Genomic DNA, 144179 nt, shown 5'->3' on the forward strand with positions numbered 1-144179 from the left:
TTCCCTTTGGTGGTGTGGCTCCCCCCACCCCCAACCCCTGCACATACACACACACACCATGGCTTCAACCGGAATCAGGCCTCTCACCACACCCTCACTCTGATGCCCCAACCAGGGGAAGTGGGGGCAGGGGCTGTCTCACCGTTGGAAATGAGAGGCGTGGACACACATCTCTGCCGAGGCTCCCGGGGCTGTGGAGGCCACGTCTTCTGGTTCCCTGTGCGTCTCGGCCCCACTGCGGGGGAACTTGGAGTGATCACATGGGGTCACTGATGCAGTCTCACTTCCCCTTTGCTTGAGCCTCACCATAAGACAGCATCCAGAAGCAAGGGGACCCTTCAATTTTGGAAGAGCCTGAGAGATGCTCTCTGTCCCCACCCCTTCTTCCTGATGCCGTGTCTCTGGCCCAGAGTGCTTCTTGGTTCAGGGTCTCCCGAACCTGGGGAAGGCAGGACCCAAGGGGTGTGGGCATAGCCCCTGGCCCTGGAGCTTCATGCCAATGCTGCGATCTCAATAGTACCATCACCTCCCCTTTTACTGCAGGAAACGAGATTCACAGGACCTGCCTAAGGTCCCTGAACTTGAACACAGCAGAAGTGGATGCCAGCTCAAGGGCAGTGCCCCTGCTTCTACACACAGCCTCCAGAGGATTCTTTTTTTTAAACTTATTTGGCTGTGCCAGGGCTTAGGTGCAGCAGATGGGATCCACATCCCTGACCAGGGATTGAACCCAGGCCCCCTGCATTGGGAGCACACAGCCTTAGCCACGGTACCACCAGGGAAATCCCCCAAATGGCTTTAGATAAAGTTCAGAGGCTCTTAGGGTGGGGGTCCTCACCTGAGGACTGGGGATAGTGGTGGGGGCGGGCAGGGTGCAGGATCCTAGTCTTAGTCTCCCTTAGACTGTGGTGGGGGGTGCATTTAGCAATAAAAGAAGACTCTTCTTGACGATCATTCCAGATACATTTTCTAGTCCAACATAGAATACTTCCTATTTAGTATGACTCACCTCCAGTGAAGAAGGTTTGTATTTTGGGGGGAACTATTTTCAATTGAAATAGCAGTTTCACTTTTAAAGAAAGAAATACAGAACGATCTCCCTATCCTCATTTTCTGCATTCACACTTTAAATCTTAAAAATCTTAAATAGTGAAATATTCAGCAGATACAAATAATACAATACTTATATAAAATTATATTTCTATTTTATGTTAGGGCTACAAGAGTGGAGGAGAAGGAGAGAAATGCAAGAGAGGAGAAAAAGGACAACACATAATGAGCAATGATACAGATCAGGGGTGAAGATTAACCCAGGTATTTCTACAGAGATGGAGGCGGGAAGGGAAGGTCAAAGTTCTGATTCATCAACTAACTGCTACCCCTGTGTTTGTTAAAAACATAGGCGCTAAACTTTAAAGGGCAAAGAGTACTTTCTAGAACTTACGTATTTTAGTTTCTACCTAAGATTTAATCGATTGACGTAAATTTCCTTCATATAAAAATTTTTTTGATTAAAAGTTACTATAGAAAATAGGAGATGAAAAGACAGGCGTGGTTCCTGAGTAAGCTGATTCTAGTGGAAATCAGACATTAAACTCCTAAGTGAAAACCAGTGAAGATAACCCTCAGGGTCTGGGAACCCTACCCAGGAGACAAAGTCAAGGTAAACTTTTCAAAGGAGGTGATGCTGAAACAAAATTTGAAGAGGAGCAGGAGTTCCCAAGCGAAGAATGCTCCAGGGGAGGGAACTGGACAGTGTGAGGGTTGCGACCAGCGAGCAAAGCCTGCCTGTGGAGCCAAAAAAACGTTCAGACTGGCAGACGGATGGTCAAGGTAGGGGTACGTGAAGAGGTGGGACAAGAGACCAAGGCGCTGGCCCACAGAGGTCCCCAAGGCGATCAGGGAGGGGGAGCAGGGGCAGGCAGGTGCGAAGGTTAAGGATTGGAAAGAAACAAGAGTAGCCTGAGCATCCCTGTCTGTAGGCACCTCGTGGAGCGAGTGTCTGAGTCTGAATGCCAGTGGCTGGGGACTGGGCGGCCCTCGGAAGGGTTCGCGGGCGCGTGGGGCGAGGGCCAGGCGCTACCAGTGCCCCCACCGCGCTCCTACATGGCTCGGCTGACCGCCAGTGTCCGCTCCGATCTAGAGCTCCCGGAGGGACAGGCTAGGAAGTTCCCGGGCCCAGCCGATCACCATGGCAGGGTGGGGTGGGGGGCTGAGGTTGTGGAACGACTCTTGTCGCCTCCAGATTTCTGAAGGAGCCCAGCAGTCCGTCCAGGCCACCGCACTGGCGCGCGTCTCCGCCAGGCCCTGAGCTGCAGGGGAACCAGCCTGGCCCGAGGCTCGGCCCCGTCCCTCGGTCGCTGCGTCTGCGCGGGGACCCCAGGGTGGCTCTGCGGGGCAGGGCGGGGCGCTGCCGGCGCACCGAGGCTGGGCGGCCGCGGCCCAGGGGCGGGGGCGGGTGATGCGGAAGTGGCGAGCGGGCGGGCGGACCCGCGCGGCTCCAGGACAGCGCGGCTCGGCCCCACCGCCTGGCCGAGGCTCCCGGGCGCAGCCACGCGGGCTCACAGCAGACAGGTAGGTCCCGGCGGCCGCGCGCTCCTCTCCGCGCCCGCGGGGCACCTGCTGGCGGCGGGCTGGGCACTGAAGCGGGCGGGCGGGAGGGGTCAGCGTCCGGCTCTTCCAGGTGCCCGAGCTCGGGGTGGGGGAAGCCCAAGGCAGGACGCGCCCCGCCGTGGTGGGGGGCCTCCAAGATGCCTCCTGTGTCTTGATCAGAGTGGGGTGCCCCGCACCAGCAGCCTTGGTCCAGAAGGCACCCGAGGAGCCCCGAGGCGCGGGCGGCGGAGTCCGCATCGCTGCCAGGGGCGCCAGCTCTCCAGCTTTTCTCCCTTCCTCTCGCCTTCGCGGAGGATGGGCAGCGCCCGGCTGCCATGGGATGGGCAGTGCCCGGCTTGGGCCATGGAGGGAAAGCCCCGATTCCCCCTAGAATTCTGTGCTCCCCGATCCCCCTTCACCGGGCAGCCCTCCCCTCATCCTTTCCAGAAAGAGAATGCGGTTTAAGAGGTTCATCTCTCCCTGGATCTTAAGGCCAATGGAAAGAATTCGGGCAGAGAGTGGGTAGGAAGATGGTGTCAGGCGAGGCGCCGGCTGTTCTTTTACTTGCAGCCAAGAAAAGAAGGTGCTGACCCTCCTAAGCGAGAAGTACGGACGTGATACTTCGTAGACTAGTTTCTCTACGGCCTTCCCCCGAACATCAGAAGGAAACAATCGAGAATCTAAAAGTGGAGGGAAAGTGAGACCAGTGTGACGGTGTTGCGGGATAGGAGACGGTGAACACCTGCGCGGCCCGGGCGCGCAGTTGTCTCTCTGGCCCCGGAGGCACCGGATCTGGCTGTGGGGAGCTGGGGCGGAGGGGACTTCCCTGGCTTCGCCGCCACCCTGTGCCCATCAGAGCGGGGATGAGGGCGGTGGCGCCACCACCCTGAGGAGCGGTCTGAGAGGCAGACCCTAAACCAGCGCTCCGGGCCGGGGAGCGGATCGGGGTAGTTCAGTGGGCTGGGCCAAGAGGCGCGGCCAAGCTGACCCGGGTGGCACCTGCGGGGACTGTCTTGTGAGCAGAGCCGAGCTGGGGCGCTCTGCGCGCCCAGAGAGGGGATGAGTGACCAGGACCAGTAAGGACGAGGGAAGGGGTCGATGGAGAAAGCTAGAGTCTCCCGGGAGAGAGCAGGGTTATAGGGCTGGGTACTGGGGCTCCAGCAAGTCAAGGGAAGCCTTAGGAAACCACCCTTTTTTTGACCCTGGGGTTTCCCCCACTGCGCCTTGGCCTTACCCCATCATGCCCCCAGAGGAAGCCGAGGGAAGCGTCTTTCTGCCCACATCTGCCGCCCTGGAGTCTCAGCTCGTCTCCCCTGGAGGGGGAGGGGCTTAAGGTCTCGCTGGGCGCAGGGCACCCATGCCTTCTCCAGGAGTTTGGTGTGGAGTTTGCAGGAAACGTCTGAATCAAATTCAGGAGGTGCAAGGGCTTACTGATCGCGCACTACTGGGGGCTGCAGAGCCTCCTCCCCTAGGGGGTCCCTGGTACCCACGGTTTAGGCTTTCCTTGTGGCTGGTTCCTGGGACTTCAGGAGATGTGGGGCCTGTGCGCCTCTGGAGATGCTCCTGGGCTGCCCCTTCCCCTATAATAGGGCCTTCCTCAGGTCCTCAGCAGGCAACTCCTCCTTTGATGTTTCCATGGAAGCTGATATATGCTCATCAGGCTTTCCCCCATCTTTCAGGGCTCTAATCCACAAGGCTAGTCTAGGGGCTGCAAACCTGCACAGCTGTTGAGGAGTCAGGGCAGACCCCCTGACCAGCCTGCATTCTGATGGGAAGTCAAGTCCTCCTCCCAGCAGCCACGAGGGGCATGTGTGTGTGTATATAGTTGCTCAGTTGTGTCTGACTCTTTGTGACCCCATGGACTGCAGCACACCAGGCTCCTCTGTCCAGGGGATTCTCCAGGCAAGAATACTGGAGTGGGTTGCCATGCCCTCCTCCAGGGGATCTTCCCCATCCAGAGATAGAACCTGGTATTCTAGAACAAAGTATTGCAGGCAGATTCTTTACCTCGTGAGCCACTTTCCTGGCGGGGGAGGGGTATAGGATGGACTTTCTCAGGGCTGCCCTTCTGGGACCCCCTGGGAATCTGAGTGACTGCTTCTGTCTGGAGCCTGCTTCTATCTGGAGCGAAGCAGGGATGGAGCGCTAAGGCACTGAAATTCAGAACTCCTGGCATTGGGACAGCTTGCCTCGGGTCTAAGCCCATCTCCAGGCAGGAAGAAGCCTCCTTGGGGAGCTGATGCTGAGCCTGGTCCTGATGCCCCTAGATGCAGGCAGACCTGTGGCTGAAGCTCCCTGTGTGGCATGCTGGGCAGACCCTCTCTTGGCCCTGGCCAGGCTTTTGGTGGGAGGCCCTCTCCCGAGCCCAGCCCTGTGCTGCTAGAAGGGGCTGCACCTTACTGCCAAGAGGTCAGAGTTTGTGTTGTAGAGCAGTGCGGCGGGACTTGCCCTGACGTCCTCCTTGCCCTGGGCAGAGAAATCGACCTTCCTGGCCTCTCAGTTCACCACCTCTGGCACAACTGTAGCCTGGACTATGTGTGAGGGTCATCAGGGAAGCTTGCCTTGCCCTCTGTCAACAGAACTTTCCTCAGTCCACCTTCTCGCACCCAGAATGGCCCGCTGCTATGACTGTCGCCCGTCTGTTCTAGGACCCAGGCCTTTGGGAGGCGTGGGGATGCTACATACACAAATTGGATGAAGCTCTCCAATGCTGTGAATCACACAATGGATGATGACTGCCAGCGGGCTTGAGGGTTGGGGGATGGGCTACAGGATGAGAGATGGAGCATTTGGTCGGGGGGACCCTAATGTGATTTTCTCCACATCCCTTCCCTCCCCCAGCTCATAGTGAGTCAGGTTTCCGAGTTGTCCTGTCTGGCCACTTTCGTTTCCCCTAGGGCTGGGTGGAGGCTAGTTCAGAAAGGGGAACCGAGCCACCCATCTTCTGAGACCTGGGGGCAGGGCCGGGTGCTCTCCCACCCTCTCTGTTGCAGCCCAGCACTGAGCACTGCTCTGGGGAGAGGCCCACAGACGAGAATCCTTAGCAGCGTGGAGGTGGCACTTAGCCGCCACAACCCAGAAAGGTGCTGGGCAGGGAATTTCAGGGGACATTCTGAAGCAGGCCTAGATGATGGGGTGTGTGTGTGTGTGTGTCCCAGTGCAGGCCAGGAAGCCCACCAAGACTTGTGTACTCCCAGAAGCCTTTGCTCCCAGCAACAGTCCAGCCTGTGGTTGGGTGCCTTTGCTGAAGAGCAAGGATGTAGTCTGTCTCAGGGGAGGCTGTCTTGGTGTTGACTTGAACCCTAGTCTTTCTGCCACACGGGGGTATTTCTCATCCCCACCCCACTGAGTGTTTACATCAGCCACCCAGATACCTCATTTCCTTCAGTCATCCCTTCCCTGACAGGCCTGCCCACCTCAGACCCTCACCTGCCTCACAGGCCTCACAGCTTTCCTCTTGGTTCTGGTCTCACCTTTGAGTCAGAGGAGGATCCTGGGGAGAGCAGGGTTGGTTGGGGTGGCAGTGGGGTGGGGAGAGCGAGGACAGACGCTTCCAACATCTGGCTGGCCTTCCTTAGGTCCTACTTTGGTCCAGTAAGTGCAGATGCCCAGGAGGGGCGAGTGGTGAGGAAGAAAGAACGGGAGGCACTCCTGCCTTTGAAGAGGTTGCCCACTGACCTGAAAAGTAAGCAAGATGTCCGGGTGGGGGAGGCAGTGCAGGGTGGAATAAGAGCCCCACTTGTCTCAATGGAGAAGAGTTCAGGGCGGCCCATGGTGCTCTGGAGAGGGAGGTGTGAGTGTTGGGGGACCCAGCCCGGAGGGCTAGTGTTGGCACCCTTGTTCCAGGAATCATGACTTCTTAGGAAGACCCCGGCCCACCCCATCCCTATGCCACCGTCATGGCCACCACTCCCTCTCCGCCACTTGTGGAGCATCTTCTACAGGGGACGGATGGACCAAAGAAGTGGGAGAGGAGTGTGGTGCATGCGCAGTGTGTGTCCTCTTACACACACAATTGCACGCCCACCTAACTCACATGTGCTCAGAAACCTAGGGCCCGGGGTGGGAGGCAGCCTCAGTTCTCATCGTGGCTCAGCCCTTTGCTCCTTCCTTGCCCACCGACAGAGTCTCCTCTGAGTCTCAGGACGGGGGGCTCTGATGGCTCCGTCCCTTCTGTCGCTGACCCTGGGCTCACAGGTGAGGGGCAGGTGCAGGGGAGAAACCACGCAGGAGTGGGGCAGAGTGAGAGCGGGCTCAGGACAGTGAAGAGGAGTTTCAGTCCAGGGTCCGGAGAGGGGCTGGCAGGTGGAGGGGAGGAGGCAGGGATTCCCGGTGGCCAGCTGGCCTCTGACTAGGGAGGCAAGACTGTGGCCCAGGGTGGGGGTGGCGCTGGCTCCCGCGGGGACCGGATCTCTGTGGATCCACAGCAAACATAAGGCGCTGCCGAACGAATGCATGGTTGGTGGAGGAACCAGAGTCTAGGAAATTGCTGCCTCGAAGAGCAGAAGTCCTAAGTTTGGTGGCCACTGTCCTTGCCAGTGATTCAGGCGGTAGATGGAGTTGGCTCATGGGATTTCTTTCAAGATATCTAAGTTGGGGGAGGATGGGAAGCTTCATCCCTGAGGGAAACCGAGGAAGGAAGGAAGCTCTGAGGACTGGGTGTGGAAACCCCTCCCTGACTCACAGGTTCTGCCTTGTCTTAGCGGGGTTTCTTGGAAGTTGGTTTGGTGAGGGAGAGGGAGGGGGACAGGGGAAGCAGGAAGAAAGCTAAGCAAGGATGTGGGCTCAGCCGGAGACTGGCTTCAGCGAGAACCTTTCGGGGACCCTGGAGCGCTCATATGCTCCACCTGAAGCAAGAGGACCGGCCCTTTGTCCCTGTGTGTGTCTCTGACTGTGGGCTGTCCCCCACAGACGGGAGGGGTGGGCCTGGCCCGAGTGGGGTGGCTGAAGGCAGTTCTCTCACAATGGGCAGCTCCGTGCTGTGCTTGGACTCACAGCAGCTGGGGAATTGCTGCCCCGCCGGGCACAGAACGTCTGGGTGGGACACCCCTACAGCTGTGTACCCCTCCTTCCTTTCCCTCAAACACAAAGCCCAGACGCAGGGATCTTGTGACAGAAAAGCTGATGGTTGGAGAGGAGAACTGACTTAAGCATCTGGACAGGCTGGAGAGACTCGGGCCTCCTGTGCTGGGAGGGAGGGGGAGCCCTATGGGCCACGGCTCGGCCCCCTGATGTGCCCTGACCGCCCCCTGCTCTCTCCGGCAGACGCCTGTGCCATGAACCAGCCGGCCCCCGCCGCCCTGCTTCCGCCCCGCCGCGTGCGGCTGAAGCCCTGGCTGGTGGCCCAGGTCAACAGCTGCCAGTACCCAGGGCTTCAGTGGGTCAACGGGGAAAAGAAATTGTTTTACATCCCCTGGCGCCACGCCACGCGGCATGGCCCCAGCCATGACGGAGATAACACCATCTTCAAGGTAAGCCCTGGGCCCCTGAAGGCCCTTCCCTAGAAGAGGACTCCCCTCTACAGCTCAGACTGGCCACTCTGCCAGCTGCCTTGTGGCCGGCGACCCCAGGCCAGGGCTAAGGGGCTGCAGGCATCACTGCTGGGCAACCTTTCTAACCTGATTCCCGGAGCAAGGTGAGGACTGAGGGGCCCCAGGAGACCTTCGGGTAACTCCTCCTCCTCCCCCTCTTTGTACTTTTTCGTCACACGTGAGCGCCTGCCCAGGATGTACATTTGGTGTACACATGCGCTTAAAGGACAACAGAATTCCCCCATAATCTTAATACTATGAATATTTTTTCACTTGTATTATCAGTTTTCTCCTTGTGTATATGAAGTGCAAAGATGGAATCGAGCTATAGATTCTATTTTGTAATCTGCATTTTCTACCCAACATCAGGACTGGCTTTTCCACTCCAACAAATGCCACATTCAAATGCCACTGAATGTTCCATCGGAGCAGGGAGCACACTAGTCACCCAGTCCCAGATTTTGGACACCTCAGGTTGCTTTCAGGGTCTCCATGTTGAAGACCACACTGCCATGGACACCCTCTAAACGCTTATCCTTGGCACATCTCAAATGGTTTTCTTTGGGGTTAGTTCCTAGAGTTAAACACTTCTGGGTCAAAGAGAATGCTTATTTTTAAAGTTTTGGCCATGTATTGCTTAGTGTTTGCGCTTAGTGTTTGTCTTTTCAAGGTTCCTTTCAAATCCATTTCTCATTTTTGAATAAGTAACATGGTCACATACTTCAACATTTAAAGTGTAAATTGCAAAAAGTCTTCCAGATGGGAGACAGTCCCCCAGACACCCAACCTCCTTCTTTGGGACAGTTTGTATTCTCGGTTTCTTGTTTATCCTTCCTGAGGGATTTTTATATATATGCAAGCAAATATGTGCCTATCCTTTCCCCTACTTTTGACAAAAATGGTAGATGTTTACATCTTCTTCTGCACCTCATATTTTGAAGATTACGACATGTCAGTACATAAAAAACTTCCTTCTTTTTTTTTTCTTGTTGCCCAATATTCCATTTTATGGGTTGGCCATAATTTAACCAGCCCCCATTGATAGACATTTAGATAATTGAGGGTCTTTTTCTTTTAGAAACAGAGCTGCAATGAATAAGCTTATATATGTAAGCTTTTGTGTGGATGCATCTTTATCTGTCGGATAAATTCCCAGAAGTCAAATTACTGAGTTAAAGGATGGAAACATGTGTAATCCAGAGATCAACCAAATTACTCTCCAAAATAACAGTACTGGGAGTTCCCTGGTGATCTAGTGGTTAGGACTTGAACACTTTCATTGCCATGGCCTGATTCAATCCCTGGTCAGAGAGCTGAGATCCCTTAAGCCACATGGTGAGGCCAAAAAAAAATCATTATCATAATAATACCAACAGCCAAAGTGTACAGAGTCCATCCCAAGGGGAGACACAGTTCAGAGAGTTTTATGGGCATTAGGCCTGAGTCTTCACCACCACACTGCGAGGCAGTGCTGTGATGGGGAGACCAGAACAGAGAGAGGCAAAGTGACACGACCCTGCACACAGGTGGCGGTGGCAGATTCCGATCCAAACCTAGTTCTTCTCCAGACCCCTCTTATCCACCATGTCATCCCATCCTCCTTAGAGATTATACCTGTTTGCCATCTCAAGACCAGTAAATATGATGCCTTTCAAAGCATCTAGATTTCCTTTAGCTTCTTGGAGCCTTAAGAGACTGGCCTCCTAACTCCCACTTTGCAGGTGGGCACTGGGCTTGGCCTGTGTGATGGTCTCATCCATAGCAGTGACTCCCCCTGGCCCGGAGGGGCTGGGCTTCGGTGAGGGGCGAGGTTCTCTGTGGTCGTCTGTCTTGTCTTCCTGCCCTAGGCCTGGGCCAAGGAGACGGGGAAGTACACCGAGGGTGTGGATGAGGCCGATCCGGCCAAGTGGAAGGCCAACCTGCGCTGTGCCCTGAACAAGAGCCGTGACTTCCGCCTCATCTATGACGGGCCCCGGGACATGCCGCCTCAGCCCTACAAGATCTACGAGGTCTGCTCCAATGGCCCGGCTCCCGCAGGTATCCAGCCTGGCTGTGTGTGGGCCACCTAGGGGACTATGCACAGAGGCCTGGGGTCCCTCCAGTGTGCAGTGGTTGGGGACGTGCTGCTCGGGCAGAAACCCAGGAGTGGATCACTGGTGAGGCTAGGAGCAGCCTGGCATGGACCAGGCCCCTCCCCACCGGGTTTGATTTCCTCACCCCATCCTGGTTCTTGGCTCCAGTGAATGTAGGTCAGGTGACCCAGGGAGGGGAGCGCCGTGGGGTCAGGGGTAGGGTCCCCAGTGATTGCAGGTGGCTGAGCAGCCCTTCCCTCTGTGTTTGGGCAGCTCTGGGCAGGAGAGAAGCCACCTGGAGCCCTGAAGACCTTCCTCCCTCTCCCCCACTGACTCCCTTCCGGTCTTTCATTTCTGTCTCCTGCTGCAGAGTCACAGCCCAGCGAGGATAACGCTGAAGAGGAAGAAGAGGAAGAAGTGAGTTTGGGGGCACACTTGGCAGCCTGCGCCAATACGTTGGGCCTCATTAGGCCTGGTTGCTTATCCCACTCCACTGCAGGACTGGGCAGTTCCATTCCTCTGGAGCCTGCTGCTGTTTCTGCAGCCCTTCTCTGGGTTTCATCTCTTGGGATTCTGGGGACAGGAACAAAGTCACCACCTTGAACCTCCCTGGGACTCTGTTGGTAGAAAACATGCTCACGTATGGTCTCAGCCTCAGTAGTTGAGGCTTAGTAGGTATTCCCACCTGCAGAAGCAGAAACTGGGGCACCAAGAGCCTACTGACATGCCTGGGATGGCAGAGCTGGGCCTGAGGGTCTGGCCTCGCCTAAGATGAAGAACAAGGAGTTGCCTTGTGGGTCTCGTTCTTCAGCATCGGATCAGTTTAATAACCTGTCCTCCCTTCTCTCTCTGGCCTCCTCGCTCCTCCTTTGCCTGTGTCTTCTCTTCAGCTCCAGAAGATGTTACCAGGCCTGAGCATCACAGGTGGGGCTGGGAGGTGGTGTGATTGGGGGTCTAGTATAAGGAGGAGCTGCGGGGACCACAGGTACCTGGGAGGGGGCTGAAGGGAGGCTGGGGGATGGCCCAGGGCTGAAAGTAGGTGAGCCTGGAGGCAGTTCCTAGAAGTGACATTAAAATTTTGTCCACTCCCACCTTCTATAGAAGCAGTGCAGCCCGGCCCTGCCATGGCACCCTATTCTTTACCCAAAGAGGATGTTAAGTGGCCACCCACTCTCCAGCCACCTGTGGTGTTGGCCCCCCCTGCTCCAGGCCCCAGTCTTCTGATCCCTGCTCCTGGCAACGCCGCTGACTTTGGGGAGGTGTTTTCTGAGGTCCTGCCGAGCTCGCACCCGCAGCCTGGGCCCCTGTCTACCAGCCTGCCCCCCACAGGCGAACAACTCCTGCCTGACCTGTTGATCAGCCCCCACATGCTGCCTCGTAAGAACCCATGGGAGGAAGGGGAGGGCAGGCAGGGAGGAGCAGTTGGGAGGGTGGAGGATGACGAAGAGAAGAACAAAAATGCCCATACCAGTCCCTGCTTGGCTGGGAGGGAAGTGGGGAGGACTGATGATGGCCTGGCCACAGGGCAGAGAGGGCAGAGAAGATCAGTGGGCGGCAGAATGGGGAGGCATGGGGCTCATGGGCGGGGCGGCCCTGCCTCTCTGTCCTGCAGTGACCGACCTGGAGATCAAGTTCCAATACCGGGGCCGGCCACCCCGGGCCCTCACCATCAGCAACCCTCAAGGCTGCCGGCTCTTCTACAGCCAACTGGAGGCCACCCAGGAGCAGGTGGAGCTCTTTGGCCCCGTGAGCCTGGAGCAAGTGCGCTTCCCCAGCCCCGAGGACATCCCCAGCGAGAAGCAGCGCTTTTATACCAACCAGCTGCTAGACGTCCTGGACCGTGGGCTCATCCTTCAGCTACAAGGCCAGGATCTGTATGCCATCCGCCTGTGCCAGTGCAAGGTGTTCTGGAGCGGGCCCTGTGCCTCAGCCCATGGCTCACACCCCAACCCCATCCAGCGGGAAGTCAAGACCAAACTCTTCAGCCTGGAGGACTTTCTCAATGGTGAGGGCCCCACCTTGTGTTCCTCTGGGTCTCTTTTTGTCCAGGGGCCTGGTGCCCGCCTCTGACTGGTTTTGATCTCAATGCAGAGCTCATCCTATTCCAGAAGGGCCAGACCAACACCCCACCCCCGTTTGAGATCTTCTTCTGCTTTGGGGAGGAGTGGCCTGACTGCAAACCCCGGGAGAAGAAGCTCATCACTGTACAGGTATACTCCGGTCACCAACCCCCCGAACTCAGCTTTGAATATTGGGGAATCCTGGGCCCTTGCCCCAGGGTGGAGGGGCAGGGCTGTCTGGGTAGTGTGAATTCAGCTGTCAGTTAATTGAGGACCGGCACTGCTCACACATACGCTGCCTTTTCATGAAGAAGTTGGGGCCCCTTCTGGTGGATGTAGACTACCACCTGCCCCCTGGTGGACCCCCTCATGCATAACTCGATCGGACAGCCCTGCCGATCCAGACGGTTCACCCTGTTCTGTCTCCTCTTCACCCGCTTAGGTGGTACCTGTAGCAGCCCGGCTATTGTTGGAGATGTTCTCGGGGGAGCTTTCTTGGTCAGCTGACAGCATCCGGCTACAGATCTCAAACCCAGACCTCAAAGACCGCATGGTGGAACAATTCAAGGAGCTCCATCACATCTGGCTGTCCCAGCAGCATCTGCAGCCTGTGGCCCAAACCCCTGCCATGCCCGGCCTCAGTGCTGCACAGGGACCCTGGCCCATGCACCCAGTTGACATGCAGTAAGGAGGCTGCAGGTAGTGACTGGCCCAGGTTTCCTGGGTGGCTGTGCAGAGATGTGGAGGGCGAAAGTTCCTGGGGGCACCTGATGAGCGGCAGGGTCCTATCTTGGGGTCTCCAGAAGTGAATCTGGGTCATGAAGAAGAGGGAAAAGAGGCCCGAGTTCCAGGGTCTCCTCAGAAGCTGAGGGAAGCTGGAAGCCAGTTTTTGCTTTGAGGACTCTGCCTTCATGCATATGTCTCTCCTGGACTGGCTCTGGGGGAACTCGGCCATCAGCACCAGCGTGGAGGGAAGGAATTCTGCCAACTCAGGGGGCCTAGATGTACAGAGGGATTTGCCCCAAAGCAGTTCCTTCTTGTGGCTGCCTCATTTCTTCTGGCAAGAAGAGTCAAGTGCTGGGGGTCAGACCTCCCTGGCAGGTTCTCTGCAGGGCATGGGCCTGATTTGGGGGTTCCCTAGCTTTAGCGTTGATCCCCTGGGGGAGGAAATGGCAGCCTACTCCAGTATTCTTGCCTGGAAAATCCCATGGACAGAGGAGCCTGCTGGGCTACAGTCCATGGGTTCACAGTTGGACATGACTGAGCGCGCGCGTGTGCGCGTGTGCACACACACACACACACACACACACAGCTTGAGCCTCATTTCCTCAAAACATCCAGAGACAGATTAAGTATTATACCAGATACTAAGTCTGGCAGCTACCTCCCTTGAGAGACTAAGAACCTGGGATAGAAAGGGGACATTTATGTATTTTTGGATTAATAAATATTAAAAACAGACTCAGTCATTGTTTTTCAGTACCAGTTGCTCCCATGCTGTTTACTGGACCATATTTCTCCTGCCAGCTAGCTCTCTTTACCCCAGCACCTGCCCTCCTGCTCTGGGGCTGTTGACACAGGGAGGGCCTGCCTTCCAGGCTGATGAGTCAGTGGGGCCTTCACAAGCACTCAGCTGGCTGGCTTTGCTTTCCAGGAGGAAGCCGGCTGAAGCAAGGGTGTGGACTTTTAAATGTGTGCAGAGTCTAAGATCCTGTCCAAATAAATTTTCCCATAAGAAATGGTGAAAAAGGGCTGGATCTCAACCAAGGACCATTACTATCTGTTATCCTCATGTATATTCATTCATATGCTACTAAATATATTAGGACAATGCATGCAAATTGGGAGGTCACTGTTTGAATCTGGCTTATAGATGTAATTTTCTGACCTGAACAATTTTGCTGTTATCTTTTTTTATGGAATATTTTTAACATCTGTGAAAGTAGGGAGAATGGTATAAAATTCCCACATAGTAGCTTCAATAATTATCAATTCATAGTCTTTCTCATCTAAATTATCAACACTACAGTGGATAAGCTTGTGCATATTTATGTCTTTTTATTACTTTTGCCAGTGTATCTTTAGGATGGATCCACAGAAATGGGATTTCTGGGCCAAAGGATAAAAATGTGTCTAATTTTAGATATAGGCAGAATCCAGATAAATCTCTGAGTGTAGCTGTTTCCCCACAATCTCAACAGATTATAATGTCAATTTTTTGGATTTTTGCCAATCTGATAGGTGAGAAATAGTATCTCTACCATCTCTCATTATGAACAAGGATGAGCATCTTCATATGGTTAAGTGGCCTGTGCAGATTTTAGTGATTTTAAAAAAAAATCTTAAAATAGTTTTAGATTTACAGGAAAGTAGCTAATAGAGTGCCTATATAACCCATACCCAGTTTCCCTGACTGTTAACATCTTACACTGTACCTCACATTGCTATGGAACATTTGTCACAACTAATGAAACAAAATGCACACATCATTATTATCTAAATTCCACTCTTTATTCAGATTTCATTAGTTTTTAATCTCATACTTTTTCTGTTCTAGCACCCTATCCAAAGGATCACATTACATTTAGTGATCGTGTCTCCCCAGCCATCACTGATTTAACGGTTTCTCAGACTTCCCTGGTTTTTGATGATTTGGATGGCTTGGAGGGTACATTTTAGAATGTCTCTCAGTTTGGTTTTATCTGATGTCTCTCATGGTTTTTTGCAAGGAAGACACAGAGATGAAGTGCCATTCTCACCAGAGGAGATGAAATAATGAAGTAGGCGATCATCCCTGGACTGACTTCTCCAATACTGCAGGCAGTGCAGTGGCTACTGAGGATCCTCCTTTGGCTTCTACTTGCATTTTGATTTCTTAAATAAAACAAAACTGAAAGCAAAAAACAAAAAACCCCAGCATACCTGGCCATCATTTCCTGTATGGTAACTGTGTTGTAGTAGCCAGTGGTGGATGGAACACTAGCCGCTCTACTCCCACCTCCTCCCCGCCCTGCTGGCCCCACAATAGCAGATATTGAATATCATTAAGTTCCAGAGTTTAAGCCAGGACAACGCCTTGCCATTCACTGCTCCCTAGCTACTAGGCTCCAGTTCCACTTGGTAGTGGCCTTTGCCCTGGTGGCCTCTGCTAGTGTGCAGGTTGGAATCCACAGAATACTGATGCTTATGATCCCGGGGGTGAATACACCTCTTTAGCATCCAGTAGTTTCCCTCACTTCTTCAAGGCTTCTCCTCCCCAAGTTCATCCTTGTATCCGACATAATACTCCCTTTTAATTCAAGACTCCTTCCTTTTATTCAGCTTTTCACTAGCCTGAAGAACTTCTCAGCCTTTGTCCACTTGGAGAGAATATTGATAGCTTTCCCCCATTTTTGTCAGCGGAGTGTTCTCACAAGGCAACCTTCTCACTTGCTAGTAATACATCTGACCAAAATTTAGCATACCTTGTTGCAAAATCTTGGATATTTAACTTCTCTGGATTTTGGCTTTCATCCTTGTAAAGCGACTTAGTACCAGGGCTACACAAGGTGGACACATACTTTGCATTCATGAGGTGTGGATGCCATCCAAAAGATACCAACTTATTTACAATACACTCTCAAGTTATTGATCTTTATAGAACAGATACATAAAAATTACAAGTTACATCTCCTTAGTAAAATCTTGCTGGGAATAGGCCCAATGGGTGATTTGTGTTTCACACAATTATGACTAAAATCTCTTGGCTCAGTCAGTCATGGAAATAAGGGAACAGCTCCATGGGAACTTTATGATTAATTGAGGTATAAGACTCATTCTACTTCCACTAGACAATGTCAAGCAGGAAGACAATATTATATTAGGATACCTGATCCCAAACAGTTCCCTTTTAAACTGAAATATAGTTGGGTATCCTTGCTATGACAAAAATTGTTAGCAAGACTATCTGTATGAAGTAGTCTAAAGCAATCTGACACTGAAGACTCAGCAGTGAGAACAATTAACAAGAGTTCTGGCTTTCAATACTGTAGCTGTGGAGATGTTCCTGATATATAATAGGATATATATTCCAAAGGCTATTTTTTGGTGGCTGGGGAGTTGTATTAAGCTTTCCATATTTTCCAGTCCCAGACACAACTTTCTGTGATAAAAGCCAAATTCCTTAAACAGACCAAAGTCAATGGGTCACTGTAAGGACCTAAGGCTGAATTAGGCTTCAAAATTTCCAGAAAATGAGCAGGATGGCTAAGGTAACGTGCTGATCCCCAGAATTTGATCATCTTATTTCAAATACCGTTCCATGCTCAAGTTTTTTTCTCCACTTATAACACTGACTCCTTAGAGAATAAAACTCAGAGCTGATATTATGCAGAGAGGTTTGTTTCAAGGACTCCAAATGCTAGATGCAACTTTGTGGTCAAGGTTATTAGCTTTAAGCCCAATTACTAAAACATACTGTATGATCTCATTTACATAAAGCTCAGGAAAATGCAAACTAATCCACAATGACAGGAAAGCAGTGGCTACTTGAGTGCAAGGGAGGATGGGAAGAGGCATGAAGAAACTTTTGGGAAAGAACTTATGTTCATTGTCTTTATGGTTTCATGTGTGTCAGTTCAGTTCAGTCGCTCAGTCGTGTCCGACTCTTTGCAACCCAATGAACTGCAGCACGCCAGGCCTCCCTGTCCATCATCAACTCCCAGAGTCCACCCAAATGCATGTCCATTTTGTCAGTGATGCCATCCAACCATCTCATCCTCTGTCATCCCCTTCTCCTCCTGCCCTCAATCGTTCCCAGCATCAGGGTCTTTTCAAATGAGTCAGCTCTTCACATCAGGTGGCCAAAGTATTGGAGTTTCAGCTTCAACATCAGTCCTTCCAATGAACACCCAGGACTGATCTCCTTTAGGATGGACTGGTTGGATCTCCTTGCAGTCCAAGGGACTCTCAAGAGTCTTCTCCAATACCACAGTTCAAAAGCATCAATTCTTCTGCGCTCAGCTTTCTTTATAACCCAACTCTCACATCCATACATGACTACTGGAAAAACCATAGCCTTGACTAGACGGACCTTTGTTGGCAAAGTAATGTCTATGCTTTTTAATATGCTGTCTAGGTTGGTCGTAACTTTCCTTCCAAGGAGCAAGCATCTTTTAACTTCATGGCTGCAATCACCATCCACAGTGATTCTGGAGAGCAGAAAAATAGTCAGCCACTGTTTCCCCATCTATTTGCCATGAAGTGATGGGACCAGATGCCATGATCTTAGTTTTCTGAATGTTGAGCTGTAAGCCAACTTTTTCACTCTCCTCTTTCACTTTCTTCAAGAGGCTCTTTAGTTCTTCTTCACTTTCTGCCATAAGGGTGGTGTCATTTGCGTATCTGAGGTTATTGATATTTCTCCCGGCAATCTTGATTCCAGCTTGTGCTTCATCCAGCCCAGCATTTCTCATGATGTACTCTGCATATAAGTTAAATAAGCAGGGTGACAATATACAGCCTTGACGTACTCCTTTTCCTATTTGGAACCAGTCTGTTGTTCCATGTCCAGTTCTGTTGCTTCCTGACCTGCATACAGGTTTCTCAAGAGGCAGGTCAGGTGATCTGGTGTTCCCATCTCCTTCAGAATTTTCCACAGTTTATTGTGATCCACACAAAGGCTTTGGCATAGTCAATGAAGCAGAAATAGATGTTTTTCTGGAACTCTCTTGCTTTTTCAATGATCCAGCAGATGTTGGCAATTTGATCTCTGGTTCCTCTGCCTTTTCTATATCCAGCTTGAACATCTGGAAGTTCATGGTTCACATATTGTTGAAGCCTGGCTTGGAAAATTTTGAGCATTACTTTACTAGCGTGAGATGAGTGCAATTGTGCGGTAGTTTGAGCATTCTTTGGCATTACCTTTCTTTGGGATTGGAATGAAAACTGACCTTTTCCAGTCCTGTGGCCACTGCTGAATTTTCCAAATTTGCTGACATATTGAGTGCAGCACTTTCACAGCATCATTTTTTAGAATTTGAAACAGCTCAACTGGAATTCCATCACCTCCACTAGCTTTGTTCGTAGTGATGCTTCCCAAGGCCCACCTGACTTCACATTCCAGGATGTCTGGCTCTAGGTGAGTGTGAGTGATCACACTTTCTTGATTATCTGGGTCCCCTATGTCAAAGCTTACCAACTGTATACCTTAAACACGTGCAGCTTATTTTATGTCAATGACACTTCATTACAGGGCTTTAAGATTGACTATTCAGTAGTTAGGAAACAGTCTACTTGGATGGCCACTGCAAGTGGCCATTTTGTTTAACATCACAAGTGACCCCTTCTCCTACCCACTGAGGCCACAAAGGAGGACAGAATGTAGCAGGAGTTTTAGGGTAAGCTGGAAGAATGAAAGACGCAGAGCAAGCCGCTCCCCTGAAATATGAAGGGTCTCGGCAGTGGGCGTGGCCTGGCTTTCAACCTCCCTCCGTACTCAGACATCTGTTAGAGAACAACTAAGACTATTCACTCAGACAGTCACCAGCTGTACCATCTCAGATTTATGAGGCAGTGAAAAGAAGAAAAAACAAACACTGATTAAATTTTAAAAATTTATTGTTGTTTTTTTCCTTTTGTTGCTGTTGATTTGTTCTTGAGGTGGCGACACCAGCAGACAAAACATGTCCTCGTGCCTAGCGCCTGTCAGGGCCACGATTCCTGTAAAGCATCAGGGCTTGCCTCAGCTTTCCTCTCCTGCCTCACCCCCATCAAGTCAACAATTTCCACATCTTTTAGTAATATGGTTAGCCCTGTAAACACGTTTGTCCATTCTCCCACCTTCTGTTCTCCTCTCTCAAGTCTATGGGTAAAAAATTAACTGAAAAGGAGAAAAAAACCTAAAAAAAAAAAGTATTTGTATACCGCTCACCCTGATTTTGGCTCTTCTCTCCAAAGATGACAACCCAAGGTAGATTGGAAGTGGACTTAAAGAGACTGAATAGGGTCAGAGTTGGGGTAAACATGAATTTTGGCCCTGGCAGGTCCTAATATCATTGATATGACCATGATAAAAAACAGAACAGGTTCCTTGCTTACTTCTCCTTATGTGAACAACTCTAAAGGTGAGAATAAACAGTTGGGACCAGACACGAGTTGGGACACGAAGAGACTCACTTTCATTAAAAGAAGAAAGGGAAAGGAAAAGAAGAGAGGGAGGAGAGAAGGAAAGGACTAAGGAAAACCTTAAGAGAAGATCCTGACCCTTTCCTTCTAATTGCAGTTGTTTAATTCATTTGAATTCCCATCTTCCCTAAGTAAATGTTTTTGTTTCACAGAAAGTTTTGTAATTTTATTTTTCTGTGTGCACACATGCGTGCTAGCATGTGTGGGTGTAGGTGCATGTATGTATGTGTGCATGTCATTTGCTACCAGGAGAATGCTTCAATTGTAGTTTCAGTTTAGTTTTCCTTTTTTTTTTCTTTTTTATTTCCTTAAAATTATTTTTCCTTTTAGAAACAAGTTCACTAGGAAACCAGCTCCCCTCCCACCACGCCGGACAGGCCACAGCCATCTCTCTAAACAGCGCTGATTCTCCCTCACATCCCCAAACAGGAACTCCTCAGGGTGGCCTTGGAAGGCTGGAGTCTCTCCCTGTCTGGCGGGATGCCCTGGTGGCGGTGAAGGCCCCTCTGCCACAATGGAGGTTTCTGATTGTGGGACACAGTCTGGTTTTTGTTTTCTTCCTGTCTTCTAATTAAAAAAGACATTCCTGACAAAAAAGAGAGAAGACAGTCAATTAACTGTGGTCCAGGAGATGGCAAGCACTTCATAAAGTCAACCACAAGGCAGAAGTTTCTATACATGCTCCAGTACCTCACTCTGGCCTCTGATGTAAGAACTTCAGTTTAAAAACAAAGGAAAAGAAGTAGTTGATTTTTTTACCTTGTGATTTTAAAGGAGCTACTGGTTTAATGAAATACTGTCTGTGGTTCTTTTCCAATTCTGAGTGTGCTCAGGGGTAATATGTAGGGGTAAAGAGTAAGCCAGCAGATCCAGGCTGCCAACTCCAAAACCAAACCTGGAAACTCCATTTAAGTCTGCTTAAATACTGGGGTTTCATGCAAGATTTTATTTTGAAAGAAGGCTCTGCCTACTAAAAAAAGGTTTAAAAACCACTGACTTTACGTAAAGGGTACTATGTAAAAGCACTACGTAGAGTGGGTAAACGTGACGATTCTGACACCAGAAAAGTGAACTGTGGCTCTATCAAGTACTGACTGTGACATCAAGCAAATTACTTAACGTCTTCGAACCTCATTTACAAATTTCCTCATGTGTAAAATGGAAATAATAATAGTAACTAATCCAGAGGACTGTGTGAGGACTATCTTACAGTTAGTACATAATATGCTTTGTATATGATACAAAGTACTTAGGATAGTACCAGACATGCAATCAGGGCTCCATAAATGTCATCTGTCACCACACATACTTACCATACTGGAAGTATCTGTAAGAAGAGGAAGGGAGGAATTTTTAAAAAAAGATATTCTGCAATAGTAACTTTCTTATGGGGGTGAATGGCATCCAAAATTCCAGCTATAGTACTAGTTCCATGGTGGGCATTAAAACCTGTGCCCTCCCTCAAATACTCCTGACAGCCAGGGAGAAGGCTGAGAACTATATACCACTCACCTGGGTGACAGGCACAGTACAGGAGTGTGAGCTATCGAAACAACCTGGTGAAGTCTCGCAAGGCCCAGCAAACTTGTTTACATTCCTCAGCACTAGAAAACAAAAGAAAGGTAGGTTGGTCCCTGCCTGATAAGAAAAGTATAATAGACTGAAAAGCAACCACAACTTTGAGGGACCCTGAGAACTGTCCCAGCTCTGCTCTCTCCATCATCTCTTGACCCTACTTTCGATCTTTCTGTAACTCAGGGGTAAATATTAACTAATGTATATGGGAATAATTATAAGTTATGTGGCCCTTAAAGAGTGGGCTTTGGAGAAAAAATTGCTTAGGTCTAAATTTTGGTTTCATTGTGTCTTTTAGCAAGTTACCAATCTGCCTCAGTTTCCTCATCCATTATCTACGCCAAGATGTTCTGAGGATTAAAACAGTTCCTGTATATAAAGTGCTGAGGCTAACAGAACGGCGAACAAAACAGCATTTGACAAATATAGGCTGCTACAACAATAAAACTTGGTTGTGGGACTTCCCTGGTGGTCCAGTGGAAGACTTTGCAATTCCACTATAGGGGGCAAAGTTTTGATCCCTGATCAGGGAACTAAGATCCCATATGCTGTGTGGCCAAATAACAGTAACAATACTTGGTTAAAGTCCTTGATAAATCTAAGCAAAGTCAGAACCCTCAAAGTAAGAAAGCAAGCATATTCACCTAAGGTGGATCATTTTAACTCTATTGAACTGAGCTAACTTAGGTACCCTGGTTTCCTCATTCTTTTCCAAAAGCAGATTTTGTTTTAAAGCCCAGTTCAGCAAGTAACTCTCAATCAGTCTAGTTGAACAGGCTGCTCAAGATTTCCTGCTGTGGGAGGAGAAGGGAGAGGAGAGAGGAAAGGGTTAAGGCATGAAGAAAGGGAGGAGGAGGAAGCTGCTCTTGGTCCTCAGGCAAGCACAGAGATGCCTAGGTGGTATGAATAGCCCAATATTCATTTGACCCTGTTTTTTCAAAAGGCTTCCTTTGTCTTAAGACTGTCACCAAAAAACCAGTTGATGCCAGCTGCATTCTTTTCTGCCAGTCTTCATAATAGTTTTTGGTAAATGAACATGAGGCTCAGCTAAAATAGTGGAAAACAAAGCACATTCAATTAATAATATGCTCACCCTTATGTGGCCCTCTCTTTGGTACTAAAAAAAATCAGGGACCACAGCCTATAGCCTAGGATTCAATGTCAGAAGAAAGCTCTCTCCTTCTTGTAATGGTTAAATGTCAGAGCAGGAATCACTAACCGTGATCCAGCATAAAAGAAGGTAATGAGAGCTATCACCTTAAGTGCCTACATCTGGATTCCCCAGCTATTTCTTCTAGGTGAGTGAACCCCTATCACGCATGCTTCTGAAAGTCATGAAGGAGCAAGATATGTAACTCTAGAAAAGTTACTGTGTGGTGTATTACTGATGTTATAAGGGACTAAGACAACAGGGAAGAGATAAACTTAGGATAATGTTAGAGACTCCAAATCTTTTGCGATCCTGAAGCCTTAGATGTTCTTCAATTCTACACTTCTTCAACCAGAGATCATGGTTAACTATGGAAAAGAAATGACAACTTCTTAGCCTCATTCATGACACAAGAAAAAGTACTGAAACCCAAGTACAAGTACAGGAGAACTGCAGTGAGACAGGGTGAAATGAGGTATGGTTACAGTCTCTCGAATCAGCTCAACTTCTGCCCCCAATCCTGTCAGCAACTGCTCTTCTGTCAAGAGTTTTAGTCAATGTTTAACTTAAGTGTCCTTGGTGATTAAGTCCAAAGAAATGGATTTAAAATAAATAAATAAAATAAAAACTTCTTTAAAAACTAGAACTATTTTCTGTTTTCTGCCTCAGTCCTCCTGGCATTTAATATTTTGGGATTGTTTTAATTTACACTTATTTATTTATATTTATGCATTCAAAATTGCCGTTATTTTTGTAGAATTTTCTGGCTTCTAGTCCCACCATTCTAATCCTTCTTATCCTTTATTTATTTATTTTTAAATAATCAAAGTAGAGTTGATTGAAAATGTGGTGTAATTTATCCCTCCCTCAACCCTTTCCCCTTCGGTAATCATAAGTTTGTTTTCTATATCTGTCTGTTGCTGTTTTGTAAATATGTTCATTTGTGTCATATTTTAGATTCCACATGTAAATAAGGTCATAAGGTTATTTGTCTTTCTCTTTCTGACTTTCTTTACCTAGTATGATAATCTCTAGCTCCTTCCATGTTGCTGCAAATGGCATTATTTCATTTCTTTTTATGGCTGAGTAAGAACTTCATTGTGTATATATACCACATCTTCATCCACTCATCTGTTGACAGACATTTAGAGGTTGCTTCCGTGACCTGGCTACTGTAAATAGAGTTACTATGAACACTGGGGTGCATGTATCTTTTCAATTATAGTTTTCTCCAGATACATGCCCAGGAGACTTTCACTGTACCTTGGAGTAATTTCATGGTCACTATTCCTCAAGCCCCATAATCCCAGCAGTGTGCTGAGAAATGTAGCCCTTTTCATCTGATCTGCATAATGGAAAGTAATCAAGCTCTAACTACTGACTTCAGCAAGAAGACACCCCCATACTGGCCTATTCTAGTGTCAGGGCTTCGTATTCCTGTCTTCTGACCTTGAGATCCTCATGCAAGTGACACTCACAGAGTAAGTACCAAGACAAGAGAAATGGGAAATGACGGCAAAATTTCTTCTGGACATGCTTAGTGGTATCTGGAAAGCAAAAATGATATTTTAGAATGAAAAACTCCAGTTTTCTTCAAGTTGGCCACTAAAAACGCCAGGGAATTAATTACCAGTACCATATGAGAAACAGGCTTGAACTTGCTGAAATGAAACTGAACCAGTTTACCCTCCCTGCTAGGATGGCAAACAAAGCAGCATGTTGAGGCAGGAGTAACAGGACCTTAAAACCAAAAGGGAGACTGAGTCATGTGTGGAACAGAAGGTTCAAGGGCATACACACATTAGAGAAAGAGAATTACTAAGAGGAGGTGAGCAATTTCAAATCCTTTCTCTAGAACCTCAGTATTTCCTCTTACTTCTGTTCATTTCCCACCATATGTCACAGCCTACTAAAGGAGGAGCTGTAAAACTTGCTTAGCAGTAAGAAATCAAGCAGGCCAGGTTGATAATGTATCTTATTTTCTTGTATTAAAGGACAAAGATCACAGATATTTTTGTTTAAAGCAATGCATTATTTGGGTTCATTTTCCTTGCCTCAAGATTTTCCTTACATTATGGAATGTCCATGACTTTTATTTCAGACTTATGCTGTATTTCTACCATCATGTATTAGCCTGGATGAGGAAATATGAACTTGGTAGAGACTTATTCCATGTGTGGGTGGCTGCCTTAGAGCTGAGGGAGACATGCTCTAGCTAGTTTTGCAAGTACATAATGACATTCTGGCAGGCTCTTTTCCAAGGAGAAAATTAACATTCACCGATCACCTACTACGTGCCAGATCATCTTTAAATTTCCACTTGGTATTTCACCATAATCCTAAGAGCGAGGTATCACTAACCCTATTTTACAGATAAAAAATCTGCTGCAAAGTAACAGTAAGTGGCAAGATTCAAACCAACAGCCTTGACTTTAAGCCCAGTCCTCCTCTGAGGGTTCTCGCCATGCTCTCATTTGCCCTAATCTACGGCCAATACGATCCTGTCCTTCTAAAGAACAACACTGGATAAAACAGAGAAAAACAGAAGCAGAGAGAAACAACTGTTATTCTTCTTTCCCCTGAGACACCTTGCAGGTAGCATACTACTTCTACTGGGAAGATTCACAGTTAAAAAAAAAAAAAGAGAGAGTTTTTTAAAGGTCATCCCAATTAATATATGACTACCTACTAGAAAGGAAATCTCCTCCTTTGGCAAAATATGTCATGAAGGCAGTCACATGCTATTTTTAAGTCATGCACGTCACTTGATCTGTGGCCCAAAGTCAGTTATTTCCGGGGCATGAAGTTAGGCCACTTTGTAAACTACAAAAAAGTAATACTCAAAGATTAGGGATTTTAACATTAATAAAATTATTGGAGACTCTGGGGAATGAAAAAGTAAACTACTTTCGAGAGTAGCAAGAAATCAATTCTCGGAAAAAAAGATTAACATTTAATTTTATCTCCTTCTAAAAAACTAGGTCTGGTTTTAATTGTAAAAGTATATATACCATGCTCATGGGAAAAAAAAAAAAAACAAATAGCACAGGTTAGGAAAGTCCTATGTACATCTTTCCATAAATTTACTACTTATTATTGGTAATAAAGTAGCCTGTGTGTGTGTGTATTAGAACAGCTTTTAAAAGTGCAAGTTGGTTCATTTACAACAGCATGAAAAAGAGTAAAATAAACTATAAAATGTGACTGAAAGAAATTAAAGACACCAATAAATGGAAAGACATCTTATGTTCACAGATTAGAAAACCTAACATTGTTAAGGTGTCAATGCTATAATAAAGTGATCAACAGATACGATGCAATCCCAGTCAAAAATCCCGACGACATTTTTTTGTGGAAAAAGAAAAACCTATCCTAAAATTCATATGAACACAGTTCCCCCTTACTGTGCTGGTATTCCTGGTGGCCAGGCAGGTTACCTCAGCAATGTGTATACTGCTTCTTTGGCCTTTATTGTCTACTTAGTACTATAAATTTTCTGTTTTGAGTTTTGTAACTTTGTAGTATTTTAGATAATGTCATGTTTGTACTACTTTGTTGTGTAGAGTAAAAGGATTATGTTGAATAAACCTAGGATTAGAGTGCAAAAAAAGAAATCATATGAAATCTCAAGGAACTTCAAATAGTCAAAAAACTCTTGAAAAAAAAAGTTGGAGGTCTCCCAATTTCAAAACTTATTACAAAGCTATAATAATCAAAACAGTATGGGACTGAGATAAAGACAACCACTGGGGTAGAATAAAGAGTCTAGAAATAAACCCCTTACATATAAATGATTTTCAATAAGGGTACCAAGACCATTCAATGAAAAATAGACAGTGCAGGGAAAACTGCAAAAGAATGAAGTCAGACCCTTAACATACATCACATACAAAAATTATCTCAAAATGAATCAAAGACCTAAGTGTAAATCCCAAAACTATAAAACTCTCAGAAGAAAATATTGGGGAAAAGCTTCATGACATTATATTTGGTAATGATTTCTTGCATGTAACACCAAAAGCACAAGCAACAAAAATAAAACAGATATGGAGAAATTAGAACCTGCGCACCATTGATGGGAATGCAAAATGGTATAGCTACTATGGAAAACAGTATGGCAGTTATGCAAAAAAAAAATTAAACACAGAACTGCCATATGATCCAGCAATTCCACTTCTGGGTATATGCCCAGAAGAACTGAAAGTGGGGTCTTGAAGTGATATTTATACACTCATGTTTATAGCAGAAATCATTCACAATAGCCAAGAGGCAGAATCAACCAAACATCCATCAAAGGATGAATGGATGAATAAGATACAATACATACATACAATGGAATGTTATTCAGCCTTTAAAAGGAAAGAAATTCTGATTCCTGCTACAATGCTGGATGAACCTTAAGGACATTATGCTAAGTCAATCACAAAAGGACAAGAACTATGATTTCATTGTATGAGTAGTTAAACTTAAGACAGTAGACCAATGATTATTAGGGCCTAGAGGAAGGGGGAAGGGGAGTTGTTTAATAAGTATACTTTCAGTTTTGCAAGATAAAACAAGTTTTGGGTTAATTTCACAACAGTGTGAATGCAATACTACTACTGAATAATACACTTAAAAATGGTTTAAAAAAATAGGACAGTAAATTTTGTATTTTATCAAAATTTTAAATAAAAAAAATCTTAAGTGCAACTTGGATTATATGATAAGTTTTTTTCCCCCTTTATATCTTATATATTTTTCTGTATCATCACATGTATTTTTTTCCTTCTTCTTTTCCACTATTACCAACCTCACTGCAATAACTCATTTTTGGACCTAAAATCATTACACAACTATATGAATATAAGCAACTGCCTAAAACAATTTAGTCAAAATCCAATCCAGTTACAAAATCCAATTTAAGTTGCTGTTGTTAATACTATCAAGAACCATAAAAATCACATAATTTTGAGTCAGTGATTGTTTCTTAAGGCAAATAGTCAGAAGAAGCTAAGGGCTAGACATCCAATATTACTCATAATACTAAAAAAAATAAAATTAATAGAGGCACTGTAAGGAAATCAATCAATATCTTACAGCTATAAAACTGTAATTAGGAAGACTATGTAGCTATATTTAAAATGTTTATTACATTTACAGTAAGGAAAAAAAAACAATCCAACAAACCCATACATGTATACTTAACATATTAACTAGGTTGTAAGCAAGTGGCTCATGGGACTAATGTATCCCAGAGAGAGGTTTTGTTTGGCCTGCATTAAATTAGAATTCGCTTATCTTCTAAATTAGGCATGGCAAAAATTTCCCAGTCAGTCTGCATCACACCATAATATTTACAACCACTGCTTCACCTAGTCAGACACCTGCATTCTTGACCCTTGAATATGGATAAGAACTGGGAAGGACTTTAAAAAGATACAGATTTCCTGAAGGATAGTGAGCTGTTCAAGGCACTGTTGTTCTGTTGGAAGACATAATGCTTCCACTTACCTATTAGGATATGTTTGATACATATGAACAATAAAACAGGCACACATGTACAGCATGGTGATATTTCCCCTCAGATTGGTTTCCAACACCAATTTGTGCAATTCAAGAGTTAAGAAGACACAAAATTTTAATTTATAAAGGTATACACACAAAAATATTCCTGGGTATATTTGTAACTAAGATGACGTAAGAAACAAAGATATTCTTTCTACACACGCCAGCTGCTGTTTATCACTCACCTAGTGACTTGTTTGTGGAAATCTGTAAGTTGTTTGTGTGTCACTGTGACGGCTCCCCCTGTTGTCTCCTTTGGCAAACCTTTCAAAGAATTCTCTAACCATCGACAAAAAGTCTGTACAGAGAAGAAGGATAAGCATTTTAAAAGGAGGCAGGGCTTACTCAACTGAGACCCTACAGGTAATAACAAAAACCCACAAGTTTTCCTTAGTAGCATTAGCGCTCCAGACTTGCAAGTAAATAAAGGAGTTAACAGAAGTACTATTTTTGGCCTTCCAACCTACTGAGGGTTGGAACAGCCTATAAAGGCATGCCCAGACTCCCTTCAAGGGGGTAGCAGACATCATTTCAGATGGAGCCCTTCTACCTTGGAAGTAAAGTCTCTTCTGTATGAAGTTATTATTCTGTTTCTATCATTAAACTTATGCAATATTTAAAAAATTAGACTGCTGCCAAAAATCTCTTGAGCTTAGAGATCAAGGGCAACCCAAATCAAAAGTTCACGTACTAAAAAGAGCAGGGTCAAAAAGTATAACAAGTAAACATTTAAAAAAGTGTATATATAAGTATGAATCCAGAATCTTAAGGATTTTAAGGTCATTTCTCTCAGTAGAAGTCACATCCAGTCAGTTCCTTTGTGATAACTGCCTAGTCTTTGGGTTAAGAAAATTCTTTCTTGTTGCTCTTTTTGTTTTCTTTTTTGGCTCTAATTTTTCTTCATGTCTTTAAGATGCATGCTTTGGTTACAGTTTTTAGCTGTAGAAGAACTTTTTTATACCTAAATTTTTTACATTATGTGTTTTTCCACTATGTTAATTTAGGATCACAATGGGGTTTCCTAGGTAGCACGGTGGACAAGAATCTGCCTGCCAATGCAGGAGACACAGAGATGTGGGTTCGAGTCCTTGCATCAGGAAGACCCCCTGGAGAAGGAAATAGCAACCCACTCCAGTATTCTTGCCTGGAAAATCCCATGGACACAGGCACCTGTGGATTACAGTCCACAGAGTTGCAAAGAGTCGGACACAGGCTGAGTGACTAAGCACATGATCACAACAGACTAGACCAAAAGTAATATTCCACTACAAATGCTTAAAAGTACCACAGAATTCTCCAAGTGTTGCCTCCAAGGAAGACAACACACCACTCAGACAGAAACAAGCAGAGGCAAACAGGAAGAACAAACTCTTAATTGACAACATTTTGGCATCCAAAATGACCCATAAGTTAACCACAGTATCCCCCGAAAAAAAAAAAAAATAGTAAGAAACTAAATTCTATACTGTCAACTAATATAGGACAAAGGAGATGAGAATATCCAATGTAGGAAAGACAGCCTTCTCAATAAACAATGCTGGAATAGTTGAATACTTGCATGTAAAACAAAGAAACTAGACTCTTACCTTTCACCACTCACAAAAAGTAACTCAAAACAGGATAAAGACTAAACAAAGACTTGAAATCATGAAACTCCTTGAAGAATACAAAGGCCTAAAGTACTGTGACATAGGTCTTGGTAATGATTTTTTGGCAATGACACCTAAAGCACAAGTAGCAAAATAAACACAGGAAACTACATCAAACTTAAAAGCTTCTGCAGAGAAACCATCAACAAAGTAAAAAGAAAACCTAAGGAGTGGGAGAAAATATATATTTGTAAGCCATATACCTGGTGAGAGGTTAGTATCTAAAATATACAAAAAAACCAACCCACAGCAGTCTAGTAAAAAACCAAATAACCCAGTTAAAAAATGGGCAAAGGACTTCAACAAATGTTTCTTGAAAGAAGATACACGAAAGGCCAACAGATACACAAAAAATGCTCAGTGTCACCAATCATAATGGGAATGCAAATTCAAACTATAAAGACATATCATATTAAGGCCTGTTAGAAAGGTCATGATCAGAAAGATAAGAGATAACAAAGGCTTACAAATCCAACATTTTTTGTAAAGTTAAATGTATACAGTAAGGTTTTTGTTACCTAGAAACCAAGTATATTTATTAAAAAGTAAGAGTACAGAAATTTTATTTCTCTTATCAATGATGTTTGGAATAAACTTGTCAGTCCACAAGGGCTCAAAGAGTACTTTTTAGAAAAACAAAAATACTACTGTATTAGATTCTTACAATGACACAAACATATTCTCTAGAATCTTTCTACTGGCTCCTTCATTTAACAATTAAACTTAGCAATGTACCTAAATTATGTTACAAGAGCATACAACAGGACTAGTTTCAAAGCTTAGAGTCAGCCTCTCAAGAAACTGTCCAGAACTGAAAGTGGGTTCCTTATGAAAACAATCTTACCGGTCTGTCAACCTGCATGATCTCCCAGAGCACTTCAGCCACATCGGGTAGGGTATACGGGGGGAGGCAGAAGCAGCACGTGTGAAGCAGCTGGCTCACAAGCTGCTGTCCAAGTTGGTTCATCACCTGTCCAATTAGTTCTTTCCGTAATTCAAAGTCTTCTTCATGCTGTAAGAAAACAAGAACAACAGGAAAGTGCTAATTTCAACTTTCTGAAGAGCAAGTACTCTTTCCTTTTAGTAATTTTCTTTCTCAGAAAGTATATATAATAGCTGGACTCACAAGGTGCACTGTCTGTCACTAACAAGAAAATATTAAGAATTTAGTTTCAAAAAAAAAAAAAAAAAGAATTTAGTTTCAAGGAAATGGGTAAGGGCTTCAGTTGAGACTAACCCTAACCCTTAGGTTTTTCATGAATAGAACACAGAAGAGAAACAATGGTTAGAGATTAAGGGTAGCAATCCTTTTAACCTTTTATTCTGGTAAAAAATAAAGTATTACTATCTCCTTTTCTAAAAAGCAACTGAATGGAGGAGGAAATGGCAACCCACTCCAGTATTCTTGCCTGGAAAATCCCATGGACAGAGGAGCCTGGTGGGCTACAATCTATGGGGTCGCAAGGGATTGGACATGACTGAGCATGCACATACATAGTAAGGAAACATTTTTGTTTATAAAAGTTTTTTATTCCTTCAATTGATGGTTCTTTAGATATAATGCTTATGGGCTAAAGATATTTCTAAAAAGCTAGTATACTTTTTTCTCATGCCTGGAATGGAAGCACTCATAATTCACAATGTAGTTTTGAAAGTTTCCATGTTGAAAAACTTAGGACAATGCAACTTTTCATTTAGTTTAATAAGCAAAAACAAAGGGAAAAAAATAAACTTTGATTTAAAAAAATAAATGAAAAAAAAATAAAAAGCAACTGAAAAAAGAAGACTTCTATCAAACATCTAATATTCTCTATCAAAGAAATCTTACTTAGGAACTTCCCTGGGGATCCATGGTTAAGATCCTGCACTTCCATTGCAAGGGGTTTGGGTTTGATCCTTGGCAAAGAACTAAGATCCCACATGCTGTGTGTGGCCACAAAAACAAGAAAAAAAATTTTTTTTAATCTTACTTATTTTCTTCCTTTTTAGTCTTTGAATATATATATTTCTATGTATATGTTGTATATGTATATGTTCTATGTATATGTATATGTTCTATGTATATGTTGAAAAAAACTTTTTAAAATGCCTTTCACTCTCCAAAGAAGACATACAGATGGCTAACAAACACATGAAAAGATGCTCAACATCATTCATTATCAGAGAAATGCAAATCAAAACCACAATGAGGTACCATTACACGCCAGTCAGGATGGCTGCTATCCAAAAGTCTACAAGCAATAAATGCTGGAGAGGGTGTGGAGAAAAGGGAACCCTCTTACACTGTTGGTGGGAATGCAAACTAGTACAGCCGCTATGGAGAACAGTGTGGAGATTTCTTTAAAAACTGGAAATAGAACTGCCATATGACCCAGCAATCCCACTTCTGGGCATACACACTGAGGAAACCAGATCTGAAAGAGACACATGCACCCCAATGTTCATCGCAGCACTGTTTATAATAGCCAGGACATGGAAGCAACCTAGATGCCCATCAGCAGACGAATGGATAAGGAAGCTGTGGTACATATACACCATGGAATATTACTCAGCCGTTAAAAAGAATTCATTTGAACCAGTTCTAATGAGATGGATGAAACTGGAGCCCATTATACAGAGTGAAGTAAGCCAGAAAGATAAAGACCATTACAGCATACTAACACATATATATGGAATTTAGAAAGATGGTAACGATAACCCTATATGCAAAACAGAAAAAGAGACACAGAAGTACAGAACAGACTTTTGAACTCTGTGGGAGAAGGTGAGGGTGGGATGTTTAGAAAGAACAGCACGTATATCATCTATGGTGAAACAGATCACCAGCCCAGGTGGGATGCATGAGATAAGTGCTCAGGCCTGGTGCACTGGGAAGACCCAGAGGAATTGGGTGCAGAGGGAGGTGGGAGGGGGGATCGGGATGGGGAATACATGTAAATCTATGGCTGATTCATATCAATGTATGACAAAACCCACTGGAAAAAAATAAATAAATAAAGGAAAAAAAAATTTTCAAAAAAAAAAAATAATAATAATAATAAAATGCCTTTCACTTCTAGCTATTGTCTTCTTTTCCCTCTCTTTTTACTGTCAAAACTCTTCAATTAGTCTATCACATACTATTTCTGCTCTCCCTTACTTTCAATGCTACTCCACATCTAGTCAAACCTACATTTGAAAATTTCATGAACCACTTTACCTCCAGCCAAAAAGGTCTCTGAAGTATCTACTAACAAATTTAGTCCTTTCTCTGATTATGATTTATATACCCATTTAGATTTTCTTCCAATCCATCCAAAAGGCTCCACTGTGGTCCCTCCTCGTCCAGAAAGTTATCCCAACCTACTTTTTCCAAAGAGTTTTCCCTCCTCTGATCTCACAGCAATCACAACTTTTATCACTTATCTGACAATCAAATATTGCCTTACTGCTATTGTTTAGTTCTTTACAACTCTATTTCTCTCTTCAATTAGACACCAAATGGCTTGGAAGTAGAGATAGTTTAGCCTAGTTGATACAGCTTACAACACGTACTAGGTTGTCTTAAATCTACTAGTTGATATTTTGGTTAGTGAATGATTCACTATGGAATATACCTACCAACACGGATCAAATGAGATGCTTCTTTTTCCCTAAGGAATGATATTATGAGGTGATAATGAGCTACAAGTAGAAAAACTATTTAACACATTGTTTATACTTACATCATTGGCTACCCCTGTATGGATGAGGTCTCGGAGGAACCTCATGACACTACAGTTGGCATCCCGGTGGTCCAGGGTAGTAGAGGCAATGGCCCACTGTAAGATAGGGATGACAACTTGGCTCCTCAGCAAGGTAACAGGGCTACGCTGAATAAACCTGGTATGGAAAGATAGGCAAGGTAAAAATTACAAAATTAGGCTATAAAAATGTATCCATGGTAAAAAGTAAAACTATGGAGATAGTAAAAAGATCAGTGATTGTTAGGGATTGAGGGAGTAGAGGGTAGGAACATGAATAGGTAAAACACAGGGGATACTGACGGTACTATTCTCTATGATACTGTAATGGTGGGTATATGTCACACATTTGTCCAAACCCATAGAAAGACCTTGGTTTCCCTGGTGGCTCAGTCGTAAAAAATTGGCCTGCAATGCAGAAGACAACAGATTTGATCCCTGGGTTGGAAAGATCCCCTGGAGAAGGGAATGGCAACCCACTCCAGTATTCTTGCTTGGAAAATCCCATAGTCAGAGGACACTGGTGGGCTATGGTCCATGGGGTTGCAAAGAGTCAGATAGGACTTAGCAACTAAACAATAGGAAGACCACCACACCAAGACAGAATCCTAATGTAAAGTAAATATTTTTAAAATGATGTGTCAATGGAAGTTCATTAATTTTAATAAATGGGCCACTCTGGTGGGGGATGCTGATGGCAAGGTAGGCTATGAGGGAAAGGAGGGGGGAAGCAAAGGATATATGGGAATTCTATACTTCCCAGTTTTCTCAGATCCTTTAATGTTCATAGAAAATCTCCAAGAAAAAGTAAAATAACATTCCAAATTTATTTTACCAAGGCAATCATTTGTGCAAAGAGAATCTCTTGAGATTAATTTTTCAAGAAACACACCAGGAAAACAGGTTGACAGCCCACCCAACAGTTTTCTCATACCAACTCAAAAAAATAAATTAATTAAATAAATAAATAAATGAAAAATAAATAAAAAGGATTTTCTAACTTGTCCAAAAACTAACCAAAAGAAGTGTTCATTACCAACTGATTTGTATCAAATTCCTGAGCTAGGGACTAAGAATGAAGACAAACATCAGTGATACTAGTAAAAGGAATTTAAGCAACAAATGGGGTGGCAGGCTAGGAGCAGAGATGGGAAGTACAGTACCAGATAATTTTTAAAGTACCTTAAAAGTCTAAAAAATTTTTATTCTGAGATATGATTATATCTTAAGGATGCTAAGCTTCTCAAGGAAAAAGTTGAAGCCAAGCATGACATCACAGTAGCACAAAACATTAAAACTACACAGGATTCTAGAGACTGTCTAGTCAAATGTTCTTACAAAACTCATTTTTGTTGTCTTGGGTGTGTTCCCTCCTTTATGAAAGGAGCTCAGTTATTTCCCCTTGTGCTTATCCAACTCTTCTTCATTTATGGGAATATTCTGCTTCACGACTTAACTTTCGATTGCGAAGAATTACTCTACCTACTTCTCTTACCTAATTTTACAGAGAAGGAAACAGGTAAATGTTAGGTGACAAAACCAAGCAATGATGAGGATGACCAGTAAGAGAAAAAGTTGCTTTTCAGAAGGACTGACCTCGTGGCTAGCCTGAATAGGTCATCCACTGTGTCAGGGTGATTCTGGAGTCCATTCTGCTGTTCTAAGAGCTGAAAGGTAGGGATGCACAGTGCCTAAAACAGAAGTGATTTTGAAATGAATGCTTGTAAATAAATGCCATGGGATTCAGACTTGCTAAATATCACAATATACACAGAGAACAAAGAGGTAAAGCACAGGTAAGAAAAAGACTGTGATGAGATTCAGATCAAAAAAGGGAAGACAAAAATCCTTCTCAGTTGACATAAAGTCTTCACATATGAGGTCTACATTTCAGAAAGGGTTTAGGGTACAGACTTCTGTTGATGAAATTGGATAGATGTCATCTCAAAGTTTTAGAAGTTTCTCAAAGTGACAACTCTGCATGTACTAGATATGATCTGGTCAACTAAGGGAGTAGCTGACATTTTAATAATAATAATTATGAAATGTCAATTTTAAAAGGAAAGACATCTTGGGAAAAGGAGCACCATGATTTAACTCCCTAATATATTTTCCCCTTTTTGACTAGGAGAGGGTAAAAGCAATATATAAGAAGCCTTTTACAATGCCTGCTATTTACTCTAAGGCGAGACCATCCCTGCTAAGTAAACTAGTTCACTGGCTGTTCAGGCAAGAAATTAAAAATACAATCATGCTTGAGCTAAGAGATCCTTTATTTCAAATCCACTTGCCCATCTTCCCACCTTCCCAAAAACTCCTGTCTCTGGAGAGCATAAATTAGACAGCAATAACTGTAATGACCAGCACATTTGTGTAGTCAATCTCTTTCATTCTCCCAAGCAGGCCTGTCCACAGAATATCTAGGAAGATCTACCTCCATATTAGGAAATCATTATGCCTGAGAAGGAAACCTGAAGAAGCAAAAGAATTAAAGACATGGTGAAGAACACACTGCTAGACCTTCAGACCCTCCAAGAGAACATACCTGGAGCATGTCTAGTAGTCCCTGCCGACAGCCCTCTTCCATGCCATATTCATCCACAAGGATACTACCAAGGTACAGGAAACAGGAATGCTGATGTACCTGGTAAACATTTACCATCTGCCAAGGGAAAAACCAATTAGTTCGATTATTCATCCCTCAAAGAGTATCAGCTTAAGTATCTGTCTGAGGGAAGAAATTCTGAGATAGATTGGTCTCTTCTCTTTAAGACAACATAATAAAGCTTGTTGGCAACATTTTCTAAAACATAGGGCTCAATAATTTTCAAGTACTCTATTTAGAGTTCTTTCAAGCCGTCGACCTTTCACCTTTTCAAAACAATGCTGTAGATGAGCTGTATAATACTACAGACTGGAACTATTCATAAGTTATTATCCAAGGCTTCTGTTAGATTTGCAATGCCCTAATAAAGTATACCTAAACTTTCTAACCAACAGGTTGCTCTTATATGCATTAAAGATGATTATTTAAAAAAAAAAAAAAAAAAAACAACCACAGCAGGAACAAAGTATCAAATGCCCCTCATTTTAGAGGAGACAGAAGACATTGTTTAAATTGGTTTCTAAACTCCTTTATTTCATCTTTTGGGTAAAAAACAGTGTTTCTAATCAAGATATCTAGATCTCTGGACAATAAAAATTTTAATACAATAAAAGTATTTAAATTATTTGTTTAGAATTTTTACCCTGCTATCCTCCAAAAATTAGGCCACTGTACATTCATCTGTTCAAAATGTCATCACATGGGAATTCCCTGGTCATCCAGTGGTTAGGAATCAGTGCGTTCACTGTGGGGGCCAGGAGTCCAATACCTGGTCGGGGAACTAAGATCTTAATTTCAAGCAGTGCAGCAAAAAAAAAAAAAAAAAAAGCCATCGTAACACACATGTTTTGATCTTATTACATAAATTCAATTCTTTGATCTTGGTGGGGTGGAAGGGTCCAGTAATTGGCTCTTATCAGCATATGGCATGAAAAGAACACAAGATGGAAGCTATGAATCTGTTTAGTGTTGTATACTCAAAATTGTATGCTGTACTTAATGAATAAGTTATAGGCTGGGCCAGATAGCAAAGGATTTTTGGCTCTACTGGCTTTACAATCTTCTGATCACTTAACTTTGCCACTGAAGCACAAAAATGGCCAATAAACAATACTTAAATGATTAAGCATGACTATCAGTAAAACTTTATTTACAAAAAACAAGTGGCAGGCCCACAGGCTGGAGTTTAGTGACCTCGAATTTGTACTTTTTTGGTCATGTGCACAGATTTTTTTTAACATACTTTCTATATAAGATGCTACCCTATGCTATTGGAACAAAAGAGTAATATAAAAATCATGAGTGAAAGTGTTAGTTGCTCAGTCCTGTTTGACTGTGACCCCAAAGACTGTAGCCTGCCAGGATCCTCAGTTCATGGGATTCTCCAGGCAAGAATACTTGGGTAGCCACTCCCTTCTCCAGGGGATCTTCCCAACCCAGGGATTGAACCCAGGTCTCCGGCACTGCAGGTAGATTCTTTACCATATGAACCACCAGGGAAGCCCAGAAGTCATGGGCGTATCCTCTAATAGCAAAGGAATATTAAACCACATTGTACTGGACCCATAACGTATTGCACTGAAGAAGACACTTGACCAGAACTGAACACAGTCTAAATGTAACACATACTGTTGTACTCAGGGTATAGTAAACGCAGAAAAATCACTAAAAAAATTCAGTTAACATATTTACCTTTACAAACTTCAATCAAATCTATAATTTAAGGAAGTGTGATCATGTAACTGCCAACTGACACAGCAACAGGATGACCCTGGTTCAGGATAAGAGCTTCTTTAAGAGTGAGGCAAAACTTAAGAACTTGAGGGGCACTCACTGTCAGGGTCGGTCCAATAGATGCCCTGCCCAGTTGGAGAAGGCCACTTCAGGTTGAGTGGGTGAGGTCTAGCCTGAAGCCCTGTAGGAGCTTTCCTCACAGATGAGTGCAAAATTTGAGAAGATACTTGCTCAGAGTCCTGCAAATGCAAGATTGGCACTTTGCCTCGCCTCCGTCAATTCTAGGTCATGGCACCTCACTTGCCTAAATCTAGTTCTGGCCCTGCTGTTAGGTTAACTCCAACATAAATTACTTAGTGAATTAAGTCACTAGTCATAGGTGTCTCAAAAGAATATTCTAGATGATATGATCTCAGAGAGTCATGTACAATGAGCCACATCACCATAATTACATACCAATCATGCTGACTGAATGAGTCAAATTTATTTCCTGACAAATAAGACACTTATATGAACAACTAACTATAGTGAAGAAAGAAGAAAATCTCTTCAGGCCAGAAACAGCAAAGCTTGACTTGACACATTTTTAGAAAGGAAATTAATATTTAATACATAAGAGCTGATTCATTAAAGTCATTCCCATTTATGAATTTTACACTGAGATGTGCTGCTATTTAGACTATCACTACACAGAACAGATTACAGGCTATCTGCCATAAAAATAACACACCTACCACACGGCACTACTTATCTTTCAAATATTTTTTAGTTTGTGTTTAAGAAATATTGAAGTGTTTCATTTCATTAGTAAGAGCTTTTGTTCTAAAGCCTCCTATTTCAAAACTCTGTATCCTTTACATTTTCCATCTTACAGGGAACTCACCTGTGTGACTAGTGGCTGCAGCAGGGCCGCGGATCCTTTGCCTACACAGCGAACAGCAAAACGGAGGCACCTGCAACAACGCTCTACAATCCGATTATCAGCACGGTGCTTATTTAGAGTCTCAGATAAAATTGGCCATATCTGAGTCAAAAGTGAAAAGAGCACAAGGAAGAAAATAATGAACAACTAAGTACTGAGAAAAACGCTCCCAAGTTGGTAACAACTGATTTGGCTTTTACATAATTTGGGGAAAACTTTCTTTACAGGAACACACATGGCCTGATTCTGGTCAGTGGGTGTCTGTATATGTGCTGGGGTTCAATACACTATCCACCAATAAAAATAACCACGCCTTAAGGGAAGCACAGTAATTCTTTACAACAGAATTAGCATGACTAATTTGACTAATTTTACTAAAAGGTAAAGAGATCTCTATTTTTCTAAACTCTGAACTTCTGATATAGGATGGGAAGAAGTAGAACAAGTTAAAGGAAGAGATCTGATACCAATGAACACTCAAGGATAAATGGTGTTTCTCCCCTTAAGTCTGAAAAGCACTTCTCAAAACATGCCCTCTGATCCTCATGTTACCCTGAGTTTTTACAAAGGAAGTACTGTCAAAGAGGAACCTATGATGGTTAACCAGCTTTGTCAAAAACATTCTGCCAGTACTGACCAGGCCTCTCAACAACTCTAGAATTCACACAGTTAATCTCTTCCTACTTAGGCCTTTCACTGTGTTTCCTTATAGCCTGTTTTCTTACCAAATCTAAAATCAAATATATTTAGTTGGATGGTTCTATTCATCTTTTCACTGATACTGAATGCGTATCAACAAACTGAATCTTCCTACAAACCTAGAAGACAGAACCTTCTCACCTTAGTTACCTATTTAGAGTCTTATAAGGAAAAAGGAAGAAAGCCTTATTCCACAGGCATCGATTAGTACTTACTTCCTGTATGACTTTTTGGCACGGATGAGTCTGTCCATTTTCCACAACGGGATTGGTGTGTCTGGGGAAAGACAATGATCCAAATTAGTGAAAGAAGAGCAATTTCATCAAGGACACAGAGCCCTAATCCCTGTTAGTTTATTTAGTATCATTCTCACTGATTAAAGAAAACCAGATAGTCAACTTGGGGTACATGGGCTGTAGGTATGGGGCACTACAACTATCCTTTTCATTTTTTTTCCTTTTGTAAACCTGAATATGTAGTTTTTTCCAAATTAATAAATATAGTTGTCTGAATCCACTATGAAAACTCAAGTACTGCTTCATTCCCAGTTAAAAGGTAAAAGCTTTTGAAACTCTGGTCTACCAAAAGATGTTTCCCACAGTTCTAGTCTAAACTCAATGATACACAATGTGGGCCCACCCACAATACACTGAATTCAACTATCTATCTAGTTCTAGAATCCACTAATTTGAAGGAAAGCAGGAAAAAACAAAAACTATGATTAACAATTCTTTAATTTTAAAAAGCTCAAGAGCAACTTAATAAAAATCTGCTGTCGTAGTTGTTGTTTAGTTGCTCAGTCATGTCCAACTCTCTTGCGACCTCATGGACTGCCTCCCTCTCGGCTTGTCTGTCCATGGGATTACTCAGGCAAGAATACTGGAGAGAGGAGCCATTCCCTTCTTGACCCAGGGACTGAATCCAAGTCTCCTGCAATGCAGGTAGATTCTTTACTGCTGAGCCACCAGGGAAGTCCAATATAAAAAAATATAATTTTTCTTTACATTAAGGCATTTCACCTTTTGCAAATTTTCTTTCATTTATTGTGAAATAAGACTGTTAATATGCTCTCAGAATGGTATGCAACAGGGGCTCCCCTAATTATACAAGAAAAGCATTATACCAACTCAGAAAAAGATACTTGTAGACAAGAACAAGCTAAAACAACACCTCAGTTTCAATTTCTTCCACATAGGTTTTTATACAAATATTAATTGATATTCCAGATATACCTATAGGACACATAAGTTATATTATGCAACTAAGAAAGGATCACTCTCTGAATACTGTCACTCTAATGCTTTTTTAATTGTTAGGCTCCTCTTAACATCAAAGAAGGTTTAATTTCACCTGGTCATGGAAGAGACTTCATTATTTGTTTGCACCCATACACTATTACATAGCAATGATTATGAAAGTATGGCCTTTGGAATACAATGCAATAGCACCTGGGAACTTATAAGAAATGCAAATTCTTGGGTCCTATCAAGATCCAATCCATCAGACACTCTGGGAATGGGACCCAGCAATCTGCTGCCTTGGGAACTGAAGCACCACAGGTAACTCTGATGCACGTTGAAGTTTGAGAGGGCCAGCCCTGGTGGCTCAGACGGTAAAGAATCTGCCTGCAGTGTGGGAGATCCGGGTTTCATCCCTGGGTAGGGAAGATCCCCTGGAGAAGGGAATGGCTCCTCACTCTAGTATTCTCACCTGGAGAATTTCATTGACAGAGGAGCCTGGTGGGCTACAGTCTGTGGGGTCGCAAAAGAGTCGGACCAACACTTTCACTTTTCAAAGTTTGAGCATCACTGATTCAGAGACCAAAAGAATTAATTACATTTTAAAGTCTTTTGACAAAAGTTTACCAAAAATAAATTCTTAGAATTTGCCTTTGCACCTTGTAATAGGAGTAAATTAGTCTTCTGACAGGTGCAGTTTATAGGAGGTACTCAGAAGCTGAGAAAAAAAACACTTTCTTACTTCTATATAGTAGTCTCACCAGAGATTTTAATCCAGGGCAGGAACCTGGCATTCCCCTTCTTACCTAAATATGACTGCAAGGCGATCTAAGAACACAGTGGGATCTGAGGATATGCCATTGCTGGGCTCCTGAGACAACAGCTGAAGAGACAGAAAGATATTAACACCCAGTCATTAAACATACAAACCTATAGCAAACATGGCAACATATGCCTCTGTACATCAACCTCTGTCCCAATCTCTATTTCCTTACATCAGATCCCTGAAAGTTACTCAAAATGGTAAAAACTTTTAAATTCATATTAGCAAACTATTTTCCTCCATCTTACTGCATCCTGGCCAAGACTGCATATTAACTTTTACTATATGATCATTGTACAGTGGAAAACAGTATCATTTAATTTTTTCCCATTTACTTTTATAATGATTAGGATATTATAGACATTCATATTATAGATTATATGTATTATACTATATAATATATATTTAGATAATAATTTTATAATATAAAGCTTCAAAATTATTATACCTTTATATTTTAAGAGGTAAGGCAAGTTGCTTCCTCTTCTTTCCTAAAATTTCTTAGAGACACTTCTACCGGCACATCATTATAGATAAACTTTAGAGTCATTTCATCAAGTTCTCCTAAAACTACCACTGGTATGTTCATTGCTATTGCACCATAAATGCAATTTGAGAAGAGCTGAAATTTTCGCAACAGTCTTCAAGGAAACATGGTAGGTTATGGTTTTGGAAGTTAACTTGAATGGTGTTTTCTCTACTGTATCTTTTAAATGGTATTTCTGATACAGTAAAAATCTATTGATTTGGGAATACTTATTTCATATATGTAGCTACTTTGATAAATTTATTAATTTTAATAATGTCTCAGTTCATTCTCTTGACTTATCTAGGTAGTTAAAAGACCACCTGCAAATAAAAGAATTTTCTCTTTTCCTTTCTATCATATAAACATACTATATTTGTTTCACCTCTTAATTAGACTCACCTTTTTCAATGCCAAAACTTGAACAGAACATAGTTCACTAAGACATTCAGTAATCTTATCCAAAGGTAATCTGGCTAGGACAAGTGCTGTCCCTGAAAGACAAAGGATGACACAAATGAAGAAAATAAAAGCCGAACTGAAGTAATTCATTGGTCTACATTATATGGCTTACAAAGGCTAACTGGTTCTATTTTTTTAAAAAAGATCAGCACTGTTTTTAAATTATAGTACTTTGTTATTTATGGTTGAGCTTTTTTTATTTGGCTTAGGAAGACCATACAGACTTTCACATTGACATTCACAACTGAAGTTAATATTAAATTATTTCTCCTCAGTAGCCTACTGGTTTAAAGATGTTAAAATATGTCTCTCCACTTCCAATCCTTCAAAGAATTTAAAAAGCTCCTTAACAAGGCCAATGCCAAAGCTAGTTTATATAGCATAGTACAATGGTTCTCAAACTTCCCAGAGATCAAGGACAGCCTTTATTTTTGATAAGTACTATAAGCAATTCTTATCATCAGAGAAGTCTGAGAAATAGGGACATTATTGTTATTACTACTGGAAGAATGAGTTGAAATTAGAGATTAACTCTAGTTCTACTATAACAGACCCTATGAGCTGGGTAAGACATTATCTCAGAGCATCAGTTTCTTTATCTGTAAAAATGAGTGCTTTGGACAGAACAGTAATAGTTAAGTTTGTCTTTATTTCACTTTTAAATAATTGCAAAAATCTCCCCTTTCTCCTTTTCCCCAAATAAAATCTTAACTTGGAACTCCAATAAAATAATTAAAAAAGAAATAGAGGTAGGTAGGTTAAAGTGGGGACAGAAGGCCCAGATCCTTCCTATCCAGCTTCCCTTGTGTCACAATCCCTACCAAATGCTGAAGTATCTCCCTAACATCCAAAGGATTACACATTATGCTATATCCTTTGACTATTATTTTTTCATCTCCTAAAATTTTATTCAACAGAACAGTAATCAATTCAAACCTTCAAATTTGAATAAAATATTGAATGATTTTTCTTAACAGTCTATAACCATGGATGAATTAAATTTTTTACTTAAAACTAGAGGGGGTAAAAATCTAACACAATTTTTCCTTTTAATCCATCCCTACAGAAAAGAATGTTACTAAAAAGGTTTCTCCATCTAAAAGAAACCACCAATACAACTGGGATACCACATTTTATTACAAGTTAGTTGTCATGCTATCATCAAGGTTAAATTTCACTAGAAAATTACAAGATGGCAGCAATACCCACAGTTAGTAGTGAAGAAAATATATGACCTGATTTAATGCCTCATTATCTATGCCTCTGAAGAAAAACAACAAAAATGAAAGTCTGCTTAAAAAAGAAAGTCTGTCTAAAAAATGCATATCTACATTGGCTGGTAGGGAACTTGATCACAGAAGTGAGAAAGAACAGTTAGCTGACACATTAACAGTCATCCAATCCGGACAAGGCTGTCTGACACTCACAGAAACTTAAAAGATGCTGCAAAGGTCCTATCACCCAATCTTTTATTTGATATACCAGCTGTAAGAACTTCACTACCCGACAGGACATATCAATCTGTTTGCAGAAAGCATGGTTAGAAAGAATTTTCTTTCTAAAAGCCAGTAAACTGTCAATAATCAATTACTCATAAAATAAAATCTGCTCCCTCTTTTATAAAATAATCCTTCAAATATTTAAAAACAGCCACTCCTGTAAGTCTCTTCCCCAAGTATTAATATCTCTAATTCTCCTATTATTTTGAGTTTCATCACTACCCTGGCTGTTTGCCTCTCGATCATTCAGTGTAAACTGATTAGTAATGGTTAAAGACCACTAAGTGACCAGAACCCTTGGCTTTGAGCTACAGGACTGATCTGGGCACACTACCTTTAAATTTCTACCTATCTCTTTGGTATAGCAATGTTTATTTGGTTTCCCTTTTTATTCTTTCAGTTCAGTTCAGTTCAGTCACTCAGTCAGGTCTGACTCTTTGCGACCCCATGAACCGCAGCATGCCAGGCATTCCTGTCCATCACCAACTCTCAAGAGTCCACCCAAACCCATGTCCATTGAGTCGGTGATGCCATCCAACCAGCTCATCCTCTGTTGTCCCCTTCTCCTCCTGCCCTTAATTTTTCCCAGCATCAGGGTCTTTTCAAATGAAGTCAGCTCTTCGCATCAGGTGGCCAAAGTACTGAAGTTTCAGCTTCAACATCAGTCCTTCCAATGAAGGAAGGACTGAACCCAGGACTGATCTCCTTTAGGATGCACTGGTTGGATCTCCTTGTAGTCCAAGGGACTCTCAAGGGTCTTCTCCAACGCCACAGTTCAAAAGCATCAATTCTTTGGCGCTCAGCTTTCTTTATAGTCCAACTCTCATATCCATACATGACTACTGGAAAAATCATAGCCTTGACTAGATGGACCTGTGCTGGCAAAGTAATGTCTCCACTTTTTAATATGCTGTCTAGGTTGGTCATAACTTTCCTTCCAAGGAGCGTCTTTTAATTTCACGTCTTTAATTTCACCATCTGCAGTGATTTTGGAGCCCAGAAAAATAAAGTCAGCCACTGTGTCCACTGTTTCCCCATCTATTTACCATGGAGTGATGGGACCGGATGCCATGCTCCAACTCAAAAAGGAACTATGATTTAGTTCCAGTATGTTAACTCCACTCAAAATCTAGGATCATGATATAAATTCTATAAGCACTTTGAATTAGTTCTATAGCCTTAAAACATTCTAAGAATGCATGCACACATAATCAACATCCTCTCCTCCCAAAGTGACCTTCCTCATCATTGAGTAAACTGCAACTGAAAAGGGGGATACAACTGACACAAGATAATCCCCAGAAGTGGCTTAGAGACTATTCTTTCTTAATATCTTAAGTAAATACCTTTTAGCAAGCCCACAGCAGCTTCTGGAGACAACATGAAGGAATCAAGGGAACGGGCAATCTCCAGGAGTCCATTGAAGTGCTGAGCCATGTGGTCTCGGCAAACAGAGCAAATGTTATGGATTGCTTTCGCTGCAGCAGAAGCCAGAGGCTTTTCACACAGACCTTTCATCAAATAGCCCAACACAGGGTCTAAGGGGAAAAGTCATACATAAAGATTACATATTTGAAACTGAAGGAAAACTTCTAGGTGTTAGAACAGAGGTTTATATTCTCCTTTAAAGCAAAAGAACCATTTTTTAAAAATGAAATATGTTTAAACCCCAAGGTATTTACATATAAAAATGGAGCTGATCTCAGTGACAAAGAGTGTCAGAGAGCCCCGAGGCCTATCTATTTATCTTGCATTTCTTACCTGTGGACATGAGCTGGGGCTTATTGCTAGGGCTTCACAAAGCATGGTTTGAAAACCACTGACTCAGTTTGAAACATTGGTGGATATAACCATCCAAGTAATAAGAATACAGTTAAAGTAAGAAAGAAGATAAAACTCAGAGAGTACCACAATACTCAGAGATTAATCACTGCTTGTAAAAAAAAAAAAAAAAATCACCTACATTAATCAGGACAATGACAAGTTACCTAAAGCTGACACTTTTATACTTACATCTTTATAATTATAAAAACCATAGAGACAGATCCTTAGTACTTTGAGAAGAATTAATTCATTATGTCTTACTTGTTACCAATGTAACAATTTATAGGCAAATTTCTATACAGCAAATCCTAGTTATCCTTTGCTTTGTAAAAGCTTTTCTATAAAAAAAACCCTAAGAAAAATCATACCTGTTTAAAGAACACTTTATGTGAACTATACAGTAACCTCATACGAAATCATAAAAGAAATAATCTCTGAAAGCCCATTTAAAAGTTATTTCCATTTTTAGCCTAATGAGAAAAATAAGGCAGCAACCCAGCAGGAACCCCTGCTTTCCTACAACACACAGCCTATTTAGCATGAGAATCAGAACTAGAATCTAAAACCTAATCCAAGTAACTCCAATACTATTCAGTTCAGTCGCTCAGTTGTGTCTGACTCTTGTGACCCATGGACATGCCAGGCTTCCCTGTCCAATACTACAGGCCTCAGTGATTCTCAAATTGAATATTTGTGATTTTGACTATTCTGCAGTAAGTATGAATATGTAGCACTGTGTCTTCTAACTGAGACACAAATTTAAACGAGATACAAGGTGGTACTGAATGATAAGTGTTAACAAACAGGTAAACTCACTTTGTTTCTCTGTGGAAAAAACATTCAGAAAAGAAAGCCAAATGTTGTGGCACATAAGTGAAGAAATTTAAGAATTAGACATTAGGTATTTTGAAAAAAAATTAATGGTATGTTGAACTTGAAAGCAGCTCAACTACAATGTAAGCCAACCTATCATATGCTCTGTATACAGATACAAGAGAACAGGAACACACATCTCTCTCTTTTATTTTTGGATATGATAGGTCTTTGTTGCTGAGCTTGGGCTTTCTCTAGTTTTGGAGATTGGGAGCTATTCTCTAGTTGTGGTGGGCAGGCTTCTCATTGCTATGGCTTCTCCTGTTGCAGAGTATAGGCTCTAGGCGCACGGGCTTCAGTAGTTGCAGCACGCAGGCTCAGTAGTTGTGGTACATGGGCTTAGCTGTTCCGTGGCATGTGGAATCTTCCTGGACTAGGGATTGAACCCATGTCCCCTGCATTGACAGGCGGATTCTTATCCACTGTACCACCAAGTACTCTTTTTAAGTAAGGGTTTCAGGCAATAAAAAAAAAAGATCATGTGTAAAATAAAATCAAGTCAAAAGGTAATGATAAAAATAAGCACAGGGCTTCCCTGGTGGCTCAGTGGTAAAGAATCTGCCTGCCAATGCAGGAGAGGGTTCAGTCTGGGAAGATCCCACAAGCTGCAAAGCATAAGCCCACACGCTGCAACTATGGAAGCCTGTGCTCCACAACACAAGAAGGCACTATAATGAGAAGCGCATGCACCGCGACTGAAGAACAGCCACTGGTCATCGCACCTAGGAAAAGCCTGAGCAGCAACAAAGACCCAGCACAGTCAAAAAAAAGAGAGATAAGCACAGCACATCAAACTTAATGATATTCACAAATTTAAGGATTCTTAAAACTCTCAGAATGAATCAGTCTTGAGTATCAGTGGGACTTTATATATATTAACCTAGATAAATTCTTTAGTCTCTCTGGACTCCACTTTCCTTACCTTGAAAATGAGGGAATTAGAAGAAATTATTTCTAAACTTACTTTCAATTCTAAAATTATTTTATATGATCTTTATTTTTTCAAGACAGAAAGAGGTTATACAACTCAACACTCTTCATCTTAGTTTGTCCTTACTTAGTTTCAATAATAATTCTTAGTTTTTAAATAGTGCATGTATTTAACACTGAAATGCCCTCCCCTTAGCTCTAGTCTATTGCCTGCTTCTAGGTTAGAACTACAGGAGAGTCTGATTAGCTCAAGCCTATGCCAAAGCCTGACAAAGACAGAAATATTTATGCTGAAGCAGAGTACTAGTAGCAAAGTGTCAACCTATCTAGAGATCTAATTTTCAAATTTCTCCAAAATCTGTGATCAGATTATAAAATGTACCAACTGAGCAGTAACTCATGTATCTATTCTCAGTGTCTAGAAACAGCCTATTTATAAATAAAAGACAAAGTAGGAAAACAATAGCAAAAGTAAGAGAGGAAGAAAGAAATCAGAAAACTCAGAAGCAGTAGCTGCAGAGGGGAGTGTTCACACATACCAAGGAACTGAGGATTTCGATCGACCACTTCGCTCATCTCTCCAACCAACTCAATGCTGGTGTAGCGCACAGCTGTATGCACAGTCTCCGGGAGACGGACAACTCCTTCTAGGACCTCCACGAGTGTCGGATTGTTCTCCCTGAGTTTAGAAGGCAAGCACTCAGAGTTAACAATTTCAGAGGTGAGGTTATGGCCATAAAACAGGCTGCAATGACACAAATCATTGCTAAGGGTTTCTTTCTAAATAAGTAACCATTTGGATAAAAGTGCTTAAATCTGGTATAAAAATTTTTGACCCTCATAAAGGGGTAAAAGACAGAAATGGAAGTTATCATTGTTTCAGTTGAGAAGCACACTGCTCCTTAATCTTCTGAATGTCAGTGAAGTGTCTAAAGACACATCTTGCTATCAAATAAAGCTCTTCAAACTGGACAGGTAGGCATTTACTGTGGACCAATGTCTTTTAGTGAATTCACTTTATGTATTCCTGTATCTGCAGCACCTAGAACAGCGCCTGGCACATAGTGGGCACTCAATAAATAAATATTGCTGAATAACTAAATGAATAAATAATTCTTTTAGACCACTTCCTATTAGTTGTTATTCTCCAAAAGATTTCTTATGGCTGGATAATGGAAACCTTAAGAACAGGTAAGCATGGGTGGGCCAGCTCACTGATTATAAAGAATCAAGAACAAAAGCTGCAGGAATAGATAAAGGTGCTCTGACTTAAAACATGAGGGAAAATTAAAGTTATCCAAATACTTTTCACAGCTCCATGAGTTTATTTTTTCCTTTTCCTTCTCTTTTTCTCACCCCTCTAGGATACTGGCTCAAGTTCTTTTAAGCAGAGGGGAGGATGCCCCCCAAATGACCAGAACGTAATCCAGAAATGAAAGATGTTTAAATAAATCCTGGATTAGCACAAGAACACTCCTTCCTGATAAACTAAGTCTATTAAGCCCTTTATACATTAAAAAACAATAACAAAAACAAACCCACACCTGTAATCATGCAGTTGGCGTGAAATGTGGATAAAGAAAAAACAAAATAAAATCTTCTCTCATTTATGCCTTAAGTTTCCTGAAGGCACTAAGCTAGTGTTGAGACTCTACACATCCTTTCTCATACACAATCACAAATCAGTTAGATCATTAGCATAATATCTTCAGACTGTTACTGAAGGTTCCAAAAGATACCAAAAAGGGTTTAAAAGCAAATAGTATGATAAGTGATTCAGGACCAACTTCTTAATAGAGAAAAACAAACCAACTCGATCTCCTTAAATATTTCCTTGATTAGAAAGTATATAAGATTTCATTGACTAGACCCTGAAAGCCAGCTAAGAAAGAAGCACTGTACATTTTATGAATACATGCCTTAACCATCTCTCCAACCAAAGCCCTGTACAGAGAGCTCAACTGCAGGAGTCTGATTACACAGAATACAGGAAAACTTGACAGATATCAGCATCAATTTATAAACTCACAGAATAAAGTAAATTCTGTTTTTAAGGATTCATGTTGAAATAATAAATAAAATTTCTTTGCTAAGCAATGAGAAATCAAATTCTAAAAATTTTAAAATTTCCAACAGCAATAACAAAATAATTGCCCTTTAGATTTTGCTATTCTTTTAAGAGATATGATAACTATGCCATGCCTCTCTGAAAGTTACAAATGATTCTCCAAGACAGGAAAAAAGGAGAACAATATAAATAAATATTTGCAAGGATAACTTACCCAAGATCACAAAAGCAGGTGAGAGCCAAATTAGTGCCTATTCAAATGCTTTTAAGCAAGTGCCAACAATTTAACAGTCTAATAAATTTTTCATTATACCAACTTTCACAAGGGAGCCTGGATTGGAAAAATAAATCAGCATTCTTTTCCTAGCATCAAGAACAAAAGAATTTTAACTCTAGAAAATGTGGTTTAAAACATGGATATCAGCAATGCATGCTACTCTGAACTAGACTCTTAGAAGTCAGAAGACTAGACAGCATTATAGAAGAAAGAAGTTCTACGAGTTTCCAAACATATCCCACATGAGGAAAAATGGCGCAATTTTCCTTCCTCTGATATTAAGAGTTCCCAGCAAAAGACTTATAGACACTCACGGATCAACACTCTTTGCTATAGCAGCCATGATAAAGAGAACCGCTTCTGTCACCTCCCAGGGTGGGTTGCCTTCTTTCAGAGTAGAATATAACTAGAGAAGAAGAGGTGGATTATGGATCCATTAAAAGAAAAACAGAATAGAGTTCCAAAACAAAACAAAAAACCTGTTAGTTAAAATAAACTCAGCCCCTTGTTTCTAAATTTAATTATCTCTCAGAGCCGGGGGAGAATAGTATTTTCATTTTTCAAATCTTCACTAACTCTAAATCAATACTAGTTTAATATTTGAAACAAATCCATTTCGATTCCCAAGAGTATATCAAGATTATCGTCTGCCCCTACAAAATAGTATTATGGAAAAAACAAAACATATTACATGAGTGTCTTTTCCTGGTTCTGGTAACTGATAAATACATTAACACACTTAAAAATGAATCATAATGTAAAACCTCCGCATATGCACTGGCTTTACATTTATTATTTTAACTACTTGTCTGCATCAACACTAGTAGTACAGATTAAATTCCTAAAAAGTAGCTGTTCTGAAGCACCCATCACAATACCATGTCCAAGCAAGGGTGGGTGGGGAGAGACCAAAGAGAATACTCAGAGATGTCCTAAAATTTCCCAGGGATATAGCCATCAGTGGAATGTGACTGGCTGTTAGTCTAAATAAGGTTTCTGTAATCAAATAACACACTGCTAGGTAAAATGAAATTAAACAATTCTCTTGTATGACTTCACAGAAACTTTAAATATACTATTTAGGTCATTTTCCAGTTTTAATTGACAGAACTATTTTTTTCCAGAAAAGAACATCTCATGAGACTGGTGTTCCACGGTACACATCTTGGACAAGACTCACAATTAATGTACATTTGTAGACTGAGGTCTGGAGAACAAGTAATTGGTTCAAAGTCACGGAGCCAGTGAGAGAAGAGTTGAAATCTGAGCAGAGCATCTGCCTGTGATTTAGTGGGGATCTCACTTAAATCTGCTTTCTAAGAATCCCTAACCCTTTGTAATTAGGTCAAGAAACACACTTCGCTTAATATAAAGAAAAATAGTTACAATTATATTAACACTTTCTAGATCAGATGATACCCCAAAATACACCAAATGCATGGGTTACCCATCTTCCAAATTAGGTCAGTTCAGGATGACTGATAAACCATCAAAATCAGTATTTCAGGATGGACAGCATGATCCAGCAATATGAAAACCAGCTGATATTATGCTAATGTTAGGTGACATGGAATGGTGATGACTGTAACCTTACGACCTAAAATGCCACTGCTTGTTAGGAAAACCTGAGGCCATGACTCTTCTACTCTACTACAGTCATCTCTGGGATGAAACTGCAAAGGAATCTAACCATAACTGTGAACAAAGGAAATGCCAAATAACTAGGATTGCCAGGAGTTGATACATAATTATTAAAAGCAGAAAAACTTGTCTATTTTTCCTGGCTAGGTCCAAATTCCCTTTAAGTATCTTGGCGGCTTTAAGGTTTATCTATGATCTTCCATTTCAATGGTACAAGTGGAACAGCTCTCACTAGCAAGAATATAGTGTAAAAAAATAACTGAACTATTCACTGCAATTGGCTTGTAAGATACTAAACAAACATAGCTACTATATGCCAGGCAGTGTGCTAGGCACCTGCATATCTACTGTCCCATTTAGCCATCAAGATTGAAGAAAAAGATGGAACACTTAGAGAAGACACAGAAGTGAACACAATTAAAATGACTGGTAAAGCTGATTAGAATCTTCAAATGGGCTTACCTGAGCAAAACACTCCATAGATCCAATCAAGAAAATCAAGTCCTTCACCAGGTCTGACACCCGCATCCGAAACTCCCCAAAGTCATCAGTCTCCTCAGGAACGCCCTCCTGAAATTTCAAATTAGATAACATTTGTTTTAAACGCACTAAGGCTTTCACTAACTTTTAAAAGAATAAAAAAACCATTAAGCAGTTCAGTCCCAATGAATAAAAAGATAAACTGCATAAATCACAAAGACATTTTACTACAGAAAGTATCTCAAACATTAAGGTATGTCAAATCAATACAACCTATCCTCTACCTTTACTATGAGAAACTTTTTTTGGCATGTCCAAACTACATCCTACCCTGTTGCTAGAAAAATCTGGAGTGGTGGAGGTGGAAAGTGTTCTAGAATATAAGTCTATCTATTATATTATATATATCTATTATATATATATATATCTATTAAAGTCTAGCTTTTTATTACTGAATAAGTCTCTGAAACTTTATGATTCAAGGCCTACCAAAATCAACCATTACTACAACTAGACACACAACAGAATATTAGACTTTAAAAAGAATTTTATATAAGTGCACAGACACATAACACAGGTGTAATAAAATATTAATGGTAGGAGTTAGGTAGTAGGTATACAGATGTTCATTATAAAATTATTTCACCATTGCTGTATATTTAAAATTTTTCATTAAAAAAGACAGAGATCATTCACATTTCATGCTTCTGAAGTTTTTCTTATTCTAACATCCTCCTGTGAGTACACTAAGGTTTACCAATTGTGAGATGGTTATGGGTATGTATAAGAATTTTGGACAATGAGTTTCTGGGAAAAAGCCCTTAGTATTATTGAGAATTGCTGATCTAATTCAACATTCTTGCTTTAAGATGAAAAAAGTTAAAGTTAAGGAATGAGGAGGAAATAACGGTTGACTCGGATGAGATAATGAATTATGAAGCACAGCACACCTACAAATGTATGGAATTACCTACAAGGGAAATGGTACCACAGAACTAGGAAAGAGAAGAAAGAGATCAAGCAAACACAGCCATTCAAACCAGAGTAGCCCTGCTTTTATTTACTTATCATGCTTCCAAACACTAGAGCTGAAGACAGAATTCCTCAGTTTAAAAAAAAAAAAAAGTAGTGAAAACCACTGAACTAAATCATCACTAAAGTTCTGTGGAAATACAAAATACCATAACTCAGATGACAACATTAATATTAAGATAAAGAGAACAGACAGTTTTCATGCCAGGTTTAATAGTAATTGGAAAAAAAAAATCCACTCCAATTTATAGGCTGAAGGACAGATATTAAACCACCCAACCAAAATGATGAAATAAACACTATAAAATTTGAAATAACTAAGCAAAGAATGTGTGAAGCATTTTCCAATTAACTATTTTATAATATTTCTTGTATATTTTCTTCTAAGCAAATAGATTATTTCTACATTTTAAATTATAAAATCAGCATAAGTAATATAAACAAAAACTTGCATTTATGTGTTCAGGGGAGAGTCATGTTATTTTCCATGTCCTCACACAAATTATTTCATTTTTGTGTTTAGTTTTAATCCAACCACGTATTTTATACTATTAAAAATACACAGCACCAAATTTTACATTCTCATTCTTCCATTTAGCATACCAACTATTGCTATCTCAACTTATTGTTTTTAAAATGCATTACTTTTTCTATAGTTTCTTTTGGTTTTATTTATTTTTATTTACTTTTTTGGCTGCATGGCACATGAGATCTTAGCTCTCCAACCAGCATCCCCTACATTGGAAGTGCAAAGTCTTAATCACTGGGCTGCCAGGGAAGTCCCTCAAGTAATTATTTTTAACTGCTGCATTATGATCCATCAAGTTGCTACATAATAATTTATGTTAACTCTTCTATGAAACTCTTCTGTGGGGAGGGCACATGGCACAGTTTGTAGGATCTTAGCTACCTGACCAGGGATTGAACTTGGGCCCCACAGCAGTGCAAGCACCAAGTCCTAATCACTGGCTCCCCAAGGAATTGCCTCTTCTATACTCTTGTACATGGATTTACCATATTTTATGTTTATAGATAATGCCTTGTACATAACAATTTTTTTCTTAAGAATTATTTAAGGTGAATTCCCAGAAGAATTACTGACTCAGCAGGACTGATTTCTTTCTACACAGGCATAGCACTCTTCATTAAACTGGTACTGACTTCCTCAGTGTAAGCTAGAGTGACAGAAAACCTGCAGATTCCATTAGCTTTATTCTCTATCTTTTCAGTTCCTTTTCAAGTTAGCACTGAAAAGAGGAAATCAAGACATGATTAAATAGAGAAAAAAACTTACATGATCTGGTTCCAACTGGCAGTGGCGAGCCAAGGCATGAAGCAGCCTTTGAATGTAAGCTTTGAAGATGCCATGAATAACTTCATCATTCGTTTTGTACAAATGCTCCCCTAGTCGGTACCAAAAATTAAAGGAAATTTCTACTACCTATCAAAATAAAGAGAAAACATGGTTTATTTGGACTGGAAAAGAAGGCAGTTTTTTTATTACTAGGGCTAATAGGAAAGAAACATTTTAAACTAGTATGAGTGAAATCAGTTTAGCAGCCACCTTTTCTCTAGCAGATTATTATCTTCCCAAATTATTTTTCCATGTTAGACTCAAAACTCAACATTTAGAATGACTGGCTTTACATTCTCTGTCTAGGCCTGGGATAACTTCTCTAGCAGTACACTGGATTCTAAATTTAGAGGAACAGATAAAGAAATCTCGTTAAAATTTAGTCTTTTTCCCTAAATTCTGAAACGATTTCTTTATTTTTGAGATTAAACACTTCTCAGCAGATAACCTACAAATACCTGTACAAACCACAGCTTATCTTATATGTGGCACTATTTAAAGGAGAGAAATTCCTCAGGGTCCTTGAGAGGGGCCCTACCATCCTTTTTCCATCAAAGATCCAAAATGAAGCTATTTAAATAGAACTAACCGAGCTTGGGAGTTCTCACTTCTTATACTATTAAGAGGAGATAAAGCCTTTTGAATAAACAGAGGTTTTTTTTTTCTCCTCTTAATCTAGTAAACTTAAAAGTGGCAGCATGTCTTAGAGATTTGGAGATGAAGAAGACTCTTTAAGTCCTTTGAATCTCATTCTCATTTCCATCCATAATTTGGAGAAAATTTTTGGCTTTTAAAACTTGGAGGTACAGTTAATATTTGGTATATTTCTTAAGCTATAAAGCTCTAAATAATAACTAAAGCTTAGAGAGGGGGCCTCAGTGGAAAAGTAATAAGCTTTCTTTCTAACAGGTTCCTTCATGCTATGTACCAGTCAGCCCAGCTAAAACCAAGTAGGAAAATAGAAAAGAATCAAAGCAGAAGCTGAAATATATATATATTTTTTAAAAAATTCACAGCAGAGTAAACTCTATGACATTAATTAAAAATAAAACTACAATTTCCCACAAATAAAAAGCTGGATAGGAGGTAACAGAATGTAGACAATATGCAACATACAATTTGAAAAATAATGGCATCAGCATAGTGTAAACACTACCTCATATTGAGGGTGCCCTGCACAGATAAGAAGCAGTTCCAGAGTTCGTAGGTCCCCAAGGCCTTGGCCTGGCGTACAAACAATTTTTTCAAGAAAAGTTTCACAAAGTTCAGTGAAAATACGGCAGTAATTCAGAACTCTGTAAAGGAAAGAGGAATAAGAACACCAAGTCAGATATCTGTATATTACGTGTACATGCTCACAGACACAGTTAATCAAATAAAGAAACAATCCTTGGCCTAAGAGACATGTAGTGATTATTTGCTATGGTGCATCACAATCTCCTTAACAAACATCTTTCCTTAAATCATATACTTTTAAACATATAAGCAAATGTAAGTTAAGTCAGTTCAAATTCTCAATTATTAAAACATCTGAAGAAAATTCCCATTAAATTACACTTGATACTCCAAAGGTCATCCCTAATTCTTACAGCCTTATCCTCTGTAAGTGCTAAAACTTACTATTCTGCATGATCAAATCTCCTTCTGCATTTGATTTGCCACTTCTGGTTCAGAGGTGAATAGCAGAGCATCTTGAGGATGCAATGTATATATTTACACAGGGTCATGAAGAATGGAGGTTTTTTTTTTTTTTAATCTAGCAAACTTAAGTGACAGCATGTCTTAGAGATTTGGAGATGAAGACTCTAAGTTTCTTCAATCTCATTTCCTTCCATAATTTGGAGAAAATTTTTGGATGTTAAAACTTGAAGGTACAGTTAAAATTTGATATGTTTTTTAGCTGTAAACTCTAAAGAATAACTGAAGCTAGAAACAGGGCTTCAGTGGCAAAATATGGATGAACAGAAGGTGACTTAAAAGAATCCCAGGCTGTATGGTCTACTGCCCTTAATAATTACTCACTTATCTAAATCTTCACGTGCCACAGCCATATGATAGGCTGTCTCCAATGTCAGGACTCCTTGAAAAAGTTGCATGGCTAATGCCAAGTTGGTTTCCACATTCTCAATGGCATAGAGAGCTGAGCACACACAGTCTGAAGCAGCTTCGTGTAGGTTTGATGAGGTCTTATCCTGTTGCTGGGAGGTAGCAGGAATAGAGAAGTAAGATAATTAAGCTGTAATCCAATAGGAGAGCAATTAAAGCCTGTTTCTGAACATGTACTTTATATATGCATAACAGCCTAATATTCATAGCCTTCAACAAGACAACATCCATCAATCTTCCTATTTCTGACTATTATTTCCCTATTTGACAAGCAAATCTGCCTTTTGGTACTTCAATCATGGTCACATGACTTCTAAAATTCATGTTTTCTCCCATTTACTAGTCCCTCCTGGAATGCCTTGTGTTCCCTGCCCTATTTTCCATGGAAATCGTCTCCATCTTTTTTCTGATATTCAAGCACTATTTAAAGTGAAAAGAAAGGTTCAACAAGTATCAAGGACTGAAACCTAACACATTACTGTGATATTTCAGAATACCAAGGTTAAACAGAGGTTCTAAAAGTTTCTGGGGAAAAGAGAAGGTAACTCAGAAAGAAGCAAAAATCAAGTTATTTACCTCATTAGCAATGATGCCAGTATATAGGAAAACAAGAACTTGGAAATTTTGAAGAAAACAAATATTGAATTTGGAACTTTATATCTAAGCTAAATCATTAAGAATGAAATAAAAATATTTCTCAAGAATGCATGCAAAAACTCAGTATTTATTTCCCACATATCCTACTGAGGAAAGTATCTGAGATGGGTCAAAAAAAAAAGGTTAATCCAATCCATAAGCTGAGTAAAGAAAAGCCCCAGGATGACAACTGGGAGCAACGTTGATACAAACTAGAGCATATTAGAAGGTTCAAGGAGGGAGGCCTCTAGGGGTTCTATTAAACATCCCAGAGATTGGATAAATTTAGTGAAGGCATACCGGTCTTTTGTGAATAATAAAAAACAATGACATTTAAAATCTCCAAGGGGGTAAAAAGCTATAAAAGCAGGGTTGGAAAAGCACAAAGACACAAATTATTCATTAGGTTATTCTTTGAGTGGTGGTGAACTCAAAATATTCATTGTACTACAATGTTTCAAAAGTTAAATAAAGGTTCAAATTTACTCTTTGTATATACCAAGTATTATTTTTAAAATATACTTTTTTTAAAGAACTATAAGAAAAAAAGCTATATAATAAGGTCCTGGCCTAAGCATTTCTTTAGTTGCTAGGTTGTGTCCAACCCTTTTGGCGACCCCATGGACTGTAGCCTGCTAGGGTCCTCTGTCCATGGGATTTCTCAGGTAAGAATACTGCACTGAGTTGCCATTTCCTTCTCCAGGGAACCTTCCCGACCCAGGGATCAAACAGGGATCAGTCTCCTACATTGCAAGCAGATTCTTTACAATTGAACCACCAGGGAAGCCCTAGCATAAAGCAAACTAAACTATTTAGTTTTATGTGGCATGACTGCAAACCACTGAAAGAATATAAGAATGAGAATATATTGACCCTGACTCTAGAAACACTCTTAAGTAACAGAGGACTGGTCATGACACTGGATCAATAGAGAAAATAATAGCAATATATCTGGCACATTACTTAGTTTGTTCTTTACCCCAATCTCAGTTTCCAAGAGTCATCACTGAAGTTTGAAGTGTATTTTAGACTGTCCTCCATTCATATGTTATCATATTTATATACTTTTTTTTAAAACGTGGGACCTGAATTTTTTAATACTGACTACTCTTTCACACAAACTGGTGAGATGAAAATCAGAATTACTATCACTAAGGTATGGCATCAACAGACATGGACACAAAGACGATGATTAGCAAATTACTAGCATCTTAATTTTCCTGAATTTTAGCTTCTGACGCAAGAATGACAGCAAAAATACACTAAAAACATTATATATAATATCTAAAACGTCTCCTTGAAGAATCCATTTTCCTTTTCTTTCTTAAATCCACAGTGATATCAATTAATATCACGCTGTCATCTTCTAAATAGTGTACCAGCATACACCCAGTATGGAAATACAGAGTTCATGGAAGGGAAACCATCAGGGAGAAAGAGACAAAGTCACACCCACCTCCAAAGGTCGGTTTAACATTTGTGCTCAAGATACTGCTGCTTCTTGTTCTAAAAACTAGTCTTATTTTAAGCACTCCCATCAACCGAGAGAGCAATGTACTACTAGGCATTATTACTTTTAAAGTTTAAGAAAGAAATGTACCTTTCAGTATATAATGTACCAGTCAATATATAAAAAGACACTACTTTTAATCTCAAAAACCCAAAATTCATCTTATACATACCCTAATGTTTAACTATCTCAACTACAAAGATAATATTCTGATCCGTAATTGTCTCAACCACCCAATGGTCATTATTAGAAACACACAACTTAATACTTCAAAAATAACGAAAAAGATGCCAATGGTATTTTTGTTACTTGAATTTTAATATGTAAATGACTGATTTACATATAAGACTACTTTTCTCTTAAATCTAACTACATTCTATTCTGAGCATTAAAAATAGTATCTTAATTTGATATTTGGCAACAAGGAAGGCACAGTGCTGCTTTCTTACCATACACTTCCTACTCACACTGCAAAAATCTGAAAACACTCTTATATCCCATAAGGGCAGTTACTATAAGTGACTATGTGCCAGAAATAAACAAAAGCCAGTTCATAAATGAAGCCATTACTTACCAAAACCTCAAAAAGGAGTGCTAGTAACTTATTGTTAGCCATGAAGTTACTGTCCAAAACTCCTAAGTTAAACCAACTTCCCAAACAGCGAAAGACCTTCATAAGCATTTTCTCATCTGTTCCTGCTTTTTCTACACAAGTCATCTGAAAAGAAGAAAAAAATTATAAAAATAATACCAATTTTTACATTTAAAACATTGTTAAAAAATGAAATATTTTTTACAATCACTTTATAGGTATGACACTGAGAAAGGTAACAATAACAGCCAACAGTTACAAGTGCTTTTTACTTGCCGGACACTGTCTCATTGCTCTTAATTCAGTTAATCCCCACTAAAATTGTACAAGTATGTATATACTATTATTATCTTTATTATCTCCACTTTCTAACCTGAGAAGCTGAGCTACACAGAGGTAGAGACTGATTCAAAGATACATGTTTCAGAAACAACTAAATTTCTTAGATTCCACTTCTGTATTAATATAATCTTATAAAGAGAATTGTCTTTAGCACTCATCATCTCAGCCCCTTCATGTTTCACAGCCTTGTCATGGCAAAGCGGTTTGCATAACTCAATGAAATTATAAGCCATGCCGTACAGCACCACTCAAGATGGATGGACAACTACTAATAGCTCTAGGAAGACTGAACTGGCTGGGCCAAAGCAAACACTCAGTTGTAGATGTGTCTGGTGAGGAAAGTAAAGTTTGATGCTATAAAGAATAATATTGCACAGGAACCTGGAATGTTAGGTCCATGAATCAAGACTAACTGGACACAGTCAAGGAGGAGATGGCAAGATTGAACATCGACATCTTAGAAATCAGTGAACTAAAAAAGGACTCAAATGAGAGAATTTAATTCAGATGACCATCATACCTATTACTGTGGACAAGAATCCGTTAGAAGAAAGAGAGTAACCCTCACAGTCAACAAAGAGTCCAAAATGCAGTACCTGGGTGCAATCTTAAAAACAATAGAATGATCTGTTTGTTTCCAAGGCAAATCATTCAACATCACAGTAATCCAAGTCTATGCCCCAACCATTAATGCTGAAGAAGTTAACCAATTCATTGAAGACCTACAAATCTCCTAGCACACAAACACACACACACAAAGATGTCCTTTTCATCATAGGGGACTGCAATGCAAAAGGAAGAAGTCAAGAGATACCCAGAGTAATGGGCAAGTTTCGCTTTGGAGTACAAAATGAAATAGAACAAAGGCTAACAGAGTTGTATCAAGAGAATATGCTGGTTACAGAACACCCTTTTCCAACAACCCAAGAGATGACTCTACACACGGACATTACCAGATGGTCAATACTGAAATCAGATTGATTATGTTCTTTGCAGGCAAAGATGGAGACATTCTATACAGTCAGTAAAAACAATACTTAAAAAGCTGACTGTGGTTGAGATCATGAGCTCCTTATTGAAAAATTTAGGCTTAAACTGAAGTAAGTAGAGAAAACCACTAGGCCATTCAGGTATAACCTAAATCAAATCCCCTTATGATTATACAGAGGAAGTGATGAATAGATTCAAGGGGTTAGATCTGGTAGACAGAGTGCTTGAAGAACTATGGATGGAGGTTCATAACATTGTACAGGAGGCAGTAACCAAAACCACCCCACAGAAAAATAAATCCAAGAAGGCAAAGTGGTTGTCAGAGGATGCTCTACAAATAGCTGAGGAAGAAGAGAAGCCAAAGGCAAGGGAGAAAGGGAAAGATATACCCAATTGAATGCAGAGTTCCAGAGAATAGCAAGGGGAGACAAGAAGGCCTTCTTAAATGAACGATGCAAAGAAACAGAAGAAAACAACAGAATGGGAAAGACTAGAGATTTCTTCAAGAAAATTAGAGATATCAAGAGAACATTTCATGTGTATTCATGGCAAGAATACACAGAAGAACTATACAAAAAAGGACTTAATGACTCAGATAACCATGATAGTGTGGTCTCTCACCTAGAGCCAGATATCCTGGAATGTGAAGTCATGTGGGCCTTAGGAAGCATTACAACAAACAAACCTAGTGGAGGAGATGGAATTCTAGCTGCGCTATTAAAAATCCTAAAAGATGATCCTGTTAAAAAAGTGATGTACTCAGAATGTCAGCAAATTTGGAAAACTCAGCAGTGGACACAGAACTAGAGAAGGTCAGCTTTCATCCCAATCCCAAAGAAAGGCAATGCCAAAGAATGTTCAAACTATCGTACAATTGTGCTCATTTCACACGCTAGCAAGGTTATGTCAAAATCTTTCAAGACAGGCTTCAGCAGTACAGGAACCAAGAATTTCCAGATGGACAAGCTGGGTTTAGAAAAGGTAAATCAAACTGCCAACATCCACTGGATCATGGAAAAAGCAAGGGAGTTCCAGAAAAACATCTATTTCTGCTTTATGGACTATGCTAACGCCTCTGACTCTGTGGATCACAACGAACTGTGGAAAACTGAAAGAGATGGGAGTTCCACTATATTACCTGTCTCCTGAGAAACCTGTATGTGCGTCAAGAAGCAACAGCTAGAACTGGACACTGAACAACTGACTGGTTCAAAATTGGGAAAGAAGTATGACAAGGCTATATAATATCACGCTGCTTATTTAACTTACATGCAGAGTACATCATTTGAAATGCTGGGCTGGATGAGTCACAAGCTGGAATCAAGATTGCCAGGAGAAATATCAACAACCCCAGATATGCAGATGATGCCACTCTAATGGCAGAAAGTGAAGAGGAACTAAAGAGTCTCTTAATGAGGGTGAAACAGGAGAGTGAAAAAGCTGGCTTGAAACTCAACATTCAAAGCACTAAGATCATGGCTTCTGGTCCCATCACTTCATGGCAAACCTAAGGGGATAGAGTGGAAGCAGTAACAGATTTTATTTTCTTGGGCTCCAAAATCACTGCAGATGGTGACTACCACCAGGAAATTAAAAGGCGCTTGCTCCTTGGAAAGAAAGCTATGACAAACCTAGACAGTGTATTAAAAAAGCAGAGACATCACTTTGCCAACAAAGGTCCATGTACAGTCAAAGCTATGGTTTTTCCGGTAGTCATGTATGGATGTCAGAGTTGGATCATAAAGAAGGCTGAGTGTCAAAGAATTGATGCTTTCAAATTGTGCTGGAAAAGACTCTCAAGTGTCCTTTGGACTTCAAGAAGATCAAACTAGTCAATCCTAAAGGAAATCAACCCTGAATATTCACTGGAAGAACTAAAATTGAAGCTGAAGCTTCAACACTTTGGTCACCTAATGTGAAGAGCCGACTCACTGGAAAAGACCCTGATGCTGGGAAAGGTTTAGGCTAAAGGAGAAAGGGGCAGCACAGGATAAGATAGGTTAGACAGCATCACTGACTCAATGGACATGAATTTGAGCAAACTCCAGGAAACAGGGGAGGACAGAGGAGCCTGGTGTGCTCTAGTCCATGGGTTTACAAAGACTCAGACAGGACTTAGTGACTGAATAAGAACAAATAATAATTGATCTTGAATTAACAAAATGGAGAATAAACGAAGGGAGAAAAATATTAGAGTCCAGGCTCAGTTCAAGAGCAAGAAAAATAATATTTAAAAAAATTTTAAAGTTCAATACAATGTTTAGGAATAAGTCCATTTGAATGGACCACAAAGTGTAATACTGACAAGATAAAAAGATAGAATAAAAACATTAAAGAGAACATGGGGGAACTAAATGAAAAAAAATCTAAGTCTTTAGTATCTGCTATCACAGCCAAGTATATAATTTTCTTGGTGATTGTGGACTAATTTCATCCTCTAAGTTCTAAAACATGACAAAAGACATGGGAGACTTATAGACCTTATTAAGTCCCACAAGGACATATCAATATTTTTCAGATATCATGATGATATCACCTGTCGTCAATTATGATGAAGTGCTAAATCAAGTCCAAGTAGCTAAATGCACTTGATCATCATGGCGGTAATAATGATTATAAGGACTATAGCGGCTGCTGAATTTTTTTAGTCATTTGAGTGCTTACAAAATTACAAGCTTGGGTCTGTTAACCCAGCTCAAGTCACAGTCTGAGAACTAGCAAACTTCCATGACAGCTCTAAATGAAGCTCTTATAATATTGCTCAAACTCATATACAAAATTTAATTGTGTGGCTGGCTGAATTACAAACAACAGTTGAATTTACAGTCCTACCAAGTTTCTCATGTCAAAGTTCTGAAATTGACTGGTAAACAGTGGACTTCTTTTTTTAACAGTGGATTTCTGATGTTTGGAATGGGGACATCTGGTTGGACCCTAATGAAACTGGTAATCCAAGTCACTTTGAGTCTCCCTTACCAATAGAAGTAGCCTCTGCCTTCCAGTGTCTGAGACTAGCCTTCCTCAGCTTGAAAGCCCTGTAATAACCCCATCTGAGACAGAGGGCTTGAAAGAAGATGCCCAATCTCTTCAACACCTTCCACAAACATCCCCAATAACACTCATAAACTAAGGTCAAATCTCAGAATGTTCTAGGGGAACAGGAGAAAACAACATACACCAAGAGAACTGTGAAACTGCTTATATGTGTCTTAAGAAACCTAGGAAACATGCAGAAAGGTGTTAGACTGAGGAAGGCTGGACTATAACACTAGATTGAGCCAAACATTGACACAAGTATACTTCCTTGACAGTCTTCATTTAATGAGTGTATGGAGTCTCTGGGAAGTACCAATAGGAACATCATAGTGCAAATATCTAGAATTTTGGAACAAATCTATGCACTCTTCTGCAGGTAACTATTTGTCTTTTGAAAATCAGCTTCTGGCTTGCTATAAGACCTGAGCAGGCTATCCACAGGACATCAAGTGATCATGTGGCCTGAGCATCCCACCATGAACTAAGTATTGTCTGAACTACCGAGCCTTAAGATTGGGCATGCATAACAGAGACTTGTCAACAGATGAAAATGATACAAAGAGGTTGAGTATAGGAAGATTTGGATGTTACATGGGTATAGGTGGCTCAGATTCTCTGACACCACTTATTCTTGCATTGATTCATCCCTTTCAGTCCATGCCTGTGGCCTCCTGGGATGTTCCTTATAATCAAGCCTGGATTACAGATTGATCAGCATATGCTGATCTGGGGCAAAGCAGTAACTAGATGAATACTAGTTATTTTTTCTGTGAGGCGATAAAGATGTGCTCCAGTGGCCAAAGTCATAACATTTAAAGCATCAAAAGAATAACTTAAGCAAAGACCCTGAGTCAATGAAACCCATGAGCCCATAATACACTATAAAGAGAAAGTCAAGGGGGAAAAGTAACATTTAAGTCATCTTTAAAACAAAATCCTTATACAGAAAACAGGATAATTAAAAATTAAAGATTCATCCTGCCTGTCTAGTGGGAACTCAGAAGAATGCTAATATGTAGAAAGAAAGAATTAGCAAAACTTTATTTTTCAAACCACGATGAAATTATTAAGACAAGGATTATAAACTTAGAATTTAACATTCATACAAACTGCATTATATTGTAAAGGGAGAAACAAACTTTATAAATGGAAGAATCAAACTGTCATCATTCTAATCTAGTCAATCCTAGCATCACTAACAGAAGGTCAACCAAAAAGTATATCTTCTGATAAACTGCAGCATGAAATATATAAGTTGTTTTCTAGCTAAAAATATTTAACCGTTTAAAACTAACCCATCAAAGTCTTTCAGTCTTTCTTACCAGGCTCCTGGGGAAGAATTAAGTCCTGCAGAAAATGATTTGAGCATCTATTTTCTCAATCATCCTATGAATGGTATATAGGAGAAACTATAGATGCCTTAGGGCATTTAAGGCTTAATTCTCTTGAGGAATTCCTACTGAGTAGGGCTGCTTTAGATATCACTTCCAATTAGAAGAATTAAAGAGAACAAAAAAAACAAACTAAATCACACAAAGACAAAGACAATCCAGGAAGTAAGAAGATGCTTTATAAAACAACTAGTCAGTCCAGTCTCAACAAATCAGTGTCATTTTGAAAAAAGGAAGAGGAGGGACTGCGATACAAGGCATGGTTCTAGCAAATGCTACAAATATGTTAGGACCAACTCAGGAAATGTGAATATGGTCTAGGTATTTATTAGATGATATAAAAATTAACCAAAATGGAAAGACTGGAGGACTGGAAAAGCAGGCACCAGAAGGGTGGGTAAAGCATATTCTCATTTGGATTTTCAAAATCTGTATACATGTTCACAGAGGATACATACTAAAGGATTAACAGCGTGATAGATGGTTTGAATGTAACTTGATTATCTATATTTTCTAATTTTCTATTACATGATTTCTTTAAAATAAATGCTTAGTTGAAAACACATTTAACTTTAAAAAGTAATTTTCCAATGAACTTCTAATGAATACAATTTTAAACAAAACTTTGTTTTTCAAATGAAAAGTTCTATGATGCTGAAGTACTGAAATACATTCCTGAAAAATAATCTACTATAACCACACTGTCGAGAAAATTGACCTGAACACAAGACCTAAAAATGGTATATGGGCTAAATAAGCAATTTAATACCATTTATTAGTTCAGGAATCAGCAAAATTTTTCCACAGAAGGGTCAGATAGTAAATATTTTAGGCTTTGCAGACCATATCGTCTCTGTGAAAACTATTCAGTTCTGCTGTTTTAGCCCAAATATGGCCACAGACAACATGTAACTGAACAGCCATGACTGAGTCCCAGTAAAACTTCATCTACAAATAGCCCATGGACCATAAATTTACCCACCCTGGTCAAGGACATTAAAATTTCCACCTAATCAAAAAGGATGCAAGCACATTTAACTCTTTTTTTTTTTTAAGAACAGTATACTCTATAATTATGATATTATTCAAAGGTCAAGTAAAGTCCTGTACCACCACCCTCCTGTATCACCACCCTATCAAAAACTCTCAATTTATCCCTTAGAGAGGATCCTTTCCTTAAGTAAATTTATACGCAGTTCCTAGAGCACAATCCTTACTCAAGAGCCTACAGCTGGTAGCAGGAAGGAGAACAAGGGATATGTAATCAGAAGACCTGAGTTCAAATTCTGTATTAGCAGTTGTGTAATTCTAAAACCTGTTTCTCGTTCATAAAATGGAGATAATACCACCCTGAGAGCATTACTTAGAGGCTCAAAAAGTATAGTTTCTGCAAGTACTTTTTAACTGTAAAGTGTTATATAAACACTATAGTGTTATCATTGCCAAATTTTGCTAAGAAAGCTATTTTACAATAGTGCTATTGAATTATAAAATAACCACCAAAGCTTTTTGCACACAGGCAACAACTCAGCATTTCAAACATACCAATAGAGATACTACTGTACTAGAATAGAAGGCCAAATCTTCTATAATTTCTGTACGCCGATTAGCTCCAATTCGTAAGGAACGACTATGTACTTCTTCAGGTAACACTGTAAGGATCTCCAGCAGAAAAGGCAGAGAAGTTACATCATTGCTATATCTAGGTAAGAAAAGAGGAGAGCTATAAGTTATTCAGAGCCCAAAAATACACAATCACATAAGATAAAAACAGCCATCAGAATAACCCATGACAACAAAGTAGAATTCTCACTATAGTTAAAGGGGAGAAAAATCTGATACACTCTTTTGGAAAGACATCTAGAAATCAAACATTCAACTTGCATAAAAATCTATGACCCAGCAATTCCACTTTCAGAAATTTATCTTTCAGAAAAATCTCACATACACACAGAGATGTATATGCACAAGTATTTTTTTTTAATAATAGCAAAAATACTGGGAAAATATAAAGGTCCTTCATATTAGGATAAAAAAGGTTACAGATATCATACAATGGAGAATATATAGACATTACAATGAGTATCTATGTCATAACATAAGATGTCCACAATTAAGTGAAAAAAGTATATGAAACATATTATTGCATATAACTGAAGAAAATACATGTTTACACATATTAATACATATATGCACCTCTTTATTTTAAAATGCTTAAAGGGAAGTCTAGAGGGCTATACAGTCAGTCACTAATAGTGGTTACTTATAAAATATAGGAATAGGAAGATACGAAAGTATTTGCTTTTTACTTTGAAAGCTTCCATACTGCTAGAATTTTTTCAAGGAACATGCATAATATTATCAATAAAAAGTTTCTTAAAACAAAAAATAAACTATCTACATAAAGGTTTTAATGACACACTATAGTTGGTAGTAAAAAGGACATCCATTTTGTTTAAAAATAATTTCCTAACCAAATGCCAAAATGCAAGCAAATATCAAGATTATCTTGCCAAGATCATGAGGAAATGCTTTATTCAAAGCAGCAAGCTCCATATATCTAAAAATAATACTGTCCTTTTTATAGACATGAAATGAATCCCAATTAGTAAGAAGAAACATTCTGACTATATTTTTATAAAAACCATTGATATGACAGTTAGTGGGAGTGATCCACAAGACAACGAAAGGTTTTGTACTTAATTCAAGAAGAGTGTGTGTGTGGGGGTGGGTGTGTGTGTGTGTGTGTGTGTGTGTAAACTATATGAGTCTTTAACGTCCCACACGACATGCTTCTGTAGTATTTAAGTTTTAACTGATTTTCTCATACTCTAACAAAGGTTAATAAATAAATGTATGCCAAAAGTTTGGGCATGCTCAGTCGCTTCAGTCATGTCTGACTTTTTGCGACCCCATAGACTATAGCCCACCAGTTCCTTTGTCCAGGAGATTATCCTGGCAAGAATACTGGAAAGTTGGGGGAAATAATCCAAATGTCCAGCTTTTGCTAACAAATTTCTCTGTGTAGGTTAATGGTAATTCCAAACGCCAGCATATAGTCAAAACAAGCTACTTACTTTTCCACCAATGTCTGTACACATCCCTTCCAGGAAGGCATCTGTAGGGCAAGGTCTGCTATTGCTAAAGCCAGCTGAGTAAAGAGAGAGATTAAATAAATGAATAGACAGATGAACAGAAATAGAGTTACCAACAATATTAACTGGGAAGCAAAGAAACTAAATTTCTTCCAAACAATATGACAACTTAGACGGCAATACCACTCTTCTTCTCAACCCCACAACTATGTATCATGTAAATTCTTCTGGGCTAACTACAAATTGCTGGGATTTAAAATTTAACCTTTAAAAATGAAAAACCAAATTAAAACATAACAAAAAGAAGTCAGAAAGAAGAGACTGTAGATTTCCCTCAGACCATATCAATACTTACTTTTATTTGGCAATACCATAGAACTTCATGGACTTATACTTTGTCAAAAACCCAAAGCTACTGACAGTCAGCCCTTTGACTCACTCAGTAATAGAGTGCCATATCCCTTCTCTTTTCATTTCTTATCTTGAAATCTTATGCAAAAGCCTCCTTCCTCTTCAAGAGCACTTCTATGCCAGGCAGAGAATACATGTGAGTATGTATTCACTGAAGTGTTGTCCACTTTTCCTTTGTAATGTATTTCCCTATCTAAGGTGGAAAGGCCAGATGCTCTAGTTTACCATTTCATTCATGAGACTTTTTAAAAGCTAATCAGTCCAGAAAGGATTTTTACAAAGACAACTATGTAGACCTCTGACCCAGGACAGTACTTTATCACCTACAAACTAACAAGAGTGTGTGTGTGTATGTGCGCACACACGCCCACATAACGTGACTGTGAAAACCTAAACACCTCCCTCAATTTTGTTATTTAAGCTAGTCTGATATCAAATGAATTCTAAGATAAATACAAAGATTTAAAGTTTTCACGTTCTATTCACTTCAAGAATACAGCAATGAGTCTTTAAAAAGTTAACATCACTTCTCATGGCCTAGCAATGTTAAACAAAATTAACTTGATAAATCCAAATGGCTTTACAAATTTTCCTAATGAGACGCATAGGATTTACCTGCGTTACAATAACAGGTGACAAGTCTTTCAAGTTCTGGATATGAGTTAGTAATGAGTCCCGTAAAGAGGCATGAGAGTCTGTGGGGAGCTCATAAAATGAGGTCTGAATCTTCATTTTCATGGTCTGTGCAGCAAAATAGCATGATTCTACATCTTGCCGGATCTGTAACAACTGGTCTGAAATCTCCCATGCATGAACCTAAAAGTGACAAAAAGAAAAGTCATAAAAACTACTTTTCTAAACAATCTTAATGCCACGCAACCTCAATACACATACAAACTTATTAGACCAAAGTATAATGAAAGAAAAAAATCTGAAAGATAAATTACCAACCAATTCAGTCAAAACTTCAAACTACTGCATATTTTTATAGCCGAGCTCAACAAAAGTACTACCTAAAATCTTCTGATTCTAGGAAGGCATGAAAGTTATCAATTGAATAAAGAGATCTAAGCCTTGCTGATTAGAATTATTAATTGCGTACAGGGGTAGAGTATAAAGAAAAATGTCTCAAAGTTTCTAATAAAACTAAAATGTCATTGTATAGCTCCCAATGCTAATCCATAAGTTGGATATTTCTTCTCTTATCCATTTAAAATAAGTAAGCTTTTGTTCACTCTGAGAATTGTATTTGGAAGCTATCTTAATATATCCATAAATAGGAGAATATATTGGTATTTCATATTTAAATAGGCCTACATTTCAATCTTTAGTTGCTGACTAAAACAGCAGAAAAACTATCTCACATACTTAATTTTCTTATGTTTTTATATCTGCCAAAGTGCTTTATATGCTACTAAAATCATTTTCACAGGAGCATCTATGAAAATAATAAATAGAACGAAAGCACAGAATTTGGTCTCTGTAAATTTGGTCTCTTTACAAGTTATAAAAACTTGTAAGACTTAAAAAAGTTTTATTTTGAAAGATACTCTAGGAACAAACTCATTCAGTATAAAGTAAGCAACTAATTAACAACTGAAAAACTATACCAAACTGCCTCTTCATGGGAGCAGGCTGAAATGGGCTGGTAATTATGGGCTGGTAATAACAGACTGAAAATTTTTTTCAATCTCAATTCAACAACAGAGCCAACTATAGAGAGAGATCACATAGATTTATTTACTTAATTTCTTATGAAGACAGCACTTCACAAGTAATACACAACGATTCTTCAAGATCTTCCCAAAGATAAATGGAAAGTCAAAGAAATGGCCTATATAAGTTCCCAAAGTAAACTGAAAAGAGACTCTAAAACTCACAATGTTTAATGACATAAAACTTAGCTTTAAGCAAGTAATAAGTTGACGAAAACCAAGCATGAAACATTAACTTCCTTCTTGATAAAATGTATTTATTAATTTTTTGTACTTTTTATCCCTACCATGTCACAAAAAATCTTCCAAGTCACATAGTTTTTAGCCATTCATTATCTAACCAGTAACCTAAGCATATCTATGATTTAATATGCCATCAAAATATACCTTGCTCAAATTGATATTTTAAAAAATAGCCAATAGCAAGCCTTAGAATAACCATATCCTCATGAAAACAAGAGCAATTAAAGAGCAAAACCAAAACACTATAGACATGTACCACAAAACTAGGTATTATCTAGTTATCTCCAAGAACCCCAAAACATAAGTGGATGAAGACATGCCAGTGACATCTGTAAGACCTACTTCAACCTTAGTAAAAACTGAAGCAGAGAGAAACAAGAAGGTATCTAATGGATCTAAGAGGAGAGAACACCGAAAGTTTCAATAGGCAGTCACTAGAAAACACAGAGAAACCATCTGAAGACTGCAGCTGAAAACAGAAAAGGTTTTGCCCAATCCAAAAGCAAATGAGTAAAACAGGCCTATGTAAGGTCTAAAGAGATGGAACAGTCTAGCCTCTATCAATTCTTAAAACTGAAGTCAGGGCAAGGCCCCAAATGAGGAGAAACTGCTGTGAAAAGAATATTATACAGAACAAGTACAACAGAGACAAAGGGGAAAAAGGAGAAGGGAACAAAACTAGGAAGTCTTAGAAATCAAACCACCATATCTTTAAATATCATCTGAAAACAACAGAAAAGGAAGCTCTATGAAGTTGGAAATACTACCCCCTTAACTATGCCTCCTTCTAAAAGTTAAACAATTTCACAAAAAAGAAACCACTGAGTTCAAATGCCATATATATAGCAATTGGGGGTGGGCGGGGTGGGGGGGGGTGGGGGGGGGCGGGGACAACAATGAGCAGAATAGCATCACTACAAGGAAAGTAGGCCAGAAAAATATTTTAAAAACTAAAGGACAAAAAAAAAAAAAAACACTAAAGGACATAGGTGCCAACCGAAAAAGCTCTCAATAGCCTAAACTACAAAACCTGGGAGTAACAAATTATGATACTATTGGATAATTCAAAAATAAAACAAAATCCATGAGTACATACTGATGTGAGTAGCAACTAAATAAATAAGAGGTTATTTACAGGATATAAGACATCTTTTTAACAGAAGAATGCTAGTTAATAAAAGGAAAGGAGGGGAACAGAAAATCACCATCGTTATAACACCTCAGAAATAATTGCTACAAGCAAGATTCATCGATAAACGATAAAATACAACAAACTATCTCCCCAAAATATTCATTGGTTACTGTGGTGGTTTTAAATTCTTTGAAGTGAAAGTCATTCAGTCATGTCCAACTCTTTGCAACCACATGGACTATACAGTCCATGGAATTCTCCAGGCCAGAATACTGGGGTGGGTAGCCTTTCCCTTCCCCAGGGGATCTTCACCAACCCAGGGATCGAACCTAGGTCTCCTGCATTGCAGGGAGATTCTTTACCAGCTGAGCCACAAGGGAAGCCCTTATTCTTTAACATTTACTATTAAGAAAGCTCAGACTACTCTGCTAGAGAGACAATGGAAAGAGGCCTAAGACTACATGGAAAGCCACGAAGCCCAACTAAGTCAAGTCTTGCAGCCACTGCCACCGGAGTGTCAAGCATGCAACAAGTCATCCCAGAGCCTGCAGAAGAGTCCATCCACCAAATGGAGCCTCATGGAGCAGAATCATTCACAGAGCCCTGCTTGAGTTTCCTCACATTCATGGCCTACAAAGGTATGAGATACAATGAAATGGTTTCTGTTTTAAGTCACAAGGTCTTGGGAGTTCGGGATAATTTGTTTCACATTAGTAGATCATGAAGACAATCAGACAATCAATCAGACATCATGTGCTTCCTGTTGAAAGAACAGATCACCACAAGGACAGAGGAACAAACCTGCATCTCATTAAGCCTCAGGATCCAGGTGGCAATCTGCAGGAAATACACAAGAAAGTAAACTGCATCCTAACTACGTAATAAACAAAATCAAGATTGTAGGGAAACTCAAGAGGTCAAATGACCCAGATTCCTCTACAGAACAGGGAAAGAAAGAAGATTAAAAGTCACTCAAAACATCTACCTCAATTCAACAAGTTATACACTTGCTTTGTATGGTTTTCCTATATCTGTGTTTAAGAAACAAAACAGAACAAAACTCAGTACTGCTTATTAAATTAAACTAGTATGAAGTCTTTCTCTCTAGTGAAATCTGTCAACCCCACCAGGTTAGAATCCTTGTGGAAAAGTGCATTGATGGTGCAGTGTCATGTTGTATTTTAATTTAAAAGGCAGAAACTAGCAAAAAAAATCAATCATATCATTCTTATTAATATTTATCTGTATTTCTATATAAATCTTATCTGTATTTCTGACAAATACCCTTATCTCCTTAAAAATAGAGATCTCAAAAATGAAGGGCAGAACCAAAAGACAAAACAAAACAAAACAAAACAGCTATGGCCCTCTGCAGAACTGTTAACTTGGGTGTGCGGATGCAAAGATTTCTTTTTCAAGCACCACTGATGATGTTTGAATATTATTTAACATGTCCTTCGAACTGTCTTTAAGAATAAATATGAATTTGCAGCCCCAATATAAGGTATCCCCAAGATATACATTTAAAAAATGAAGATGCAGGTGTTATCATAAAATTCTTTTTGTAAAAATTTAAATCACATTTTTTTGGAAAGCATAGTGAAGCTTCTTAGTATATAGGAGTTAGTTTCATGCACTACATCCTCCCTAAACAATGTGAAGCTATAACGTTCATAGCACTCATCAAGTATCTCAACATTGGTTTTACCATACTAGCTGGCTTTACACCAATTTTCCAGCCAAAAATAAATAGAAAAAATGAATTAAATATCAAAAGAACTAGTTTGAAGACATCAGAACTACCAAAACACCTAGAACATGAGCTACAGATTCCAGAGACAAGAAAGAGGAAAGTTCAGCTTAGCATTTGGCTCTACCTCTTCCCCTCAAGGCATTTATATATTTGAAATGGAAGACAAGAGGCTTAAGAAGCTGAAGAGTTTTAGGGAATCTCACAAGAATGGGGAGATAAAAAGTGGAATTCAGAGCTCACCAAGGAAGAGGACTGGGAAATAGTCTGGATTTTCAGTTGGGGCCAGTACAGGAAACAGGAAATATATCTCAAAAAGGCTAAAATTTCTCCAAGATAAACCAAATGTTAGGCCACAAAATCAGTCTTAATAAATGTTAAAAGGGAACTTCCTTGATGGTCCAATGTTTAAGAATTCATCTGCCAATGCAGGGGATATAGGTTTGATTCCTGGTCTGGGAAGATTCCACATGCTGCCAGGCAACTAAGCCTGTGCACCACAACTACTGACTCTGCGCTGCAGAGCCAGCAAGCTGCAGCTACTGAGCGCTCATGCCACAACCAAAGATGTGTATGACGCAACGAAGATCCCATGTGTGGCAACTAAGACGCCACACAACCAAACAAATAAATAAAGCAAAATGATGAAACTGGAAATTAACAAAAGGAAAACTGGAAAATTCACAAACACGAAAAAACTTAAGTATCAATTATTAAACTACCAATGGGTCAAAGAAGGGAAATTAAGACAGCTTGACAAATGAAAATGGAAATACAACATACCAAAACTTACATCCAAGATGGAGTGAAAACAGTGCTAAAAGGGAAATTCATAGCTATACATATACACTTAAATGAAAATAATATATCGCAAATCAACAACCTAACTTTATATCTTAAGAACTAGAAAAAAAGGAAAAAGAAAAAACTAAGCCCAAAGTTAGAATAGGGAAAGAAATAATAAAGATTAGAACAAAGACAAATAAAATAGAACACAGAAAAACCATGATTTGATTCTTGAAAAAGATTAACAAAATTGACAAACCTTTGAAAGTGTTAGTTACTCAGTCATGCCCAACTCTGCGATCCCATGGACTGTAGCCTGCCAGGCTCCTCTGTCCATGGAATTTTCCAGGCAAGAACATTGGAGTGGGTAGCCATTCCCTTCTCCAGGGGATCATTCAGACCAAGAGATCAAACCCAGGTCTCCTGCATTACAGGTGAATTTTTTACTGTCTGAGCCACCTGGGAAGACCTTTAGCTAGATTTTAACTAAGAAAAAAGAAATGAAATGAAGGTAAAGACATTACTACTAATTTTACAGGAATAAAAAAGAGTATAAGAAATACTATGAACTGTACACTAACAAGCTGGATAATCCAGATGAAATGGACAAATTCCTAGAAATATACAATGTACCAAGACTGAATCAAGAAGAAACAGAAAATCTGTATAGACTATATTACTATAATCGGTGAACAGAATGAATCAGTAATCTAAACTTTCCAACAAAGAAAAGCCCAGATGACTTTATTGGTAAATTCTACCAAACATTTAAAGAATTAACACCAATCGTTCTCAAATTCACTCCAAAAACTGAAAAAGAGAGGAAACACTTCCCAATTCATTCTATGAGGCCACCATTACCTTGATACCAAAGCCAGACAAAGATACAACAAGGGAAAAAAAAGGAACCCTTACAAATCAATAATACCCCTTAGGAATACTGATGCAAAAAAAGAAAAAAATAGTAGCAAACCGAATTCAACAGTATATTAAAGAAGGAAACTGTCACAACATAATAAAGACTACATATGAAAAACCCACAATGAACATCATTTTGATGTTCAAAGACTGAAAACTTCTCAAAACTCTTAAAAAAAACTTTAAAAAACTCAGAGACAAAAAAAAGATGCCCACTTCTATTCATCACAGTACCGGAAGTTCTTAGCCAGAGCTGTTAGGCAAGAAAATCAAACAAAAGGCATTCCAACTGGATGACAAGAGGTAAAACGATCATTGCTAACATATGACATGATCTTTTATGTAGATAATACTCAAGATTCCCCACAAACCTATTAAAAATAATAAAGAAATTCAGCAAAGTTGCAAAATACAAAGTCAACACCCCTAAATCAGTTGTTTTTAATACTGACAATAAATAAGCTGCAGAGGAAATTAAGAAAACAACCACATATACAAGAGCTTCCAAAAAGAACAAAATATTCAGAAATAAAGCAAGTTGTTACACTGAAAACTACAAAATATTTGTGAAGGAAATTAAAGAAGACACTAATAAATGAAGACTTCCTAAGTTGTTAAAACTAGCCAAAGCTCCCTAAGGTTCAGTGCAGCGGCAGCAGTGTCAGTCGCTCAGTCATGAGTGACTCTTTGCAACCCCACGACTGTAGCCCTCCAGGCTCCTCTGTCCATGGGATTCTCCAGGCAAGAACACTGGACTGGATTGCCATTCCCTTCTCCAGAGGATCTTCCTGACCCAGGGATCGAACGCAGGTCTCCTGTACTCTAAGCAGATACTTTACCATCTGAACTACAGGGAAGATTCAATGCAATCCCTATCAAAATCTAAGGGCTTTTTAGACTAAAGGAATCTGGACCTATGATAAAATCCCGTCAGAAACAAAAGAAATTACCTCAGGAGAAAAACATCACTGATTATCTCAACTTTTCATAAATATATCCAGTTATTTATCAAATAAAAGCAAAAGAGGGGGTTGGGGGTGGAAACAGACAATAGAAAATAACTTAGCTAGATAACAGAATTATCAAATGAGAACTAAAATAACTGTGATATCTCAATCAAAATGATAAAATTTAGTATCACCAGTAATGAGACAAACAGATTTTAAGTGAGTCAATGTGATTCACTTTCACTGCTGAAAACAACAATTTTTCATTCACACAGGATTCTTCCAAAAACTGCTTAAGCTAAACACTATCATGGGAAAACAATGAGACAAAATAGTGAGTGGGTCATATTAAGAACAAAGACAAAATGGGCCTGAATTTGTTTTTTAATATCACTATCATTTTTAAAAAAACAGGAAATTAAAGTGATATAACAACTAAAAACAATGCATTATCCTTCAGTGGATCCTGGATTAGGGAAAATAAAATGTTTAAAAAGCAAAGAATCTGTCAAATAACTAGGAAATTTGAATATGGATTATGTATTTGATAACATAATTGTAGATCAATGTTCAATTTCTTTAATGTGACAATGATTTTAGTTTAGTAGAATGTCTTTGTTCTTACAAACAAGATGCAAAAGTGTTTAGGGATACAGAATTATAAAATCTGCGATTTACTTCTGAAAGATTCCAAAAGGGAGAAAAAGAAACAGAGAAAAAGCAAATGGGAACAGGCAGTTTGAGGAGAGAGCTTATTATGAATCAGTGTTCACAATACAATTCTTTCAAGTTATGAATTTTCAAAATAAACAGTTGGGAAAAATTAAGTAGCTGGTTAACATATTTAAGAAAATTCGATATTTGTAATTTCCATTAAGAAATAGAATCTTAAAAAAAAAAGAATCAAAGGGAAATAGTAGAATTGAAAAATATGTTAACTGAAATTAGGATCCAATTGAAAGGGTTAAACAGCAAATTAGACAACAGAAAAAAAGATTACTATGCTAGAAAATAGGTCATAGAAAAACAAGACCTGAAGTAAAAATTCAAAAAAGGATAGAAGGTAAAGAAGGGGAAGAATGTAAGTGACATATGGGATATAAGTGAAAAAAATCTAACAAACATATAACTGAAACCTCAGAAGAAAAACAAAAAAAGGGGGGGGCGGCACTATTTAAAGATAATGGCTGAGGAATTTCCGAACTGATAAAAGACAGCAAGCCACAGTTTAAGAAGCTCTGTAAACCCTAAGGACAGAAAAACCAGACCTAAGCACATCAAATAACACTGCTAAAAAACTGCTAAAGACAAAGAGGAAAATCTTAAAGGCCAGAGAAAAAGATATGTATTACCTTTAAAGGAACAGTTAATTAGACCGATAGCTGACTTGCTAACATAAAAAATGGGAATCAAGTATCTTCAAAGTACTGAAAGAAAATAATTGTCAGTTGGTTACTTATACCCAGCAAAAGACTCCTTCTAAAATGCAACAAAATTTAGACACTTTGAGACTAAAAGAAAAAATAAAAAGACAGGAAAGAATTCATTACTAATAGAAGAAAGAAGAAAATACTAAAACTAAAGGGTGTTCTTCAAGCAGAAAGAAAATAATTCTGGATTGAAACATGGAAATTAGGAAGCAATGAATAATAATAATGGAAAGGCTAAGTATGTGAGTAAATATCTGTGAACACTGACTATATAAAACAACAATATCTTGTGGGGTTTAAAATAAATGAATCTATATGCCTGAGTGGAATTCAACATCTACCTAAGATGTAGAAAGTTGAAAAGAATACTGCTTTCCAGCTAAAAATAAATAAAATCAAATGACATAGTAACTTTTCTTAAATGATCAGGAAGCTCAGGTCCCAGGAGAAGCAAGTAAACTAAAAATTAAAGACACCTCTCCAAGGAGACAGAAGACAAGTGTTGGTTCAACTGTGGCAGAACAAAGAAGAGAGATGTGGAACACCAGACAACCAGGTAATAAAAGTTCAATTAAAATTATTAACAATGGATAAAGACTGAGGGTGGGCTAGTATGAACTATAAAACCCCTGAGGCTCAGGGGGAATTCACACCACCCACAGGCTCTTATCCACGCAACTCCACCAAATACTCAGGAGAAAGAACAGGGGTAGAGCAGGAGACCAGAGAAAACCTCTTTGCTGGTACAGTCCTAGAGGACAGGAGTAGCCACAACTGCAGAAAGGATACAAAAAGCTCTGACTAGACCCTTCTCCTCTAATGAATAAAAGTCTTAATTGGTGTCGGAGGGGCAGCAAACCATGTCACACACCCCACCCCCCAAGGCACACATTAAGTAAGACCCACTGCTATTATACCAAGGGTAACAGAAGAAACCCCTCCTCCACCCTACAGGGCAAGGCACAAGGTCTTGAGCCTGTCATACTATAATAATACCACCACCACAGAGGTCTCCCACCACTGAAGGAAGGGTAAAAAAATTTATCCTGCACAAGACCCACCAGATGCAAGACAGAGCGTGAATGCCATAGGGGATGACAGAATCACTGAGAAAGCCCCACCAATGAGAACACTGGACACTGGAGGTGCTGAAGACTGTACTGCAGATGAGGACAACAGGGAATGATCCTATCCCCAACTCTCCCAAACAAACAAATGCTAAATACATCATATTCAAACTCATGAAAGCCAGAGATAAAGAAAAATATTGGAGGAGAAATCCTTTTTCCTTACTACTGAGGTACCCTTGACTGCAACAGTTCAATTGTAGTACTTTATATTGTAATTATTTGGGCTTTGTTCATCTTTTCTAATAGATTAGAAAGGAAAAAACAACCTTAATTATTTCTGCATTTTTCAAAAATTCCCTAGCCATAGAGCAATATAAAGAAATATATATTAAATCAGGGGCTTCCCAAGTGGCTCAGTGGTAAAGAATCCCTGCCAATGCAGAAGATGCAAGTTTCAATCCCTGGGTCAGGAAGATCCCGTGGAGTAGGAAATGGCAGCCCACTTCAGCCCTCTTGCCTGAAAAATCCCATGGTTAGAAGGGCCTGGCAGGCTATGGCACACAGGGTCATAAACTGTTCGACATAAAGCATACACGCACATATTAAATGACTAAATATGAAGCAAATGACAAGATACTATAATCTCATAAATCTATAACATCTCTTTGACCTCCCCAACACAAAGCTTGTTCTTTTGCTAGGTAGCTGGGATACTTACTGGATTGGGAGTAATCTGTTAAGAACAGAATCCACAATGTTTAGAAAGTGAGAGAGCAAAAGAAAACAAGCAAACCAGTTCTTTCCAGATAAAGAAAACAAGGGCCGTGAAAGGATGAGATGTTTTTCATTCAGAGTCCTCATTTGCTGAACTCTGCTTGCCTTTCTCGTATGGAGCCTTGGTTTGGTTTTGTTTTCAATATATATTTTGCTTTAGCAATGAAATGAAGCTCAGTATTTTCCTAGCCAAAATCTGAAGATTTAAGAATCTCAGGAAAATCTCAGCGAAGGAAAACTTAAAAAGTCTTCCCTAACTGGGAATCTTTTCTAGAATTACCTTACTTTGAATACTATCAGTATTTCTGTAATAGAAAAAAAAAAAGAGAGAGAAAAGCAGGTAATCTGAGGCAACTAAACTAAATATAAAATCTGCATCTTCTAACGCTTATTGTTATCATAGTTTTTTGTTTTTTAACTAAACTAAAATAAGATGGCAGCTATATGTATTTCCTAGGACAATTCTGAAGAATCAGTCTTAGAAAATTCTGATACTGCTCCTTGTCTAAATGTGTCAAGTGGAACCAAAGTGAAAAAAGAACTGTCTTCTCATTTCAAGCATCCTTATTTATCTTGATGCTGCCCCACCCACTGGTCAATGGTGCCTCTCTTTTCAAATATTTGTTCTTTGGAATAAGAATAAAAGACAAGAGTGACCTCTAAAGAAACCTGGGAAACTTGAATATCACAATCTTCTAAGTAAACTGTCAGTGAAAAATTACCCAGGATGATACTGCCAGTACTATATATTAAGAGATCATAATTTGTCCCTTTATTTTGAATTCCAGGAGGATTTAAAAATTGTTGGCATCCAAACACAAGCAATCTTGTTTTAATCACTGAATCATTAAGAAAATGCAACCATCCTGATACAGTAGACCCTATAAGTACACTGCTCACTGCTCTTCCCCTCTGCTAAGCTGCAGAAAGAAGAAAGGAAAAGGGATTCTTTACAAGGAGAGAATAAAGCACTTACACTTCATAGGACTTTCTAGCCACAGATGCCAGGTGCTACCCACTGAAATCCAGGCTTGAACTAAGCTCCATATTTCTGAAAGGACCATCTCAACCGAAGCCTGGGGCTCAGAGTCAGCAGGAAGAAGCTGCAGCTCCCACTAGCAGCACATTTCAAAGAGGCTGCAACAAGAGAACATTTTCCATTTAAGCAACTAATTCCAATCTTCCATTTCACAAAGCAGTAGCAGAACAGGCCTTTATATCAGTCTTTTCAAAAGATATTTCCATGACTATGTGATGAATATGAAACAGGGGATGGCCCAGCAATCCTTTGACTAACATGCTCCAAGTCTTTCATTATACTACTCAGCAGATCCTAAAAGTACTTGCCCTTTTTTTCACGACTGCTCCAAGACTCATTTCTACAATAACAGTTCTGCTGTTATCAACAGAAACTGCTGAATCAACAGAAATCAATGAGCAGACCCTTAACAATGCAAGTCCACATCCAGATAGGGGCCTAAGGATTCATTAGCTGCCAAAAATCAGAAGCAGATTAGAGCTGCTAGTTAATTCTATATAAAAACTCCTCAAATTAAGTAGAATTACTCAGAATACTTCCCTGAAAACAGAAAAGCTCTAGCAAATAGAAATTCTGGAAATAAAGATATTTCAATGGGGAAAAAAAAACCAAATATTTCAAAGGGATTTGAAAAGTAAGCATAAATGTGTCAGATTGTTGTACTTTTTAAAAGCATTTCAATTAATGAATAATACATTTATAAACTGTTTACAGTATACTGGAAGGAGAGGAAGACTAGGTATGAGTACAGTAAAAAGAACCCTTAAAACACTGCCAACCAGACAATGTAACATTTTAGACATATGCCCTGTAACAATATGGTACAGAGCTAGAAAATCAGAATTTCCCAAATCAAGAAAAAATCATTTTCATGAGACAAGTAAAGAACAAATTAGTTTTATTAACCTGAAAAAGAGAGAGTAATTTATTTTTTAAGTCAGTCAACTATCTTAAGTTTTTGTACCTAATCCGTTATGAAACTTACAAATTTAAGACAAATTGCTAGGTCTGTCACAAGTTACTTTCTAATGGTTTTCTTAGACAGTGAGGAGAGAAAATGATATGAATGGATATTAAAAAGCTATAAGCTTATATTTTATAGCTCTCAAAAGAGAACCATCACTATCTAAAACTGTTATCTTTCAAAATAATTTGTTTTGCAAGATGGCCTGAAATACAGAAACTATGATGAAATGAAACTTAGCTAATACCTCCACCACAGCAGTAATGAGTAAACAAATCCCAACTCCAAACACAGCGCCTAAGTGAAAAATAATCATAAAGCCCTTAGTGAGCTCCCAGAACCATAAAATCCCCATGTTTGCATAAACTACTTTTCTAGAAGCAAAAAAGCTCATTTATAGAGTTAAGTTCAGTCAATTTACATTTTCACAGCCATCCCCATAATAATTGAACATATAATTAAAAGGAAGACATTATTTCCCTTATGGGAGGGAAGAGATTCCTGGCTAAAAATAATTCTTTAAAACATCAAAAGCTACTCAAATTCCAAAAGAAATACTCAAACACTGTTCAAGACAATTTGGAAGACTATAGTGCCCTTATGTATCATTCTATCTTGATCTCAATGAGAGGAATCGATAAGACCAAATGACTATACTGCACACTATGGTCTCCTCAATTTCTGATTAAATCCCAGTGTTTCTGGGACAAGCATTTTCAAACAGTCCTGAGTCATAAAATAAACTTTGTCTCAAATCTGTAGCTGTTGGTCACATATACTATGATACTGAGAAATTCTGCCAATATTTTTTCCCAACAACTATAAAGAATTCCTATCCAAATTAAAAGCCCTCAGTCACCCATACATGTGACTATTAACCCTCAAGACTGGCCCTGAAAAAAGATGTCTGGATCTGTAAGATCAACTTGGGTTAGGAGTGACTGAAGCATGCATTCCTTGAAAATCAATTCACTGTGGAACTTACTAATTACACTGGGCAGCCCTGCTTTAAAAGTAGAAAATGCCAAGCTTGAAACCATTTCAAGCAAATGAGCAGCCCATATGAGGGTTTCCTAAAAGCCGAAAATATGAGAAATGGATTTCCTTTACTCACTGGTCTCCATTCCTGCCTATCTGAACAAGTTTTTTTTATAACAACTCATATAAACCTGAAGAATAAGAGTACTATTAGAAATACTAAGCTACATTAACACCCTGCTGAAGATTCAAGTTTTTTAATCATACAGAAATATTAGATATCTAGCTTAAGGTTTAATAAAAAATGCATTATAGTGTTAGAAAACTCTGAATGCTTATGTAAAAATATATACCTTTTTAGGACTAGTTCTAAGTATATTCTTCTGCTTTAGGGTCTTATGTATAATGGCTGAGACAGAAAATACAAGTAACAATTAATACAGAGAAAAACTGAAAAGAAGAGTGCTATGGGCTTGGGGAAAAAAGGTGAAAAAAACATGTAAACTCTGTTAACAGAAATTTCTTACCAAAAGAAAAAAAATACAAATTTCATAATATTTTCATTTTGAGAAGTCTAACCAGAAAGAGGAAAAAATTAAATTGATACTTTCAAGGGGTTCTGCATGCCAAACACAACAAATTTATTCCCATTAGCAGTACTGTGAACTTCCAATAAACAGAAATAAACTTCTCTCCAGAACTTTACCAGTTTAAAACACTCTCGAAAAAAAAAAAAAAAAAACACTCTCTGGTAATATTTCAGTACCAAGGTACACGCTAGGGAAATGCAGGAGAGACAATCTGAGCAAGCTCAACTTTCTAAGAATTAAACCTGTTTTTAAGTTCAACAGAGCTTATAAGACTTCTCTAGTGGTCCAGCAGTTAAGACTCCGAGTTTCCACTGTAGGAGGCATGGCTATCTGGTTGGGGAACTAAGATCCTGTATGCCACACAGTGTAGTCCAAGAAAGGGGGCGGGAGGAAGAGTTTAAAATTCTATAAAAATCTAGAAAATAGCATGTCATTTCCTCAAAAAAAAAAAAAAAACACAGAATTATCATACAATCCAGCAACTCCCCTTCTGGTGATATACTCAAAAGAATTAATAGAAGGGATTCCAAAAGATATTTCTACACCTGTGTTCATAACAGCATTATTCATAATAGCCAAAATGTGGAAGATACCCAAGTGTGTACCAACAGATGAACAGATAAACAATATGTGGTACATACATACATTATTATTCAGCCTTAAAAAGGGATGAAATTCTGACACATTCTACAACATGGATGAACCCTGAAGGTATTAAGTGAAACAAGCTGGTCGGTCACAAAAGGACAAATACTGTATGATTCTACTTATATGAGGTGCCCAGAGTAGTCAAGTTCATGGAGACAATAGGCAGAATGGTGGTTGCCAGGGACTATGAGGAGAAATGGGGAGTCAGTTAACTATGTTTAATGGGTACAGATTTTTCAGTTTTATAATACGAGAAAAGTTCTGGAGATGGATGGTGGTGATGGTTGTACTGTATTATTCTATTCATAAGGTACCTGGAGTTGTTAAATTTATAGAGGAAAAAAAAGCAGAATGGGGTTACCAGGAGCTGAAGAGAGGAGGGAATGGAGAATTATTCTTCAACAGGTACAGAGTTTTAGTTTGGGAAGATGAAAAACTCTAGAGATAGCACTGATTGGTGTTCAGTCACTAAGTCATGTCCACTCTTTGCAATCCCATGGACTACAGAACCCAAGGCTTCCCTGTCCTTCACTATCTCCCAGTTTGCTCAAACTCATGTCCATCGAGTCAGTGATGGACGAACATCTCATCCTCTGCCACCCTCTTCTACTTTTGCCTTCAATCTTTCCCAGCATCAGAGTCTTTTCCAGTGAGTCAGCTCTTCACATTACGTGGGCAAAGTATTGGAGCTTCAGCATCAATCCTTCCAAAGAATATTCAGAACTGATTGCCTTTAGGATTGACTGGCTTGATCTCCTTGCTGTCCAAGCGACTCTTAAGAGTCTCCAGCACCACAATTCAAAAGCATCAATTTTTCGGTGCTCAGCCTTCTTTAGAGTCCAACTCACATCCGTAGGTGACCACAGGAAAAACCATAGCTTTGACTATATGGACCCTTGTCAGCAAAGTGATGTGTCTACTTTTTAATATGCTGTCTAAGTTTGTAGCACTGATTAACTTTCTAATATTTAGCACGTTTTGAAATGTTTGTTTTTATATGATTATATTTAAAATTCTAGTAAAGACAGAGAATGAGATAGTTAGATGGCATCACCGACTCAATGGACATGAGTTTAAGTAAACTGCAGGAGTTGGTGATGGACAGGGAAGCCTGGCGTGCTGCAGTCCATGGGGTCAAAGAGTCGGACACGACTAAGCGACTGAACTGAACTGAAATAAAACTATATTGATCATACTGTGGTGATGGTTGCACAACAACATGAATGTACCTAATACCACTGACCTATATACCTAAAAATAGTTAAAATGGTAAGTTAGAAAATGTAGCAGTAGGACTTCTCTGGTGGTCCAGTGGCTAAGACTCTGTGCTCCCAATACAGAGGGCCTGGGTTCAATCCCTGGTCAGGGAACTAGATTCCACAGGCTGCAATGAAGATCAAAGATCCTAGATCCTGTGTGCTGCAACTAAGACCCAGTGGAGACAAATAGATATCTTTTAGAAAATGTAGTGGCACCCTTATAATTTTATATTCTGTTTCAAACCATCAACTCTGGTCCAAGGCCTGGGAAGATGAGAAATAAACTAATCAAAATACAGATGAATGTCACCAGATAATAGACTATAATGCCCACTGAAATACCATCACAAATCTTCATTCATAAGCTCCAATACAACAAGGACGTGAAATGACTATATTTGCACTGTCCAAAACTTGGAATGTGACAATGCAAATAAGGAATTGATTTTAACTTTATTTAAATTAGCTCAAATTTAAACAGCCACATTAGCCATATGGGTAATGGCAATCATATTAGACAACATAACCAGACTAGTACACTATTATATTCAGTAGAAAGGTCTTTGGTTTTTACCACTTATATCCTCCTGCTTTCCAGCAATGCAAAGCATACAGTATTCCTATATTCACTGAACTAACTGACCCCAGAGAAGTCATACAGGAACATTTTCTATTTTCTAGAAAGTCTGCCTTTCAAAAACAGGTTTAATAGTCACTTGACTGGAAGATGAGAGCAGAAGCATTAAAAGATGTCTAGATTTTCAGGTGAATCAAATCAATGACCGCATTGCTAGGGGAAAAATCAAAGATTCTAGGTTTTAGAACTAAAAAGAATCAAGAAACTCCAAAGAGGAAAATTACTAGGAAGTAAGAAGTTTGAAACTGATACTCCATGACCCATGACCTTCCAGATATATTTAGAAGAAAATTCTCAAGGCTATGTGATAAACCAATGCCAACTTAGTGTATCAAAGCATGATTCACACAATGTAGTAAATCAACTGTATTTCAATAAAAATTTAAAAAAAAAAAAAAGCATGATCCAATTCCAGTTGATTTGTGTCTTTGGATTCTTTTCATCAATCTTTTCAGTTTAGAGTGAACTAGGAAACTTCTGAGATAACCTCTAATCCACAGACTATCTCCATAAAGGTAGTCTCCTTCTTCTAATCTAAATTAAAAATTTAGAACAAATGAGTAGCACAGTTTATTAGCCCTATAAAGAGATGGTCTTTCCTTCCAATACTACACCTTCTACTCATTTTGGTTACTTAGAGGTAAACAAAGGAAACTAAGTATTCAAAATAGTCCACTGTTAAATAGGTTTCCTTTAAAATGTCTCACAATAATTTTCTTTCTTTTAAAACACTCTGAAGATATCAGTGACATCTGCCTATCACATAAAGGAAAACCATGGCTCTAAGTTGTTTCCAAGAATTTTGGTGAAAAAAAGTTACGAGTCATCAAAGTAGATTCTTTCGAAAATGACTATTTTATACAAATCTCAGAGAGAAAAGATGCTAATGTGTAGCATGGGCAGAACCATATCCAAATTACACCTTTATACCAAATCTATTGTCCCTGCTGCTAAGTCACTTCAGTCGTGTCCAACTCTGTGTGACCCCATAGATGGCAGCCCATCAGGCTCCCGTTCCTGGGATTCTCCAGGCAAGAATACTGGAGTGGGCTGCCATTTCCTTCTCCAGTGCATGAAAGTGAAAAGTTTAAGTGAAGTCGCTCAGTCCTGTCTGACTCTTCGAGACCCCATGGACTGTAGCCTACCAGGCTCCTCCGTCCATGGGACTTTCCAGGCAAGAGTACTGGAGTGGGGTGCCATTGCCTTCTCCGTCTATTGTCCCTAGGTTCCACTAAAACTATACTAAATGGCTCTAAGGTTAGTAAAGTATGGGGTTGAGACAAGTAAAGATAATAGTTTTTCAAAACGTCTATTATTCAAAGTGGTTTTGAAACAAACCAGGTAGATTCTATTCCTTACCAATTTAATTTTTTTTTGCTATTTTTTAGGGACTATACAGTTTTGGATGCTACTTTATATGGTATATACTACTACTTTATATGGTATAAAATTTTAGTTACCACATTTTCTGTTTTTAACTAAAGGAGATTTGGGGGGGGGGGGGGGCGGGGCGCACCATGTGACTTATGGGATCTTAACTCCCCAACCAGAGATTGAACCCTGGGACCCTCTGCAGTGAAAGCACAGAGTCCTAACCACTGAACCACAAGGGAATTCTTTATCAATTTCAAAGTGAAAATTAAAACCTTATGATATTACACTAGCATGATTTGTTACTACACTAAAACACTTTTTGTTTAAAATGTCACTTAGTGATCATTTCAAGACAGGATAGTTGTGGCAAAAAGTTCTCCTTTTCTGTACTCAAGTCGTTCAAAGTATAAAATGGGGGTAATAAAAACTTTTCTCATAAAGATTGTTCTTTTAAAAGATTCGAAAGACTGAAAACAGAACATCACAGGAGGCTGAGTAATACTGTTTATTTTCAGTCACCCATGGATATGTTAGAGAAACACAGCAAAAATAAACGAAATTCATAGATAAAGACAAATCTGAGTCATCCAACTGCCACTTTGGAGATGCTACAAGCAGCTATGCGCTCAAGAACATTCTTAAGAACCTGTGTGTGTCAGGCATCTTGATCATTTAATAATCATGGTTTATTCCTTCAACTATGCATATCAGATTATATAAACTGATACATAATATATATAATCTATATTATACACAGTCTACTGGGGCAGACAAAACAAGTTTTCAAAAAGGTAAAAATATGATAAACACAATTAAAGTGCTTTAGGTGTTGGGGCAGGGGCAAAAATGAATTTTAGCAGAAGAGAATCAAAATTAAGACTTTAGACAGAAAGAATTTAAGCTAGGCTTTGAAAAGATGGGTTAATTTCTTCATTTGAAGACAGGACTGGGAAAAAGTAATAGGTAAGCACAAAGGTAAGAAAAAAATCAATCATAAAATCAGACAAAGGTAGCATTTCCCTCCTCCTTCCCCTCAAAAAACCCACCTGCTTTTCTTTGAGATACTACAGCTTTGTGAGTGCTGATGCAAAAAGAACCAGTAAAGAGGGAGTTCGAGGATATAAGCAAGACACAGGATAATCAAAAGATCAAGGTTCCTAAGAATTCAGAAAATAAGATGCAGAGCACTGAGATCGGACAGAAGCAACTGGATACACATGCTCAAGTTCTTCAAATCAGACGTGAAGGGATGGTGGTATACTGGAGAAAGAGGAGAATGACAGTACTTGAAAAATATAATACCTAACAAAGAAAAGGGCCAGTGAAAGGAATAAGGTTTTGATGAAATTCAAGAACGAAGTAAGACTTCTTAACTCAATCAAACTGACTGAAACATCAGTTTGCCTGAGGGTTCCTTCCAAAGTTAGAGTAAAAAGTTTTTTCCCCTCAAAGGTGAGGGAACCCACAAGGACAGAGAATGCACACATGAACAATATTAACAAAACTGTGAAAACTAGAAAGCACACACACACACACACACACACACACACACACACACACACACACACACACACACACACACACACTCAGTTATCTTTGGGACCCCATGGACTGTAGCCCACCAAGCTCCTCTGTCCATTGAATTTTCCAGGCAAGAATACTGGAGTGTGTTGCCATTTCCTACTCCAGGGGATCTTCCTGACCCAGGGATTGAACCTTCGTCTCCTGCATCTCCTGCAACGGCAGGTGGATTCTTTACCACATCACCGGGGAAGCCCCAGAAAGCTAATGGGTGAGTGTTAACCCTCTGAGCAGGTCTGAGAAAGCTGAAATTTGCCTGTGGGCTGGGAGGGAAGAAGGGATAAGCATGGCGGAAGTCAACAGGCAAACTGTAGGAAATCAACCCTAAATATTCATTGGAAGGATTGATGCTAAAGCTCCAATACTGTGGCCACCTGATGTTAAGAGCAGACTCACTGGAAAAGACCCTGACACTGGGAAAGATTGAGGGAAGGAGGAGAAGGGGGCAACAGAGGATGAGATGGTTGGATGGCATCACTGACTCAATGGACATGAGTTTGAGCAAACTTCAGGAGATAGTGAAGGACAGGAAGGCCCGGCATGCTGCAGTCCAAGGGGGTCACAAAGAGTCTGACATGACTGAGTGACTGAGCAACAACAATAAAGGGGGCAAACTAACTCATTTGCAAAATCCCAGAAAAACTCAAGAATCGCAAGTACTGAGGTACGTCTGAAGACAGAAACAGAAAACAGAACAAATGGAACAGAAAACAAAGGAATGGGTTCAAAAACCTTTGTCAGCAGTTTAGTTTCCTAGATTTTCTCCCTGACTCTTGAGGGACCAGGATACTATAACTATCCTCTCACCATCGCATAAGACTCAAGGTTTACTTTGGAGAGACTATAGTAGAACTCTGGACTTTTGGACAATAGGCTCACCTATGGATGGGAGTATCATATTGAAAACAGATTAAATAAAGTCTATATGGTTGGTGGTGAGATCCATCCTCCAGCTCATTCTCCCACATGCCACCAGCAGCCTAGTTTATAGCTCCCCAACCCCACCCAGGAGAAGACTAGAGAACTCTCAGAGTAAAAAAAGTGGTCCAAGAAAAAAGACCAACAAAGACCATGAGAAAGAAGAGATGAAGGTTCCCTTTTCAATTATCTGTCAAATGAGGAAGTAATCGAAAAAAAGATCATGGGATCCAGGATTCAGTGCATCCAATACAAGAGAACGGAATTCTCTTAAGATGGTGAGATCCCAGGACGATAATTATGCAACAGACCTGGAGAGCAACCAGATCAGATTGAAGCAGGAAGATAGAGGGCTCTCAGGAAAGGTTTTCTTCCAACAATAATGGAAACAGATTACCAGTGTGAACATACTAAGAGGATATTTATACCTACTAACAGAGTTTGGGATGGATTACTGTAGATACACAGAAAATAAAGCAAATGGTAAAAAAAGAAAAAAATTATCACAAAAGTTGCACAAAAAAGAAATTATCATGGTATATATGTTTCATGATTCACAATGGGTAATGATATGACCAAAAATGTGGTATACCTATGTTAGAGTAATGGGGTATGAAGAAGTGAAAGGAGCCTAAATCCTCATCTTTCATAAGAGAAAGTCTATATAAGACTGCTGTCTTTTTATCCAAAATCTTGTAAAACTATTTCCATTTTATAACTTTTAGAAAATTTTTGAAGTCTGGTTTAAAACTATTTTAACAATAATAACGCTTGTTATTAAGCTAACAACAGTTAATAACCTTAGTTTTTATAAAAATTAAAATTATGTAAGACTTCAAAAAACCAAAAGGTATTATATCACATTATTTGAGATTCTTGAGTCAGCAAAATAGAAGAATTTCAGTGGGTAATGTGATTAGAGCTCAACGCGTGAGTCAGTGATTTGGAGGGTTGGTGATTTTTTTTTAGCAATGACAAGATCCAAGATGTGACTATGTGACCAGGTGACTGAGAAAAAGAAGTAAGGGAAATAAGAAGCCAATGTGTTAGCTGAATTGTCAATCCAGACGCTAAAGATGACTAAAAATGATGATGTGTGACTGTGCTATTTTCCAGGTCCACTTTTCCACTCTTCACTACCATGTTTTCTGCCTCAGTATGCTTGACCTCTATGGAAAAGATCAACAGGTTCCTGAGTCTCCTAGCTCAGGGCTGGGTTTGCCCAATGGGGTATCCCAAGAGGAAGTCAGGAGAATAAGGTGTAGATATTTATTCCTCCAACTTCCTCCCTGCAAAATCACCTCATGATGGCTAGGGCCCTTCAAATGAAAACTACCATTCCTCTCAAGGCAGTCAACTCCATACTCCTCTTGAGAGCTCAAGAAGTAACCACTCCCTATCTTATTTCTTATGGCTTAGGGCTATTAACTGTTTGGCTCTAGGTTTCTACACTTTAATGGCACATTATATCTGTATCTTTATAAATAGTACCTTTATAAAACAAACCCTTCTCAAATTAACCTATTTCAAGTGTGCATCCGTTTCTCTTGGGACCTGACTGACTGTAAACAGTGATAATGATGATAATGGTGAAGATGCAGGGCTGTAATAAGAGACTCAGTTCAGTTCAGTCGCTCAGTTGTGTTCAACTCTTTGCAACCCCATGAAACGCAGCATGCCAGGCCTCCCTGTCCATCACCAACTCCCAGAGCCTACCCAAACTCATATCCATAGTCGGTGATGCCATCCAACCATCTTGTCCCATTGTCCTCTTCTCCTCCCACCTTCAATCTTTTCCAACATCAGGGTCTTTTCCAATGAGTCAGCTTTTCACATCAAGTGGCCAAAATATTGGGAGTTTCAGCTTCAGTCCTTCCAATGAACACTCAGGACTGATCTCCTTTAGGATGGACTGGTTGGATCTCCTTGCAGTCCAAGGGACTCTCAAGAGTCTTCTCCAACACCACAGTTCAAAAGCATCAATTCTTCAGCACTCGGCTTTCTTTATAGTCCAACTCTCACATCCATACATGACTACTGGAAAAACCATAGCCTTGACTAGACGGCCTTTGTTGGCAAAGTAAGGTCTCTGCTTTTTAATATGCTATCTAGGTTGGTCATAACTTTCCTTCTGAGGAGAAAGCATCTTTTAACTTCATGGCTGCAGTCGCCATCTGCAGTGATTTTGGAGCTCAAAAAAACAAAGTCAGCCACTGTTTCCCCATCTATTTGCCATGAAGGGATGGGACTGGATGCCATGATCTTAGTTTTCTGAATGTTGAGCTTTAAGCCAACTTTCTTCTCTCCTCTTTCATGTTCATCAAGAGGCTCTTTAGTTTTTCTTCGCTTTCTGCCATAAGGGTGGTGTCATCTGCATATCTGAGGTTATTGATATTTCCCAGATCACAAAAACTAACTAAACACTAAGACCCCTGGTGGCTTCTTCAGTGGTAAAGAATCTGCCTGCCAATACAGGAGAAGCAGGCCCAATCCCTGAGTCTGGAAGAGCCTCTGGAGAAGAAAACAGAAACTCACTCCAGTATTCTTCTTGCCTGGGAAATCCCATGGACAGAGAAGCCTGGCGGGCTACAGTCCTTGAGGTAGCAAGAGTCCAATTCAACTTAGCAACTAAATAACGACAAATAAGACCATATAAAAATGATTTTCTTATGTAGCCTACAGTGAGTCTTAATTCCTTTCTCCTCTCATGTGGTCATCCAGGACTTGAGTTTCCGATTTTTTTTTTTAAGTGTAATATTCAAAGTCGAGGTAGCAAATTTTAAAATACTTATTATGCACTTACAGCCAAGGAGCCCTCAAAAGGGCAGAGCATCTTTAAGTACTAGGTATGAGTTTTAAAAAAAAAAAAATGGGAAGGGAGGGGGCAAATTTTATAATATGCTTAGGTGTATGAAATGCAAAAATAAGAAAGGTAAAGTCAACAAGATCACCAAGTATACATACCCACACAAAATTAAAGCAAAGCAAGGGTAAGTAGGAAAATTAGGGGAGGAAGCATAATGCACGTGATTCAAACGCACAAAATACAACGTATATGAAGTGAAGTCGCTCAGTCGTGTCCGACTCTTTGCGACCCCATGGACTGTAGCCTATCAGGATCCTCAGTCCATGGGATTTTCCAGGCAAGAATACTGGAGTGGGTTGCCATTTCCTTCTCCAGGGGATCTTCCCGACCCAGGGATCGAACCCGGGTCTCCCTCATTGTAGGCAGATGCTTTACCGTCTGAGCTACCAGGGAAGCCCGATCTGCTATTAAAAACAAATAAATATTTGAATATTAAAAGACAGGCTCCCAATAAATTAATCCCCTCATTGAACGCAGACACAATTATCTGTAATAATCAAGGCAGCTTTGATATCTATATCTTATAGAGAAGATCAAAGTCAGGAGAAAGATAAGATTAGAGAACTGCAAAGATTTTCTGAAACCAGAATTGATTTCTTTTTTATGTTGCACTCCAAAACACAAGAAAAAACTCACGAGGATAAGGATCGAGAAACCTGAGAAGCTACGAGAATACAATACTCAAACTAGAGTGAAAAGCACCAAAGAACAGTTAAGATGTAAGCTACGACTGGAAAGGAATTACCAGACATAACACCTAGACACCGAAGAGAGACGGATAAAGCATCCTTAGAAGATAAAGACCGGGATTGGATTTGGTTGAAGAAAGACAAAACGGAAAAGCAAAGCCTAAGAAACAAGTAGCAGCAAGTGTAAAACTTAAGAGGAACAGATCGAAGCCACAAGCAAGAAGTATAGGACTTACAAATCACATTCTACGGGGAGGGGAAAGGGCCACTTCGCGACCGACCAGTGCAACTAGTTTCCGAAAAGCGGCGGCGATGTAGGTTCGCAGCCCCACCCCGCGGGAGCAGCTCCTCCCCAAGGAAGACCTCACGAGGCCAACCGCTGGACTCCAGCTCGAGCCTAGGTCCTATCCAGCCCTTGCCCCGAGGCGCAGAACGGCCTCTCCCGGCCCCTCACCGAACGCTGCAGCTCCCCAAGCCAAAACGAGGCGCGCTCCTTTCCGCTGGGATCTGGGTCGTGGTACAGCGCCTGCACTGCCTGGTACACGAGCTGCAGTGTCGGCTTTGCTCCTTCCATGGTGGTAGAGGTGGCGGCGGCAGCGACGGCTCTGGCTCTTCTCCCGAGGCTCCTCCGGTTGCTCCGCCCTCGCGCTTCCTCACTGTGTCGACCACGGCCGCTCCCTGACTGGCGCCATCTCCTCTTTGGCCGTTACCAGGGCAGATGGGTTCCTCGTGGAAGTTACCCCCTCGGAAACACAGGTTAGATTGTATTCAAGTTCCTGGTCGTTTTTCCGATCTTCCCACAAGACTCCACACTTCTGAATCCAGACGCCGGTGCTAGATTCCTGACCTGCTGACTTGCCCTCCGGAGGCTGTCCCGGCAAGACAGAGACCATGCAGCGTACCTCAGCAGCCTGTACCCGGACCGGAAGCGGCTGCACCAAAACCTTTGGCACACTTCCGTCTGGTGCGTTGTAAACGGCCTCCGTGCCGGCACGCCTCCTCTTTTGTCTCCGCCCCCTCCCGGAAGTGACCCTACAGGGACAGGAGCCGGTAAGAAGTGGATCTCGGCATTTCTTGCCTGGGTCTGGAGCTCTGCGACCCTCGTGGCTGGCACACCTGTGCAGCTTTCCTCTCGTTGGCAATGGATCCGAGGTCTTCCCTCCCCCTTCCGACTTCTTCAGCCCTTCCCAGAGAATCTTTTAGGACCCCCGTGGACAAGTCAATTCAACTGTGGCCTGACACTGAGTACTGGAAAGCCAAAGATGACTTAAGACAGCATTTGTATCCTGACTCTAATGGAGGAGACAGACATACAATCAAGTAACTAGCGTACAAACCTGGGAAATGTGCCATGTTGAAAAAAATAGAAAATGCCTAGAACCCTCTTTCCGCGAAATTCTTACACCCAAAAGGGTGTAATTCTATTGCTCAGGACACTGACTCCCGAGTATTTGCACAAACACACTGAATTCTGGTTTTGTGTATGCCTTTCATTCTGAATCAAACATCAGTTCTACAACAATTATCAATACACAAACGAATATAGAAATCTTGGAATCCGTACTAGGGAGAAAATTTCCAAACATGGCTATGTCTCCTTTGCAATAATAAATAACTGCTACCATTTGATAAATGCTTACAATGTATGAAGCACTGTAGTTACAAGGTCTTATTTAATCCTTTTGACAGTTAATAGAAACTAAATCCCCGTTTTAAAGAATAAGAACTAGGTAATGTAATCTGCCCAAGGTTACAAATTTCTTGAATGAAAATAAGGATTTGATCCAAATCAATTTGGCTCCAGAGCCTGTTAAAGAATGCCATCTCTAACAGTCTGTGTACTAGTTTCTTTCTGAATTGTTATTGCCAAAAGATTATAACTACCAAGGTCGCAATGAAAACAGGTACTGTACTCTATATAATTTCTGACAAAAGGAAAGAAACTTGATATTTTGGTTACCTAATTCATCTATTCATTAAAAATTTAGTAAGACCATCTTGGTCTCTGCCCTCCTGGAATTTGTAGTCTAAATACAAAGAAATACAAGTTACTCATTACACTTTAAAAGGTATATTAATATCCACAAGTAAAAGAATGATGTTGGACCTACCTTGCACCATATTAAAAAAATAAAAACTAAATGTAAGAGCTAAAATTATGAAACTGTTAGAAGAAAACAGGAGTATGTCTTCATGAACTTGGACTAGACAGTGGTTTGTTAGATACAGCACCAAAAGCCCAATTAACAAAAGGAAAAATAGATAAACTGGACTTCATCAAAACTAAAATCTTTTGTGTCTCAAAGAACAATATTAAAAGAGTGAAATGAAAACCCACAAAATGAAAGAAAATACATACAACTCAAATATCTGATAAGGGATGAGTTGTTGTTCAGTCCCTAAGTCGTATCCAATTCTTTCTGATCCCATGGACTGAAGCATTCCTGGCTTCCCTGTCCTTCACTGTCTCCAGAAGTTTGCTCAAACTCATGTCCATTGAGTCGGTGATGCCATCCAACCATCTCATCCTCTGTCACCCCATTCTCCTCTTGCCCTCAATCTTTCCCAGCATCAGGATATTTTCCAATGAGTTGGTTGTTTGCATCAGGTGGCCAAAGTATTGAAGCTTTAGCTTCAGCATCAGTCCTTCCAGTGAATATTCAGGGTTGATTTCCTTTAGAATTGACCAGTTTGATCTCCTTGCTGTCCAAGGGATGCTCAAGAGTCTTCTCTGGGACCACAGTTCAAAAGCATCAATTCTTTGGTGCTCAGCCTTCTTTATAGTCCAACACTCACATCCATACATGACCACTGGAAAAACCATACCTTTGGCTAGACAGACCTTTGTTGGCAAAGTGATATCTCTGCTTTTTAGTACACTGTCTAGGTTTGTCATAGCTTTCCTTCCAAAAAGCGAGCATCTTTTCATTTCATGGCTGCAGTCACAATCTGGAGTGATTTTGGAGCCCCCCCCCCCAAAAAAAAAGTCTGCCACTGTATCCACTTTTCCCCTATCTATTTGCCATGAAGTGATGGGACCGGATGCCATGATTCTAGTTTTTGGAATTTTGAGTTTTAAATCAGCTTTTTCACTCTCTATTTTCACCCTCATCAAGGGACTCCTCAGTTCCTCTTCACTTTCTGACATTAGAGTAGTATCATCTGCATACCTGAGGTTGTTGATATTTCTCCCAGCAATTTTGATTCCAGCTTGTGATTCATCCAGGGTGGCAATTCACATTATACACTGCATAGAAGTTAAATTAGCAGGGTGACAAAATACAGCCTTGACCTACTCCTTTCCCAATTTTGAACAAGTCTGTTGTTCCATGTTCGGTTCCGGTACTTCTTGTCCTGCATACAGGTTTCTCAGGAGGCAGGTAACTTGGTCTGGTATTCCCATTTCTTTAAGAATTTTCTATAGTTTGTTGTGGTCCACGGAGTCAAAGTCTTTAGCACAGTTGATTAAACAGAAATAGGTATTTTTATGAAATTCTCTTACTTTTTCTTTGATCCAGTGAATGATGGCAATTTGATCTCTGGTTCTGTTCAGTTCAGTTCAGTTGCTCAGTTGTGTCTGACTTTTTGCAACCCCATGGACTGCAGCATGCCAGGCCTCCCTGTCCATCACCGACTCCCAGAGCCTACTCAAACACATGTCCATCGAGTCAGTGATGCCATCCAACCATCTCATCCTCTGTCGTCCCCTTCTCATCCTGCCTTCAGTCTTTCCCAGCATCAGGGTCTTTTCAAATGAGTCAGTTCTTCACATTGGGTGGCCAATTTATTGGAGTTTCAGCTTCAGCATCAGTCCTTCCAATGAACACCCAGGACTGACCTCCTTTAGGATGGACTGGTTGGATCTCCTGGCAGTCCAAGGGACTCTCAAGAGTTTTCTCCAATACCACAATTCAAAAGCATCAATTCTTCAGCACTCAGCTTTCTTTGTTGTCCAACTATCGCATCCATACATGGCTACTGGAAATAAAATAGCTTTGATTATATGGACCTTTAATGGTAAAGTAACATGTCTGCTTTTTATTATGCTGACTAGGTTTGTCATAGTTTTTCTTCCAAGGAGCAAGCATCTTTTAATTTCATGGCTGCAGTCACCATTTGGACCCCAAGAAAATAAAGTCTCTCACCACTTTCCATTGTTTCCCCATGTATTTGCCATGAAGTGATGGGACCAGATGCCGTGATCTTAGTTTTTTGAATGTTGAGTTTTAAGCGAGAAGAAAACAGGAGTATGTCTTCATGACCTTTGAGTAAACAATGGTTTCTTAGATATGGCACCAAAGTACAGTTAACAAAAGGAAAAATAGATAAATTAGACTTCATCAAATCTAAAAACTTGTCTCTCAAAGTACACTATTAAGAAGGTGAAATAATCATCTGCAAAATGAGAGAAAATACTCCAGTCTCTTCTTTCACTTTAATCAAAAGGCTCTTTAGTTTCTCTTCACTTTCTGCCATAAAGGTGGTATCATCTGTGTATCTGAGGTTATTGATATTTCTCCTGGCAATCTTGATTCCAGCTTGTGCTTCATCCAGCCGGGCATTTCGCATGATGTACTCTGCATATAAGTTAAATAAGCAAGGTGACAATATACACCCTTGTGTACTCTTTTCCCAATTTGGAGCCAGTCCATTGTTCCATGTCCAGTTCTAACTGTTGCTTCTTGACCTGCATACAGATTTCTCAGGAGGCAGGTCAGGTGATCTGGTATTTCCATCTCTCTAAGAATTTTCTGCAGTTTGCTGTGATCTACACAGAGGCTTTTATGTAATCATTAAGGCAGAAATAGATGTTTTTCTGCAATTCTCTTGCTTTTTCTGTGATCCATAGGATGTTGGCAATTTGATCTCTGGGTCCTCTGCCTTCTCTAAATCCAGCTTGAACATCTGGAAGTTCTCAGTTAACATACTGTTGAAGCCTGGCTTGGAGAATATTGAGCATTACTCTGCTAGGGTGTGAGATGAGTGCAATTCTGCAGCAGTTTAAACATTCTTTGGCATTGCTCTCCTTTGGGATTGGAATAAAACTGACTTTTTCCAGTCCTGTGGCCACTGCTGAGTTTTCAAAATTTGCTGGCATAGTGAGTGCTGCACTTTCACAGCCTCATCTTTTAGAATGAAATAGCTCAACTGGAATTCCATCACCTCCACTAGCTTTGTTTGTAGTGATGCTTCTTAAGGCCCCCTTGACTTCACATTCCAGGATGTCTGGCTCTAGTGATCACACCATTGTGGTTATCTGGGTCATGAAGATCTTTTTTGTATACCTCTTCTGTGTATTCTTGTCAGTTCTTCTTAATATCTTCTGCATCTGTTAGGTCCATACTATTTCTGTCCTTTATTGTGTCCATCTTTGCATGAAAGGTCCCCTTGGTATCTCTAATTTTCTTGAAGAGATCTCTAGTCTTTCCCATTCTATTGTTTTCCTCTATTTCTTTGCACTGATCACTGTGGAAGGCTTTCTTATCTCTCCTTGCTATTCTTTGAAACTCTGCATTCAGATGGGTATATCTTTCCTTTTCTCCTTTGCCTTTCACTTTTCTTTTTTTCTCAGCTATTTGTAAGGCCTCCTCAGGCAACCATTTTGCCTTTTTGCCTTCTTCCTAGGAATGGTCTTGATACCTCACTCCTGTACAATGTCATGAACAGAAGACCTACAAGATTTTCTATACTAACACCAAAAAAAGATGTCCTTTTCTTCATAGGGGACTGGAATGCAAAAGTAGAAAGTCAAGAGATACCTGGAGTAACAGGAAAATTGGCTTTGGGGTACAAAATGAAGCAGGGCAAAGGCTAAGAGAGTTTTGCCAAGAGAATGCACTGGTCATAGCAAACACCCTTTTCCAACAACACAAGACTCTAAACATGGACATCAGCAAATGATCAATACCAAAATCAGATGGATTATATTCTTTGCAGCCAAAGATGGAGAAACTCTCTACAGTTAGCAAAAACAAGACCAGGAGCTGACTGTGGTTCAGATCATGAGCTCCTTACTGCAAAATTCATACTTAAATTGAAGAAAGTAGGGAAAACCACTAGACCATTCGTGTATGACCTAAATCAAAATCCCTTAGGATTAAATAGTGGGGCGACAAATAGATTCAAAGTATTATATCTGACAGAGTGCCTGAAGAACTTGGACAAAGATTCGTAACATTGTACTGGAGGCAGTGATCAAAACCATCCCCAAGAAAAAGAAATGCAAGAAGGCAGAATAGTTGTCTGGGAGGCCCTACAGATAGCTGAGAAAAGAAGGGAAAGGCAAAGGAGAAAGGGGATGAGATACCCAATTGAATGCAGAGTTCTAGAGAATAGCAAGGAGAAATAAGAAAGCCTTCTTAAGTGAACAATGCAGAGAAACAGAGGAAACAAAAGAATGGGAAAGACTAGAGATCTCGTCAAGGGATTAGTCATTATCCAGAATATATAAAGAACAGTTCAACAATGAAATGACAAGATAAGGTTTGGTTACTTGAAAGACTAATCAGGTGATTAGAGGGTTGCAACTTTAGACCAGATTAAGTGCAATCAGTAACACTGATATCAATATAATGTACCTAGTAATGAAACCCTGATTGAAAAACTGGACATCAAAGCTCAGTAGAGATTTCTGGTTGAGGAACATGTTTGTATGCCAGAAGGGTGACATATCCTGATTCCACCCAGACAGGACAGCTGTGTCTTCTTCCCACAACTTGCCCTTTTAAGTAAAACTTCAGTTATAAGTGTAGCGCTTAACTGAGTTCTCTAAGTTTTTCTAGAAGAGTTTCAAACCTGTGGGGGTAGTGGGAACCCTTGAATTTGTAACCAGTTGCTCAGTGGTGCTGGTGGCCTGGGGACTTCTGAAGTGTGAGACTGACATCCAAAGTGAGGGTAGTGAGGGGGGCTGAGCCTTTCAGCCTGTGGAGTCTGATACTACAGATGGTGTCACCCCCCGCTAGGGTAGAAACAGGACAAGTAAGATGTTCACAAAGACTGTAATTTAGCATAAGTCCTATCCCCCCAGTTAATCAAATATGTTAACAATTATTAAACGCAGGGAATAGGTAATTGTGGTCACTATACCATTGTCTCTACTTCTCTGAAAGTTTGCAAATTAAAACAAACGTCATAACTGGAAAAATTATGTCAGTTTATTTATTGACATGAAAAGATAGTAAAATATTATTGAAAAAGAAACAGGTAATGACTCAGCATGTAAAAATACTCATTGACAGGAAATCATACCTATGTTTCTATATAAGTAGAGAGGTATCTGGAGAAGGCAATGGCACCCCACTCCAGTACTCTTGCCTGGAAAATCCCATGGATGGAGGAGCCTGGTAGGCTGCAGTCCATGGAGTCGCGAAGAGTCGGACATGACTGAGCGACTTCACTTTCACTTTTCACTTTCATGCCTTGGAGAAGGAAATGGCAACCCACTCCAGTGTTTTTGCCTGGAGAATCCTGAGGACAGGGGAGTCTGGTGGGCTGCCGTCTGTGGGGTTGCACAGAGTTGAACACGACTGAAGCGACTTAGCAGCAGCAGCAGCAGAAAGGTATCTGGAAGAATTTTCAACAGAATGTTAACACAGGTTAGCTGCAGTGATGGACTTTTGAGTGGTTTCTACTTTCTTTTTTGTGTGTATTTCTTCATAGCATTTATCACCACGTGACACATTCCATATTTTTATTGTTTTTTGGCTATTCCCTCCCTTAACATGGAAGCTCTCGGTGACATCATATCCCCAGTGCTTTCAGTGGTTCCTGGCATATGGCAGGAACACAATAAATATTTGCTAAATGCATTAATAATGTTTCTATGACTTGAATTTTTCTTTATAATAATTCTTTACACTTTTAACAAATATATTTTCTCAAAATCAACAATGGTTTTTTTTCCCCCAAACAGTGACACTGTAAACTTGAAGTCATAACCATCAGGAGCCGCTGTCAACTCAGTCTTGGTGACTGTTTGCCCAAAGGCCGCACAGCACAGACCTCTTCTGGCCCAACTTCAACCCATAGGGCACATATCCTATATCATATTCCTCCAGCTGCACAACCCGAGACAGTCATCAACCTGGTATTAAACCTCTTTCCTTCCATTAAACCCACATCCGGGGCTCACGTGCTGAGGACAGCATTTGCCTTTGTGTGGCTCTCCAGCTCAGAATTTTCTGTCATGGCCAGCTTTGCCCCCAGTTTCCCTTGCAAAGCAAATTCAAACCAATGAGAGGGATCGAGAGAGGAGGATGGTGAATAGAGATCATAAATTTCTATGGAATAGGAAGAACATGAATTAACTGTCCGCAGTCAAAAGGAGCCTTGTTGAAAGAGGGATGTTCTGAGGGACAGTTCTGATAGAGTGGGGTGGCAAGACACTAAGGAGGTTGGAATTTTTCTGAACATTCACAAAGCGATATTCTTTTCAGAAAAAAAAATACTGTACAGAGAACCTAAGGGCAATGGTAAGAAAAAACATACACAGTTCAGTAAAGGTCTACCCACCTGCCCCTAGTTCCTTCTTGTGCTCTGTCATGTCCAACTCTTTGTGGCCTCATGGACTATAGCCTGCCAGACTCCACTGCCCATGGAATTTTCCAGGCAGGAATACTGGAGCGGGTTGCCATTTCCTACTCCACGAGATCTTCCCGACCCAAGGACCAAACCCACGTCTCCTATGTGCATCTCCTGCATTGGCAGGCAGATTCTTTACTACTAGTGCCACTGAGCAGCACCCTCGTTCTCAATCCCTCGCAAAGTCTTCCTTCCCCTGTTAACTCTTCTCTTCGGAAGCCAGACACAGAGGAGGGGAAATGTAGCCTTATCCCAACAAGATTAACATTTTATGTCATATAATATCCACAGTTTATTGACTTTCAGTCCAGCTTTACTTCAGTGTATTAAGCAATACACTGGTGCTCATATGTTGTGAGTCAAACTGTCACCCAGTCAGGCTGATGGAAGATGACACTCCCCTCACAAAAGCAGAAGTTTCCTGGAAAATGCCACGCACAGAGGAGCCTGGCAGGCTGTAGTCCATGGGGTCTTGAAGAGTCAGACACAACTTAAAGCCTGAGCATGCACACACACACACACCAGCTGGCTACAGGGAGAAAAAAAATAACTCTCCCTTATAGGGCATGGTGGAAGGAGGGCTATCCTAAACATTAGACCCCGGGTACCAGTCCCAGCAGCACCTTCTTCTAGCTATGTGACTCTAAGTAAGTAAGTGTTAGTCGCTCAGTCGTGTCCGACTCTTTGCCACCCCACAAACTGTAGTCCTCCAGGCTTCTCTGTCTATGGGATTCTCCAAGCAAGAATACTAGAGTGGATTGCCATTCTCTTTTTCAGAGGATCTTTCTGACCCAGGGATTGAACCCAGGTCTCCTGCATTGCAGGCAGCTTCTTTATCATTTGAGCTACAGGGAAGTCCTATGTGACTCTGAGTATCAATAACTACTTTCCTAAGCTGGATTCCCCTGCCAAAAGGAGCATGATTCCTACCCATCCAACTTACAAGGAGGTGCAAGTAAGATCACATGAACATGCCTTGGAATTGGCTCATTGTTTACAATGGGTTCTTTACAACCCTAAGGGCTTTCTTGGTGGCTCAGACAGTAAAGAATCCACCTACAATGCAAGAGACCTGGGTTGGATCCCTGGGTCAGAAAGATCCCTTGGAGAAGGGAATGGCAACCCACTCCAGTATTTTTGCCATGGAAAATTCCATGGGCAGAGGAGCCTGGTGGGCTATAGTCCATGGGCTCCCAAAAAGTTAGACATAACTTAGTGCCCACACGAAGCAGCTGTAAAGCAATTAGCATTTTACAAAAATATGGAGTCAAACTGTCACTTATGGTCTTATTGAGACACTTAGAAATCACAAGTTCTTACCCCCAAACCAAGTCTTTTCAAATATTTGAGGAATGGTGTATTAATGATCTCTCCAGGCAATCAACAAGCCAAAGACTTGGCTGCTTCACCAGCCAAGCACCAATAAACACTAACACACTTTCTGGGGTCCAAATGCTTACCAGCTGGCTCTCGCTTCTGGAAGAAATTAGATATTTAGATCCACTTTATGACTCTCACCCTCCCTGCCACTCTGCTTAGCAGGCACTGATCACATACCTGCTCTGGTTTTATGCTGCAGCAACCGGACTCCAGGGCCTATTTCCATGAACAAATCCAATGCCCTCATCATTGTCTCCCAGGCTTCTAGATCTCTCTACAACCTCAGACATCCCAACTTCCCTCTTCCCCCAGTACCCTAATACTTCACCTTCCAAAACTCTCTGATGTCACTTTATTCTCAATGGCACCTATCAACCCAGTTGCACATTAAAATCGCCTGGGGGTACTTTAAACATTGGGTACTCCAATGCCTGGGTACCTCCCTAGACGGCTTAAATCAGAAACCCTGGGGCTAGGTCGGGGATTAGGTGGTTCTAATGTGTACCTAGTTTGTTGGCTGCATGTTCATTTAGTCATTGAGACTTTCTCAGCAGGAGAGCTACTGGCATTTGGGGCAGGACCATTTGTGCAAGTGTGATTCAAGCCTCATGGAGTATCACTAGCACACCCCAGTTCCAGTCGTGGTGACAACCAAAAACACACCAACATCTCCAAATGCCCCCACTTGAGAATCTCACCAACTCCTTTTCCTTTTGTACTTCTCCAGAGTGAAGGCCCTCCCTTCCCACCCCACTCTTCAATTCTCAAGTGACCAATTGTTCTAGTTTGCTCAGGACCCAGGGGTTTCCCAGGACATGAGGCTCTCAGTGTCAAATCTAGGAAGGTCCCAGGCAAACCTCAGTGGTTAGTCACCACAGATTTCCTTCTCTTGCCTCCCATGAGAGATCCTCATTGTTTTGTCTGTCTCTCTCACCTCTTGTCTGGGAACTGGCCCTTCCCAACCCCATTCCAGGGTTATATTGGGAACAACCTTGAGGAGGTTGCTGACATAAGGTGGGCCACCTGAGTTCCTCCCCCAGAATTTGCAGTTGGAACTGGATGCTAGTCTCAATTTGGCTAGTGCTTCTAAAGAGATTTAAATTTGGGAATTGGTGGCCATTTCCTACAGATTTTATTGTCTTGGTCTCCAAAGTCACTGTGGACAGTGATTGCAGCCGTGATATTAAAAGATGCTTGCTCCTTGGAAGAAAAGCTATACAAAACTAGATGGCATATTAAAAAGAAAAGACATCTTTTTGCCAGCAAAGGTCCATATAGTCAAAGCTATGGTTTTCCAATAGTCATGTAAGGATGGGAAAGTTGGACCAGAAAGAAGGTTGAGAGCCAGAGAATTGATGTTTTTGAATTGTGGTGCTGGAAGACTCTTGTGAGTCCCTAGAACAGCAAGGAGATTAAACCAGTCAACCCTAAAGGAAATCAACCCTGAATATTCATTGGAAGGACTAATGCTGAAGCTGAAGCTCCAATACTTTGGCCACCTGATTCGAAGAGCCAACTCATTGGAAAAGACCCTGATGCTGGGAAAGACTGAAGGCAAAAGGAGAAGAGGGCAACAGAGGATGAGATTGTTAGTTAGCATCCCCAATTCAGTGGACATGGATTTGAGCAAACTCTGGAAGACAGTGAAGGACAGAGAAGCCTAGCATGCTGTAGTCCGTGGAGTCACAAAGAGTCTGACATGATTTAGCGACTGAACAATAACAACACTTTCCTACGGTGAAGACTACTATTAGGTGTCAGGGAGGATGGGAGATACAGAAAATCTGTCTGCAGCAACAAAGAAAACACGTGCCCAAAAAGAAACACGTGCAGAAGTGAGGAGGAAACTTCCTGGCTTCCATATGGTGCTCAAGTAGTTCTCAAACTTGAGCCTGCATCAACATCCCCTTAAAACGCTGTTTTTTTGGGCTGCACCCCTAGAGTTTGTGATTCAGTCAGTCTTTTCAGTGGTCCAAGGGTCTACTTTTCCAAGAGTTTCCAGGTGGTGTTGATGCTGCAAATTAGGAATTTTGTGAGGATCCCTCCTCTGGGCCAGAGTTTCAGCATTGATAGATTTTTTTTGGCCAAGCTGAAGCACGGAGCCTTAACCACTGGATGGCCAGGGAATTCCCAAGTAATTCCCAAGTCTATATCTGATTAATTCCCCCACTTCTTTTTCTCAGACTTTGAGGGCTCAACAGGCTCAGCCCCACCCTAGTGTTACATGGGTTACAAGAGTCTGTGAGTCTGTACTTTTTTAAAAAATCCTGGTTCCTGGGACTTGGGTGCTATCCCCAGATCTTCTAATTTAATTGGTCTGGCATGTGGCCCAAGTCTCTGGATTGATTCATTCATTATTTTTGGCTGAGCTGCTAGGCATGTGAGATCTTAGTTCCCCAACCATGGATCAAACCTGTGCCCCCTGCAGTGAAAGCATGAAGTATTAACCACTGGACTGCCAGGGAAGTCCCAAGTCTGTATCTTTCTAATAAATTCCTCCTCTTCTTTTTCTCAACTAGCTTTATGGAAATATAATGCATATATGGTACAATTTCCCCACTTCAAAGTTCCAATTCAATGATTTTTAATAGATTCACAGATACATACAATGGTCACCAATTTTAGAACAGTTTTCATCACCTCAAAAGAAACCCTGTCCCCTTTAGCTATCACTCCTCTCCCCAGGCCCTCCTCTCCCCAGCCCAGCCCTCAGCAACTACTAACCTATGTTATCTTCATGGAGATTTCCCTATTGCACAGATTGCATGTGAGTGGAATTATGTATTTATGTAGCATTTTTTGACTGATTTCTTTCACTTGGCATGAGGTTTTCAAGATTTATCTGCACTATAGCATGGGTCAATAATACTTCATTCCCATTCAGAGCCTTTGCTAATTTTAAATTGGGTTATTTTTTTTTCGTTCTTCTTTTTTTGTTTTTTCATCTTTTTCCTTCTTTTTTTATTTTTAGGGTTATCTTTTTTATGACTGAGTTATAACAGTTCTTTATATATACTGGATACAAGTCTGTCTTTTTTTTAAAAAAAACTTTTTATTTTGTGTTGGGGGTATAGCCTGTAAAAACGTAGTGATATTTCAGGTGAACCACAAAGGGACTCAGCCATACATATACATGGATACAAGTCTCTTATCCAATATGATTTGCAAATATTTTCTCCCATTCTGTAGATCATCTTTTCACTTTCTTGATAGTGCATGCTGAATATTTGTGCCCCTCAAAACTCATATTTTGAAATCATAATGTCCAATGTGATGGTATTAGGATGTAGGGCCACTGGAAAATGCTCAGGTCAGGAGAATGCAGCCCTCACGAATGGCATTATGCTCTTATCAAAGAGACCCTCCAGAGCTCCCTAGTCCCTTCTGCCATGTGAGATCCCAACAGGAAGTCTGCGACCCAGAGAGAAGGGCCCTCTCCCAGCCAGGCTGGCACCCTGATCTCAGACTTTCAGCCTACAAAACAGTGAGGATTTCTGTTTCTTTTTTATAAGCTGTTCAGTCTGTGACAGTTTGTGACAGCAGTTTGAATGGACTAAGCCAGTGTCCTCTGAAGCACAAAACTTAAATTTTTATCAAAGTTCCATTTGTCTACTTGTTGCTTTTGCTCCTCATGTTCTTGGTGTCATTTCTAGGAATCTTTTGCCAAATCCAAGATCATAAAGATTTACCCCATGTTTTCCTCTAAGAATTTAATAGTTTTATATCTTACATCTTATAAAGGAAATCAGTCTTGAATATTCATTGGAGGGACTGATGTTGAAGCTGAAGCTCCAATACTTTGGCCACCTGATGTGAAGAACTGACTAATTAGAAAGGGCCCTGATGCTGGGAAAGATTGAAGGCAGGAGGAGAAGGGGACAACAGAGGATGAGATGGTTGGATTGCATCACTGACTCAATGGACATGAGTTTGAGCAAGCTCTGGGAGTTGGTGATGGACAGGGAAGTCTAGCATCCTGCAGTTCATGGAGTTGAAAAGAGTCGGACATGACTGAGCAACTGAACTGAACTTCATGAGTTGGCTAGCCCAGACGGCTGTTCTCTTGCTACCTGTTCATCCCATGCTTGACCAATCCCTGCCTCACCTACACCTTACTCAACTGAGTGAGTTTCCCTCTTAATCATAGAGCCCAATCAGTAAATACCTATATTGTCACCCTGTTTATTTACCTTATATGCAGAGTACACCATGAGAAACGCTGGGCCGGATGAAGCACAAGCTGGAATCAAGACTGCTGGGAGAAATATCAAAAACCTCAGATATGCAGATGACACCACCCTTATGGCAGAAAGCGAAGAAGAACTAAAGAGCCTCTTGATAAAAGTGAAAGAGGAAAGTAAAAAAGTTGGCTTAAAACTCCACATTCAGAAAACTACGATCATGGCATCCGGTCCCATCCCTTCATGGCAAATAGATAGGGAAACAATGAAAACAATGACAGACTTTATTTTTGGGGGCTCCAAAATCACTGCAGATGGTGACTGCAGCCATGAAATCAAAAGAGGCTTGCTCCTTAGAAGAAAAGCTATGACCAACCTAGATAGCATTTTAAAAAGCAGAGACATTACTTTGCCAACAAAGGACCATCCAGTCAAAGCCATGGTTTTTCCAGTAGTCATGTATGGATGTGAGAGTTGGACTATAAAGAAAGCTGAGCACCAAAGAATTGATGCTTTTGAACTGTGGTGTTGGAGAAGACTCTTGAGAGTCCCTTGGACTGCCAGGAGATCCAACCAGTCAATCCTAAAGGAAATCAGTCCTGAATACTCATTGGAAGGACTGATGCTGAAGCTGAAACTCCAATATCTGGAGTCTGGCCACCTGATGTGAAGAACTGACTCATCGGAAGAGACCCTGATGCTGGGAAAGATTGAAGGCAGGAGGAGAAGGGGACAACAGAGGATGAGATGATTGGATGGCATTACTGATTCTATGGACATGAGTTTGAGTAAGCCCTGGGTGTTGGTGATGGACAAGGAGGCCTGGCATGCTGCAGTCCATGGGGTCGCAAAGAGTCGGACACGACTGAGCGACTGAACTGAACTGAAGTACACTTCCTAGGTTTAATTTCTGGAAATGTTTATATTACCTTTTAATTATCCTGTAGGGACATCTCCACTCAGAGAATCATCCTGGTCCCCAGGCCAACAGTAAACAGTGAGACAAAGGAACAGACTGCTTGACTCTCAGAGTGTTTCTGTCATGCCATGGGAACCTTTCTGGGTCATCACCTACTGTGTTCCAGGATTTAGAGTGCGTTCTAAAATACCACTCAGCACTGGTGATGGATTAAGTGTCTCTAGGGAAAGAGAACTCTTACAAGGCCGGGGCAACAAGCAAAGGGAAAGCAGGGGTCTCCCGCGCAGAGAGGTGAGCAGGGGTAGCGTGCTCTGCTGGATATAGAGTTCTGGACATATACTTTGTTCTCACAGGGCTGACAAACTATGATGGAGTGAGTTAACAAATTTCTGACCAAAAAAGATGGCTGGAAAAAACATTTTTTGGAGTATACCATTCCCTGCTGCTGCTGCTGAGTCATTTCAGTTGTGTCTGACCCCATGGACTGTAGTCTGCCAGGCTCCTCTGTCCCTGGAATTCTCCAGGCAAGAATACTGGAGTGAGTTTCCATGCCCTTATCCAGGGCATCTTCCCAACCCAGGGATCAAAGCTGGGTCTCCTGCATCACAGGCAGATTCTTTACCACTGAGCCACCAGGAAAGCCCAAACTATTCCCTGACCAGGGAATAGTTGTTCATATAACAACAAATGTTCAAAGGCTCAGAGCATATTTCAGTTCAGTTTCAGTGTGATAATCTTGTTCCTGTGCTACCATTTCACCTCCTGTTAGTAACAGGTTCACCATGCCCTCAATGTCTATAGGTACCATGGAGGGAAAAACACAACAAAGAAAAATCACTAGTCAGAATTTTTAACAAGAGAAGAGTCAGCAGCAATAGACCCTACCACAAAGAGAAAATCATAATGAAGTTATTTCCCAAACAGCCTGAAAGTTTTTTCTCTTCCAGAAATAGCAGCCTAAACAATTTTTGGCAAATCTCCCAATTTGGCAAATCTCATTCCAAGAATAAATAGTAGCAAAAAATTGCCTATGTTTGCATGCGTGAGTGCTCAGTAACATCATTTGTGTCTGTCTCTTTGTGACCCCATGGACTATAGCCCGCCAGGCTCCTCTGTCCTTGGAATTCGCCAAGCAAGGATACTAGAGTGGGTTGCCATGCCCTCCTCCAGGGGATCTTCCCAACCCAGGGATCAAACCCAGGTCTCCTGCATTGTAGGCTGATTCTTTACCACTGAGCCACCAGGGAAGCCTTACCTGTGTTTACCATGTGCCAAGAACTTATCTAAGAATCTTATGTACATTACCTCATTTAATCATCACACCAACCCTACAAGGTGAGCACTCATTTTATGCCCCTTTTATATAGGAGGAAACTAAGAAGAGGTGGCAGGAATACACAGAAGAACTGTACAAAAAAGAACTTCACGACCCGGATAATCACGATGGTGTGATCACTCACCTAGAGCCAGACACTCTGGAATGTGAAGTTAAGTGGGCCTTAGGAAGCATCACTACAAACAAAGCTAGTGGAGGTGATGGAATTCTAGTTGAGCTATTTCAAATCCTAAAAGATGATGCTGTGAAAGTGCTGCACTCAATATGCCAGCAAATTTGGAAAACTCGGCAGTGGCCACAGGACTGGAAAAGGTCAGTTTTCATTCAAATCCCAAAGAAAGGAAATGCCAAAGAATGCTCAAACTACCGCACAATTGCACTCATCTCACACACTAGTAAAATAATGCTCAAAATTCTCCAAGCCAGGCTTCAGCAATATGTGAACTATGAACTTCCAGATGTTCAAGCTGATTTTAGAAAAGGCAGAGGAACCAGAGATCAAATTGCCAACATCTGCTGGATCATTGAAAAAGCAAGAGAGTTCCAGAAAAACATCTATTTCTGCTTTATTGACTATGCCAAAGCCTTTGTGTGGATCACAATAAACTGTGGAAAATTCTGAAGGAGATGGGAACACCAGATCACCTGACCTGCCTCTTGAGAAATCTGTATGCAGGTCAGGAAGCAACAGTTAGAACTGGACATGGAACAACAGACTGGTTCCAAATAGGAAAAGGAGTACTTCAAGGCTGTATCAGAGAAGGCAATGGCAACCCACTCCGGTACTCTTGCCTGGAAAACCCCATGGACGGAGGAGCCTGGTAGGCTGCAGTACATGGGGTCGCTAAGAGTCGGACACGACTGAGCGACTTCACTTTCACTTTTCACTTTCATGTATTGGAGAAGGAAATGGAAACCCACTCCAGAATTCTTGCCTGGAGAATCCCAGGGACGGAGGAGACTAGTGGGCTGCCGTCTATGGGATTGCACAGAGTCGGACACAACTGAAGCAACTTAGCAGCAGCAGCAGCAAGGTTGCATATTGTCACCCTACTTATTTAACTTATATGCAGAGTACATCATGAGAAATGCTGGCCTGGAAAAAGCACAAGATGGAATCAAGATTGCCGGGAGAAATACCAATAACCTCAGATACACAGATGACACCACCCTTATGGCAGAAAGTGAAGAAGAACTAAAGAGCCTCTTGATGAAAGTGAAAGAGGAGAGTGAAAAAGTTGGCTTAAAGCTCAACATTCAGAAAACTAAGATCATGGCATCCGGTCCCACCACTTCATGGCAAATAGATGGGGAAACAGTGGAAACAGTGGCTGACTTTAATTTTGGGGACTCCAAAATCACTGCAGATGGTGATTGCAGCCATGAAATTAAAAGACGCTTTCTCCTTGGAAGGAAAGTTATGACAAACCTAGACAGCATATTAAAAAGCAGAGATATTACTTTGTCAACAAAGGTCCGTCTAATCAAGGCTATGGTTTTTCCAGTGGTCATGTATGGATGTGAGAGTTGGACTATATAAAGAAAGCTGAGTGCAGAAGAATTGATGCTTTTGAACTGTGGTGTTGGAGAAGATTCTTGAGAGTCCCTTGGACTGCCAGGAGATACAACCAGTCCATCCTAAAGGAGATCAGTCCTGGGTGTTCATTAGAAGGACTGATGTTGAAGCTGAAACTCCAATACTTTGGCCACCTGATGTGAAGAACTGACTCATTTGAAAAGACCCTGATGCTGGGAAAGATTGAGTGCAGGAGGAGAAGGGGACAACAGAGGATGAGATGGTTGGATGGCATCACCGACTCGATGGACATGGGTTTGGGTAGACTCCAGCAGTTGGTGATGGACAGGGAGGCCTGGTGTGCTGTGGTTCATGGGGTAACAAAGAGTCAGACACGACTGAGTGACTGAACTGAACTGAAGACATAAAGGGGCTTCCCCGGTGGCTCAGTGGTAAAGAATCCACTTGCAATAGAGGAGATGCAGGAGACTCTCCTGGGTCTGGAAGATCCCCTGGAGGAGGACATGGCAACCCATTTCAGTATTCTTGCCCGGAGAATCTCACTGGCAAAGGAGCCTGGCGGGCTACAGTCCATAGGGTCACAGAGTCAGACACGACTCAAGTGACTTAGCACACACAAGTCAGGATAGGAAAACCAGGATTGGAACCCAAGCTGTCTGTCTTAGAGTGTGTGCTTTTAACCATCACATTAAACAGAACTGAGACACTGGGCTGAGTTCTGCAAGGGCCTTAAGTGAGCACTCTCCTAGGACCTGGGGAGAATTAGGGAGAGAGCACCAATAAATGTGGCAGGAGATAAGGTGTGTACTGTGATAGAGTCAAGTGGGACAGGAGATGTTGGAGAACATTGGCGAGGGTAGAAGAGCAAAATAAATGGGGAAGGGGGTGTGGAGTACAGTTGGGATGGAGCTTTCAGGGTGGAGAAGCAGTAACATGACAAGCAGGAAGCCACCAAGGACTGTAAAGTCCCTTGGATTCTTTTAAAATAGCCTTGAAAAGTTAGTGAAAATCACTTAGTTGTGTCCGACTCTGCGACCCCAGGGACTATACAGGCCATGGAATTCTCCAGGCCAGAATACTGGAGTGGGTAGCTGTTCCCTTCTCCAGGGAGATCTTCCCACCCAGGGAATGAACCCAGGTCTCCTGCATTGCATGCAGATTCTTTACTGCCTGAGCCACCCAGGAAGCCCAGTAAACTGCACATATTTAAAGTATGTAATGGTATATACCCATGAAACCATCACCACAGTGAAGATAACAAAAGTAAACATCACCCCTAAGTTTCTTTGTGCCAAATTTGTAAACCCTCCCTTTCTGTACCTCACCCCAGACTCTCCCTGCTTTCTGTAACTATAGATTATTTCATATTTTCTAGAATTTTACATAGTCTACAGTATTTACTCTGTTTGGTCTGGTTTCTTCCCCTTTTCACTTGGTACAACTACCTTGAGATTTATCTGAATTGTTGTGTACATTAATCATTTATTCCTCTAATAAGGGACTTATATCTACACCATGTAAAGAACTCTTAAAACTCAATAATAAAAGACAATCCAATTTTTAAAATGAGCAAAGGATCTGAATAGACATTTCTCCCAAGAAAATACATAAATGTATATAGAAGATGCTTAACATCATTAGTAATCGGGGAAATGCAAATCAAAACCACAATGAGATACCACTTCTCACTCACTAGGATGGCTATACTTAAAGTCAGATAATAGAAAGTATAAGTGAGTATGTAGAGAAATTGTAACTCATATACATTGCTGGTAGGAATGTAAAATGGGCTTCCCTGGCGGCTCAGCTGGTAAAGAATCTGCCTGCATTGCGGGAGACCTGGGTTCGATCTCTGGGTTGGGAAGATCCCCTGGAGAAGGGAACAGTTAACCACTCCAGTATTCTGGCCTGGAGAATTCCATGGACTGTATAGTCCGTGGGGTCACAAAGAGTTGGACACAACTGAGCGAATCTAAAATGGTGCAACTACTTTGGAAAACAGTCTTGTAGTTCCCCAAAAAGTTAAACAGGGACTTAGGATTTGACCCAACAATTCCACTTCTACATTTATACCCCCCCCAAAAAATGAAATATGTGCATATGTCTTTTACGCAAATGTTCATGACGGCATTATTCATAATGAAAGTGAAAGTCACACAGTTGTGTCTGACTCTTTGCGATCCCATGGACTGTATCGTGCCCTGCTCTTCTGTCCATGGGATTCTCCAGGCAAGAGTACTGGAGTGGTTTGCCATTCTCTTCTCCAGGGGATCTTCCCACCTGGGGATCCAACCCAGGTCTCCATTGCAGGCAGATTCTTTACCAACTGAGCCACTCAGGCAACCTATTATTCGTAACAACCAGTATGTGAAAACAACCCAAATGTCCACCATATGATGAATGGATTAATCAAATGTGATATATTCATACGATGAACTATTGTTCCGCCATAAAAGGAATGAAGTCCTGCTACATGCTACAACATGGCTGAACCTGGACAACATTATGCTAAATGAGAGAAAGATGCATACACACAAAAACACATATTGCATGGTTCCACTTCTTAATGAAATGTTCTGAATTGGCAAAGGTATATGGAGAGAAAGTAGATTAGTGATTGCCTAGGACTGCAGGAAAAGTTGGGGGAAACTGAAGGTGTACAGCTTTTCTTTGTGGGGTGATACAATGTTCTCAAGCTGATCATGGTGATGGTGGCACAACTCTGTGAACAGAGTCAAAAAACTTTGACTTTTATACATTAAACGGGTGAATCTTATGGTATGTGAATTACCTCTCTCTCAAGCTGTTACCAATTTTTTTTTTTACTTTTTATTGATGATTAGTATTCCATTATATGAATATACTGAAGTTTTCTAATCAGTTTACCTGTTGATGGACATTTGAGTTGTTTACAATTTTTCACTATTAAAAATAAAGGTGCTATGTACATTCACACACAAATATTTGTGTGGACATATACTTTCTTCCCCCCTAGGTTAATACATAGGAGTGAAATGGCTAGATCATATGGTAGATGTGCTTAACTTTTTAAGAGACTACCAAACTGTTTTCTAAAGTTATTGTACCATTTTACACTCCCATTAATAATTTATGAGAGTTCCAGTTCCTCCACAGCCTTGTCAACTCTTGGTATGATCAGCCTTTTCAGTTGGACATTCTAATAAGTATATAGCAATATCTCTTTGTATTTTTTCTCTTTCTGATTTTAATTTGCATTTTTTTAATGACTAATGATGTTTAGCATCTTTTCATGCACTTATTTGCCATCCTTATATCTTCTTGAAAATGTCTGCTCAAAATTTTTTGCCCACTGAAAAAAATTGAGTTGTCTATTCTTCTTATTGAATTTTCAAAGCTGTTTATATTTCAGACATGAGTCCTTTATCAGATATGTACTTTGGAAATATTTTCTCCCAGTCTGTAGCTTATCTTTTCATTTTTCTCACAGTGTCTTTTCAGGAACAGAAGTTTTAAATTTTGATGAAATCTAATTTATCAAAATTTTATTTTATTAATTGTGTTTTTAGTGTCATATTTATGAAATATTTGTCTAATCAAAGGTCACAAAGATTTTCTCCTATGTTTTCTACTAGTGGCTTTACAGTTTTAGATTTTACATTTAGGTCTATGATCTATTTTGACTTAATTTTTGGTATGAGGTATAGATGAAAATTTATTGCCCAGTCTCATTCATTGAAACATCCTTTCTCCATTAAATTGTGTTGTCTTTGGATATTTTTCAAAAATCAATTCCACATATACACATACACAGCACATATACATATAATTTTATAAGAAGTCTTAAAATTCAATAGTCCTCCAACTCTGTTGTTCTCTTTCAAAGCCATTTTGGCTATTCTAGGCCTTTTGCATTTCCATAAGAATTTTAAACAGTTTGTCAGTTTATACAATTGCTTTTTCTGTAGAGCAGAGACAGAAATATGGCATATTAATGAAAAACCTAGGGCTCCGCAGTCAGTCTGCATAGGTTCAAGACCCAGACTTACCTCTTCTTAGCTGCTTGACTTGGGGCAAGTTACCTAACTTCTCTGCAACTCCACTTCTCATTCATAAAGCTGAAGTAAGAATATTAACAATCTCATGGGATTATGATGGGGCTTAAGTGAAATGCTGCAAATATTGCAGGGATGGAAAATACAGGCAGACAATGGGCAGAACATATGTCTGACCCACAGCAGTCACTCCGGGAAGCCAAGCCAAAGCCTCTGCAAGAACCGACCCAGAACAGTCAGGACTTGACCAAGTCATGACTGCCAACTTCTCTCATGTTTGCCCTGGCTTCCAACTCAGGACCAAGCAGAGAAAGCCAAATTTGCTCTCCAAACCAATCACATAAGATACCCCATTGTTAGCCCACCTCCAGCCTTCCTTCCCAAGCCAACAACCTCCTCTCAGGGTTTCCCTGAAGACTTCCCCTTTTTGACTACACAGTTTTTCCATTCTTCTGCCTGTCTTTGACTCTCTGCCAAATGCACCTGATGGTGGTTGACCCCCTGGCTATAGCAAAGCTCTGAGTAAATAGCTTCTGCTTCTTCTCATTTGGGTGATGGTCATTTATTTTTACAGTGCTTAACGTTGTGTTCACAGAGCTTAATCAGTGCCCACTAAATTTCATATAAGCAGCAGAGTTGCTTTGTCAAATGAAATCTTACACAGAATCCAAATTTACATAAAACAGGAAAAAAAAAGTTTATTGTATTTAAGCCAGTCAGTAACAGTGGGACTTTGTGGTGATTAAATGGGGATAAAGGATGACAATTGCTGACGTGGTATTTAAAACACACACACACACACACACACAAACATCCTGATTCTCACTATAAGTTAGTAGCTCAGTCATGTCCAACTGTTTGGGACCCCATGAACTGTAGCCTGCCAGGCTCCTCTGTCCGTGGGGTTCTCCAGGCAAGAATCCTGGAGTGGGTTGCCATTCCTTTCTCCAGGGGATCTTTCTGACTCAGGATCTCCCACATTGCAGGCAGATTCTTTATTGTCTGAGCTACCAGGGTAGCCCCCTATTCTCACTAAAAGAAGTTGTAAATGATAACAGATTTTTTTTTTTTAACTTTTAAGCAGGTCACTTTACAATCAAACATTTGTAGAACTCCCATAGCACCTGAAAACTCTAGGGCTCAGAAAAATGAAGGCTACTAGTGTGAGCTCAGGGTTCAGGATCTTAAATTACAAGGATGATGCAAACCAGCTGGGTAACCTTGGGCAAGTCTACTGAAGTTCATCTGTTTTGTTTCTTTCACCGCAAATTGAGGCTGAACTATCCAAGAACTCAGCATTCAGCGTCTACCATTATCTTCGTGTAGTGCAGGGGGCTCTGTGTGTGTGTGCCTGTTTAAAAAAATTCAGTTATCTGGCCCAACCAGTGGATCTAACTCAATAAATCTGGGTTAAGGTCCTGTCTACATTTTAAACAAGCACCTAACTGATTTTGATGCTGGTGATCCTTGTGCATAATTTGAGACACAAATGAATAAGTGATCTTTTAGGTTCATTCTGGCTCTGCTTTGTGGGGTTTATATGGAGTTGGAGGGGAGAAGTCACAGAGCTAGATCATGGGGAAGGGGGAAAAGAGGGAAAGGGGAGGGGAAGATTGCTCAACAGTTAGGGAAAATGCTGATGGGAAATCTTTTCAAAAAAACCTATTGTATCAATATTCTCCTTTTGCAAGTCCCCATGAAGCCGGTCCATAGAAACTTGGACTCTGCAAAGAGTTGTTCTGAAGACTATTCTCCACTAACCTGCAGGAAAAATCACTCCTGAACTTCCCAGCCCCGTGCCCTACGTTTGAATACACCAGAGAGTAATTACAACGTGCAAAATGCTTCCTTGCCCTCCAACTCCTCAGCTTCCTGATAGCTCTCTTGGGGCAGGGCAGGCCAAAGCAGGATTTGCCCGTTTGGGTGCCTCAAAACCAGATTAAATCCAGGCCGTTTCCCCAGTAGTGCTCAGGGCAAAAATTTTCTCCCTTCTCCAGTTGAGACCCCACCTCAGTGTAGCAACACCGCCCTCTTGCGGCGGAGAACGGGAATCCGCCTGTTGAGGGGAGCAAACGCCAGGGGCGATACCTCCCGAGAAGGCCCAAAGTTCTCCTGGGCCAGAGGGAGCAGGTAAGAGAAGGAAGAAAATAAAGATGTCGCCGTGTTCCTCATTCTCTCTTTCTACTTTACCATTCCTTTCTGCCTCCCCAAACCAGTCCTCGCTCAGTCGTGTCTGACTCGTTGTGACCCCATGGACACAGGTGTCTGCCCTGCCAGCTCCTCTGTCCATGGGATTCTCCAGGCAAGAATACTGGAGTGGGTTGCCACGCCCTCCTCCAGGGGATCTTCCTGACCCAGGGATCGAACCCCGGTCTCCTGAATTGCAGCAGATTCTCCTTGCCCTCTATTAATAACTTATTTTCCTAATGCTTTGCAGTATACAAGGTGTTTTCACAAACATCTTGTGTGATCCATTCTCACTTCCTCTCACATCATCCACCCACCTAATTCCAGAATGAGAAGGAAAAACTGAAAACTAACCACCTATGTAAATACTCTTCTTGTATTTTGCATAAAGATGAACCTGACCTCCCCTTATTCTTGAATTGCAGGACCTTGTAGGTGACTTTGACCCCTGTGAGAGCCCATTAACTTTTTTCTGCTGTGTGGTCACACATGGAGCCTTAAACATTCCAGGACTTTTTTCCACAAGGAGATAAAACAAATCATATGACCAAAGCAGCACAAGCCTAAGTACACAACTACTTTTTATTTCAGCACTCTTTAAAATTAGTCAAATTAAAATAGACATAGAAAAATGCACAAATCATAAATGTATGTGTGCTAAATGGCTCAGTTATGTCCTACTCTTTGCGACCCACAGACTGTAGCCTGCCAGCCTCCTCTGACCATGGAATTCTCCAGGCAAGAATACTGAAGTGGGTTGCCATTTCCTACTCCTATATATATGTGTGTGTGTATATATAGAGAGAGAGCTTCCCAGGTGGCTCAGAGGTAAAGAATCCGCCTACCAATGCAGAAGCCACAGGAGACGCAGGTTTGATCCCTGGGTTGGAAAGATCCCCTGGAGGAGGAAATGGCAACCCATTCCAGTATTCTTGCCTGGGAAATCCCATGAAGAGAGGAGCCTGGTAGGGTACTGTCCATGGGGTCGCAAAGAATTAGACATGACTGAGTGACCTTAACACACACACACATATAAACTGATAAGTATATATGTATAACTGAATCACTTTGCCATTTACCAGAAATTAACACAACATTATAAATCAACTATACTGTAATTAAAAAAAAAAAAAGAATGCTTCTGTGAACATTCTTCTACATAGCTTCCACATAGCTTTTGGGAAATAAAAGTTCACATTTCTGGTGGCTTTATAACTAAAAGTGGAATTGCCTGGTTGTGAGATTGCTTTCATTGACGCTGCCAAACAGATTTCCAAAGTGTTGTAGGGGCTAATTTACATTCTCATCAGCAATGTTTGAGAGCTTCAGCTGCTTCGTGTTCTTGGCAACGTTGGTGTGTTGTTTTTCATTTTAGTTATCCTAGTAGGTGGGTAATGGTATTGCCATATAACTTTAATTTACATTTCCCTGATGACTAATGAAGTTGAGCACCTTTTCACAAGTTTATCAGCCATTTGATTTGGATATCTTCTTTGATCAAGTGGCCTATTCAATGCTTTTAGAAAAACAATTTAAAGCCAAAATGTCCTTGTACTGAGTGATAAGAGCATTGTTCAATAGTATTTCATTCCCCCAAAGCATGTACTGTTCATGGGCTACACTGAGAGATGGTTCTTACCTTTGTGTGGTATTTACATGATGTCATTTGGTTAGTACAAGCTCTCTGAAGAGTAGAAGGTTGTGCTTGTTTTACAGAAGAGGAAGCAGTTTCTGGGAGATTGTGACATGCTCAAAATAAGTGGTAGAATCAAGATCCTTGACCAAGGTTTTGCTGTTTCCTGGCCAAGTGCTCATTCTACTACAATAGCTTAATCTCCCTACCTGTTATAACAAATACTTTGTATTACTGCCGCTCTTTACCACGACGAAATTAAATCTGCAGATAATTTCAAATGATAATCAGTATGGTACTCCCGTGGTATAAAGGAGAAACTAAAAATAATGTTTTATAGTAAATAATTGCTATTAATATCATTACAAATAAAAATAATAATCTAATCATAGTATAATTGCAAATGCAATGCTTGAGTAAAACTATACTAGAACATGTAATGAAATAATAGATGCTTAAAGAAGATTAGCTAAAAATTCAAACAGCCACAAATAGAGATAAACACAAGTGGTTATAGTGACAATTCTAATTTCACATATTGCTGTCCTTGACATGATTTTCCTTATGGGTGAACAACTTGAGACAAAATTCTGAAAAAACAAAACACAATCAACCCTTAACTCACATAATTGTCATATTCCTTAGAAATTCACTGTATTTTTAAACCATGTAAAAAATATTTTTTGCTTCAGTGCAAAAGAGAGTTAGGTGTTAGACTCAGATAATTATGGACAGCCGGATGAATATTGATACATTCAGAAGTTGGACAAGTTGCAGGACAAGTCTTCATTCTGCAGGACTGTCACATTCACTGCAGGATCACTTAGCAGGCCTAGCCATTCCCTCTAAAGGGCAGTGGTGTCACTCAATCATGGTGACAACACGAACTCCTTGGAGCGGTACTGCTCCTGCTGAGAACAGTACACCACATATTCTATACTGCACAGCCCCAGCCTGAAATATAGAATGCAACCCAAAAGCTGGGCTTTAGACTGCTGAAGACCTGAGTTCAGCGGAGAGCCATTCATTCTGTAAGACCCTGAGCAAGTCACATAACATCTGTGAGCCTCTTATCTCCAGCGATGGGGCTGGCCTCTGCCTGCCACAGCAGTGACAACAGTTGCTATGTCTCCTGTGAACTTGCAGCAGGCTGTATAGAGACGGCCTCCATCCCTCACACCCCATCACTCAGCCCTCCAGTCCACCAACCACCTCGCTTTGCACAGTTGACCAGTTACACCCTCTCCAATATTCTTGGGGCTTCCCTAGTGGTAAAGAATCTACCTGCAATGTGAGAGACCTGGGTTTGACCCCTGGGTCAGGAGGATCCCTTGAAGAAGGGAATGGTGACCCCCTCCAGCATTCTTGCCTGGAGAATTCCATGGACAGAGGAGCCTAGCGGGCTGCAGCCCATGGGGTCGCAAAGAGTCATACACGACTGAGTGACTTAATGCTTTCACTTTCTGCATGTAGTGCTTTTTTTTTGGCTATGCTCCATGGCTTTTAGGATCTTAGGGCAGAGTCCTGACCACTGGACCACCAGGGAATTCCCATGCTCGTAGTGCTTTTTAAAATTTGTTTTAAAATTTATTTATTTGGCTATACTGGGTCTTAACTGTGGCAGGAGAGATCTTCGATATTTGTTGCAGCATATGGGATTTTTTTTTTTTTTTCTCTTTTTTAAGCTGTGGCATGAGAATTCTTACTTGCAGCATGTGGGTTCTAGTTCCTGATTAAAGATCGAACCTGGGCCCCCTGCATTGGGAGCATGGAGTCTTAGCTACTGGACCACCAGGGAAGTCCCCGTGTAGTGCCTTTGATCTTTCCAGTCCTGTTGATAAATACATTCAGCAGTAGATGGTATGGAAAATATTAGCATATCTTTCAAAAAGAAGTATCAAAATACATGTTTCTTGCATCAGTAGAAAATACTCCTTACAGCCTTAGCTATGAAAAAATACACTAGTTGACACTTTCTCAAGTCTAAATGAATTACCTCATCCTGGCCAAAATCTTGGTAAAAGTAACACCTTCCCATTGAGATTCCCAACTGCAGGCCTTGCTAACACATGCCTTTTTGAAATTGGTGATAATTGGCCTGCTTGAAAAATAGAAATCAAACTACTGAGGGATATCACAGTGGATTCAAAAGTATTACTGGAACTTAAATTCAAAGGCACTGGGTACAGCATACAAACATAATATAAATATATAAATTATGCTGGCATAAAGATTGTTTGGGCTTTTCTTGTGACTCAGTGGTAAAGAATCCACATACCAATGCAGGAAACGTGGGTTCAGTCCCTGGGTTGGGAAGACTCCTGGAGAAGGAAATGGCAACCTGCTCCAGTATTCTTGCTGGGAAATCTCATGGACAGAGGGACCTGGCAGACTACAGCCCTTGGGGTCACAAAAGAGTCTGATATGACTTATCAATTAAACAACAACAACAACAATAGATTATTTAAAAATTAATAACATAAGCTTATGCAAATATAAAATTAACACATCAAAGGTTTTATTGAACTTATGATTAATGAAAAAAACAATAGGATGTTAAAATTCAAATGAGAATTTAACACTCTAGACAATGTGTTTTTTCAAGTTCTATGAACAGAATAATCTGCATAACTATGGACAGGAAGTATTTGTATTTCTCTCAATTTTCTACAATTTAACTTCTACCTCTACGGTTCATAGAGTCGGTATATGTTATGAAAACAAACAAACAACAACAAAAGCCAAACCTGCTATTAGTTTTCTCTTGTTGCTATAACAAATTACCAAAAACTTGGTAGCTTAAAACAACACAAATTGATTATCTTACAGTTTAATTGGAGTATCTTACAGTTGGAGGAAAGAAGTCCAAAATGGTTTTCACTTGGTTAAAATCAAGGTGTCAGCAAAGCTGTGTTCTCTTTGAAGATTCTAGTGGGGAGTCCATTTCTTTGCTTTCTCCACCTTCTAGAGGCCACCCCCACCCTTTGGCTCCTGGTCCCCTTCCTTCATCTTCAAGGCAGTAATGGTGGGTTGAGTCTTTTTCATCCTGCAGCACTCCGGGTTCTCAGACTGCAATGTCACATCTTCTTTAACTCTCCTGTCTCCCTCTTTCACTATTTATTTATTTGTTGGTTGTGCTGGGTCTTTGTTGCTGCACATGGGCTCTCTATATTTGTAGAGAGCAGGGGCTACTCTCTAGTAGCAGTGCTCAGGCTTCTCATTGCAGTGGTTTCTCTTGCTGCAGAGCACCGACTCTAGGGTAAGCAAACATCAGTAACTGTGGTGCATGAGCTTAATTGTGCCACGCCATGTGATATCTTCCTAGACCAGGGATCAAACTCGTGTCCTCTGCATTGCAAGGCAGATTCTTAACCACTGTACCACCAGGGAAGCCCTCCCTCTTTCACTTTTAAAGACCCTGGAGATTATCCTAGGCCCACCTGGATACTACAGGATCATCTCCCCATCCCAACATCCATCGAAGGTACAAACTCCTAGAAGAATCAAATGATCCCTGAAGAGTCCACAAGAGACCACACCCTGTGGTCCACTGACAGGATGCCAAATAATCTCTTTTGCCCTTTCTATAGTCTTGGAAAATCTTTCCTGATGATGCCAAGGCTCATAACCAAGGTGACTATGCAAAACACAAAATCAGACAGCCCTGGACCACATCTCTGAGCAGGGAAGCTGCCACTCTTTCGATCAGGCCGTGGTCACTGTCCTTGCCCAGTTGATTTGCCTTGTTTCCCTTGGCCTCTGCTAGCATTTGAATTTTCCAATCCTGGTTATTGATCAGATTTCCTTTCCTCCACCCTGGAAAGATAGGAACAGAGCAGAAACATACAGTCCATAAACTGGGAAAAAGTTGGACAGTGGCAAAAAGAGAAAAGAGGCATATCTGAGCCTTTCCTGAGTGCAAAGCCCAAGGTCAGGCTCTGCTGGGAGTACAAATAAGTCCTGTCTTCCAGGAATGTCCAATCTGGGAGAGGGAGAAGTGAAGTTGAAATCACATGTCCGAAAGCAAAGATAGGAAAGGATTCCAGGCTAAGGGAACAGCCGCAGGGTAAACACAATGATGTCACCACGGAGAGTGCATTCTTGACTGGGAACTTCAAGTAGAAAGAAGTTCAACCTGTTTGCTCAAGCTCGGGAGGAATGGAAAAATGCCATGAGAGATGAGACTGAAAAGGGGGAGGACGATCAAGTGAATGCTTGTGTGCCTTCAGTCATGGGTTGAGTCCTTCATTCAAGAATTTTATCTGTTACTTTCTGTGCACCCAATGCCAAGTCAAGCTTTACCTTCAGTAAGCCACAGTCTTGGGCAGAGAAAGGCCTATGCAAATTCTCTCAGAAAAGTGTTGTTGTTTTTGTTGTTTTAGTCATGTCCATCTCTTTGCAACCCCATGGACTGTAACCTGCCAGGCTCCTCTGTCCATGGAATGCTCCAGGGAAGAAAATTGGAGTGAGTTGCCATTTCCTTCTCCAGGGGATCTTCCCTACCCAGGGATCGAACCTGCATCTCCTGCACTGGCAGGCGGATTCTTTACCACCGAGCCACCTGGGAAATTCCCTCAGAAGAGAGATACATGCAACAAGAGACGTACTTGAAGTGCTGAGCAAGACACCCACAAACTCTGCCCATAGGTGTGGGAAGGAGAAGGAAGGCCATTCAGGAGATTTTACAAAGGTTGTATAATTAGTAACATACTTCCTGGGTAGCAAGCAGGCAATGAGGAGTAATGGAGTGATAGCTCACAGTCAGCTGGTAAGCAGCTCACAGTCTGCTTCACGTTCATAGTTGCTCTAAAGTCACAAAACTCAGCACATCCAGTCTAATCGGGTTCTTAATGGCTCTGTTCCCACTGCACCAAGACAATCCAAAGCTGCGTTTAAATCCCACACAAATTCACTTCTCTCCTGCTCCATTTACCTGCCTCCTGCATCACATTCCTGGGACTGGTTTCTCTCTGCCCTGTAGCTCTACAGTCTAGCTCAGGATTTTGACCTTGGATTCACAGTCTGGCTTCAGCTCTTTAAATTGCTGATTCCGTGAAAGACCTTAGGGTCACATCAACTGCCTCTCTACTGGTTACTCAGTAGCTAACTTGCAAACTCTGAGATTACCAGTCAGGCAAGAAGAAAAAGCTCCCGGGCACATGGCATTCGCTCCGCTTGGCTAACTCAGAATTGCAAAGAAAGTTTCCCCTCCCAGAGGTGAATTCCAGCTTGCACAACCAATGGAGCCCACAGCTGGGAGCCCATAAGCACCATCGCCACCCTCCCCCAGTGCTGGGCAGGTCCACAATGTTCTCCCTTCACCTTCCCAACTACACCGAAGACCACGCAGTTTCATGGCATCCTGTTGCAGCTGTGTAATTTTTGACTCTCCAGGCCCCAAGGATAATCAGGGTGATTTCTGTTTTCCCGCCTTACTGAGAAGCTCTGAAGTGGCCTGTGCCCCTTGTGCAGCCAGAAGGACCCTGTACAGATTCTTCACAGGATCATTTAGAATAAAAAAGACTGGCTGATGACCACTACAGCCAATGAAAAGCTTAGTGAGCCTGTCTTTCATGGAACATGTTTCCTGGCTCTGGATTTGCTCAATCACTAGATTGTGTCTGACTCTTTGTGACCCCATTGACTGTAGCTCACCAGGCTCTTCTGTCCATGGGATTCTCCAGGTAAGAATACTGGAGTGCATGTCAAGGTTTCCTGGTTAGGGAAGCTTGCGTCGGTGTTCTGGTGCGTGGAACTGGATTTCTTCTCTCTGGAGTGCAATGGAGTGTCCAGTAATGAGTTTTGAGATGGGTCTATGTGTTAGGTGTGACTTTGGGCAGCCTGTATGTTGATGCTCAGGGCTATGTTCCTATGTTGCTGGAGAATTTGCGTGGTGGGTCTTGCTCTGAAACTTATTGGTTCTTGGGTAGTGGTTGGTTTCAGTGTAGGTATGGAGGCTTTTGGATGGTCTCTTATTACTTAATGTTCCGTGTAGTCAGGAGTTTTCTGGTGTTCTCAGGTTTTGGGCTTAAGTCTCCTGCCTCTGGATTTCAGTTTTATTCTTCCAGTAGTCTCAAGACTTCTCCAACTATACAGCACTGATACAGAATGAAGTAAGCCAGAAAGATAGACCATTACAGTATACTAACACATATATATGGAATTTAGAAAGATGGTAATGATAACCCTATATGCAAAACAGAAAAAGAGACACAGAACAGTACAGACTTTTGGACTCTGTGGGAGAAGGCGAGGGTGGGATGTTTTGAGAGAACAGCATCGAAACATATATATTATCTAGGGTGAAACAGATCACCAGCCCAGGTTGGATGCATGAGACAAGTGCTCGGGCCTGGTGCACTGGGAGGACCCAGAGGGATCGGGTAGAGAGGGAGGTGGGAGGGGGGATCGGGATGGGGAATACATGTAAATCCATGGCTGATTCATGTCAATGTATGACAAAAACCACTACAACACTGTAAAGTAATTAGCCTTCAACTAATAAAAATAAATGAAAAAAAAAAAAGAATACTGGAGTGGGTTGCCATTTCCTTCTCCAGGGGACCTTTCCAGCCCTGGATTTCTTGTTATTGCTCAGTCACTCAGTTGTGTCCGACTCTTTGTGACCCCATGGACTTCAGCACGCCAGGCTTCCCTGTCCTTCACTATCTCCCAAAGTTTGCTCAAATTCATGTCCCTTGAGTCACTGATGCCATCCAACCATCTCATCCTCTGTCGCCCTATTCTCCTCCTGTCCTCAATCTTTCCCAACATCAGGGTCTTTTCCACAGGTCTGGATTTGACCTGTGTGCAAATTTCCAGGAGGGGCTGAACATAATGATGCTATAAACCAGTTTGAATGCTGAAGGAGGTGGCCTTACAGGAATGGTGGTCCTGAAGGTAAGGCCCAGAAAGGCAAGCTGGCTAACCACCTACACCTGTTCACCAGTCTGGGCAAACCTGGAATTTGGCTGGGGCCGGTCCACAGCACAGAGCTCTGGGTGGATGACTGTAATTGTGTGCCCATGACCATAGAAACAGGTGTCATTGACACAAGTTTCTAAGTATTGAGTTGGGCTTCCCTGGTGGTTCAGACAGTAAAGAGTCTACCTGCAATGCAGGAGACCCAGGTTTGATCCCTGGGTGGGAAAGATCCCTTGGAGAAGGGAGTGGCTATCCATTCCAGTATTTTTGCCTGGAGAATTCCATGGACAGAGGAATTTGGCGGGCTAGGGTCCATGGGGTCACAAAGAGTTGGATACAACTGAGTGAGTCTCTCTCTCTCTCTCTCACACACACACATACACACACACACACAGAGGTATTGAGTCACCTTATCAAACAGGGCCAGTCCACAGGGTCCAAATTACATCACACCCAGACTTGTCTGTTTTAAGATGCTAGGGTCATGCCCTGAAACCTCAGGTGGCAGCCACTTCTTAACTACCTGCTGCTTGTCAGCACTGCTTACAGGCTTTGTGGTCTGTAATTTACATGTAATTTACATTTAATTTACAGTAACAAGACCAGTCTCCCAGTCCCCCCTCACTTCCTGCTCCCTGCTTTCATCTGACCCCCTCCCAGACTGCTGGCCACACACCTGAGGAGTAAATAACACCTCATGGGGACAGTGACTGTCTGTGTCACCACCTTTTTGCTCACTACGACTGATATTTGTATACACTGACCAGCACAGGAAGAGCACTGTGTGTGCTCTTTATGGGCTTCCCTCGTGGCTCAGAAAGTAAAGAATCTGCCTGCAATACAGGAGACCCAGGTTTGATCCCTGGTTCGGGAAGATCCCCTGGAGAAGGGAATGGCTACCCACTCCAGTATACTTGCCTGCAAAATCCCATGGACAGAGGAGTCTGGCAGGCTGCATACAGTACATGGGGTCACAAAGAGTTGGATACAACTGAGTGACTAACAACATAACAACAGGCTCTTTATAAACACTATTTTCATTACTGTTGTGCTATATAATGATCCCTAAATAGACAGTTTTTCAATTCTGGGACCATCTTTCTTCTAATTGTCAGCCAAACATCCCTCATGTCTTGCCATGACTTCAAATTCAGCACGATTAACATATCCCCTCCAAATCAGATGTCTCCTTCCAACTGCTCTATTTCTTACCATTCTCTCAGTCTTTGGGATTAAAAACCCGAGTCCCCCCTCCAATTCTTTTCCAACAATCACAGCTCACATTTTATCTGTTGCCTGATATCTCAGATTCTTTTCAAATGCTTCCCTAACCCAGCACTTCTCAGCCCTGGTTGTATGTGAGAATTATTAGAGGGACAATTTTAAAATTACAGATGTGGGCTTAGGGTGGCCTGGGGTCACCTCTGTTATGTGGTTTGCAGATCATTCCGTGCAGAAGCGGGAGTGGGTGGTTGCGCCAGTTCATGATCTGCTGCCTAAGCCAGTGGCGCTGGCATGAAGTTACATTTGATGAGAGGAAGGGGAGCCTTTGAGTTCACACAAAGGCACAATACAGACCGAGAAAGCCCTGGCCATCCTCTGAAATTCTGACTCAGCAGACCTAGAGGTTTATATTTTAAATAGTTCCAGTGAAATAAAGAGACATCATTCCTAAATAACTGCATCCCCATTCTCTCTTTTTTTTGTGCTTTTATTGTCTTATATATTATACCTATGTATATTATAAACCCAGGAATATATTGCTATAATTATTACTTAAAGAGGCTTAGAGAAGGAGAGCAAGTATATATTACAGAGCTGTTCTATTAACCTTCTGTTTTGCTCTTCTTCTTTCTCTTTATTTCTTCCTATGGATTTGAGCTTCTATCCAGGGTCATTTCCTCACTCCAACATAGCTCTGCTCCCACCTGCTTCCTTTGTGCTGTTATTGTCAAATATGTTACACTTTTACATGTTCTATCCCCAGTAATACAATCCTATATATATAGGTTATATATATTATATATATATATAATTTTATGTCATTGCTTTTTAAAACAATATATAACTCAATACCATAAAATTCACCCTCTGATGACTATTAATGACTAGTGCTTGTTGGCCATTTCTATATCTTCTGGGGAGAAATGTCTATCAGATCCTTTGCCCATTGAGTTATTCCTCTTTTTATTATTGAGTTGTAGGATATTCTAGATACAAGTCTCATATCAAACACATGATTTACAAATATTTTCTCCCATCCTGTAAATTATCTTTTCACTTTCTTGATGGTGTTCTTTAAAGCAAAAAAAGTTTTTAATTAAAAAAAGTTTGAAATTTTGATGATTCCAATTTATCTACTTTTTTTCTCTCATTGCTTGTGCTTTGGTGTCATATGTAAGAAATGGTTTCTATTTCAGTTTATGTCTTTCCTCTTGCATTTGGTTATGAGCTATAAAGGGAAATTAGGTCATGCCTTGGATATGTCAACTAGTGCTTTGCATCAAGTTTGGAGTTTTCAAATATTCTTTGAATATTCTTTTCTATCTCTTTCTCCCCTCTTCCTGGTACTACCATTACGCATATGCTGGTATGCTTAATGGTGTCCCACACTTCTCCAAGGCTCTGTTCATTGTTATTCATCCTTATTTCTCTTTGTTCTTATGATTACATAACCTCTATTGATCTACCTTCAACTTCACTGATTCTTACTTCTGACAGATCAAATCTACTGTTGAGCCCCTCTAGTCAATTTTTCATTTTGGTTACTGTACTTTTTGACTCCAGAATTTCAATTTGAATCTTGTAGTTTTTATCTTTTTACTGATATTCCCTGTTTAATGACATGTTGTCATCATAAATCCTGTAAGTCTTTAGGTATGGTTTCCTTTAGTTCTTTGAACTTATTTATAATGGCCTTGGGAAGTATCACTACGAACTAGGCCAGTGGAGGTGATGGAATTCCAGCTGAGCTATTTCAAATCTTAAAAGATGATGCTATTAAAGTGCAGCACTCAGTATGTCAGCAAATTTGGAAAACTCAGCAGTGGCCACAGGACTGGAAAAGGTCAGTGTTCATTCCAATCCCAAAGAAGGGCACTGCCAAAGAATGTTCAAACGACTGCACAATTGCATTGATTTCACATGCTTGCAGGAGAAGGAAACGGCAGCCCACTCCATTCTTGCCTGGAGAATCCTGTGGATAGAGGAGCCTGGTGGGCTGCTGTCCATGGGGTCACACACAGTCAACACAACTGAAGCAACTTAGCAAGCATGCATGCATTGGAGAAGAAAATGGCAACCCACTCCAGTATTCTTGCCTGGAGAATCCCAGGGATAGAGGAGCCTGGTGGGCTGCTGTCTATGGGGTCGCACAGAGTCGGACACGACTAAAGCGACTTAGCAGCAGCAGCACATGCTAGCAAAATAATGCTCAAAATTCTCCAAGCCAGGCTTCAACACTACGTTAACTGAGAATTTCCAGATGTTCAAACTGGATTTAGAAAAGGAAGAGGAACCAGAGATCAAATTGCCAATATCTGTTGGATTACTAAAAAAGCAAGAGAATTTCAGAAAAACATCTACTTCTGCTTCATTGACTACACTAAAGCCTTTGTGTGGCTCACAACAAACTGTGGAAAATTCTTAAAGAGGTGGGAATACCAGACCACCTGACCTGCCTCCTGAGAAACCTGTATGCAGGTCAAGAAGCAACAGTTAGAACTGGACATGGAACAATGGACTGGTTCCAATTTGGAAAAGGAGTATGTCAAGGCTGTATACTGCCATCCTGCTTATTTAACTTAAATGCAGAGTATATCATGTGAAATGTGAGCTGGATGAACACAAGCTGAAACCAAGATTGCTGGGAGAAATATCAATAACCTTAGATAGGCAGATGATACCACCCTTATGGCAGAAAGCGAAGAGGAATTAAAGAGCCTCTTGATGAAAGTGAACAAAGCATGAAAAAGCTGGCTTAAAACTCCAACATTCAAAAAACTAAGATCATGGCATCTGGTCCCATCACTTCATGGCATACAGATGGGAAAACTATGGAAACAGTGACAGTCTTTATTTTGGGGGGCTCCAAAATCACTGCAGATGGTTACTGCAGCCATGAAATTAAAAGAGGCTTGCTCCCTGGAAGAAAAACTATGACAAACCTAGACAGCAGAGATATTACTTTGCCAACCAAGATCCGTATAGTCCAAGCTATGGTTTCCCTGGTGGCTCAGATGGTAAAGAATCTGCCTGCAATGCAGGTGACCTGGGTTCAATCCCTGGGTTGGGAAGATCCCCTGGAGGAGGGCATGGCAACCCACTCAAGTATTCTTTTTTTTTTTTTTTTTCCACTCAAGTATTCTTGCCTGGAGGTTCCCCACGGACAGAGGAGCCTGGCAGATTATAGTCCATGGAGTCGCAAAGAGTCGGACACAACTGAGCAACTAAGTAGAGCCCAGCACATGGTTTTTCTAGTAGTCATGATATGGATGTGAGAGCTGGGCCATAAAGAAGGCTGAATGCTGAAAAACTGATGCTTTTGAAGTGAGATGTTAGAGAAGACTCTTGAGAGTCCCTTGAACTGCAAGGAGATCAAACCAGTCAATCCTCAAGGAAACCAATCCTGCATATTCATTAGAAGAATTGATGCTGAAGCTGAAGCTCCAATACTTTGGCCACCTAATATGAAGAGCCCACTCATTAGAAAAGACCCTGATGCTGGGAAAGATTGAAGGCAGGAGGAGAAGGGAACAACAGAGGATGAGATGGTTGGATTGCATCACTGACTCAATGGACATGCATTAGAGCAAGCACCAGGAGATGGTAAAGGACATTGAAGCCTGGTGTGCTGAAATCCATGGGGTTGCAAAGAGTCAGACATCAAAGTGACTGAACAAAAACAACAAATTATCAATGCTTTGGAGTCCTTGTCTGCTAAGTGCACCATCTGGGTCCTTCAAGGCAATTTCTACTTTCTGATTTTTTTCCCCTGTGGATGGGTCACACTTTTCTGTTTCTTTGTATGTCTCATAATTTTTTATTGAAAAGTGGACATTTTGGATAGTAGAGTGTAGCAACAGTGGATGCTGATTTCCCATTCCAGAGGGTTGTAGCTCTTGTTTGCTTCATCATCATTTGTTTGTTTAATGGCTTGACTGATACATTGTTTAATGTTGCAAAGTTTATTACCCCTCTGATGTGCAGGCTCTGATGTTACTGCTAAGACAGTTTCCCCTTGCTTTTATCTTTTAGCCTGGCTGACTGCCCTGGATTGACCTCAGCTACTTATTGGCTGCAGGTTGCACTTAAAGACCCTTAGCCAGTTATATGTTTACCCTTTATCATTGGATGTGTGTTTGGCTTGGAGGCTGCTGTCACATTAAGGGAGTTTACTTTTTTGCCCCATGTTTGTCCAGATATAGCTTAGATATCACTTTGATCAGATATCACTCTGATCACTCCTGATATGCTGCAGCCTTGGGCATGCCTACAGTAATCCCGACTGCCAGGTGTGAGTGTGATTTGACTTGTCTTAAAAAAATTATTTACACATTTACGGCTGCACTGGGTCTTCGTTGCTGCTTGAGGGCTTTCTCTAGTTGCAGTGAGCTGGGACTGCTCTTCATTGTGGTGCACAGGCTACTCATTGAGGTGGCTTCTCTTGTTATGGAGCACCGGCTCTAGGCTCGGAGCCTCACTGGTTGTGGCACACGGGCTTAGCTGCCCCAGAGACATGTGCAATCTTCCCTGACCAGGGATTGAACCCGTGTCCCCTGCATGGGCAGGCGGATTCTTAACCAGTGGAGCACCAGGAAAGCCCTGATTTTATTTTTAAGACTACTTTCCCAGGCACTGTCCCTGGTCAGAGTAGCTTATTGCTCTGTCAGTGTTTGGTCAGAAGTTGTATTTGCACCCCGTGTGTCATAAGGAGCCCTGTGTTAACAGCCAGTGTGTGTCTTGGGGAAGTTTTCAAGTCTGCTCCATGCCCTGTCCTGAGTGCTCCTGAGTGGGAACAGCCAGGCATGTGCGCTCAGCCTGTCTGATCCCTGGAGTTAAAAGGGCTTCCATGAGGGCGCGCCTTGGCTTCTTCCTCTTTCCCTGGTTCTCTGTTAAATTTCTAGCCACAATGCTATTTTGCTTGTATCATGGAGCTACCAGCTCCTCTTGATTGTTCTACGTCAAGACTCTTGTTTTCCACAACACCATTAGGCAGAATTCTCCAGGCTCTGTTCCAACACCGTCTTAAGCAGACTTCTGAAGCTCTTTGTCCTCAAGGGTTGCCTTTCCTCCTTGGCAGAGCCCACAGCATCAGAGCTGGGGGTGGGGCCCCGTTTTTCCTGGAGCAACATCCTGCTTTTCCAGTGGGTGGCGGTGGGGGGTGGAAGCTACTGATCTTCTCTGACTGTTCCTTCTGGTGTAGAACCCCCTCTCTACAATGGGATTGGGAGAGGGGTTTAAGACTGGGGGCCCCAGTATTCTCAGCCTGCCATGCCTATAACAGAGAACTACGGGATGGGAGTTCTGCCAGTCTACTTCTCACAGGGTGAAATTAGCCACAGATTGGGAGCTGGGATGAATCTTTTTGTTAAAATGAGGGCTTTCTGGGGGAGTTTCTGTAACAAAAAGCCGGGAGAGGAAGGCTAAGGGAATCATGGGTCATGGCTCAAATGCTGTAGACTCTCGTCATTCTTCCTAAAATGTGGGTTTCTTGTACAGTAAGTCCACTACATACGAATAAGCTCCATTCTGAGAGCGTGCTCATAAGCCCAGTTTGTTCGTAAGTCTCAAAATGTTAGCCTAGGTACCCACCAACATAACTGGCTATAGAGTACTGTACTGTCATAGGTTTATAATACTTTTCATACAGATAATACATTTAAAAAAAACCACAAAAATAAAGAAAATATTTTTAATTAAACATACAGTACATTGAAAAGTACAGTAGTACAGTACAATAGCTGGCACGCAGGCGCTGGCATCAAGTGAACAGGCAAGAAGAGCTGCTGACCGGAGGAGAGAGGGGAGGTGGGAGATGGGACATCAGCAGTAAGACAGGGAGGGCAAGCTACAGTCTCTCTCAACGCTTGAATGCGTATTCACACCTTTGAAAGTTCGCAACTTAAGGGTTCGTATGAGGGATTTATTGTATATTTTTCTGTTTAATCTATGCCCTTAGAGCAATTTGGAGAGATTTTTAATGATAGTGTGTGCTTTGTTTTACAGTTTTTACCAGTTAAGTTGTTGTTTTGCTGGGGAGAGGATCTACCTAACTCCTTCCTCTGCCATCTAAAAATTCCATTCTACATGTATTGTGTTTAGAACAGTGTGCATCAGAGGAAGTGCTTGACAAACGGTAACTGTTATATTTTGTTTCTTGCCATTTATCCTTCAAGATTCAGTGTTTTCCATCTTTAGTGAAGCCTTTCTTTGGGTGCAAAGCCTGTGACAGCAAGTCTGCCTCTGAACCCAGTGTGTGCATGCATGCTAAGTCGCTTCAGTAGTGTCTGACCCTGCGGACTGTAGCCTGCCATGCTTCTCTGTCCACAGGATTCTCCAGGCAAGAATACTGGAGTGGGTTGCCATGTCCGCCTCCAGGAGATCTTCCCGACTCAGGGATCGCGTTTGTGTCTCTTGTGGCTCCTGCATGGCAGGCAGATTCTTCACCACCGAGCCATGGGGGAAGCCCCTGAACCCAGCAGCATTTATTATGTTCTGTTTTCCCAGTTAGTCACCTTCTGTGGGTGAGTGCTGCTCCTGGGCTGGAGTGTGAGATGTTCTGCTTCTTTATGTTCCCGACACATCTGATGCTCAGTAAATATTTGTTAAGTGATATGAAATACAGAGTAGTATAAATTATAGAGGAACAGTTTGTACCCGACAACAAGGTAAGTAATCCCATTGACACGTCCACTCAGTAGGTTATTTTTTTTAAATAATGGTTTTATCATAATTCTCACATCATACAATTCAACCATTTAAAGTGTCCAAGTTGATGGTTTTTAGTATGCTCACAGAGTCTCACAACCATCAACGCAGTTTTAGAACATTTTCATCACCCTCACTAGCAGGCATTTCCTATTTCCCTTAATCTCCCATCCTTAGGCAAATCCACTCTCTGTCTTCATGGGTTCGCCTAGTCTAGACATTTCATGCAAACAGAAGCACAGTCTGTGATCCTTCTTTTCTGGCTTCCTTCACTCAGGGTATTCAAGGTTCATCCAGGTTGTAGTGTTTCAGCATTTTGTTTCTCTTTATTCCTATTAGCAGTAGTTTATGCTACTTCACTGTATGGATGTATCATATTTTGTTTATTCCTTCATCAGTTGATGCACATTTGAGTTGTTTCTGTCTTTTAGCTATTATGACCTGTGCTGCTTGTGTGCATGTGCAAGTGTGTGGACATGTTCTCAGTTTTCTTGGGTATATACTGAGGAATGGAATTGCTGCATCATATGTAACTCTATGTTCAAACTTTTCAGGAACTGCCACGTGGTTTTCCAAAGCAACTTGTACCACTTTTCCCACCAGCAGTATACCAGGCTTCTCGTTACTGTCTTTTTGATACAGCCATCCTAGTGAGTGTGAACTGGTATCTTGTGGTTTTGATTTGCACTTCCCTGTTGAGCATCTTTTCATGTGCTTATTGGCCATTTGTATGCCTCCTTTGGAAAAATGTCTATTCAAATCTTCTGCCCATTTAAAATTGAGTGGTTTGTCTTTTTTTTTTTTTTATTATTTGCAAGAGTTTTAAATTAATCCTAGATACAAATCCCTTATCACATATGTGATTTGCAAAAAATGTCTCTCTCATTCTGTGGATTATCTTTTCACTTTCTTGATGATGTCCTTTGAAGCACAAAAGTTTTTAATTTTAATAGTATCTAATTTACCTCTTTTTTCTTTTTGTTGCTTGCTGTTATTGTTTATCCTTAAAAATTGAGGACACAATTTAATATTTTTTCAGATGTGTCTACTCAGGCAAGGGAAACAGAAGCAAAAATAAATAAACAGAATACATCAAACTAAAAAGTTTTTTCACAGTGAAGGAAACTATCAACAAATGAAAAGGCCAGCTACTGAATAGGAGAAGATATTTGCAAACAACATACCGAAAATATAACTCCACATCAAAAAATTAAACCATCTGATTAAAAAAATGAGCAGATCTAAATGGACATTTTTTCAAAGAAGACATAGAGATAGCCAACAGGTACATGAAAAGATGCTTAACATTACTAAACAGAGAATGATTAATGCAAATCAAAACCACAATGAGGTATCACTTTATACCTGTCAGAATCACTGGTATCAAAAAACAACAAATAATACAGTGATGATATGGAGAAAAAAGAACCCTTGTGCACTGTTGGTGGGAATGTAAATTGGTGCAACCACTACAGAAAACATTATGGAGATTCCTCAAAAATAGAATTGCCATTTAGTGCAATAAATCCAGCAATTGCACTTCTGGGTATTTATTCAAAGAAAATGAAAACACTAGTTATGAAAAGATATATGCATTTCTATGTCTGTTGAAGCACTATTTACAATATTCAAGTATGAAAGCAACTTAAGTGCCCATGAAAGGATAAAGAAGATTGTGTGTATGTGTGTATATATGTGTGTGTATACACATATATATATATTAATATGTTCATATACACATTGGAATATTATTCAGCCATAAAAAGAATTAAACCATAACCTTTACAAAAACATGGATTGACTTAGAGGATCTTATATTAACTCAAATAAGTCAGAGAAAGACAAACACTGCATGAGTTCACTCTTGTGTAGAATCTAATAAACAAAACAAACATAATAAAACAGAAATGGGGTTATAGATACAGAGAACAAAATGTGGTTGCTGGACTTCCCTGGTGGGCCAATGGTTAAGAATCCACCTGCCAATGCAGGGGACATGAGTCCCACATGTTGCAGAGCGACTAAACTCCTATACCACACCTACTGAGCCTACACATCCTAGAGCCTGTGCCCTGCAACAAGAGAAGCCATTGCAGTGAGAAGCCCATGCAATGCAATGAAGACTAGAGCCCACTCACTACAATTAGAGAAAAAGCTCACACAACATTGAAGACCTAGTGCACCCAAAAATAAAATTAATAAATTAAAAAAAAAAGTGGTTGCCAGAGAGGAGGGAAGTGGTGGTAGAAAATAAATAGGTGAGAGAGATTAAGAGGTATAAACTACAGGTGCAAAATAAATGAGTATGAAATATTTATTTATTTCATAAAAATAATTGGGTATGAAATATACTGTGTGTGGAATATAGTCATTAACTATGTAATATCTTTGTATGGTGACATATTGTGACTAGACTTATCATAGTGATCTTGTTGAAATATATAGAAATAAGGAATCACTATGTTATGTAACAGGAACTAACATAGTGTTATAGGTCAATTATACTTCAAAGAAAAACTCATAGAAAAGAGATCAGATTTGTAGTTAACAGAGGTGGGGAGTGGAAGGGGAGGGGGGAATTGGATGAAGGCAATCAAAAGGTATAGTCAGTTTGCTCAGTTGTGTCCAACTCTTTGCTACCCCATGGACTGCAGCATGCCAAGCCTCCCTAACCATCATCAACTCCCGGAGTTTACTCAAACTCATGTCCATCAAGTTGGTGATGCCATCCAACCATCTCATCCTCTGTTGTCCCCTTCTCCTCCCACCTTCAATCTTTCCCAGCATCAGGGTTTTTTCCAATAAGTCAGTTCTTCACATTAAGGGGCCAAAGTATTGGAGTTTCAGCTTCAGCATCAGTCCTTCCAATGAATATTCAGGACTGATTTCCTTTAGGATGGACCGGTTGGATCTCCTTGCTGGCCAAGGGATTCTCAAGAGTCTTCTCCAACACCACAGTTCAAAAGCATCAATTCTTCGTCACTCAGCTTTCTTTATAGTCCAACTCTCACACCCATACATGACTACTGGAAAAACCATAGCCTTGACTAGATGGAACTTTGTTGGCAAAGTAATGTCTCTGCTTTTTAATATGCTGTCTAGGTTGGTCATAACTTTTCTTCCAAGGAGCAAGTGTCTTTTAATTTCATGGATGCAGTCACCATCTGCAGTGTTTTGAAGCCCCCCAAAATCAAGCCTGTCACTGTTTCCACTGTTTCCCCATCTATTTGCCATGAAGTGATGGGACCAGATGCCATGATCTTAGTTTTCTGAATGTTGAGTTTTAAGCCAACTTTTTCACTCTCCTCTTTCACTTTCAAGAGGCTTTTTAGTTCTTCTTCGCTTTCTGCCATAAGGGTGGTGTCATCTGCATACCTGAGATTGTTGATATTTCTCCCGGCAATCTTGATTCCAGCTTGTGCTTCATCAAGCCTGGCATTTCTCATGACATACTCTGCATATAAGTTAAATAAGCAGGATGACAATATACAGCCTTGGCATACTCCTTTTCAAGTTTGGTACCAGGCTATTGTTCCATGTCCAGTTCTAACTGTTGCTTCCTGATCTGCATACAGATTTCTCAAGAGGCAGGTCAGGTGGTCTGGTATTCCCATCTCTTGAAGAATTTTCCAGTTTGTTGTGAGCCACACAGTCAAAGGCTTTGGCATAGTCAATAAAGCAGAAATAGATGTTTTTCTGGAACTCTCTTCCTTTTTCGATGATCCAGCAGATGTTGGCAATTTGATCTCTGGTTGCTCTGCCTTTTCTAAATCCAGCTTGAACATCTGGAAGTTCATGGTTCACGTGTTGCTAAAGCCTGGCTTGGAGAATTTTCAGCATTACTCTACTAGAGTGTGAGATGAGCTCAATTGTGTGGTAGTTTGAACAATCTTTGGCATTGCCTTTCTTTGGGATTGGAATGAAAACTGACCTTTTCCAGTCCTGTGGCCACTGCTGAGTTTTCCAAATTTGCTGGCATATTGAGTGCAGCACTTTCACAGCATCATCTTTTAGGATTTGAAATAGCTCAACTGGAATTCCATCACCTCTACTGGCTTTGTTTGTAGTGATGCTTCCTAAGGCCCACTTGACTTCACGATGTCTGGCTCTATGTGAGTGATCACACCATTGTGATTATCTGGGTCATGAAGATCTTTTTTGTACAGTTCTTCTGTGTATTCTTGCCACCTCTTCTTAATATCTTCTACTTCTGTTAGGTCTATACCATTTCTGTCCTTTATTGAGCCCATCTTTGCATGAAATGTTCCCTTGGTATCTCTAATTTTCTTGAAGAGATCTCTAGTCTTTCCTGTTCTATTGTTTTCCTCTATTTCTTTGCACTGATCACTGAGGAAGGCTTTCTTATCTCTCCTTGCTATTCTTTGGAACTCTGCATTCAAATGGGTATATCTTTCCTTTTCTTCTTTGCCTTTCACTTCTCTTCTTTTCACAGCTATTTGTAAGGCCTCCTCAGACAACCATTTTGCCTTTTTGCATTTCTTTTTCTTGGGGATGGTCTTGATCCCTGCCTCCTGTACAATGTCATGAACATCTGTCCATAGTTCATCAGGCACTCTGTCTATCAGATCTAATCCCTTGAATCTGTTTGTCACTTCCACTGTATAATCCTAAGAGTTTTGATTTAGGTCATATCGAAATGGTCTAGTGGTTTTCCCTACTTTCTTTAAGTCTGAGTTTGGCAATAAGGAGTTCACAATCTGAGCAACAGTCAGCTCCTGGTCTTGTTTTTGCTGGCTGTATAGTGCTTCTTCATCTTTGGCTGCAAAGAATATAATCAATCTGATTTTGGTATTGACCATCTGGTGATGTCCATGTATAGAGTCTTCTCTTGTGTTGTTGGAAGAGGGTGATTGCTATGACCAGTGCATTCTTTTGGCAAAACTCTATTAGCCTTTGCCCTGCTTCATTCTCTACTCCAAGACCAAATTTCTCTGTTACTCCAGGTATTTCTTGACTTCCTGCTTTTGCATTCCAGTCCCTTATAATGAAAAGGACATCTTTTTTGGGTGTTAGTTCTAGAAGGTCTTGCAGGTCTTCATAGAACCATTCAACTTCAGCTTCTTTAGCATTACTGGTTGGGGCATAGACTTGGATTACTGTGATATTGAATGGTTTGCCCTGGAAATGAATAGAGATCATTCTGTAGTTTTTGAGATTGCATCCAAGTACTGCATTTTGGACTCTTTTTTTGACTACAATGCTTACTCCATTTCTTCTAAGGAATTCTTGCCCACAGTAGTAGTTATAACATAAATAAGAACTAGGAATGTAATGTACAATATGATATTAAATATAATTAACACTGCTGTTAATGTTAATTATAATGTTATATATGAAAATTGTTAACAGAGTAAATCCTAAGAGTCCTCATCATAAGGAAAACATATTTTTCCTGTTTCTTTAATTTTGCATTTATATGAGATGATGGGTGTTTATTAAACCTGCTTTGATAATCATTTCATGATTATGTAAGGCAAATTATTATGTTGTGCACCTTATACAGTGCTGTATGTCAGTTATATCTCAAGGAAAATGGAAGAAAATTATGGACAGGAAGATTGTACAGAAAAAAAACATGCTTAGGATGAATGTGCTAATTTTTTTTTTGACGTAAGACATCTACCCAATTCAAATACATTTCAGCAGACAGAAAATTCATTGGTCGTGAACTTTGAGAAAGGTCAAGCAATTAAATTATAGAAAGACTAGGATCATGGATCAACCTCAGAATGAGCTAGATCCAGAATTTCTAATAGCACTAGGGCTCTCTCTACAGTTCTTTTGTCATTTATTTTAGTAACATATCCAGATACATCATCCCTGGCAGCTCCCAAATTTTGCACTTGCTGTTCTAACACTAAGGAGGTGCTGCTCACATTTTCAGGCATCCATACCCCAAACAGCATCAAATCTACCACTTGCCCTAGCCTCTCACAACACATGCCAAGCCAGCCATGCACCCTAGATAAAAAGCTATTTTCTGAAAAGATATATAAGAATTGACAGTGGTCACTGGGGATAAAGCTAGAGGAGAGAGACTGTTACCTTTTATTTCACAATTTTTATCATGTACTTCAATTACTTTTTTTTCAGATTTAAAATAAAACAATCCTCTAATGCTTAGAAGGGGAAAATACGTATAGGAGAAAAGATGGGAAAGAAAATCTCTAAATGCTAGCATGTGATGGATGCATTAAGAGGATGGAGTCATGTAGGAATATTTCCTTTCTTTGGTTGTTTTCCCCAAGTCTTTTATAAAATGATTATATTATTTTACACCAAAGATGATCTTTAAAAAAAAAACAGAACCACACAGGAAACTATATTCAATATCCTGTGATAAATCATAATGGAAAAGAATATGAAAAATAACGTATATATGTATAACTGAGTCACTTTGCTGTAATGAAGAAATTAACACAACATTGTAAGTCAACTATACTTCAATAAAATAGAAGAAAAACAACAATAAAAAACCCAGAGCCCGAGAAAACCTGAAGAAACACTGAGATACTTTTGTAAATAAATAAATAACGTCAATACATAGTCACCTCCCAAATTAGTCATTTCAGGGGAAAAAAAATCTGGATTTCTATATTTCATTTCTGCCTGAAGCAAAGCTAACCCAGAGTCATTCTGTTCTTTCGGTGCTAGCGGTCATGACTATTGCTGGCTAGTGTGTGAGTCAGAGAACTGAAAGAAGAATCTTTTCCATAGCCTGTATTATCCCAAGACTGGTTCTGGGATAATAAACTAGGGGGAAGTGGTGAGGTTTTAGAAGCCTAGAGATGATGATAAAGCTTCTTTCATATAAAATAAGTGGGGTTTGGCTGCTCCAGTTTTATTGCTGGGCAAGGTCTGCATGGACCCACCCAGGTGCGAGAGTCCACTCAACCACAGACACGGCTGTAGAGATTACCTTGGACAGCACGTGGCTGACAGATTTCCTTCAGCCTCAGCCCTAGTCTTCCCTCTTTCTCCGGTCACATCTCTTTTTGTATGGACCCCATAACTTTCTTCGCCACTAATCATTAGTGAGGTTAATCACTGATCTCTACGTTGTGACCTAACAAATTTCTGTGGTGCTGCTCCTCTCCAGAGGGCTCACCATGGCTTTTACTGTGTTGTCCATCAAATCGTCAGCAGGAAACAGAGAGGACAAGATGAGTGGACAGGAGAGGCCTGAAGTGACCACAGTTATAATCAGCGCATTTAGGCATGGACCTCGCAGCGCCAGGCAGGATGAATCAGCAATTGGAAGAGGGCTGGCTCTTTCCCATTTCTTTAGCTCCCGGACTCACCATCCAGGCTGTGGAAGTGAGAAAGGACAGTGGATGGAGTGTTATTGGTTTTCCCGTGGATCTCTGTGGTATTTTAGAATTCCAAACTTACAAGACACTTTTAACTTTTAATCTTCCTTATATTTGTTTATTTGCTTTATTACTTTCTCTTGGCCACCATATTTTATATGTCAGTGCAAACACCTTCACAGTTTGCCTATGTTTGTGTATTAACACCAATACAGGCCAGCAAAACTCAGAGTATCTGATCACTTAAGGTTGTCCCCCAGTTGGGTCTGATCCTTCTAAACCTTCCCCTCAAAGAATCAAGCTGACTTCCAAGTGGAGGAATCTGGCCATCTCCTGTTCGCAGGGACATTCTCAACCTTGTTGTGGGGAGTGGGTGGGACCAGGGGAGTGGCAGAGAGTACTGGCCTAGAACCAAAACTCAAGAGTCCACAAACAACTGGGACAGAAGGTTGTTCCTTTGTAATGAAGAACTGGAAGCTCTGGCAACTCAGCTGGTCTCCTGGGATTAATTCAAATTTGGTTTTACTTAATGGAATTATGGTCCCTTTCTCTGGTCTTGTTTTAAGGTCAGGCCATGGTGTCCTAAGATTAGGGAAGGGGGAGAATCTGTAATTGGCATAGGATTGGTGTGTGGAGGGGCACAGGGAAGACAAATCTGAGAGGTTCCCAGGGGATGCCAAGGTTCCACATCCCAATATTAAGTCGTACAACCCATATAGAGCCAGGCGCATCTGAGGCTGGGCCAGGATTTAAGGAGAAAGACAGAAGATCCCAGAAACAACAAAATAACTTTGTGAAATACAGAGAGGCTGACAAATGCAATGTGGCAGATCTTGTTCTTGGTATTAAAATTGCAGGTCTTATTATGAACAGGATGACTCTGCTATCTCTGGGCAAGTCCTGATTGGCCAGGCTGCCCTCCAATAGCTGTGACCTCACAGGACCCAGCCTCCTTTCGGTAACTGGAGGGACCAAAATGGCCCTTCCTTAAGGACAAAAGTATTTCCCATTATAGAACTGATTTTGGACCCTGAAAACAAGTTTGTTCCTTTAATGGGAGTGTTTCTGCCAAATTGGATCCAATATCCCTGTTAAGACACAAATACATATTTGAAGCAGTGACAGGGAGTGGGTCAGTAATAAGCCTTAGCATCTATCAGGACATGAATTAGTTTAGGAACAAAGAAAAATTTCCTGAGGAGAAGATACAGATTGGGATGGTTAGGGGGTTTTGCTGTGTTTGTGGTGGTAGTAGTTGGTTGTTTTGTTTTATTGATGGGGAGAAGGCGACGTGAAGGAAGGCTCAGAGCCAAAACAGTGCTGATTAATGTAAGAGGCCTCTGATATATCATAGTCCTTGATCTCAAAGGAGACATCATTCAGGCACTAGGGAGATAGACCACTGACATTCTATTCTCTCAAAGTAGTCATTGGAAAATGAGCCAGGATGAGCCAGGATATATTGGAAAGTAGAGTCCTACAGATCCCTGTCCTGTCGCTTCATGGCAGATAGAAGGGGGAAAAGTGAAAGCAGTGACAGATTTTCTTTTCTTGGGCTCCAAAATCACTGCAGACAGTGACTGCAGACATTAAATTAAAAGATAATTACTCCTTGAAAGAAAAGCTATGACAAACACATTAGACAGCACATTAAAAAACAGAGAAAACACTTTGCCAACAAAGGTCCCTATAGTCAAAGCTATGGTCTTTCTGGTAGTCCTGTGCGGATGTGAGAGTTGGACCATAAAGAAGGCTGAGCACTGAAGAACTGATACTTTTGAATTGTGGTGCTGGAAAAGACTCTTGAGAGTCCTTTGGATAGCAAGAAGATCAAACCAGTCAATCCTAAAGGAAATCAACCCTGAATATTCGTTGGAAGGACTGATGTTGAAGCTCCAATACCTTGGCCACCTGGATGCGAAGAGCCAACTTATTGGAAAAGATCCTCATGCTGAGAAAGATCAAGGGCAAGAGGAAGGTCCTGAGGGAGGCTCTGGAGTCTCTGGAGAATCAGCCCTACTAGCTCTGTGCCACACTGGGCCATAAGTCCTGGCACCCTGGATAGGGGCTCCCCTCTGCACACCCCAGAATAGCAGCTGGCCTTATTAAAATGTGCCAACTTTCTTATATATCAGTCCCTTTAGGCTCTTCTATTCCCCAAGCCATATACACTCAGAGCCTTCAGGAAGTATCAAGGCCAACCTCCCCAGGAAGCCTCAATGACACCATTTTACAAGGAAGAAACGGAAGCCCAGAGAGATTAAGGGGCTTGTTTAAATCACACAGCTACTTAGCGGCAGATATGGAACTAGAACCCAGGTTTCAACACCCACTCAGTGCTCTTTCCTCTAGAATCTAGCCTCTGCCCTCTTGTTATGTTTGACATAAGAGAAAAGGATTATATCTGTGGCTCTCAGGAAAGCTTCACTCTTGGATTGAATTCTGATTTTTCTCCTCTCAAGGCTCATTGAAAGCCACATACAGAATTTCTCTGCTGGATATGAGGTTTTTTTTTTTTAATGAATCTGAAAGAAAAAAAAATAGCAAATCTGATTTCCTAATGAGATAATGAATGCACAAGTACTTTGAAAAAGGTACAGCACTTCAATTCCTTTCAATATAAGGTATTATTATGCTCTTCAAAGAAATGCATAGCCCTCACTAGTGTGGGGATGGGGGTGGGGCCTGGTAGAGATAGTGAATCATAGACTGTTTTCTGACTCATTTCTTGGTTGTCCCAAACTCAGAGAGTCAGACATCTTGGGGTTATTTCCCATCTCAGTAAGGAATTGGTGGTGGGTTTTTTCCTGGGGTCCAGCAACTGCAGGAAAAGCTGCCCCCAGTACAGGCGTGAGTCATTTGCCTCTCACTGCCCAGGCCAGCTTTGCTTACTGCAGTTAACAGTGGTTAGCTGTTAGCATAATCAGCCTTCAGGATCCACCTTTTAAACAGCCCTGCTGTGCTTCTCTCTGCTGGAGCTGCTGAAAGGAGGTCATCAGGCAATTGCGCAAAGTCAATGTCTAAGCTATAAAGACAGGCATCCTAGATCTGGCTACGTCATGGGGATCTTGCATACGGGATGGATTCCTAAGAAAAGGTGAATATTGATAATATCTGCAACACACAACAGGGTGGAATATCGGGCCACTCAGTCCTTGTCTTAGCCTGTTCGGCTGCTATAACAAACTACCACAGACTGGATAGCTTATAAACAACAGAAATTTCTTTCTTACAGGTGAAACCAAGGTCAGGGAAGCTAACAGATTTGGCGTCCGGTGAGAATCTGCTTCCAGGTTCAGAGAAAAGGCTGTCTTCTCCCTGTTTCCTCATATGACTGAAGCAAAGGGCTTAGCTCTCTGGGTGGTACCAGCCTCATGACCTAATCACCTCACAAAGACGCCATCTCCTAATACCATTGTACTAGGCATTAGGTTTCAACATATGAACTGGGTTGGGGGGGCACACATATTTATTCTAAAGCAATTCTTTTTCAATTGCAAGCTATTGGAAATCCATTTCAACCTGACTTAAGCAAAACCAACTAATTTATTGGCTCACATAACTGAAAAGCCTAAGGAGAGGCCTAATTTCAGGCACTATTGGATATGGGAACTCAAACAGGGTTACCAGGACTTAGTTTCACCCCATCTCTCAGTCCTGCCTCTCCTCAATGTTAACTTCAATCCACGTGTGGCACTCAGTAGTGACCTGTAATGCTAGTGATCCTAGCAAAAAAGAGAGG

General features: G+C 40.8%; 2 protein-coding genes across 9 annotated transcripts; one reads left to right on the plus strand and one right to left on the minus strand.

The window, feature by feature from the left end:
• Positions 1-2483: 2483 nt before the first annotated feature.
• Positions 2484-15166, plus strand: IRF5 (interferon regulatory factor 5). 7 transcript variants are annotated; one of them, XM_061165762.1, is made up of 12 exons: positions 2498-2574; positions 5586-5675; positions 6171-6277; positions 6718-6789; positions 7858-8063; positions 9971-10160; positions 10566-10612; positions 11086-11119; positions 11297-11572; positions 11808-12200; positions 12287-12405; positions 12698-13716. In XM_061165762.1, exons 5-12 carry the CDS (start codon positions 7869-7871, stop codon positions 12941-12943), a joined length of 1500 nt encoding a protein of 499 aa, XP_061021745.1. In that variant the 5' UTR covers positions 2498-2574; positions 5586-5675; positions 6171-6277; positions 6718-6789; positions 7858-7868; the 3' UTR covers positions 12944-13716. The 7 variants fall into 7 exon arrangements, with proteins under 7 accessions (XP_061021742.1, XP_061021739.1, XP_061021740.1 ...); XM_061165759.1 differs by lacking the exon at positions 5586-5675 and having other exon boundaries at positions 2484-2574; XM_061165758.1 differs by lacking the exon at positions 6718-6789.
• Positions 15167-18834: 3668 nt separating this feature from the next.
• On the minus strand, positions 18835-93401 carry TNPO3 (transportin 3). Of its 2 annotated transcripts, XM_061165755.1 has the most exons (24): positions 92921-93401; positions 79900-80060; positions 68774-68974; positions 67730-67803; positions 66198-66354; positions 58876-59019; positions 56072-56247; positions 55206-55344; positions 53990-54136; positions 51646-51753; positions 49857-49948; positions 47737-47876; positions 44917-45108; positions 42012-42103; positions 41067-41143; positions 39238-39298; positions 38285-38425; positions 35608-35724; positions 34659-34753; positions 33045-33201; positions 30185-30352; positions 27877-27989; positions 20932-21023; positions 18835-20005 (listed from the first exon to the last, which is right to left on the minus strand). In XM_061165755.1, the coding sequence occupies exons 3-23, from the start codon at positions 68894-68896 to the stop codon at positions 20963-20965; spliced, it is 2574 nt and encodes an 857-aa protein (XP_061021738.1). In that variant the 5' UTR covers positions 68897-68974; positions 79900-80060; positions 92921-93401; the 3' UTR covers positions 18835-20005; positions 20932-20962. The 2 variants fall into 2 exon arrangements, with proteins under 2 accessions (XP_061021738.1, XP_061021736.1); XM_061165753.1 differs by lacking the exon at positions 79900-80060.
• Positions 93402-144179: the final 50778 nt, after the last annotated feature.

This window comes from Dama dama, chromosome 18 (genome assembly GCF_033118175.1).
Source record: "Dama dama isolate Ldn47 chromosome 18, ASM3311817v1, whole genome shotgun sequence".
In the NCBI taxonomy this organism is placed as follows: domain Eukaryota; kingdom Metazoa; phylum Chordata; class Mammalia; order Artiodactyla; family Cervidae; genus Dama; species Dama dama.

Bases quoted from the DNA above. Each gene is read 5' to 3' on its own strand.
- IRF5 (XM_061165759.1), top strand. From the start codon at position 7,869: ATGAACCAGCCGGCCCCCGCCGCCCTGCTTCCGCCCCGCCGCGTGCGG. The intron at 8,064-9,970 runs GTAAGCCCTGGG...TTCCTGCCCTAG, and splicing joins GAGATAACACCATCTTCAAG to GCCTGGGCCAAGGAGACGGG. The intron at 12,201-12,286 runs GTGAGGGCCCCA...ATCTCAATGCAG, and splicing joins CCTGGAGGACTTTCTCAATG to AGCTCATCCTATTCCAGAAG.
- TNPO3 (XM_061165753.1), bottom strand. From the start codon at position 93,040: ATGGAAGGAGCAAAGCCGACACTGCAGCTCGTGTACCAGGCAGTGCAG. The intron at 68,975-92,920 runs GTGAGGGGCCGG...TGTCACTTTTAG, and splicing joins TTGGGGAGCTGCAGCGTTCG to GTTCATGCATGGGAGATTTC. The intron at 47,877-49,856 runs GTGAGTGTCTAT...TTCTAAACTCAG, and splicing joins ATAGCAAAGAGTGTTGATCC to GGAGAACAATCCGACACTCG.